General features: G+C 42.0%; 1 long non-coding RNA gene across 2 annotated transcripts; it reads right to left on the bottom strand.

Moving 5' to 3' along the window:
* Positions 1-71,474: 71,474 nt before the first annotated feature.
* Positions 71,475-143,240, bottom strand: LOC135301217 (uncharacterized). Of its 2 annotated transcripts, XR_010362949.1 has the most exons (4): positions 143,142-143,240; positions 141,864-141,999; positions 74,017-74,068; positions 71,475-71,688 (listed from the first exon to the last, which is right to left on the bottom strand). It is a non-coding gene; the product is annotated as an uncharacterized LOC135301217 (long non-coding RNA). The 2 variants fall into 2 exon arrangements; XR_010362948.1 differs by lacking the exons at positions 141,864-141,999; positions 143,142-143,240 and adding an exon at positions 74,155-74,242.
* Between the last annotated feature and the right edge of the window lie 939 nt (positions 143,241-144,179).

The following is a 144,179-nucleotide window of genomic DNA, read 5'->3' as shown; positions in this document are numbered from 1 at the left end:
AACAACAACAACAAAAGAATGTTGCCTGTTTATGGAAAACTTGTCCCTGGGGAAGGGATGTGGGTATTTAAGAGAGTTTTATGGAGGAAATTCAATCAGTTCTCCCTGAAACATTTGATTTTAGAGGCTGTCAATCTTTTATTACTCTGGTGCCCGTTCGAAAGGCAGTTTTTAAAAGGGTGTCATTGTTTCTCCCTGTGTTTCAAAGCATATATTCAGATAAAGCTGGGCTGTGTTGGCAGGGAGAAAAGGTGAGGGTTAAAATGAATGTAGGAGGCATCATAGAATGGACAGTTTGATGTTGTTGGGGATATTTATCCACTGAGGGCCAGATTTGAGACCTTTTGAAGTCAATGAGCCTCTCTTTTGACTTCACTAGACTTTTAGCTCCAAGGAACCGTACAAAGACCTCCAGCTGCTTTCACATAAACTACCCTACAGCCATCAAATAGTAGCAGTTTTCAACACGTACCAACTTGAAAAGTGTTCACATTCATGTTCAAAAGTCCCTCATACTCCCCTCTCTCCTCCACACAAAAATACAAAGTTAAGTTTTCTACATTCTCCTGAACTTCTTCTCCCATGCTTTCGTATTCATAGATTTTTGTGGCCTGAAGGAGCCATTATAATAATCTGGTGTGACCTCCTGAAATCAATGTATCAATGGGATTGCACCAACATTATGGGAACAGTGTTTGGCCTCTAGACATCCTGCCATATAGAGACAACACTGAATGAATTAAAATGGGATAGGGCATTCATTATGAATTATTTGCTTTGGGGGTTATACATCCAACATTCAGCCACACTCAGGGATTTTTTTTACTGGAGTCAAAAGAAGAAAAATAGTTTTCCCAGAAGGAGGATCTTTGCATAACTTGTGTGTGTCCATCTCACTGCTGTTGCTGCAGTTCTTGGGCAGAACACGAGTGGAGACCCAAGCTGTAGTTAATGTCTACTTAAAGGTTTTGATCAAAAAAATTAGTTTTCACTACATGTTCTCCTGTCCAGTTCTTTCTCACCAACTTCTCTTGCAACTGAGCTCCCCATTATCTGTGTGCAATGCCCATGGGGTGTCACTCTACCCAGTCACCTGCAGTGATGTCACTGGTACAGCACAGCTCTGGTGCTCCATCCTCAATGATGGAGCACCAGAGCTGTGCTGTACCAGTGACATCACTGGTACATCAAACATCTCACACATCACTCAGGGCTTCCCCACAGATTCATGCAAAATACATCTACACACAGAAGGGTCAGCACAGAAGGGTGTTGGGCTGTGATAGCCCCATACTGCCCATTTCCAAGGTGCCATCTAATTCAGATCCCCTCAAAACTCAGACCCTCGTAACACAACCTCAAAGTATGCTGTCACACTACAGAGAGTCTCAAATTTTTTTGGGTCAAGGTCATTTCCAGGAAATTGCTGCAATGTCACTAAAATAAAGCCTCATGTTAACAAAACCCTGAGAATCCCAGGGCACATGGGAACCCTTGGTCCATCAGATCCATCTTTCACTTCCAACATGCCCAGGCCAACAATTATGATTTTAATAGGAGCACATCCACTTCTACAACCTAGAGCAGTTCTCACTCTCACAAAGTGTCAATGACAATCACAGGGCCCCAGATACAATGTAACTGCTTCTTAATTAAAGGACAGTTAATAAGAATTGCTGGTAAACAAACATCAGGTGATTATGGGATGACATCTCTCCACAGATTACTGAGTAATTGCACTTCTCTGACCCAAAAGGAATTTCCATGCAACTTGCAGCCAGGCTTAGAAGACAGAGCTAATTAGGTCTTTATTCTCTGCAGCTTTTAGTCTTTTTTTTTCCTTCACTTCCAAGCATACAGAAATTATCAGAGGCTTCATCACCCCTAACGCATTAAGTCCCACTTAGAGAGATGGTAACTTTCCTGGCTCCCCACAGCTGCTCATCTTCCTTCAGCTGCTGCCACACTTTCATTAGCTTCAGCTTTGAAACTCCAACAGCAGTGAGGAAAAACTCTCCTCATCTGTCCACTCCTCTGCAAGATCTGCCCTTTGAAAGGTCTGAAAAAAGCACTGTATTATAAATACAATTTCCCATTCCAAATCCACCATGCTGGAAGTGAAGATTTTGCTAAAAATATTCTCTGTATGCAGCTGGAGTAAAATCCACTAGGGTTTTAAAGTGCCAGCAGCCCTCCTGATGTAGCAGCATTTGTTAATATTATTTGGATTATAAATTTTGCTATGACAACAACCTGATTTCTCAAAATCAAGATGTTTCTTGGGAAATGGTTGACTAATATTCTTGTGGGCAAGGTTTCGAGAGGACCCAGATTAAAGAAGTTTGACATTATTTATTTCATTTGTTTAGAATTGTTTTCCTTTATTTTATTTTGTTTTCCTTCTTTTGACTTTTAATATTATCATTTTGCAACTAGTCTTCATCAATTACAATGATGGTCCACAACAGTAGAAGTTTTATGCTTTCTGTGATTTCTATGACTATGTGTGGGCATTCCCAAGCCAAAGCACTTCACAGTGGGATGGGAGAGGAAAGAGGCAAGGATTTCATAAGGGCTTCCACCCTAAGCCTTTGCTCTGACATAACAAAAAATATTTCTAGATCATCCTTGACAGATATGTGTCTAACTTGCTTTGGAAAACCTCTGGTGATAATGACTCTTTTTCCCATCAAGGTTATGTTGCAACCTGGAGTTAGAAGGATTTTTTTGTAACTAATCCAAAACTCTTCCCATTTCAAATTAAGCCCCTTCCCTCTTGTCCTACCAGCAGTGGACACAGAGAACAATTGATCACTGTCCTCTTTTAAAAACCCTATTATATGTTTGAAGACTCGTAACATGCCTCCCTTCTTTCACTGCTTTCCTAGACTAAACAAACTCAATTCCTTCAACTTTTCATTATAGGTCATGTTTTCTTAAACCTCTTTTCCTTCATGTTACTCTCCTCTGGATGCTTTCCAAATGGTTTATTACTTTTTTTTTTTTAAGTGTGGTGGTCAGGACTGCATACCTCAGGCCAGCTGAGTCCCCACCTGTGCCAAATGGTTCAGACTAATGACCTCCCTTTTGATAAGTGTGTTTCTATGTTTCCTTTAAAACAGCTTGTCTTTCCATTCCATGAAATATCACAACCTCTAATTACCAAAACAAATTTGGAAATCTGGAATTTCCCACACAATGGGAATAATTTCTTCTGTTTGGTTCTTCTACACTTGAAAATGTTCTTGAAGTTGGAATACGTGATACCTTGGGGTATTGGAATCCACACAGTTTAAATATTTGTATGGAAATCTTTTTATCTGTAGACATCATATTGTTTTATGAGCAGAGTTTCTGCATTGTGTTTTGTGAGGTGGAAGGTGTTCAAACCAAAAAAGGATCCATCCATTCATCAGGTCACATCACAGGGCATCCTCTTCCCTCAGGTACCCTATAATGAAGATGACATTCACCACATGAGGAGAGAAGCAAACAGCTGCTCAATCCAAGTTTAGGAATCCCTAGTGACCCACACAGCTTAAAAAGCACATGTAAATATATATTAGATGCTCCATATTGGTTTGGCAGGGGGACTCTAAAGTCCGACAGTTCCCTCTACTCTCAGAGGGAACCAATAACCAAAAGCAGGTTCTGTTCAAAACACAGACTTTGAGTCAAAATCTATTCAAATCTAGACTTCCCTTGGCTTTGAGCTCAGGTGAGACAGAGGTGCCTGCTCATTGCTCTGAGATTTTGGAGGTTTGAATCCTGCACCCAACTCTGCTTCAGGGATTGACTCTTGGGTGATTCTGAATAAATCACTTCCCTCTGCCTCAGTGCCCTAGCTGCAAAATGGAGTTGCCATGCTGTTCCTCCAGGTATTCCTCCACACTGACTCATGAGATTCTCTACAGAAGAGATAGATACTTTTCTTGCTATTTAGAAAGGAAAATAGCACTGTAAAATGTGACAGTAGATTAACTTTTATGGAGAATAGTGTCTCCCTTGACGAAATGAAATCAAATGTGTCTGAGATAGAATGGAAAAATATGAAACATGACATTCAGGAATGTCCCTTGCTCTCCTAAAAGTCTGCAGTAAATGAGACCCTGACGTGAGTATTTAAACATAATAAAAATATCCGTCTGACTGGAAAGAATCCAGAATTTTCTGAAATATTTTTATTAATATCATTTCCTCTGCAATAGCCACAGGTCTTGCTTTCTATTAACACTTTGGACTCAGAAAGCTCCAGTGTGTGCTGGGCTATGTGGTTAGAAACTCCATAGAAGACATTGAAACTTTCCCAGTTCATGTTATTTAGAAAACTTGGTCTTTGCTGGAAGTGTCTTTTTATGATGCCTTGAGGAAGACAATCACTGTTAAGAATGAAAAGATGCAAAGAAAACCCTCAGGTTTGCTAGGCCTGAGTTTTATCTATACCAAGCCTTGCATTTTAGGGTGTAATTGACTCCACCACTCACCCAGCAGTGATAAATTGTATCTGCTCCTTCATAGTAGATTATTTACAACTGAAGGGTCTTCTGTAAGAAGAGGCTAAGGACTATTTATTCCCATATATTACAGATATTTTAACATGGTGGGTTTAAAATCCAGAGAAGCACAATCTTATATTCCAGAGGAAAATTATTTTTTCCTTGACAAAGACCTGCCATATATCCTTCATCTGTCATCGTGACCATGCCACCAGAGGTCCTTAATGTCCCTTCACTGAAGAAGTTTATTTACACCTTCCCACCTCAAAGCCTCATCCCTTTTCCTTCCCCTGTTCTGCACTTGATCTTATCTTCTGAAAGAGTCAATCCCCTTTGTCTCCTTTTGTGCCTTTGTTTTGGTATTTACAGAGTTTGGTGATAAATATCACCCCTATCACCCCTAAATATCACCCGTGAAGGTGCTGGTCTCTGTGGTGTCTTCCACCACCCACACACACTGGCATGACCTTTTCATGCTGTTATGTGCCAAAAGTCCCTTCCTACTGCACATGTTTTCAACTAGATTTCCACTGGTGCTTTCTGCCTCCTTTTATTGCTGTGCATGCTCAAGAATTACCTACAACCGAGCACACAGAACCACTTCAACCATGTCATCCTGAGAGATTTGCTTTAATCCTCTGAATATCCTCTTCCCTCCACCAGCAAACTTTGCTTACAACTTTTTTTTTTTTTTTTGGCAGGGGAGGGGGGGATTAATTTAATTTGTAAAGAATTAAATAAGGTGGTGCAAGTAATAACTGCTCATTTCAGGGTGTTTTTTTCATGGTCACAGATGACTACAACAAAATCAACCATTAACTTTAGCTCAACTATCCATATTCAACAGCTTCCAAGAGTAGTGTCAAAGGTGGTGTCAAAATTCATATCAATTGGAATGAAATTTTGCCACCCTTCATCTTCATGATACCTGACATCATGAATTTATCATTGAGTTCACTGAGAGCAAAAAAGTATTACTTTGGTATTAAGTGGCATTAAGTAGTGGTGGGGAAATCTGAACAAAGGTGCATGAAAATAATGAAATCAAAAGCAGGAAGCCAACACGTGGTTGACCAGCTAATTTTAAATAGAAAGTTTGGGGATTTTTTCAGAGTACATGAACTCTGGATTTTAGAGAAAAGCAGACTTTACAAGAGGCACATCTCTCCTGACTGCATGCAAGCGGAGAGGTTGCTGATATGGAAAATTACTTGGCCATTGGCCAACCTATATTTAGGTTCATGTGAAGGGAACGAGAAAATTTTTGAAGAAAAATCTCAAGGTAATACATTGACTTGTTATTATCACAGGGGATAAAAAGAGTCAGTAAATCAAGAGAGTTTAGAAAAAGAATATTAAATATACATCAGTTAAAAATGTACTCAGTGGCAGGACATCATCTGTGATGTATCTTTCTAAGGCACAGCAAAACAAAATAAAAAGACTTGGGTAAACAGGGCAAAAGGAAATGAAGGAAGATAAAGCACACACAGATATCAAGTCACCCAGGTAGATATTAAATTATAAAAATGCAATAATTAAATCATAAGTATAAAATAACACATATTTGGGTAAGCTATAAAGATACAATTATTTTCAGAATCTACCAGCTCTGGCTTAAGTCCCCTCTTTCTGAAGTCACCTTACTGCTGCCCTTGAAGAAGGAAGAAGGACAAATGGACATTCCCTGAAAAAGCTGTCCCATAGGAAAAGCTATATGTCACAGGACTGAGCGAGCACCTTGAGGTAAACTCCATCCTAGACCAGAACAGTACTCTGGATTTGCTATCATGCTGTTTCCTTCTGCCCTCTGCCTCCTCCATGTCATCCCTTTGGGACTAGCTCACATTGTTTATAAAAAATTTCTCAGCCATTAGCCAGAGGGGCAGCTTCAATCAATGCTACCCAGCTTTTTCTTGGCCAAGTTCCTCACACCCTCACTGCCATGCTGCTCCAAGTGACTGTGGTGGGAAGCATCCAGCAGCCACACTGCTCCCAAAGTGCTCAGTGTCTGAATACAAAAGGCAGAACCTCACTCAATCTGTCTCTTTGCTGCTGCTAGAATTTCCTGCCCCTAGGAAAAGAGGCCATCAGTCCACAGTGGGTAGTGGACAAAAAGGATGAATTGAGATGCTCAAGTTAATGGTGATGAGTGCAATCATTTTGGGCACTGATATGTCCCTCCACTTCTCAGCCCATCCCTTTCATCACACAGACAATATTTTTGGATGCAGATTAAACCGAGCCAACTGGATTTACCAAATGTGATGTGACTGTGTTTTGCCTGCCAAATTCAGCACCCTTTCATGAGTATGCACAAGTGAGTCATGATAGGGAAGGAATCAGACTGGACTGAACAGGTCTGATGTGACCTATCTGTTGTAGGCAAACTGCAACCCAGCTCCTGTTTCCTCTCCATCCTTCTTTTTTCTGGCTGATTTTAATGTGAGATGAAACAACAAATTAGACGGATTTTTCTTCTCCCTAGCAGTCATTCAGTTCCACATAATCCCTCATTTCTGTTCCTAATAGCTGAAGATCTTTACCCATTTATGTTGCACTGACCAATGCTATTTCCATGCCTTTTCTCATTCTTAGGGGTGCAGCTCTTTCCCCCTGGGATTTCAGAACTCCCATGTTTGCAGCAGGCCTGATTATGCACTGGCACACCTTCCAGCACAGCATTTGACATGGCACAGCCTTGAACAGACAGAACATTGAGCAACATGACATAGTCTGTAAAGGCTTTTGCAAAATCACTGGGTATAGGCAGCCACACTGATGGACAAATCCCATCAGCTGTAAATCAGAGCTCTTCTATGGAGCTGTGCCAATTTACACCAGGTGAGAACTGGTCTTGCTATTATTAATGTATCCTTGTTGTTCCCCCTCCCCTTTGTATTTCTTGATAGGAACAGGAGGAACCATGGAAAAGAAACTGCCTCCTCAGTAATGTCTCATTGATCTCAACTGAATAATTCACAGTATCAGAAAGGTAAGTAGAGATGGAAAAACCTGAGTGTTTTATAAAAGTCAAAAACATCTGGTTCTCATTTGTGAGAATTACTGAGTCTTCTTCAGTCCTTTAACCCTTTCACCAACATTGTATCTGTGCTTCCATGGTTTATGTGTTTTATCTCTCAAATCCTTTCAATGAATGAAACTTGATATAGAAAACTAATCTTTTCTACAGCCTCTTCCCAATGATTAGAAGAAGGACTGATTCAAAGAACTCCTACCTCACACTACTCCCTGACACCAACATTACTCCAGTTTAGGGTTGTGTCAACATTTCTGACATAAACCTTTCCATTTCAAAGCCAACATTCCTAACAGGGTGAGAATGTGGTAAGTAAGATGTCCGCTTGGGAGTAGTTTTGTGACTGACCCCAAATACAAAGGGTATTCATGGTCATATAAGACTTCAAGAAGCATTTTTGGGTAGGGACAATATGTGAGTTTGTTCCAAAACTACCCATCAAGATCTGATTTTTGACAGAAGGATTCCTAAATCTGGGAGCTTTCCTCTGGTATTTCTAAGGACTGGCTTTCAGAAACTTCTCAGTATTGACTGATGTGATACCAGACATTTTAAGTGCCCCCATTTGGGTACCCAAAGCCAAAAATGTCTGTATTCCACTCTAGACTTTTGAAACCATCGTGCCTCTAGCATACAGAGACTGCTTTTTCTTTTCCAATTAAGCCAAGGCGAGGCAGGGTGTTAGTTTAGATGTGAGGTCCAACTACATGAGTGATTTCTGAGTGGGAAGAGACTAAAATATTCTCTGCCAATTTGTTGGATCAGCCCCTGCACCTCTTCAGCAGGGCAGCTTGAACCAAGGTTAATCTCTGCTCCCACTGAGAGAAAATCCTGTTATTTGAACTTGCTGAAAAAGGTTTGGTAAAATCAATGGTGCCAAAGTCTCATCCAGCCTTGCCCTTGGCCACAATTGTACAACCTTGGGAGGACCCATCTCTTGTGACCCCACTGGTATAGATACACATCTTTCCCCAAAATGGAAGGAGAAGACAGAGGACCTGGAAATCTGCTACTAGAGAAATAGAGATTAAGCACAGAAATGCCTTTAAAAATAATGTTTTTAGGTGCCTTATGTTGTATCCTAACTAAAGCATTCCCTATGGGCTCCCTAAGAGAAAGGTAATAAAGTTGGAGCTGCAACCAGCACTTTTATCAGCACAATGCTGAGCAACTGTGAAAATTTCAAGGGTCTATATCCCATGTATGTGTCTCTTGGCTCTGGGGAACATCAGGGTTTTCTGCTGTCCACTCAATTCTCAATCATGCTCTGTCTTCAAGGCTATGCTTAATGCTGCAGTGTAAGAATATTAGCTTTATGAAAAATTCTCAGGTTTTTCCCTACATTTGAGATTCTTCCCCCCCACTCCACCCCCCAATGAAAACCACCCTTGTAATTTTACCAAAATCACAATTTTTATGGTTTTTAACCAGCTGTATGTTATTTGTTAAGTGAAAAAGAGGTTTAATGACCTGCATCCATTACAGACAGTGGGATTGGGATTGCCCTTCAAAGATCTGATTTACAGATGGTCAAAGTATCCAAATTACCACTGATTAGAATATGAATAAGAGAAGCTGCACATCTATGAAATTCAGGCCTCAGATGACTATCAAATAATTAAGAACAGTTAGCAGCAGCCGCTAACATAAAAATTCATCAGAATTTCACATGCTGGCACGGACTGGGGAGTCTTAAGCAATAACAGAAACTGAGTTATACAATTAAAGCATATAGGGAGGAATTCTATTCCTGATAAAATCTGTGGGAAAGTTGCCATTGAATTCAATATGACCACCAAGATGTGCCCATAATTATTAGCAGTGCATGAAGCACTTTGGACACTTGGTAAAGCTGCATAAATGAATTGCTGTGCTTCCACAGGGAGGAACTGGACATTGCATAACAAGTTTGTTGGCTTTGTTACAGGAATAGTCCGCAGGACAGCAATTCCATTTCACCACACTTTTTGAGGTTTGAAATTTGTTTCCCTCCCGCATTGGAGGGAAGAAAAAGAGAGGAAAATGAAAAGCTTTTAAAATATTCTGTCAAAACAAATGACACTGGAATTTTAATGACACTTTCATACATGTAACAGAAACCTGAGACTCTGCTTCTCCTGGAATACTGTCTTTGACTAGTCCTGAACCTCAAAAATCTCTCTAAGAGAAGTGTCAACATAGCTTCTATACAAAATGCTTCACCTTTGATGCAACAGGTTTTAACAAAATGTATTTAATTAACAGCCTTAATTAGTATGTAGCATGCAATTCCAGAGGTGAAAAGAAACTCTGCTGCATACCAAGAACCTTCCATCACAAGATAAATTATCCTGGGTTTTTCTGGGTTCCCTGTCTTCCCCAATTGCTGTTGACCACTATCAATGGCCCTGCAGAAACGTACATTCTAGGCCAATGCATTCCACTGTAGCTGAAGAAATTTTGAAATGAAAACTCAAAATCTCCCAAGAGATCCATCGGACATCCAGTTTTGTCCAGAGATATTTGTTGAGAACTTGACATTTATTATATTTTGCACAACTAAAGAGAAAATGGGAAACCTACAGTGTGATCATGTTTTGAGACTTAAGTCTTGCAGCCAGAAAATTTCACTGTGTCCTGCTTCTGAATTTGTTCCATCCCTGGGAAACTGAAGAAAAACATGATGTTTAAGACTTTAATGTATTAAACTGGAAGTTGTTGAATTTTAGGGATGAGATAAGAAGGACAGATACTTTGATAATCACAGGACTGATTCAGATTACAACAGTCTATTGCTAATTGCTTCAGAGCTTTGTGCTGTGAATATGAGCAACTAATAATTTTCTATATTATTGTGATACTTACTGTTTTTTCCTAATGACCACTTTCCCAAACTCCATAGAGTTTGTGGGGTTTTTTGCAGAAATATTTATTTTAAGCAAAATGCCATGTCTAGTTGAGCAAAATCAGCAGCAAATATATCAGTATAACAGTTTAAGGGTAAAAAAAAAGTCAATTTACTCTAAAATTTAGGAAACAAAACCTTCCAGGTTCCCATTTTCAAATCATGTTTTATTTTTAAATTCCATTGAATTAAGTATGTATATGAAATAAAAATCAAAACTGAATATTTAATTTATGGCCAAAAAATATTTCATTCTTCATAAGAACTTTTTTCTTTTCATTTTGATAAGGAAAGTCCCACCAAGAATAGTAGCATTATTTCCCAGTGTTTTCAGAACAGTGGTTTAGCCACTGACCAAAGCCACCTAGCCACTGGTATCTACGGGGCTTTTCTGGTAGAAAAGTTTCTTTTTTCTTTTTATAGAATTTGAGAAAGGTGAGAAAGTGGAACTTGGGATGGCAAATTTAAAAGTAAAAAAGGCAAAAAAAAAAGGCAATATTTGAATTTTTTTCAGTGTGTCTCCCTGGTAATTTTGACCTGTGAGGATTTTTTTCCTTAATGCTGTTTTTCTTTGAAGGTTAAAAAAAAATGTAAAAAAAAGCAGGGGATTTCCACTCTCTGGATGTATGGTGCAGTAAGAGCATCCTTTTGCAATTAGAGAAATCTCATAACTCTTCTTTAGTCAATGTCCAAGATTGACAGGGCACCTTGCAGGCTTTTCCATCCCAACGCACTCGCAGAGAAAAGCGCGTTATTCCCTCTTCAAGGAGCAGTGGTGCTGACTGAGGGGGTGAACATCTCCACACCACCCAAAGGAGCTCACCACTGCCTCCCAGCTGAAGGTTACTATCTCCAATCCAGCTCAAAGCTGGAGATATGCACCTTCCCTCCCTCCTTTCAGCCAAAACAAGCCAAGAAGATCTACCGATACCAGGAGAGAGAGATACCACTTTGCCCGAAATGCTTCGAGCATGCATCCAAGGTTTCATATCTGAAACTGGGGAAGAAACTGGAGAGCCCCAAGACTCACCTTGCTTCTTTTGAGGAACAAGCTCTTCTGCCAAAACTAGCCTGGAGCAATTGCTTTCCTTGAGGAGAACAAGGAATATGACTCTGATGAGTAAAGTCTTGCAATTCTGCAGACTTTCAAAAGGCTCTTGGAGATATAAGAATACAAATCTGATGGAAAGCTAATGAAACTTTCACTCCTAAATCTCTTAGGTCCTTTTGAAACTTTGCTCACTTATCTTCAAAGCCCTGTTGGAGCATAAGCCTTGGAAATTTGCGTGGGTGATACTATATAGGGATTAACAGCCATTTTATAGATGAGGAAACTGAGGTGAAGTGACGTGCCAAAGGCCACACAAGAAGTCGTGTCAAAGGATTCAGATGGAGGAGGATTAGCAAAGTGAGAGAGGGGTATTTCATCACTTAGAAAATTTTGGAGACAAGAACAAGTGTTCATCAGATTTTTAATTAAAATTCTGGGCTCTTTGGCAGTTAACTACTATCCACTTAAAATTTTTAATTTTGAAAATCACGTTTTTCAGTTCTTGGGTGGGTTTTTTCCTTCACTTTCTGTATTCTCTTTACTGTTTCTTCTGTTTCTTATTTTCTAACTGTTTGTTTGTTTGTTTGTTTGTTTGTTTGTTTGAAAAAGGAGTGGAGAAAGACACATATAAGATATAAACTAATGATATAAATCCCAAAACCAAAAAGATGGGAAAATATTCTGTGTAAGTGGACAATACAATTTACTGTGAATTAGGAAAGAGCAAGGGTAGCAGAAAACTATGCTGAAGTGGCTAATAATAATGGGAATATTGTGACCCAACCACCTGAGAGTGTAAAAGACACATTATTTACAGAAAGAGAAAATATCAACAGATACAGTTGGAAAAAAAAAACCCAAATTTTGGCATGCTTAAATCTTTCAGATCTGAAGCTGACAGTACCCTTCAGTCTAACTAGAAGCCTTAAATATTTGCTGTGTGCATAACTTAATTATGTTAATCATCTAAACAACTAGAGAGAAAAAGTGGCTCACGAGCATAGAGCAAAAGCAGGTTCCATTGGGGCAGAGGTGATAAGGCTTTACTCCCTCTTGGACACAAGAAGCATGGGTAATTGCCTATGGAACTCTGAGGGATTATCTGGCAGTGTGAGTGAAATTATAATGTGCAAAAAAAGCAGTTATGTCTTTAAACAGCCAGCTCAGGTTCCAGTGACCAGTGCAGCGCAGAGCAACTCATCCTAATTATGAGCATTTACTTTGCTTCATCCCCTGGTTTTTCAGCCCACACACTGTGTTCTCTGAAACTATAGCAATCCTAACAATGGCACTCCAGTGAATTAATTTAAAGGCAGCTTGGGGATACCTGCATGAACTTCAGTGACTGTGGTATAAACATCCCCAACTGTGGGGCGAAGAATGGGTGACTCACAGGCTAAGGCAGGAGTGCGCCAGGCAAAGTCTTTCCAGGAAAGCCGGGAAGGAACCAACCTGTCTCCCAGACCCAGGAACTAGTTGGGCAGGGGTTGACTAGTAGGATGTTGTGGAGGAAGTAGTTGTTCAAGGCTAAAAGTGCTGAACTTTCCATGCCAGGGAAAAAAAAATTACAGGTTGGCTAAAAGATGAGCATGGGGCTGTGCCTGCTTGGTAAAAAAGGCATAAGCAGTAAGAGAACTGTCCAGCGTGACATGATGTCCTCAAACTCTTCCTACAGAGCAGGAAACAACCCCTCTGGGAAGCAATTGAATGCATTAATCCATGTCTAAAGGAAGGGAGTTGCTGGACAGGCTTCATAACTTGCTCAAGAACTCAGGAATCATGAAACACCTTTGTGAATTTTAGACCCCCTCTCACTGACTGCAGAACCCAGTGAGACCTCAGGGTGGAATACATTTAGTCATGTTTAAAAATCCTTTGACACTTCAAACCTGTTTAAATTTCTTAGAATACCTCTCCAGCCCAGATCCTTAGAAGGACTGATGCATTTAACTCCCACGGACATCATCCTCATCTTTAACCTTCCTTTCAAAATCTGACCCTGATTTAGTACTTCAAGGTCTTTGGCCTTGTTCCCTGAAGGTGTTGAGGAATATCTGCTCAGCATCAGGACTTTCATCACCTACCCCTTGAATCTCCATCCTGAGCACTTGAGGCTAGTGGCCTCGTCCCAAGCCTATCACTGCCAATAGAAAGATTTCCATTGGCTTCAACAGGCCTTGGAACAGTTTTTAAATCCTTAAATAACCTGCTCTGAAAGAGTCTATCCCCAAAATTAATCAAGGGAAGGAAGGTCTGTGAAAACACAGCCATCTACGTTCCCAGCTCCCTCCCAACCCCTCCCTTCCCCTCCCCCACTTTTCAAGCACTTCTGCAGGTGATTTCTGTAATTTTAATTAATTTTAATTGCCTGATTAATTTAATTGAAACACCACGGAAATTAAATGCACACATTATGGTGTGTAATTAACATTAAGGCAATGACACAAACTGGCCGGAGTGGAGCGAAGGTCTGTGTGCTCTGTTAGTGATTCATGCTCTTCTATTGTTGGTGCTCAGGAACACGAGTTAGGAAGGAGTGTGAGACAGGGGCTGGTTTTGCAAGAGGTGCTGCTTGTTGGGAGAAAGCCACAGCAGGCTGGGATGAATTATGGGTGGCATGGCATGAAGCCTTGTTGATGAAACCTGCCTTGATCTGGAGGGTTTCGTCATGCCACCTGGTGAAATGAATGTGGGGTATGGGGTGGGGTGAGGGAAGAAGGAGAGCTTTCCTCAACAGAGAAAAAAACCTTCTCAAGACAATGCAACAACAACAACAATTGGGATAAAACTTCCCTTTTGCAAGAAGTCTCAAAATTGCCTCTTTGGAGGAGGGCTGTGTTCCGTCTTTCCGTCTCTGCCAGGAACCATGGATGTATTTGCATGTTAATTTTGAGTGCTCATTAGAGTAATTTTTTTATTTTCCTAACCTGAGGCTTTTTCTTTTTTTTTTTTTATCAGGAGGGTGGATGGATATTTTGCACGATAAGATCTTGTTTGTTGGGTTTTTTCTTGTGTTGTGCTTTTTTTTGTTTTTGCTTTTTTTCCCCCCTTGCTTTCTTTCTCTAACCCGGTGTGTCAAATTCCAGTCTGTGTGAAAGGTGAGGGCGTGTTAGAGAAGACAATGAAATGTTCTGCATATGCAGGGAACTCTGGAAAAAGCTCAGGGCTTTGCTCATCCCACCCCACTCCACCCCTGCCACTCCCGAAGAGCAACACAACACAGATGGGTGAGATCATTGCTCCAAGGGGGTAATAAAACCAAACCAGAAAGGGTAATTTAGCAACCCTATATATGGAAAAATTGGCCAGTTTTGTGCAACCACTGACTACTGCAAAGATGCCAAGCTGACAGAGGTAGACCAGATAGGATCTTTCAGATCACTTCTGGTAAAGGCGGAGAGTCTCCCCTTTACACGTTTTATACAATTGACACAAATAAATATTTTGGCCATTTTTCTTATTTATTTTGTGGAAGATTCAGTTCAGAATAACAGTCTGGGTGTGAGTAGAATCATCTTCAGCTTTAAGCTGGTGTAAATGAAGATGAATCTAAGACTCTAAATCTCTACTGCTTACCACTAACATAGACATTCAAGATAAAATTTTGGAGACTTTCCCAAGATATAAAAATTACTCATTCTCTTCTCATAGCTACAAGTTCTGCCAGATCCATTAAACTTTTTTGTGGCCATCCCTGACTCACAGTCCATCAGATCATTTCCAGAGACCATGTCACCTTCTCCAAATACAAGCGTGTTCTCAGCACTTTCCAGAGCATTTTAGGATATTGCCAGACAGGGGAGTGTAAATAATTATCTATTCTGCAGGTAAAAAAGCCTTATAGCTGTTGGGAAAAAAAAAAAAAAGTCCCCCAGAAAGTAGCAAAGAATTCTGCATAATCAAAACCCATCACTTTTAAGAAAACAACATCAAATGTCCACCTCAATACCCAACAGCTGAAGAAAAGCCATCCCACTCCCATAACTATAAGGCAAGACCTTTTCTTTAGGTTTTAGGAGACCTGCATTGAACTCTCTGCCCTCTGCAAGTGGATTCAAACTCATGCCTCCCACTCACGAAGAGCCTCCTCACCAGGCAGCATTAAGAATTTCCAATCCTTCCCAGCTGATGCTGTTCCACTTCGCAGCCCTTACCTGGGTCTGGGATCCAGGTGCCTCCCTCCCAGGAGAGCAGCCTAATCAGCAGACTAGTGACTCACCCTGGCTCTTTGTGTGAGCTCTGAATTATTGCCTGCCAGGTGGAAGGGCTCCAGAGCCTTCCAGATCCCGCTGCCCTCAGATACCCTTCAGCCCAGAGGCTAGACCACTCAGCAGCTGGTTGGGAAACGTCTGCTCAAATCAACTTTCTTCCTGATTCAGCTGCCTCCTCACCAAATATCCTACTCATCTCCCTGGGGAGTGCTATGGGAGCCTGCTGCCTTTCATTCTTCCCCTTGGATCTCTTCCAATCTCAAAACAATTTCATATTTTTCAATGCATAAAGCAAGTGGACTGATTCCTGAGGGTGCTGGTTATCACTTTGTCTGTGGGTTTTCTGTAACTGCATATTCACATGAAATAAGACTTTTTAGACAGGACGGGGAAAATATATTCACTCTTCTTCTCACCCAACATTATAGGTACTCTAAGAAAAAAGAAATACTGAAGCTGAGTTTCCCACTTCCTGCACAAAAAGCTACTGGCTTCCATGCCAGTAGCTGAGCAACCTCTCATGAAGCAGATGTATCCTACTCTTATTTCTCCTTCAACTTTTGTTTACTCAAAAAAAGACTCTCTGGAATGAAATTACAGTGAGATTTAACCTAAAATGTCCAAGGAATATCAGGAAACTTCACCTATGACCAAAAAGTAATGATAGAAAAAATGGACCATCATTTCCAGGTCCGTCTTTTCCAGGTGCCACCATTAGGTCCTTCCTCTGCCCCCAAGCATTCAGTGATTCACAGAGGACCAGCAGCTGCCCTGCTCAGTGCCACAGCTTTTCCTTAGATGCCCAAAGCCACAGGAAGAGCAACTGCAGAGCATCTCTCCACATGCACATGTGAAATGTCCTAACTTGACTCCAACTCCCTTTGGATCCCCAACAAAAGTACAAAAGTCCTTGGCATGGGTAGCAGGGAGAGGGAGCAGGGTTTTAGCCTTGTCTTTGAACAGAGAATCACAGAATGGTTGAGGTTGGAAGGGATCTCTGGAGGTCACCTGGTCCTGCTCAAGTCTGGAGATGTCTGCCCAGGACTGTGCCCCAATGGACATCTGCAAAGAAAGAGACTCCACAATCTCTTGGGTGACCTGTGCCAGTGCTCTTTCACCCTCACAGTGAAAAAGGGTTTCCTGATGCTGAGCGGGAATCTCCTGTGTTTCAGTTTGTGCCCACAAACATCCCGAAAAATAGGGCAGTGTAAATGTTCCTATATGAGACAAATATCCTGGTGAAATCTGGGTTCATTTTTTGTTTTTAAGCAGGAAAAACAAAAGGCCTTGGTTGTCCCTGTTGTGGCAATGAACTACATTGCACCATTATCACCAATTCCATGGATGGTTTCCAATCACATACAATTTTTGACAAAGCTAATGATATTTTTAAATTTATATACACAATAAACTGTCATGATATAACTATATCTACTTCAGTGACTGGTGTATGTTCTGACCAAGGCACTGGATAGGAGGATCTGAAGCCCACTGCAGACACTACTGGGGTTACTACTAAGTTTACAGCCGAGTTACCTCTTAATTTATACATTAAAAGGATATTTTTATTCCAGAATTAAGTTTTGCTCTGAAGGGAACTTTCATTTCTCATTACTCTGAAATATATACTACATTCCCTGAAATTTTTCTAATTCCAGATGAAATGGAAGAAAGTTTATCTAATCCTGTACAGATGCATCTGTAGGGATGGGGCTTTGAGCAACCTGGTTGTTGTGGAAGGTGTTCCTGTCCATGGCAGAGGGTTAGATGATCTCTAAGGTTCCTTCCAAGACAAACCATTCCATGATTCTATGAAGGGTATGACTTCCCAACCTTAATATTGCATTTCTTGCTTTCTGAATGCTTGGCCACCCAACCTGAACTACATTGAAGCTTGTTGCTTGCTCAGAATAAATATCAGCTTCCATAGGCATGCATAACTCAGTTTATTTATTAGGCACTATCTCCTGTATAATATTTGTCAACTTCCAGAGACACCCCAAAATAGAATTGTATAATCATGCTGGTAGAGGAGCAGGGAGAGGCAAAAATAAAGCAGTGGTCATTAAAATAGAATTATTACATTCTTCGTATACTGATTTCATTACTTGAGAAGATATTTTTTGAATTTGACTCTGGGGCAAATAACATAGACATCCTGAGCTATATAGCATTAGATCCACTGTGTTCAGAAGGAACACACCGCTCTGGAAAGATTGTGGAGATTTCCCAGAGTTTATCCACAACTCCAAGGCAGGAATCACTATTCCCAAGCGCTCCTTTGCAGATATAAGTTGGATCTTTAGCAGTAGAGTCTACAAATGCCTGGAGCAGAAATAATATTTGAAGGAGGGAACAGAAGCCAGGATGAAAGCAGCCTAATTACCAGGGGACAAACTGGGAGTAAACATGGTGGGTAAATTTTAATGGGGAGCTGTGGGCTTGTAGTTCCTCTCTTGTCCTCTCTGCCTCCCTGGAGCAGCAGGTGACTTGACAGATTTTCAGAGCTCTCATGTCAAGACCTGAACAGGAGCTGAGAAGACAAAAATCTTTGAATCCCCTTCAGCATCAGTCCCAGCAAAGCAAGTGCTCAGCAGCACCAATGCCAGCCTGCCCACTGCTGGGGGGAGCCAGACCATTTCCTCCCCCATCACATCCATGACTGAATCATGACAGATCAAATCACATTCCACCTATGTTCTCACCCAGAAAAAACTGTCTGAATTGTGGAGAGTCTAATTCAGGTTTCTAGGTTTATACCAAAGCACCAATGCCCTCTAACTCCCCCAAACTCCTCCTGTATGTCCCAGGAAGCACAAACCCAGGATGCCGCAGGGCAATTTAAAGGCTTGCATTGCTGAATAAACAGTGACAAATTGTAGATTAAGAAAAAGCCTGTTATTTGTGTGAAAGAGGCAGCCTTTGCCGCCAAATGGATTCATCTGTCATTGCTACTGATTGCTCCCTTTCCACTCAGTGTCCCCTAAGAAAAATGTAAATCCTATGTAAATCCTTTGTTATCGCCCGACAATGTGCGTATCACAAGCTGCATGGGTTAGAACACAGGTCCATTTTTCTCCAGACTACACCACTCCTCTTTCAAATTTCAAGGTCTTAATGTCTCAAGAGTGAGGCGGCAGAAGGCGTTCAACCCCCCTGGGACAGACTGAGCGAGGAAAGCCCTCACAAGAGGAGGAGAAGGGGAATCTCTTTATGGGTTTTGCTGCTGCAATCAGCCCCACTGCAGTTTATTCTCTTCAGAGAGATGAATGGCGGCTGAAATACAAACCCAGAGCTCAGAAGAAGAGCATCTCCCCATGGTGAGGAGGAAAGCATAAAGAAGAGAAGGGAGGGAAAGCTAAACAACAGGGAACTGTGCAGAATTCACCTGCCAAGCAATTTCCTCAAAAGTTCGTTCCCATCTTTGAGCCAGGTTGTCACCTTCATGCCATGTTGTCTGGATTATGACAGAAAAAATATAGAATATAGATGTAGTAGCCAGCCTCATGTTTACAGAAAAGCCAGCAGCAGTTAATCAAATGAATCAGAGGACTGTGGCACGGGACTCATTCGTTACTGAAACATTTATCAACCCCGTTCACTGAACAACCTGTGAAACCCTGGGCCAGCCTGCCCACCAAATCCCAGGAAGATCACAGACTTGTACAGTCACTGAAAGCTACATTAGCTTATCTCCTTCTCATAACAGCAGGACATAAAATACAAGTTATTTTGCACATTTTGCTCTCAATACACTCTCATGGCACCCACCGGTGGATTTCAACCCTCTGAGCGTACCCTGGCTGGGGTAACATCAGCCTAACTATCAGTCCAACAGAAGTCCTTCTAGTTTTCCAGAGGCCAGTATTCCTCTTTGAAAATCCAGCTCCAGAGAGCTCATTGTGGAGCTGTGATTACAAAGATAAAGATAAAGAGTGAGATGTTCCTGTTTTTCAGGTGGGCTTTAAAACCTCAGATTTCTGGGGTTTGTGATTACCTGCTTTAATAGGTGTATGGAAAATCACTGTTATTAGATAATAATTTAATGAATGCACACCATTATTAAGGATGACTCCTGACACGTAAGTCCAGCTGCATCCAGGGAGTTGCTGCTATTATTATTATTATTATTATTATTATTTATACCTTTTGGAGCTCAGCTTATTTTAAGGTGACAGGTAGCCTGAGGTAACCCTGAGGTACCTCTAGCTTACTTCTCATGGTACAAGTCAAGTTACCTCTAGTTTAAGCTACAGATATTTGCTGAAGGAGTAGATGTTTGTGTGCACTTGCAGGCAGTGGTGAGTTGGGGTAATTTAGTCTATCATCACCCACAATTAAAGACTTTTATTTTCACTCTCTCCAAAGACTACAAGACTTTGCTGTTAAGGAATGTTTTTGTGTAGTGAAGTAGACCTTCGCTGCTTTAATTCTAACTCTCTGAAGGAGCTGACATCTACCATGCAAAGAATGGAAAAGGCTCTCCCAACCATCCCCACAGTTCTCATCTCCAAACCCAGCTGCAAAGACCTGTTCCTTTGCTGTTTTGCCACATAACCCTACTCTGTGAGTCCTTTCTCTGGTTCTGTCACATCACATATAAGCTACTTATCTCCACCTTGGCAGTCCTTAGTATTTCTAATTTGGTCTCCTTCATGGGATACACCATTAAAAACTCAGCAAGTGTCCTGTTGGAGAAGACTGCTACAAGAAACTCCATGTTTTCTTCTCCATTTATTTAGGATTTAGGGAAGGGCTCCTATCTCTTCACTGTCTCTGATGTTGCTAGACAAATTATCTTTTTCAAGGGGTGTACTGAAGTGTCTGAAAGCACTGAAGGAAGAGTGCAACCTCATGCTAATTAGCTAGTTACACTGAGAGCATCTCTTTTTCCTCACAGCTCACAACCATTTCTGCAAGATTCCTCCTGCCCACCAACCCTCAACTCCCTCTGTCACAATTAGGTTCTGTCTGTGTGGCTTGGGTCCCCTGTAAACAACAGTGACCTGATGCTGTGCAGGGATACCAGGACAGGGAGGAAAGCAAAAATCTGATGCCTTTGTGGGCATCTGTGTTCTGGCAGATGTAGAAGAAGCCAAGAATGAGCACTGGTCTAACAGCTGTTTGGCCACAGCCCTGGGAACAGAGACAGTGTTTTGCCTGCATAGCTATTATATAGTTACAGGCCAACTCCAAACGGAAATTGCTGAAACATTGAAGAAATCGTGTCTTTTAAGGGTCTTCTGCCAGTAAGAAGTCCATAGTCCAGCCATGGGCATTCACACTGTGCAGAGACTGCCAAGCAACACAGTATCAGAAACTCCTTTCTGCTCTTATGGATGGCAGACCCAAAACTGTTCAAGAGAAGCCCAAGATAACAGATGACCCCTAGGCCTTACAAGATGCCTGCATGGTCACATCAGGCATTGTACAGGTCACTCATGGCAGGGTTCACACCCAAAAACTAACACAATTGTGCTTGGACACAAAGTACAATTTGGCTGAGCAAGGTGTAAACTTGAGGCTTTATACAAAATGCACAAAATGTGGCCAGGGACACTGAGGATCATATTCACGAGGAACTTGTATTCCTTCAGCTCTACACAGTCCCCCAGTGGAGTTTGTAGAAGTGAGTGCAGACATGTAATGAGATATCTAAAGTCCTGCTGATCTCAGTACTGTTGAAGATCAAGGAACGAGTGTCTACATCCATGAGATTCTGGAAAGCTTTCCAAGCTCTTCTCTCCACTTTAAGAAGTCTAAATATGTTTAGTAATCTAGCCCCAGTAGTCAGAGGAAACTGTACACAATGCATTCTTACAAATTAAAAACCTAAACACCAGATCCAAGCAAAGGACTTAAATTTTTTTTTGTGTCTGGCCCTGAAGCAGAAGCCCAAAGCACAGCGTTAGGCTCCTGGCTCTCCCTGCCTGATGCATAAGGAGTGTTAGGTATCTCACAGAGTGGAGCCTTTCCTTTCACCTCCTCCCTGGTCCTGCTATAGCCTCAAGCCTGGAGGCTTAAAACTAGGAAGTCTGCCACAACAGGGAGCAGCCCTGGGGCGAGACTCCATGCAGTGCATTGGAAGCCACGGAAAGCAAGCCAATTTGGAAATGCTGAGCACAAAGGGTGTGCCCAAACTCCAACCCATCCTAAAGTACATGAATCAGGTCTGCAAAGTAAAATATCTCCCTCCACTTTGGTTCCAGAGGGCCGAGCCCACTCCCGAGGGGAGACATCTGGAAGCGCTCAGAGCTGAGCTTTGCTCACTTTTTTTAAACACGGACCAAGACAGGGGTGCACACACCTTTTTTTTTATCAGGAGACAAGTTAGCAAAATCGCTGGCCCGTGAAGTGAGAAATCTGGCTTCAGTGCTTTCTTCAGCCTGGAGGGATCCAAACCACATTTCCCACCTCCCAAGAGTGGGCCCAAACCAACGGGGGTAAAATGAGGTTGAGATTGGGGAGATAGGATGTTCAGCCGTCTCTTTTCTTGAAGCTGCACAGAAGTGCACTCCGGGGGGCATAGGGAGATCAAAGGAACCTCCCGGAACCCAGACGCACGTAGACCACCACTCGCGGTCTCGTGGTTGTGCTCTCAGCTGGCCAGCCTGGGCTCTGGGTTAGAGTTGCTCTAGTTAGAGCCTTTCATATGAAAATCAGTCGTAGGGCAAAAAAGAACAGAACTGCATCTCACAGCAGGGAGAGGAATCCAGTGTCTCCATCGCTTCTCCTCGCCGGAGGTGCCTGTATCAAAGAGTCGGCAATCAGGGAGCTGCAGAGAGCTGTGAGATAACATTTTTGAATCTGTGGGCATCTTTGTTGTTTCTTTGGTGGTGGTTGTGAACAAAACAATGCATGAAAATATGGGCCAGCTTGCCTGTTTGGTGTTTCTAACACAAGGAGGGGATTTAGTGAACAATGTTAGAGAGTAGAAGCAGGTAAAAATCCATTCATATTGTTTTTTACAACCTAATCATAATCAAGGTTTCCTTACAGCAATTTTTTTTTTACCCTTTAAATTTTGTGTGGGTTGATATTCCCTGGAATTACATGGGAGTGAGAGAGGACATGCTGGGGACACCTGGTCCTGCTAGAACCATGAACAGGTCATGTACCTAGGGTAAAATGTAGGAGCCCAGGAAAAGCTGCTGCCAAAGCATGGATCTCCCAGTAACTGACCACTGACTGACTGGGCCAACTAGCTATATCTGCCTCAGAGGGTGGATGAGAAAGGACATGGCTGCATTCCTATTGTGTAGGACACCAGCTGCCTGTGTGGAGCAGGAGGTGAAAACGAGATGGAGAATTCTTTAGCCTCAGCCCTTGAGAAGCTGATGATCAATTGCTTTCTTACCCCATTTGCATCCTTATTCGTTCGTTGTTTTTCACAGATCTTACAATGCCAAGGGCTAATTCTCCCTACTCTAATGAAAGATAGGATTAATCAGTGGGTTCTCCCACGAACTTGTCCCTTGACTTCTTTCTGATGTGAGCCCAGGAGCAGAGAAACTGGTATACCCAGGTAACAGCTTTCCCTCCAGAAAATTCTCTTGTTCAAGGTAATTTTTGAACCCCTTTGTAATTTTGGGCTGAAACAAAGGAAGAATATTAGTCCATAAATGAATATGAGGAATCATTTCAGAAAACTGTTGTCCAAATCTCCAAATATACTCATGGAAGTGTATTTGCATTTACCAGTGTGGGCATTGCAGATGGAAATATTGCCTGTGGAAACATTAACAGTACAGTTCTTGCATGTAAAGCTCTGAGAAACCCGTTCAGTTTTTAACAGCACTGATAGAAAGCCTTCATATCATATAGGAGTATATGTTTTTGTATATGCACAGTGTCAGGAGATGCCCTGGAAGCTCCTGTTTAGCAGACAGGCTGCCTTAACACATTCCCTGGCCTCACCACCTACGCTAGGTTTTTAGGCATGGAAAAGAAGCAAAAGTTTAAACACCCTCTCCAAGGTGGGACATGTCTAAGCAGTGCACGGCCTGGAACCTAGAACTTCCCATGGCCGTGATATGCATTCACTGTGCTTTCTGAAACAAAATTTCTCTTACTTCTCTGCATATTTTAGTGAATTCACCCAATCTCATTTTTCAACATTTACATCTATCGCCATTCATCTTGCAAATTAAAATATTTCTGCATGACACTCTGACACACAGGAGGGAGAAAAAAAAAAAAAAACAACACAAAAGCATTTCTCAAAGTAACAGAACTACAGAGCTTTTCAAACTTCCTGTTTCATAGCCCTGATAGAAAAAGTACACTGAGTTCCTATGAAGCACCCTCCTGACATTTCCAGACTTATTAGCCAGTTTTCACACTGACTTCAATCAACCTCTTTAATCCTCCAAGGAAAGAGCATTTTTAATTCACCGATTGGCTGATAAGCTTGAAGCCAAAAAATGATTTACACGTAGATGAATTGTGCTTACAAGATGGAACTTCGAGCATTAGAAGCGGATCTGAATTTCCTATCTGTCATTTTATTTGCCACATTCATTTTTGCTCTGCCATTACCCTTGCTGATTATGATCTTTCAGCGCTATTGGGCTCCTGCTTCCACAGTTTTTAATCTGCCTTTAATCCCATAGATTTTAAATATTCCCCGGCACCGAGAGACTGGAGGCAATTAACTGCCCTTCTGATGCTCTCCTTATCAGTTGCCTCCTTGTATCTCTCAGAAGCAGCCTCAAGACACTTCCAGGCTGACAAATACTACCAGCATTTCTGATGAAGCAGCCGCAGCAAATGCAATGTGAAGTCCAGCTGCGTAACCTGATTCTAAAAAATCCAGTCATTCAAAAAAATAAATAAATGCAGCACAGGCATCTAAACTCCTGTTCCATTTTGACTTGATGCGAATGGAAATAAACAAAATATCTCTTTAAGTTTTTTTTGGTTAGGGTTTTTTAGGTTGTTCCTTTGGCTTTTGTTTTGTTTTTTCCTTTTTTTTTTTTTCTTTTCTTGGGAGATAATTTCTGTCTCTTCCAATCTGATTGCTGTTTCAAATTGAAAAATGAGGCTGTTTTCCTCGATTTGCTGGGGCATTTCTGATGCCCGGAAAACAGATCTGCTGGGCAGCCAGAGATCCTTGGATCAGAATCCACATCTTTTTGTTCTCAAGCACTAGCAATAAAAAATCGGCTGTGCTGATGCACCTACCACTAGTTGATGCAATGTCAATTTTCCTACCTTTCTAAAGGATGTCCACTTGAACTTGGGCTTTGTAAACTCAGCTCTACTCATTTTTCCATTACATCAAAGATCTGATACTATAAATAAAGAATCAAATCAGTGTGACACAGCTCATGAAAAGATGTTTTTCATTAAAAACCATCTGTTTATTCACTAACGTATACATTTACATAACCCTTCAAGAATGCTAAACTTTCATTCAAATAGGTCACATGGCAATAGTTGGGAAACACACAGAATTAAATGCAAAAGGCCCAATTTTTCATGGCTTTGTACCTAAATAAACCAATAATAGCCCAGAAAAACAAGGAAAAGGTGTTATTATTTTCATCTCCTTTTGCAGGCACACAAATTGCTACCTCTGAGATAAAATAATTAATTTTTCTAGTAATATAAATACATATAAGTATATATGTATACCTATATATGTAAATATATCTATGTGTGCATATCTATATCAGTTATAGACAACTGAGAGTTCATCTTTAGAGATAATAATTTGACTAAAGCACAGAAGACAAATGTTCTACCTAATTCATAAAATTGTTATTATTAAACTCTGCAAGCTGGTAGGATGGTATGGAGTGGGAAATTTACCCAGCGTAAATATTGCCATCCTCATCTTGTTCCTAGAATAGCTAAAAATGGGTATGTGAAGTTTGTATTCTTCTAGTTATTGTCTTAACTGTCTCCTTTATAATTTAAATGCTCAAAACAATGGGGAAACTCTGTGTTAGAGTGAGGGAAAAGAAAGCGAAATCCCTGACAAGGAAGAAAAAAAGTTCTAGTCCATAATCCATTTTTTGGGAACTTAAAATCAGCAATATTTGTCCAGAGCAAAGGCCCTCTCAAATTAGGATCCTGTTTTAATAAAGGCCAAAAGCAAACACACACAGAGCATAAGAAAAGTGCAGGCACATGATGGTACATCCCAAACATGTCAGAAATTTGCAGATTGAGAGTTTCTGAGCCAGAGATCATGTCCTTATATTTAACAACTTTAAATAGGTTTCACTTCCATTAACTTCTCCTGTGGCCCCCCTAAGCTGTGTAGATTTTAAGCATCAACAGCATCCCGTGACAGCGAGTTTGCCAGCGCAGCTCCCCGCCAGAGCCGTTGATGTTTGGAGAAGATCTGCTGGGGTGTATCAGATCGTGCTGGCTCATTCCGAGCACTGGATATATCAGATCCCCAAAAAGGTGCAGAAACAAAAATTCTTGGAGTAAATTTATATTCCTCTGCTGAATCGAGTGAAGGCATTCCAACTAAGTCAGAGGAACTCGAACGATTCCTGCTTGCTCAGTAGCTTATCTGAGGTTAGTGGAACTATGCTGATTCTCATTAGCTGAAAATTTAGCTCAATATTTTACTTTCGAACGTGTCTTACAGAATTACGAATTCCATTCCCGTCAAGCTGATATATTGTGCTCACAGCTGCAGAAGTCGAGCAATTAAATTGATAATATTTGATGATAGTGTATGTATGTGTGGGGGGAACATATTCAATTTTATTTGGCTCTCGAAACAAAGTGTCTGATTTTTGCAAGGTTGCAATTCTGTCTCTCCATGTGCAATTGAGCCTGTATTTCCCTTCCAAAGGGAGTGCCTGCATGCTGGAATTAAAATTTGCTCATGACTATCAGGCAGCAATCTATGACTGATTTGTTCTCACAATCTTCAAGGCAGGTACAGAAGAATGAACATCAGAACAAGTTTTCTCCTTCCATATGCATCACTTTGCAAAGGCTGTCCCGTAGGTCAACAGGTAGTTCATCCTTTGTGCAATGAGTTTTCAGTGCCTTAACAGAGAACTCCTCAACAAAGTCCTGGGAGGAGATACTTTTCTTTGGTGGACACATCTCCCATGAAAACTGGACCACGAGCAACATCTTTATTTCTCATACCCCAAACAAAACAAAACCAAAAAAATTTACTTTTGTCCATTACTGGCCTGGGCAAGATTTGGACCAGCAATATCAAGGTAGAAGTACCTCATTAAAAGACTCTTTGTTTTCTTCTCCCTTTTGTATTCCTGATTAAAGACCAGAAGAAAGCAGCCAGCTGCCGGTCTTGGATCCTGAGCCAAAACACGAGTCAATAAAAATATTTCTTATTGATGTCATAGCCTCCAGAATGTGTTGCCACTGAGCTACTATGACATTTGTATGGACCATGCTTTACTGGTTATTATCCCTTGTTCTTTATATTTGTAGATGGAATAAAACAAATGTGGAAAAACAGTTCTTCTTTGTTATACATTTGTGCAGTGTCTAATATAGGCACAACAGCAGACTTTGAATGTTGTAATAATATAAAAGATAAAACATAATCGTACTGGTCATGCAGAGTTTAGCTGTGGAGTTTTCTATCTGCAGTGATTGGCATCATATTTTCAATTATACAAAATAATTGTCATTTGCATTACTTAGTGTTCCTTATTAATTATAATAGTAGCTCAATTTTATTAGTGCCTGGGATAACAAATAGCTCAACAATATTTTAAAAGTAATTTATAAAATAGTCATGGAGATATGTTTACTGCTGTCCTGCAGATACCTCAGGGCTGAAATGCACCAGCATAAGAGCAGGAAAGGACCCAGGGAATAAAAAGGCGATAAACTGATGCTGAAATAATTGGTGCTAGTTTAAAGGTAAAAATACATATGTATATGTGTACTTAGTTGAGTGATGCCACATATCAAATTCATAGTACAGCAAAGGAGTTTGTACAAAAATATGTTGGGTTTTAGAGGCAATAACAGAGCTTTGGTTAGATTTAGAATTTTTTTGTTGTTGTTGTCCTTTTTCTCGAGAAAACATAAACAATTACCCAACAAAACAGCAAATTGTGGTAAGAGCAAAGAGACCGAAGGAAGAAACTTTGTTATATAACACGATGAACCTGTGGTAACCATCTCCAGTGTGTGTTGTTTGCTGTGACTTACAGCTTTGCTTAAGCATTTTAAAGATTCTTGCAGGTCTTTTTCAAGCTGCCAGCTCTAGCCTAGGAATTATGGTAATGTGCCACTTCTGAGCCCTCGGCAGGATTTGCAACAGAGAAATCACATCAGCCTATGCTGATTAACAATTCCATTCCATCCAGAGATTTATATAAAAAAACTATCTTACATTTTGCTTTTTAATAAGAACGATCGCTATCTCAAATTGAGTCCCAGCAAATTTTAATAAAGGCCCAAGGTTGAGTGGCATTTTGCATGCTGATTTAGCTGTGATTGCTTGCTTTTGATGAGCACCAGCCGGGCATGTATAGCTTTCCTCAGAGCAGGTTTAAAGACCAGTAGTAAGGAAAAGGATAAAAATAAAAACTTCCAACTGAAATTCGAGGTCTTTCCTCTCTATGATTGATTACTGAATAAATACCTACACATATCTCTGCATTCAACCCACAAGTAATATTCCCTACAGCAAAACAGCTGTTTTAATGGCTTTTAATATACTCCACTGTCAAAATATGTTAAGTTTGAAGGCTGCAATTATTAAAAAAAAAAAAAGAAAAAAAAGATAATATCAATCTATCTACCTATCTTCATGACAACTCCTCAGTTTAATCAGATGAGACTGGATTGGAATAAACCGATATTTTTATGCTGTGTTTGTATGAGGGTCCCCATTTAGCAGATTTTTTTTTTTGCCATTGTTTTGGGTAGCACCTTCAGGGTTCCAAGTAATAGCGGCACATCGGTGTGATAAGGTGTCGGGTTTCTGTCGTTACTCAATGGAGACGGGCTCTGTCGGGGGCTGCTAAAAAAGAAGAACAAATTATCAGCATATAAGCTTTTGTAGTCACATTTTCCCCTCTTTGTGTTTTGAGTAAAAAAGGGCATCGGAAATATTTATTTGGAGAAAACTGTCTTCTGAAGATACAAGGGAAAAAAGAGGTTGCACAGAAGAGCTGAAGTCAGAGCTCAGTGGCAGACTGTGTGTGTATGTGTGTGTACACTTTATGAAAGCAGCAACGCCATAAAAGTGATCAGGTAAAGCATTCCATTTGTTTTGATTCAGCTTTTATGGTTTTTCTTTTTCATCCCTCTCAATAAATTGTATTTCAACTTCTCTCATTAAAATAGTAACCCTTTCTTGCTCCAACTTGGGGAACAACACAGGCAAAAAACCCTTTCATATAGGAACCATCCATCATCATTAGAAATAATGATCCTCCCACACAGTAACTAGTGCAATGTACGTGAAGGAGCAGCTAATTCCCACCCAGTTTCCTTTGCCTCTTTCTCTTTGAGGGATTGCAAATGATAATTTAAAGAAACAGTGTGTGAAAGACGCCTTCAGTCACAGGAAAGCTATTTCCATCTTGTAAACTGGGAAATCGCGTTAGGTGAGACAAAAAGGATCCTGTATGATCTCAGTGGAGACATGGTCCTGCTTTCCAGATTAATGTCCCACGTTGCTTTAGCACACACAGGGAACCATTTTTACTGAACGGTTTTTGTTTCACAGGGAGTAACAGAGGAAAACAATTAAAAGTAATAGCCAGTACACCAAGAGGCAGCTCCCAGTGACCTGCCTTTAAACTACCTGAGGCACATCACTTAAGCACGTACCTAAGCCCAGTGCTTAAACCCATGTACTTAAGTCCAAGCATATAGAATAGTTTGGGCTGGAAGGGACCTCAAAGATCATCCACTTTCAACATCCCTGCCATAGGCAGGAACACTTTCCACTAAGTCTGGTTGCTCAAGCCCCATCCAACATGGTCTAGAACACTCCCAGGGATGGGCCGTCCACAGCTTCTCTTGGCAAGCTGTTCCAGTGTCTCACCACTCACAAAAATTTCCTTTTTACATTTAATCTAAATCTACCTTTTTCAGAGTAAAGTTATTATACTGAAGCCCACATGTAATTTTAAGTGATCAAGACCCTGCATTAAAGCACCTCTGTAGCTTCTCTTTATGGTTAGTGAAGAGAAGAGCATATCCTGAAAGGGGAATTCTGGGTGTCCATTAAAGGGCTCCATGGAGGCTGCCTTTCATAAAGGACCTCAGTGTTTGCTGATGAAATCTGACAGAATAGACTTGAGGAAATTTCAACATCCAAAAAAATCACAATCCCCAAGCCCCTCTTTTCTACCACCTCACCCTGGAGGTGCCACAGTTCATCGTGTGCCTGGCTTGGCTTGTGCAGCCCCACTGCAATCCAGCACAGCAAGGCAAGGTGGCACCAGGGTCCCCTGAGGGACCCAATCCTGGAGAAATTCTGGGAACACACCTACCTCTCACCCACAAGATCACACCCTTCAAGAATGCAGTCATAATTGCTTTCTTCTTTTAAAGGCAGCTGGCAGGGGAGGAGGCAGCAGTGACAGTGCCCTCTGCTCCTGTAATAACCCCAGGATCAAAGCAGGAACAGGGACAGTGGGTCCTGGGCCCTCCTCAGCCCCAGGGGTTCAGAGTTCCCATTTCCCATGAAACCATCCTAAACTCTGAGTTATTTGGTGAGGGTGAGATCCAGGGCATGGGAAGGAGAAAGTATTTATTTCCTCCTTCAAATTATGTCGATGAGTAGAGAGAAAGCAATGAAGGAGTCACGATACCCCAAGGTGACTTTCAAGCAGAACACGTGCTCATGTCCTAGGGTTTAAAAAGAAGACTATCTTAAATTTCAGTTTGGGTTTTTTTGGTGTTTTTTTGGTTTTTTTTTTTTTTTTGTTTTTTTTTTTTTTTGTTGCTGCTGCATGAGTATTTTGCACTACAGTGCTATGGACTGAGATTTGAAGGCTGTAGAGTGTATAATCTCTAGGAGAAATACTTTATTCATTAAATGACTCTCTGACTCACTCCTGAAATTCACTCCTCCTTCCTAAATCCAAATTTTATACTGTGTCTAGATAAACAGATATCAGGCTGACACAAAAGGAAAAATGTCCCAGAAGCCCAGCATCTCTTTCTCCTCACAAAGGGTTGTGGGAATCTCTTCATCTTTCCTGCACAGTCCCACAGCTTGACCAAGGAATGCAGAAATGCTTTCTCCACCCAGCGTCACCTGCAGTCTTGTGGTTGGGGTACTCCCATGGCAATTGGGAAATGTAGGTTTGAACCTCCCAGGCAGAGGCAAACCCAAAACTTGTCTTGCTTTTCCTGGGCAAGTGGTTTTAACCAGTGAACTACAACATAAATGGTGAGAAGCTCCTCCTTTTCCTTTGGTGGCTGTGTTTTTTGAAGGGAGCAAAGCAAAGCTGACTTTGCTTAGTCCTTTGAAGACCTGCTCAGATGAAGCCTGGGACCTATTTGCCCCAGCCATATTTCCCTGCAGCCCTGGTCTGGGCACTTGCAGTTGCTGTTTTCTTTCTTGACAATTTACTGCTCAGTGTAGGGCTTTGGAAGTATTTTTCTAAAGTATTAAATTCACTTCACATACTGACATGAGGCCTTAGCACTGAGTCTGGGGTCTGTTCTGGGCACAGGTACTGCTATGAGTTGTCCCATTTGGAATAATCATTAAACTCCCCTGTATGCTCAGCTTCTGCACGTGACAAAACTTTCTCTGGCGGTGAATCTCTCAGGATTGTGAGCTTTCTTCACCAGGTCTACCCTTCAAAAAAGTCCACAGAGCTAAAAACTGGCAGGGTAAGCACAGGACCTCTTCCAGCAATATACCCGAACCCCTGTGGATGACTTCAGCCAGCTTCAAAAACAGCTGGGAATGCAGTCCCTCCTATCCTGCTCTGGATCAGGCCTTAAGGACAGAGCTGAAACTTCAATAAAGGTTTTTATGGAGGAAGGAGGGATAACATACCACAACAGAGATGCCATTTCAAAAAATTGAATGACTTAAGGCAGATACTCAGAAACCATAGAGGTGACTGTGGGAAGGCCTGGATCCTCAAAATATTCTGCACCCTGGCTCAGACCTAGTTGGGCAATTCAATGCATAGTTCCTTTATGGCATATAACCAGGTTCTGTGGGACCACTGTTGCTTGCTGTCAAGAATGGGTTTAAATGTGCAGCTGGATGCAAGCCAGAACACTCAATACTTTGCCTAATTTAGCTTAAAAACGTATAAGGCATAATGCCTGGCAGTGGATGCATCAGAAAAGTGAAACTTCTTATCTGCCAGCATATTTTACAATAATAATATCAACTTGTGACTTATCCCAGATGTTTACTTAGGGTAGAAAAGTGTCCTGAAATGCAAGTAAATATGCAGGTGTGAAATGAATTTATATCGTTTTCTTCATTTGAGAGAAAAATACATTTCTGATATCACTCTATCACTCTCTCTCTCACTGCTGTAATATCCATGGGAGAATAAGCCACCACTTTCCATTTCTTGTCTTTTGAAGTTAATTTCCGATCCTAACAGTAAATCAGAGTTCTGTAATCTTGCTGATACATTAGAGGGGAATGAAAATTTAATTTTTAATGAGATCTTTACTTTAAAAAAAAAAACTTACAAAAACGAAGAAAGCTGTGTTCAATCAAAAGTGGGGCTTTGGCATGCGATGGCTAAGTTTAGAATGAAAAGTAACATCAAAGAGATGTCTTTTAGTTTAATTTCAAACAGCACATGCCACCTTGGAAGGGATAAATTCTGGAACATTTCTGTAAAATCTAGAAAATGCTATTTAAGCCTAAGGAAATCTAAATAATAAGCAAAATATTCACTGGTGAGCAAACACAAGAACATCAAATTCTGTATGTGGTCATCAGGAAGAGTAACACACATACATGAAATAATCACAAGATCATGCTCAGTATATCCAGCTGAAGGATGTTGCCTGAAAATCCCTTTGTGCCTCTCTTCTGCTGCCTGACTTTCTATGGTACTACTTGAACAGAATCCCAGAAATCTTTTTGTATTTGTCAAATCCCTTCTGCCACGTATCATTCATGGGCACTTTGAGCATCTTGTGAGCTGCACAGTAAAAATATAGCCAGGGTCATCTAGGAATTGGCAAAATATGCATGCAAAGTGTTTCTTCTGTTATAAAAATATGCAACTTTCTAGATCCAAACAGTGCCTTCCACACTGATGGCCACTTAGGCATTTTCTGCAGGAGCTGGCCTGAGAAATTTAGAGGACCTGGGCTGCAAAAAAAGTACAAAACATGAAGAGAGATTCAGCTGGATAATTCTTAAAATACATGAAAGTTGATGGGTTCTGGGTAACGAATGGAAATTGCGAATGCCGTTTTGCACACAACAAATGTGACATTGTGCCTACTTCCCAAGAGGCAATTAAGGTCAGCAACCAGTTTTCATGGATGTTAGCTCTGACTCAAAACACTTTCCAAAAGAAAAAAACAAAACCACCATGCCCATTTCCCTTTGGTGTGACAAGCATTTGTATGACAACATTTTCACGGTAGCATGAGCTCCTTCCTGCCATTTTTCAGGCTGAAGAAAGCAGCAGCCCTCAGGCAGGAACCCATGAAAAGTCACACGCCATCCCAAAGCAATCAGGCCACAATTCCAGAAAAAGTTCATGTGAAGAAGGAATTGGAGTTTGGACCTATTTTACTTCAGTATTTACTTTCACTGGAAAATCCACCTCCTGTCAATCTGAGCAGCAATGCCAGAGAGATGGTGCAGAGACCCCTCTGGAAGAATTATCCACTAAGCAGATAAAAACAAATGTCTGTGGCAAACAACAACCTGTTGTCAAATCAGCACATTTTAAAGACCACATTTTTTCTCAGCCTAGGCCAAGATTCCTATTTGTGCTTTCACACCATTTCTTTGAGACTTGATAAGATGCTATCAACAGGCCCTCTAAGTGCTCAAGAACCACTTTAAGGGGAATCTCTGGGGCAATTACCATAAGCAGTGAAAGATATGGTATTTATTGATGGGAGATTAATATTGGCTTTATTTCAAATTCTTACAATGTTTTGTGGCCTGCTGTGGTCTTTCAGGTTTCTTTCTCCTTTAGATATGAATTTATTTTTAACAACCGTTCTAATTGATTGGAGTTCTTCCAAGAGTCTCCAATTTAATCTTAGCATGTTTCATATAACTTGCCCTAATTTAATTAATAAAAGGAATGATGAGTTGAAGAAGCTGTGAAGCAGGATCTTTGTGCTATCAAGTTTCATAAACATCCTAGATGTAGCAAGGCAGATTTTTCCATCTAAGGCTGATGTTTCTGAAAGAGACACAAAAATAAACCTAGACCTAATGAGAAGACTAAAGTATGGGCAAGCTAGGTGCTTTAATGACTGCATTGTAGGTGCTTGAGATGGCAAAAGAAATACAAAACCCAGAGTTTGGCTACTCAGCTCTCCTTGTGGAGGTCAAACACTTTTGGCGGAACACAGATCAGCCAAAAAAACTGAGTCATTGAGCAGCTTTAAACCTTCCTGCAGAAATGTGGAGTGTGACGTGGAAAACAAAGCAGTGGGAGGAAGGGAAGACAAAATTTTCCAGCAAATTTCTTCCCTTGAGTTCCTTCAAAGACTATAAGCAGTCAAAACTTGGGTTTTTTTAATGGGTGAGTGTATATGGAGTCAAGCACAGTGTTAGACAGCTGCCAAGTAGTTGGAGGACCTATCCATGAAGTAGGCAAAGGGGTTCCTCACCTAGAGAGAAAGCTACCTGTCCCTCCCTGCTTAGCTCCATGTGGGGTGACATCCTGCCAAGGCCATTGAGACCTGGTCTTGGACCTCATGAGCACCAGAGGATGCAGAATCATAAAACTGCAGAATCATGGAATCATAGAATGGTTTACGTTGGAAGGGATCTTAAAAATAATCTAATTCCAACCCCCTGCCATGGGCAGGAACACCTTCCACTAGACCAGGTTGCTCAGAGTCCTGTACAAGCTGGGCTTGAACACTTCCAGTCATGGGGTATCCACAACTTAAGATCACAAAACAGGGCTGATTGCCAAGTGGGGACTGAAGGTCAAGGCCATTTAGACAGTGGCACTTGTATATTTGTGTCCCTTTTTCTTACTAAAGCTTTGGAAATGCTGCTTTTACTAGCTCCTAAGCAGTCATAAATCAATATCAAGTAGATCTTCAAGGATGAAATTACAGCAGAGAAATTACAAATATGTGATGATTTTTTGAGTACTAAGAATTAGGCCTGCTGTTCACTGCAATGTACTCAACATATCATAAAATAGAAATTATATGGGGTAACTTTCACCAAAAAAAAAATTCCTCAAACCATTATTTTTAATTAGATTTATAAAGCATAAATTTTAATATTAAAACCTAATAATTTTGTTGAATTGTTTGAGAAACAATTGTTGTTGTTGTTGTTGTTGTTATTACTATTATTATTATTATTATTATTATTATTTTATCATCTTTTAACTTTGCTGTCAAACAAATATTGAGGGGGAAAAAAAAGTCTTGCTAATGTTGTCTTCTAATAGATAAACCTGTGAGTTCTGAGAAGTTACATAAAATGAAGGAAGATATTTCCTAAAATTGAAAAAGGGTTTTATTAAAAGATAAGTCTTTAAATTCTTTTAAATTAAAAAGAGGTATTTTTGGGCTCTCTTTAGAATTAAGGAGAATCAAAACTAAAAGACAATTTTTTTCTCCTTTGCCTTTAAGTGTTTCTTCAGTTCTGCTTGTCTTTGAAAAATGCAAAACACTCTCTTGACTGCCAAAAAGTCCCTTATGGCGAGCACAATGCCTTTGCTGGCCAACATGAGGATGTATAACTTCCCAACCTTGCATTCTTTGCACACACAAAATTTCCATTGATTTCAGTGGGAGTTCTGCACAAAAGGATGGAGTCTTTGGGTTAATGCAAGACTATGAAAGGGGAGAAAGTGCTTACTGTACTGAGAATATGCATCTGAATTGGTTTTATCACAGCTGGCAGGGCAGTAAAAGAGGTTTATGCGCAATAAACAGCTCTTGTGGTTAGAGTGACGTTGTTCATTCCTAGCCCAGAATTTGGAAGGAGTTATTATTTAATAAAGTTTAATTTGATGAAGAGAATATTTTTAACGCCCTAAACGGCACTCTACGAAGATGACTGATAGGCCCAGCCCACTCACAGAAAGAAATGCAATTAATTGGTTTAGTGAACTCACCACATTAATTAGCTAATGTCTGTGCAGTTTCAGAATGCAGTTGAATGAGCAAACCCAGGAGAAGTTGTGCTCTGGACTAATTCCCCCCAAAGATCCCTTTGTGCCTCTCCAGATGCAGTGGATGGTTACCAAAACGGTCAGGTGGAATGGACATGACACTTCTCTTGGGCGTAGAGCTTGGAGCTGGAGGGATCAGGTCCATCAAATATAAAAGGGAGAGGGGAGATGATGGGAGATGGGCTAATGGCAGGAAAAAAAATGGGTATTTTATGGCAAATAAAATAAACAGACGTCCTCTGTGTGTGCAGACTGTGGAGTTCCTGTGAGCACTGGAATATAAGAGCACAAGTATGGCTTTTCCAGCCTCCTGGCTTCCCCTTGGACAGGTCTGCTCCTGTCAGGATGGACTGAGGGACATGTGCCAGCATATTTAAATGCACAACATGACTCAGCGTGGCCAGAGATGTCAACCCAAGTCTCAACACTGGATTTTGGGACAGGAACTCTTTTGTAGGTGCACTCAGAGCTGCCTGCAATGTACCTCACTCAGCTTGATCCTATTCTATTCCGACTTGGAGTGAACAGGAATGGATGGAAAACATTCCACACTTTCCCATAGAGGAAAAGGCAGGCTGAAGAGAGGATGGGTACAAATGTTGAGTTGGTAAAGTGCAAGACCAGAGTTAAATGAGGGTCTGCAATTAACAGGGCAGAAGATTTAAGAGTCACCTTTTCCGCACCAGCCCCAAACTCAGTACTAAAATACAGGAGCTGGGAATGGTTAAAATATCCCTGGCTAAGATGGCACTAATGGCATTTATGACCATCTGCAATGAGGTCTACATTAGCTAATGTCTGCAGGTTGTTGGGAGGTCATCTGATAAGCAGGTGCCATAAAACATATTTTAGTTCACTTCCTTTTTTAATCTCCCTGGTGCAAAGTATATTTAGAACAGGGAAACCCCAGAGAAGCAGGACACTAATATGTGACACAACTCTGCAGCCTCTCAATATCCTACAATTTTATCAGATGATCAAAGAGGAAGCAGTGAGCTGGGAGATGGAAGTACTGCTCATTCACCTCATTTGGCTGCCTTGTAGTGGGAGTTTTGCTTGTGTGAAGACTGATGGATCAAGGGGAAGAAGGGAAAAAAAAAGACACGCTCGGTGTTAAAGGGAAGCCTGTTTATGCCTATAAGTAAGAAAGCTTGCTCAAGAATAAGTTAACTCTTGCTAGAGGATTATACCTGTAATGCTGGCAATTCTGGCCTCTGCATGAGCTGTAATATCTACTTGCATTACCTCACAGGGTGTTATGGGCCTTAATTAATTAATGTTTGTAAAGCGCTTTGAAATCCTCGGATGAAAGGCACTATAGAAGTGCAAAGCAGTTATTAATATTAATATTGCATAAGTGGCTTGGCTCCCTTCGCACTGCAGAGCACACTAACTCCTGCAAGGGCTGCAGCCCTGAATCAGCAATCTTCACACCAGCCTCCCTTCTGCCTCCTCCTCTGATCTCTTTCCTTAGGACTTCCATGGACTCTTCTCCACAAATCCCCAGCAGCCCTCCTGCATCGTCTCTCATGCAGGAGTGCAAGCAGTGAGAGCAGCACTTTTCAACCTATCACACCAGCCTGGTCCTCTCGTGGGCAAGAAGCTGCCAGCTGAGCAGATCTTGGAGTGATTGAAGTCTCTGCGTGTTGGAGGTGGGACTTTACAGTTCTGGTTTTTACCTTGAATACAAGACATTCAAAGTCCCACTTCTGAAATACAGAGAAGAAAACGTTTGAATTTTGGTTTATTATAGAAACTTTAATACAAGATTGAGACCACCTTCAATTTTAGACATAAGCAGAAAACAATCAAAACCCTCGGCAATGCTGGTGCCACTCCAGATTTTTTCATGTTTTCAAGGAAATAAAAAAGTACTAAAATATGCAGGTTCTTTCCAAAAAGGTTCTTTTTCTGGTGAAAATTTCCCACCCAAAACCATAACCACACATGTAGATTGAGAGTCCTTCACTTCTCACAGGAGGTATTAGTGTGTCGGAAGAATGAATCCATATAATACATTACATGCATATTTCTGTTAGTTAGATTCTCATTTGATGGGCTGCCCTGGTAAGTAACAACACGAGAAACTGAAAAGAAGGTAAATGTCACTTTGTACACAAAGTCCACGAAACCATCTCAAGATCAGTCACTTAAAGCTGATGAAGCAGGTCTAGGTTGGATTTGGTCAATATAAATTCTGCCTAATTTATCTTGAAATATTACCTCTGCAATGAATGCTGAATAATAATGATAGTGAAATAACAAAAAATAATAATGATAATATCAAACATACTGAAGATAATCCTGTTCATGTTTACACATGAATTTAGGGAAGCTATTTTTAACTTAGATGTGCAAAACAACCACTACTGTGATCAAGTAAAAAAAAAAATTAATTAGAGAAAAACAGATATTTGATCATCAGAACTGGACAGTTTTCGCATCAGTGCACTAACAAATCACAAACCAGTTTCCCCTGTAGTAGCTGTACTGGCTGCCTATAACATTAGCACTAGTTTGTACTTGTTTATGTCAGTGAAGTAACACAGAAGCTAAAAAACAAATTGGGCTAATGTACTTCAGCAAAACTCTTCTTGACTTTGAAGGAAGTTTTATCTGCGTACAGAAGGCGAGCTTGACTCAGAAGTGAAAACAATACCCTGCCAGTTCCACGTATCTGCCTTCACAAAGGAAGGCAGGGAGAGCTTCCCAAGCTCCTTACCACAAAGAGTATAACGTTTGCAGAGATTAGGAACTGCTGAAGGCAGCTTCAAATCTCAGTTTGTTACACGCTTTGCTGCAGTCTTGCTGTAAGGCAAAAAAAAAAAGGTGCTTCGTCGCACTGAGCGCATTTGCCGGAGCAAAGGAAATGGTGCGTAGGATGTTTTACCAAAAGGAGAGCAATTTAGCCCAGCCCAGGAGTCAGGGCACCCAGGTTTCTTTCTTGGCTCTGCCACTAATTTCTTATGTGGCCTTGGGCAAGCTGTGCAACCTTGAAAGCCTGCTCACCCCCAAAAATAAGGATGATTATAGGAATTAGAAGGCAATTCATTAATGCATTAATTAACAGGCGGTGGGATGTTAGAGACAGAGCTGTTCTGATTCACCCTGGCAGCCAGACAACTCCAGTCCTATCAGCACCACTGCAGGGGCTTCCCTCCCCAGTGAGACCCCGGGAGCAGGGCAGGGGGAGAGCACCAGCGAGGCAGGAAGGGAATTCAGCCTCAGCAACTTAGAGTTGCCCTTTTTTTCTCAGGCAGAGGGAACAGAGAGAAGGGCACGATCTCCATTGTTTGCAAAGAGCCCGTCCCATGAGACAGCTTGGGTTGAGATTTATTTTTGTTGCCATTTAAATTAAGTATATAGGCAATCCTGAGGCCGTTTGGACCAGAGCCAGCGTGTGCAAGCACCGTGTTTGGAACAGGGTGGAAACTCTATTTGCGTTCACACAGAGGAAGCACTTTAAGCTGTGTCTATAAGACAGATGCCAGGGACCTATACTGGAAGGTGCTGAGCAGGCACTGGTTAGCAGTGAATATGATTGCTCTCTATAAATACATCCTAGGGAGGGGAAGGTAGGCAAGCGCCATGGAGGGAAATGAAGTATTTAAGCAAAAGGACAATGTTGGCACAAGAACAAACTAGCCATAAGGGCTGGAAATTTGATGATTTCTAAACATCAGAGGAGTGAAGTTCAGGAAAAGCCTTCCATGAGAGAGGAGAAGGGGCATAAAAACTGATTGAAATGCACTGGCAGTAGGTTAATGGCTGTGACCTAGGAGCTGGTTGCTGGCAAGAGCTAGGGTGTGGTGGATTTCTGAGCAGACCCTTCCAGGAATGACTGGGAAGGACCCTGAAGAGCTGGGCTTTGCTTTCCCAATAATGCCCGAAAAATCAAGAGAGTTTCTTTGGCTTTACAGTAAACTGGAAATGGGCAGGATTTGACTTGGCTTGCTGAAGCCTTTTATCCAGACAACATTTGCTTATGCCAACAATTGTTTTACTGACACTTTTCAAGGGTCTTCCTGAGAGACGCAATAAATGCCAGGTTAAATGGAAACCATGAGACTCGTTGGCACTGAGACATAAGCCAAATCCTTTTTTGTGCAAAGCTTCAGTTTGCTCTTGTGTAGCAGAGGACCTAAATATGTGCTAAGATGCTGATGTTATGCTGGGCTTTGCTTGTGGAAGGAAAGGTTCTGCTATCAAAAACCTTTTCTGCAGCAGGAACACCATCCTGAAAGAGTGACATAAAGATTAGGTTCTTTCTCTCTCCAGATATCAAAGAACCTTCTGGAACCACTAGCTATGAAGGCAGAATAAAAACACTAACAGTGGAGCAAAAAATACAAATTCCAACCATCATTTGTTGTTGTTTCTCAAGGGGATGCTGATTTAAGGGAAGTGCTGTCATCACTGGAAGGTGGGGATGCTCAGCACCTCCTCAGGATGCATCCTGCAAGAAATTAAGGATCAGTGGGATTCTGACAGAACCAAAGTGAGCCCCATTCATTGGAATAAAGAGGTGACAGGTAGAGCTGTTAATCATCCCTGTGATAACCAACTGGCTGGGACCACAGAGAAACCTTCTGTAATAGCCTGAGTCTCATCACTCAAGCATTTGTATGGAAGACATAAAAGCAAGAGTTGTTTGCAATTCATTTTACACCCCAGTGCTGCTCTCAGAGCTTGCTCCTGGGGCTGCTCTCCCTTCAATGAAAAGTGTTCCAGAGCAGTAATTCCCCCTGGTTTTCCAGTTGAGACTCAAATGACTCCATCGGTGATGGTACACTGCCCTGTACGCAGAGTCTAGTAATGTGAAATTGCTGTGCACTGCCTCTCTCTCCCAGCCACATTTATAATGCTTATTAGGAAAGCCAGCAGCTGCCAGGGCTGCTGTAACCCTGTTGTTGGTGTCTCTCTTGAATTGCCTTGGCTTGTGTTTCCTACTCAGGCACCCAAGGGTAAGATTATGGGGTTCCCTCCTATTCAGACATCATTATTATTACAGCTGTTATAATTATTATTATTATTATTATTCATTACTAATATTAATTATGCAGCATGTGGTAGTGCCTAGGAGCCCCAAACTGTGGCCCAGAACCACAGTACACCCAGCCCTTCACATGCTCTGAACATAAAGACATTCCCTGCCCCAGAAAAAATACAAGAGCTTGCAGTGGAGTAACAGAAGGAAGAATTTGCTACCTAAAGGCCAAATTCACCACGGCATGAAAAAATGAACCTCCCTCTAAGTACATCTCTACACCACGAAACACATCTGTGCAAGCTAGAGCAGAATTCACCTCCTTGAAGGGCAGGGACAGAATAAAGACGGATCCTGGAGATGAGGGTTGTGGATATTTTTTTACACTGTCATAAGATTTATTTGGTTGAGGACTAGGGATTTGGATTGGCTTTTCAAACCAGAAATTTTATCACTAGTGTGCTGCTGAAAGCAACAGAAGCCCTGGAGCCTGATGACAATGAGAACCTCATGGTTCTCCTCAGAAAATGAGAGCCCCAGGGTGATATTAAACCTTGGGATCAGACAAATAAAGACAGTCCAGTCCCTCTTTGTGACCTCAGGGACACATTGATCCAAGATCTAGAAAATGTTTAAAAAACCCACTTTTTTTATTTTCAGATGTATTTTTGATATGGTTTAGTGGGCATTGTATTCAAACCTCCTGCATTGCTTAAACAACTAAGGTGTACAATTAGTTTGGATTACTGCATTTCATTATTTCTTTAGGATTTAGTCTGTAGCAATTAGAGAATACACATTTTGCACGTAAGGTTACACAATACAGCCTGACATCCATGATGAGACCAAGGATCTGGATCCTGCCTGCCTCTGCAACAGCCCCACTGCAGAAACTTGCCAAGTTTCTTCACTTCTCCCTGCCTCAGTTTCCTTCTCTGTGAAAACAGGGATGAGTGTAATTTATTGCAATTCCATTGTAAATTGTTTTGCGGTCTGCTGAGCTCTATGATTTAAATGAGTGAATGGCACAAGGAAGAGTAGGAAAGTGATGCTCACAACAGTGATGCTCATTTCCCTGCAACACTGACCTGCTTGTCCTGCAATATAAATGCCACTTCAAGATTTAGAATATTAATTTAATTATTACTTAAAAATGAAAGTGCCAGACTTTTCAAGTCAGGGGAAGTCTGTGTATAAATGCCTCAAGGCCTAGGAAGCTTTCAGCTCTAAATGCTGATGGTCAGTTGAAAGGTACTTTGGCACCTCTTAAAGAAGGGAGTGTGTGTTTTTACATCTTGCAGTGGTTTAAAGATTGTTTGTTTTTCTGCTTCTCTGGCGTGTAATTGAGTATGTTTTCATGTGGATATTGGGGGTTTTTTGTTGCTTTTAGAAAGCTTTATGAGAATTGCAGATGAACAATAGAATTCAAATTTTCTGACTATTTAGAAATAAAGAGCAACCCATTCTAAAAAAATCCTTGAAAGGGTACACTTTGCTCCAAGGGCAGATGAAGGCCACTGTTTCTGGCATTACCACTCACATGCTTAAAATTTGGCAACAACTCATACATTGCAAAGAAAAGGATCAACTCCTGGAAAAGCTTGGAGACATTGACCAGGTTATACTGATTTCCAGGTATCAGGGTGTAGGTGAGAACATTTTATATTTGCCCTAAAGACTTTTTATAAAGTAATCAACAACAGCAACAGCAAAATCAAAACCAAACAATCCTTTGAGCCGAGAATCTTGGCTATTTTCCCTCCTTTTTAGTGGATGAAAGTGATTCTGAGCGAGAGGTAGTTTCAGCCTAAGCCCCTTCTCCTGTAGTTCCATGGAGCAATAAACATCTTTGGCTACAGGAATAATTAGTAAACAATGATAACAACAAATGAGAAGGTGTATTCACTTACCTTGCATGCAGAATTAAATATCATGTTATAATAATTATTTTATCATCATTATTATAACAATATTCACTTTATAACCCAGAACCCCAGTTAGGGGCTTAGTATTAGGCAAATCTCTAGTCCAAATGGAAAATTTCACCTCTTTTGGCTCCTCAGGTAATCAACAGAGGGAGAAAGATTTATCTAGAAGAAAAAATTATTCAGGTTTCAAATCATCACTCTTGAAACACCTGAGATCCATCAAGTGTCAACAGAGGTTTCAAAGCAAAGAGAACAGATATTATTTAACAGCTGGGGAAACCAAAGCACAGCAGGATCAGGGGCTGTGTCTTTGTTCCCAGTTCTGTTCTAAACCAAAATCCTGTCTTTGGGTACCACTGCATCTGGAGCCACAGATGTCTTCTGATAAATTCATACAATGATGAACCACTAAGGTTGGAAAAGGCCTCCAAGATCATCAAGTCCAAGCCTTAACCCATCACTGCCAAGTCTACCACTAAATCATGTCCCTAAGTACCACATCTGCAAGTTTTTTTCAACACTTCCAGGGACAGGGATCCCATCACTTCCCAGGCAGCCTGTTCCTGTGTGTGACAACTCTTTCAGTAAAGAAATTTTCAATATTCAATCTGTATCTCCTCTGGAGCAACTTGAGGCCATTTTCTCTTGTGCTATTGCTTGTTACTTGGGAGAAGAGACAAATTTCCCCTACTACAGCCTCCTTCCAGAGAGTTTTAGACAACAATAAGGTCCCCCACTGAGCCTCCTTTTCTCTAATCTAAACACTCCTGTTTCCTCAGCCACTCCTCAAAAGATTTGTGCTTCAGACCCTCCATCAGGCTGTCAGCACTGAATCCACTTTCCTCTCCCCACAGACATCAACTTTCAGGATAATGGGTGTTGTTGGATGTTCTTAGAAAGTTAATGCAGAATTTCCTACCCAGGAAAGCTATTGGTGCATTAGCATGACCTAATTCTGCCCACATTTCATTCTGTGTGGCCACCTCAGAGTCAAAGAGCTCCAGCTGATGAAAGAACAGTGTAGGAGGTCTTGATTCCCCCTTACAAATGCCATGGGTGAGTTCCTTCTTGGAAGCAAAAAAGCAGAGCAGCACAGTGGAATCATTGCACTAACAACATTTAGGCATCTATCTGTCCTGACTAATTTCTACAATCAAATCTTTAGCCAACAGAGACTTCTTCAAAGTTTTTTTTTAATATTAACTAATCCAGACAAAATTACTTTTTTCGATGTTTATAGACAGAGCATTGGGATTCCAACTGGGTAACTTCAATAACTTAGCTGTGCACTTAGAGTTATGAATTTCTAAGAAGAAGTGTACACTTAAAGGAAGAGTGTCCTCTCATTCAAAGAATTATTCCAAGCCACAGGTGGAGACTGCTTCATATCAATTCCCATCAGAATTCAAAATAGTTCAAGTGGCCAAAAAGCATATGTTTCTCTGAAGGTAAAATTCTTCCATCTGGAATTCTTCTAATCAAACATGCTATTTACCAGAACTGAAAGGAAGTCTGAAAAGACCAAAGAGGGGAAAAAAACCCAACACCAACCACAAAGAATGCACTGAAACCCAAACTACAGAAACCTCAAAAAGAGAGCTAATAGCAACAGCATCACCCAAATTCCAGTTGCATCTCATTAGAGCTTTCCTACACAGGGACATACAGGGAAGTGCAGGCAAGTCAGCTAACTACAGGTGTGAAGTCAGTGCCCATAAATTAAAGCACATGTGCAGGTTCTCATTTAGGATTAAAATGCCTTTAGTACTTAATCCTCCTCTGAGGATTTAGCTACAGCAATGTAAGGTGACTTTATTCCTGAATGAGAGCATCCCCACAAGGGCTAAATGTTTTCAGCCTGTGCACAGTGACTTCACACTTTAGCTCATTCACCTTCCTGAGGGTTCCTGAAAACACATGGCCTGGTAATTCTTGGCTGCAAAGGGCCAAGAATGTGGGGGACCAAAGCTGGCTGAGGGGAAAACAGGGCTAGGCCCATGTTGAAGCCAGGCCAGGTTTGCTTTGCCCATGGAAGTCTGGCTAGAGGAAGGACTTCCTTCTCAAATGGTTCAACACCCAAGTGCATATTCACTTAACAAAAGGTGTTCAGCTTTTGGTATAATCCAAAGGGATTCCTTCAGTGCACTGTAGCAAAGTTAATTTGGCTGCACCAGCTTTGCTTAGTGTTGTGTTCTGTTTTTCATGGTGCAGCCACCCCTGTTCAGATACAAAATACCTTGCTCACAAGAATAATACAATCACAGAATGGCTTGGTTGGAAGGGACCTTAAAGATCATTCAGTTCCAAGACCCTGCCTTGGGCAGAGACAGCTTCCATTACACCAGGTCTTTCAAAGCCTGGTCTTTAGCACCTTCAGGGATGAAGCATTCACGGTTTCTCTGGGTAAGTCTCAAAACCCTCAGAATCAAGAATTTCTATTCCCAATATCTGATCAAAATCTACCTCCTATAAGCTTCAAGTCATATCTCCTCGTCCTATCAATACATGTCTGTATACAAAGTCCCTCTCCAGCTCTTTTGCAGCTATTTTAGGTACAGGAAGGAGCCATGAAGTCTCTCTGGATCCTTCTCTTCTCCAGCCTGAACAATCCCAACCCCCTAAGCCTGTCTCCGTAGCAGAGGTGTTGCAGACTTCTGAGCATCTTTGTGGCCTCTTTTAGACTCTCTTCAGCAGGTCCACACCATTCTTATGCTGGATGTCCCACAGCTGGATGCAGACTCCAGTAGGGCTCTCACAAGAGCAAAGTGGAAGGGGAAAATCACCTCCCTTGACCTGGCAGTCACACTTGTTTTGATGCAGCCCAGGATACGGTAGAACTTTCTGGGCACACAGTGCTGGGCCACTTCAAGCATCTCATCTATCCACACCCACAAGTCAGGAGTGCTGTCACTCCCATTTGTTACGCAGCCTGGATTTGTGCTTGGGATTACTCCAACCCATGTGCAGGATCTTACACCACGAGAAAGAGTGATTTGACTTTCTGTCTTTCTTATTTTGATTCTCTTTCATTCTTCTCCCAAGTAATAGTAGAAAAAGATGGCTAATCCCAAATGGAATCTGAATCTGGAAGAGCTTTGGTAAGAGCAGTGCATAGGGTGAAAACCTGAAAAGTTTGCTAGAGAAAAGGGTAAAGATGACTGGCAGACACAAGAAGACACTGAATTTGATGACCCAAAAACTTATTTCCAGTCCTTTCCATGTAGCCTCACAGGAAAACTGTGCACACTGAAAGTAGGTGGTTGGTGTCAATGCATGAAAACTGTGAGTGCTAAGGCCCACTAACTCCATGATAAAATTTTCTGCATTTCTCTTCTATTTCCGTGGCACGCACAGCCTAACCTTAAGCTGAGCCACATCAGTGAGTGACCATCTGTAGCTTGGATGAAAATGCAAGCATCTCTGGAGAGAAACTGGTGGAGAAACTGAGTCTCACAGCAAGGAGAAAGAGCAGGACAAAGCTGCCACAGAAATCTGCAACAGAAATCTGGGACGGAGAAAATTCTATTTCGTTTCAATTTCCATGCCCAGTGCCAAACTTCCTCCTCAAAACTGCAAAAAAAAAAAAAAATCACACAAACAAGACTTTTGCCAGGCTGGCTTCCAGCTCCACAGTGTCTGCTCAAAAACCAGTGTGGCATGTACCACCTCTGCTAATGCAAATAAGGAAACAACTGTGAGAAGGGAGAACGGGTCTGAAGTGGGAGCTGTGATGAGCAGGGTTAGTGGCTTTAACCATGCCAGGAACTCAGCTGCAGTTCCCATCTCCAGGGCAGGTCACAGCCAGGAAGGGACGTGCCCTGTGCTGGTGCTCAGAGCACCTCAGCCACAGCACGGATGGGAGTTTCACATCTTGAGCCCATCAGCTGCAGTGCAAGGCAAACCAGGACCTCTCACAGATCAAACAACACATTAATCCTTTCTTTCACTGCAGAGCAACCACACTGAGGAAGCTCAGCTACGCTGAGGAAGATTTCAGTTTTACCACACGTACCCAGTGCTGCAGGAGACCAGCAGATAAAACCTTCTGCTGGGCAAGTGCTCCATCGAGCTCTGGCTCTGCTGCCTTCATGGCTGTTCCATGAGCAGCAAGGGTTTGACAGGTGGTTTTGCTGTGAGAAAGGTGGCACTCTCGTCCTGGCTGCCTCACACAAGCCTCATTTTGTCTCCTTGGAAGAAAGGTTCAGGACACAGGAGGGAAACAGCTCTTTCCTCTAGGTGATGGTGGTATAGGTACGAAAAAAACCAACTGGGAATTGCAACCCATCCAATGGCTTTTGTGTTTGCTTGGTAGGGAACCCAGCTACATCCTATGTCCCTAAGTGCCCACCTGCAACACCTGAGTTGGGCCATCCCCACTACCTCAGCAGAGAAGGGGTGAACCTTCAGTTACCTCAGCATCTGTGTGAATCCCAGGGTGATACTTGCTGTCTCCTGAACTCTACTGGAAGTTAACAGTCCCTCCTTACATGCTGAAAATTTTGCTGCAACTCAACTCTGCTGAAAGGAGTTTAAGCTCTTCTGCCTGTTTTCTAGGCCTTGCACTGGCATGAGCAAAATAAACACAGAGCTTTGCTCCAGCAGCAATACTCTGCCTTCTCCTAGGAGAGTGTTCCTCAGGGTAAATACTCACCTTCACTTTTGCTCTCACCAGTTTGTGCTGATACATGTCAGCAACCAGGATGGAACAGGCCTCTAAGGAACAAGGATAACAAAAAACAGTTCTTCCCAAAAGGAGGACATAGGCAACAAAACTATTGAGCAAATCATGCAAACTTACAAAGCAACTGTAAACTCAATCATGTAAGGTTTTTTTCAAGTTACTGTATATATATTTTTGTACATAGTTCAAAAACACCAAAAACAAGGACAAACCCAGGCACCCTGGATTCACACATGGTGATGGAATCTCTGAGTTTTGAATTTCAGCTTTCCATGTGTGGGGGGTCCTATTGCCACTTGGGTCTGGTAGTCATTTACCACACTTTTGCAGTGAACCAGGAGGAAGACCACCTGCCACCACAGCCATCATCACCAGGATCTCCTGCTGGAAGAGTGGGAAGTCCAACAGTTTAATGACAGGGGAAACTGGAGTCTGCAGAACCCTGCAGCTGTACATAACCCAACTCCAGTTCTCCAGAGGCAGAAACAAGGCACAAACGGGCCGTGCTGCTGCCAAGAATGTCCAACACAACATTTAGTAAAAGCAAATGAAAAGATTGCAGAGACTTTCTGGAATGATCCATTAACATTTTTATGATGAAATGTAGGTGTGACAGGTCCGAACCATCTCCTCTCACCTCCTTAGCGTGGCAGGGGCCGAAACACCTGCGGACGCGATACTGCGTATGGCAACACACTCCCTCTGCCAAGAGACACGAAACTGTGCTGATGGAAATATGAAAATAGCCACACCTTGAGCAGATCTGGGTTAAAATGGAGAAATTGTAGCTTTCAGTCTTCTTGCATGGAGAATATTTACAACAGGGGGAGGGGGAAATGTGTGTGGAAGTTTGTAGCCCCTGTTGTGCTCCGTTCAGTCAGGAAGTCAGGTACACTGTCTGTGTGGTGGCTAGCATCCCAAATCTGAGGGAAGATGAGGGGAAGAAAGGAAAACAAGCTGAGGTCTTTCATTTAGGTGAAAGAAAATAACTGGGCTCACTGTGAAGGTAAGTGGGTGAGAAGCACCAGCCTGGGGTATAGAAGGTGTCATGCCAAAGTGTCTGAAGGTGTATTGTAGCCATGAGAGTCTGTAGCTGGAATTTCACCCCAGCCTGTGAGGAGGGAAAATGAGAAAGAAGGCACAGATTTGGATACTAGGCCCGGTTGTGGGGATGATGAGTGTCTGGGTGGGGACTGAAGAAATGTGATGCTTCACCCATACTGCAGAGAATGAGAAGGGAGGTGGGGAGAGAGAAGGAGGAGAACTCATATGAGCAGAGATCCCATTTTGTTTCCTTTCAGTTTCATTGCAATTAAGGCTCCTAATTGAAACCAGTTTTACCCAAGGTTTACTGTGGTGGTTGTTTTCTTTCTCTGCTGTTAAATGCAGGTGTTTCACATAGCAGGAAGTTGGCACATAGAGGTAAATTTCCAAAGTGCTGCCTGTACCATTCATAAGTTAATGCCTGCAGAAACCAGCAGGTGAAGAGCCCAGCTGTGCAGAGATGTTGGATGAGAGATGAGGACAGGGAAGAGAGAAAGAAGTCCATGTTTGTCACAGCCCATGGACACTGCAGGGAAGGTGTGAGGAGTAAAAGTCACAGAAATACAAAATGGTTTGGATTGGAAGGGGTCTTAGAGATTATTTCATTCCAACCCCTCTTCTATGGGCAGGAACACTTTCCACTAGACCAGGTTGTTCCAAGCCCCATACAACCTGGCCTTGAACACTGAGGGATGTCAAATAGGGTCAGTCTTGACCTGCTGCAGCATATGACAGCCCACCCCAATCCTGCCTTAGTGCAGTAAGGAGAAATCTTCTGCTGGGTTGCCATAGGGGCAGTGTTAAACCCCATCATTTTGTGTTGGACCTCTGCGGAGCAGAGCTGGCCCAGGTGAAGGAGGATCTCCAGGGAGCTGTTTACCAGCCTGGAAGTGGACTGCAACTCTGTAGACGCCACTTCACTGATGTGGAGTGAGTGAAACATGAACTGAAGCAATATTAAAATTGTAGCGTGCCTACAGAGCCATAGGGGTGTGTGTGATGCTTTGCAGACAAAGAAAATTCTGAATAAGAAAAAAATATACCTATTATACTCTAAATAAAACACCTTCACAGAGGTCTGTTGCAGAATCTTTCCCCTCATCTTCCTCAGTATCTGAAATGCAGTTTAGCAGTGCTTAGGGATGGAGAAAATAGAGATGTATTTACAGACAATGAACCTGGCAAACCCCTCACATAGCCACTTGGAATTGCATAGTGGATGAGAGAGGACTGAGAGAGGACAGCCATTCCCAGCTCAGGAGAGGATGCTAATTTTGCATGTTAACATGGGGTAGGGTGATACCAGTCCCATGTAACATCCTCCTCTTAATTATGACATTCCTTACTCCTGGAGTTAAAAAATAAGCCCTTGAGCTTGTGAAGCAGCTTTAGAGATGGGACACAAGCTGTGGGTAGGATTTTTGCTAATATACTTCTGTCTGCTCAAAAATCAGTCCTGTGGATGCAAAAGAGCTCTGGGCTGGAGATGCAAAAAAGCTCCTAATGCAGAAATCAGCTCAGTGCTCAGGCTCCATCCTGCTCTGCAGCTTCTATTTACCTGTAGAGCCTTGGCCTGGAGGAAACATGGGTGTTGCAGGTTGAGGTAGGTCTGATACAGAGCCATGGTCCAGCCTTCTTCTCAGACAGACAGAGAGCTGCACATCTCATCTCTTCAATCCAAGCACTCCTCCTCGAGAGGCAGAAAAAAAAAACAACCCCAAAAAAAGAACACCTTTGCTAGGAAATAGGTCATCAAGCTTTGGGTTTCAACCACAAGGGCAACCATTTTCCTATCACACCACGGCTCTCTGCACTGCACCCATCCCAGCAGCTGCTCACCGGGCAGGGGCAGCCTGGATTTCCCCAGCTGACCCAGGCACCGTTTTGTGCATCATTGCACAGCCCTGCCTTGTTCTGTACCAACTCTCCTGCTCTGTACCAACCCTTGCTCCACCGAGCAGAGCCTTTCAGCTGCGTGCCCAGTGCCAGGGTAACGTGATAAAACCATGTCAATATCAAAGAGAATCAAGCCGAGTATCGCTCAGGTGCTGTTTTCAGAGGAGCGGTGTTGGGGGGTTAACCACCAACGGAAGCAGAAGCTTCAACAGCCTTTATTAGCTCAGCAAGCGCTCCTAACCACACTCTTCCTATTTGCAGAAGAGGCGTCATCTTTCATGGGCCTTCTCTTGGGTTGGGGAGGTGATATTTACCAAATAAAAACTGTTGCTGCACCTGTGTAGTTCTCATAGTGCTTTCACTACCTCCCAGGTTAACCCTTTCCTCTCAGAGGCTGGTTTAGGGAGCATCCTTGACTTTTATTGGGGTTGCAAGAGGGAGGATTGAGGCAGAGTCCTCGTGGTGGCATCTCAGCTTGCTCCTTGTCTTTCTCAGCAAGATGCTTGGCTGACAGGAATAGATTGGAGAGGGAATGGGAATGCCTTTGGACCTGCACAGAGTTCCTTAGCTGCTTTGGCTGCTGGGATATGAGGAGTACACATGAAAATGGTGTAGAGGGGTGAAAATATTTCTTTGGCATGATCACCCCACACAGGTCTGTGCATCACTGGGGTCCACGCCAGCCTCCTGTTAGGCATCTTCCGAGCTGAGGAGGTGAGGGAGGGGCAGGGTTGTGTGGAGGGAGTGTTTTGGGAGTGCCTTCCAAATTCATAAAGACATTAAGTAAACAACTTTGTGATTCCACACATGTTTTCTTAGAGGCAGAACCCACCCTTATCTAAATCCAGGTCCTTCACTCCTCATTCCTGCTTTGGTGCTGCTTTTGGAGGAAGAAGAGGTGTGAGACAGACTGCTTTTTATCTAGCAGTGTTCAAGTTGCTGTCTGCACACCAGCCCTGGAAGCTGTGTGGGCACAGTTGGGGTTGGCAATGGGAGGAGGAGAAGAGAGGACCAGAATACACTGTCACCCACTACAGACCCTTCCCCCAAGATCTGTGCCTCTGTCAAGCTTCATCACCCACCTTATTCACCATGGTGAATAACATGGTGAAAAAATTCCATGTGAAACTCCCTAACTGGTTCTGTAATCCTGGCTTCCATGGGCCAGGTTTCCCATATCCAAGGTGTCATTGGCAAAACACCTTCAAGCAAACCTTTTCTGAGTGTGGGGTGCTGCCAGGTGATAGCCCAGCTGCAGCAAAGCCCCGCAGCACAGCCTCTCCCACTGCTGTGATTCTTTACACCCAGGGCTGTTGCTTCCTGCACACCAGGTCAGCCCTACCAGGAGCATCTGGCAGATAAAAATACACAGCAGGACAGGAGCTGCAGTGTTGCCTCCAGAGGTGAGAGTGACAAACCTTTGCCAATAGCTTACCTGGGTCCAGTGGGCTGCTGGAGAAATTTAGGGAATTAAAAACCCCCAGGGCTAGTGAGCACAAAGGCAGCCCCTTTGGTTCAGATGCAAATTGCTGACACCTGGGAGGTGTTTGAGGAAATATCACTGCATGATTATACCCAGGGTTTTTTTTCCAAGGTATCTATTGTTTGCTGTTAGCTCTTCCCCTCTGTACCCTTTCCTCCCAGCTATATTGAGAGTCTAGTGTTGAACATATATGGCTCAATACATCTGACCTGAGTTCCCTTCTGGCATTATAATAACCAGAGTCCCAGTTCTGTGTCATAAATTCAAGCAGGAAGGCTTTGAGGTAATGGTGGGGAAATCAAACACTCAAAAAATGGAATCCACCTCTGAGATTACCTAAAGGACAATGGGAAAATTTACCAAAGGACAATTCTGTGTCCTCTTTTATTTGCTTTCTGATCTAGAGCACTTTGGTTGCCACATCATCAAACTCATCTTCACCACAGAGAGATGGACATGGGCTCTTTAAAAAAAAAAAAAAAAAAAAAAAACCAACCAACTCTTCAGGAATCATAGAAGATGGTGCTGCTTATATTGATGGAAATGAGCATCAGGGAGGAAAAGTGCAGCTTGGATATTGCTCTAAGCTGTCCTTGAGGCCACCAAGGATAAACAAAGGCAAAAGTGTTTCTTGCAAGCAGTTCTCCCTTTTCCCCATCGTGGGTCTGAAGTCATTGCTGGAGAAATGTTACAGCAAGAGAGGCAGCCCCCTTAAATCACTTTATAGTTCCCGTTTTCCTTCACCAGGTGACTAATTAGTCCCATATGGGGCTAGTTACATTTCCCTGTTGGTAAAGAAACTATGTGGAAAAATCCTGTTTTCCAGAACTGGAGAGACCATAAGCTGCTTTAGTCTGAGCAGCTCCTCTCTCTCCCCATCATGTCCTTCCTTCATCTTCCCACTTTGTCCATAGCTGGACAAGGAAATCTCAGTTTCTGTACTTCCCCCACCCTGAGTTTTTCCTCAAACACAAGCCTCAGTGTTAAAAATTCCTATAAACACTGAATTTAAAAAAAAATTAAAATATTTAGTCTTGTCATTCAGAATTTTGGCTTAAAGATTTGGAACCTAAAGTTCCTCCTTTTTTCATTTTATGTCAGAGAAACAGTGTGCTTTGGGAAGCAAGTAGTGCTACCAAGTTATTGAAGAAAAGACATGTGCCAGATGCTATTTCCTAAAGTCCCTGAGGATAGATGTCACCAGCTCCAGCACTTCATGACTATAAACAGAACCTTAAGCAACTCATTTAAGACAAATAATTTTAGAAGTGAAGCTTTTACTTACTCATCGACACAAAACCTCCACTCTTTAATTGTCTATCTCATTCTGTGAAAGTGCATTGAAAATCTACCAACTTTATAAATAGAACTCAGTTAACAATCGCTTTGATGTCTAAGATGAGGTCCACATTGTTACTCCCCCTGTCTACCTGTCTGTTTTTTGAGATTGTCTCTGTTTAGACCAGCATTCCTGGGCTGGTAGTGAGATAGATGTAAATGAGGGATGATGAAAGATTAATTATTTTTCATTGGAGGGAGTTTCTTACCAAGGTTTTCTATCTCCCGAACACCCCAAAGTAGAGAAGGGAGATTATAACAGCAGGAAAAAGGCCAAGTCCTCCCTGCTTCCCTCTGAAAAACAAATTGGGTCTTTTAATCATGATCCCCTTTTTCAAGTGCCACAGAACTTGAATACAGTCCTTATAATCTCCCAGCTGGCTCCTGGGGTGCCTCGTTTGGGCTCTGCAGGCACTCCACAGCACTGATGTTTAAGGGTGGGGAGGTCAGGGTAATGCAAATCACACTGGTCCTGAGGTAAGTGGGCTCACACAGAAGGTGGTCTGAACACAGCACCCAGAACCCCTCTGTGTCCCTTGCTGAAGGTCTCATCACCTAAAAACTGAGACTCCTGTGATGATATTCAGAATCTGCAGCATCCAGATTTTATGTCCAACACCTTATTGTGCTCTGTCAAAAACCAAGCCCTAGGATGGCAGGTGGGATATGAGGGATAGTGTCAAGAACTGGCTGTGCCAGACAGCTGAGAAAGAGCCCACCCACATCTTGCCTGACTTAGACAAGTCGCATCCATCCCTCACATTCATAATTCCTCAAGTTGCTTCCAAAATTCAGTGTGTGGGACCTGAAAAACACCTATCGTGGAGGGGGTCTGAGCACAGATAAACCAGACCTGTTGCCAGTACACTGGAAGGTTAATTAAAATGAATATGGCTTTCAATAACTTCCAAGCTAAACAATTTGCCAAACTTTCTAAATATTGGAAGTGTTTTGCCTCTATTGGCTCCGTCCTGAGGCATCACAGGATGATTCGTTCCACCAATAATTCATGTACCTGCATGTTTTAATGACAACTGAAATACCCTGGCATTTCTGGGCTAGCATGTGTGCTGTGATCTATGAGCCTACACTCCCTCTGCCTCCACTTTGAACTGAGCTGCTTTATTAAGCAACCCCACTACCCACCACTGTTGAACGTGCCAGGACCTGTGAAGTTCTCTTGTACAATGTTGCCTTTGAATCCCTTCCAAGACCCAACCAGTAGCACCAGTATTCAGACACTGTAGGATGATACCCACAGCCAATGAACTAAAACTTCCTTTGGGAATCTGTAGAAACCCAAGGAGTCTGTTTTGTTGGTTTTTGGTTGTTGTTTTTTGGGGTTTTTTTTTGGTTTTTTTTGACAAAACCAATTGACGCACAATCTGCAGTCATTAGGACAGGGAGCTAGAAATCAGCATATCTGCAATAAAAATCTCTACACCTACCTGCTTCCCCAGGAGACAAAGTTGCCTCTCCTAGAGGTCTACAACAGGGCACTCTGAAAAGAGAAATATAGCAAAAAGTGGTTCTTCTGCCTTATCTGTACTGCACATGAAGCTGCCTCAGAAGCTTATTTCTAAGGATTTTTTTCTGATATTTACTCTTTTATTGTTACAAAGCGGGTAAGATACAGAGCCTTAGATATCCATGGTCAGATCCACGAACAAGCTCATGCATTTCAAGTGGTATTAGATATTCAAGTAGGAATTTGGAATGAGATTTAGCTCACAGATTAAGGTATCCAAATTCAGGTGTTTACTTGATGACCTGTGAAATCCCACTGAAGCTGGTGGGAAGCCAGCAGCGTTGTCAATGACTTGTTAAAATTTACTCAGCTCACCTTAAAGCAGATACTTTTGTTGGGCCACTAATCAGTTTTCTTGTTAGTAGAGACTGTATTTTCTATGCCCTTCATCCAGCTGGCCACTTACCAGCACCTGGAGTAAAAACCTGGAATATCTATATCATTTTCACCAGATTGTCAGAAATTATTTGGGATCTATGGAAGGCCTATGGTCGTCTGAGCAACAACAAGAGGCAAGACATGTCTCAGAGTGTTCTGGTGGTCTCTTCTTGGTTAGAGCACCTCAAAGGATGCTCAGCACAGGCTCTCCACAAAGGTGGTCACAGCAGCAATCCTTCCAGAGTTCAGGGAGTGTTTGGACAATGTTCTCGGGCACTTGATGTGATTCTTGGAATTGTCTTGCACAGGACCAGGAGCTGGACTTGATGATCTTTGTGTGTCCCTTCCAACTCAGCATCTTCTATTATTCTATAATATATGTAGGAAATTAATAGTGCAGGGAAGGCAGAACTTTTTTGAAACAAAGGACAAAAAGAATCTCTGTGGTTGATTAATTTTTTGCCCTCAGAGCCATGGTCAATTTGATGTCACAGACATGTCCTTTTGAGAGCCTTTTGGCTCTCAGGCCTCTGAGTCTACCAGATGGCTGGTCAGCATAGGGCTTACTCAGGCCTCTTGTAAGTTGTTTCAGTACAACTGAAACTAAACAGAAAGTAAAGGGGGGAAAAAACCCAACAGCCAACAGTCTACCTGCTTATCAGTCTGATCTACTGTCCTCTCATCTTGGGATGAAAAGGCAAGGGCAGCTTTGCTTCTCCTGACCACTAAACCATTGTTCCTCATGCATTTTTTTGCACATATATATTTATTTATACTACAGCACTTCATAGCAAACTAAGATGGCTCTTGGCCAAAATATGTACAGTGTTTTTCAGTTTGGTCTCTGTGAACAGCTCCCAGAAGTGTCTGGACAGACACAGAGAAATTTTGGAGCAAACTGTACTGTTTGTGTTTTGCTGGATCCTAGCAAACACAAAACAGGATGCAGACTTGGCAAAAGACAGCAAAGGAGGATTTCTAGCTGTGCTTTAATATCTACTTAAGTTGCTATGGGATCTCTTCTCTCTGTTTCCCATTTCTCTTTACCTGCTGAGTTTTCCTAGGGAACTCTAAGGATGTGCTCCATGCACATGCCATGTCCCACAGCCCTGATTCCCAAGTGTCAGCATGAGGAACCATCTCTCCCTCTGTTCCCCATGTCAAAGCTTCTTTCCTGTGCAAATAAATGCACACAGGATCCTGTGCATTTATTTTATTATTATTATCATCATCAATTTATTTATTGCTGTTTACTTCTGAAACTCCTCCAATATGGAATCATCCTGTGGCCATGGCATGCATCCAGCCCCAAGAGCCCAGAATTTCTCCTGAGTTCAGTAGTTTAAGCTCATACCTATATAATCAGACCAAAAAAAATCCCAGGAACAGGTCTTACTTAATGAATTAGCATACAGCTTTCTCCTTCCAGCCAATACCCCCCAAGCCACAGCATTCTAATTTCCTTCCTGTCCCACACTGGAACATTTATACCAGCAGGTCTGTTCTGGTAGGTCTGAGTGGGATAGGGTGAAGGCAAAGGGTTTATTACTTTTATTATTCTGAGATAATTAAGCAGGGCAATTTTGGGCATAAGCAGGGACTAAACCCCCTTTTATTGCTCTGGCAGAGTAAAGAGGCCATAAAAGGCATTTAAATTACCATTGCCCTTATCAGAGTCAGTCCAAAATAAATTCTGTTTATTTCAGACTCACTGATTTTATTGGAGCCCAGTTTCACAGCCTTGGAGAATATAACCCTATCAAAACAAGACTCTTTAACAAACATTGACCAGAGAGGCTGTGGCTGCCCCATCCCTGGAAGTGTCCAAGACCAGGCTGAATGAGTTTTGGAGCAACCTGGGATAGTGGAAGGTGTTCCTGCTCATGGCAGGGAGTTGGAACTGGATGGGCTTTAATGCACCATCCAACCTAGAACATTTTATGATTGTAAGATTTTGTGGTTACTGTTTGCTTTGAAGCAAGCACAGAGAGGGGACACTCAGATAATTGTCAGGAGGTGGCTGCAGGGCCAGCAATGAGGCTTTTTTGTGTCTGCAGGGAGTAGAAACATCTAAAAGCTCCAGTTTTACATGGAGACGGTCACCTTTCACCTCTCCTAACCACTGGCATCTTCCAGGCTGCTATTTTTTAATACACCCTAATAAACCCTGCCCTTCTCGTCCACAAAAACCTCCCAGTGGGATTTGCAGATGCTCAGCTTCAGGCTGGCTCCAAGTTTTCTTACAAGTTTTGTTCCTGCAGTTACTTGAGCGAGGATAGACTGTATCACTGAATCTTCAGCATTTCCTTTATCTGTTATTTTAAATGGTAAAGCTTACCAGGGAGATGAATACAGGAACAGAGGAGTTGAAAGCTTTTATATCAGTCCTGTGCAAACAAAGTTAATGTGTCTTCCTTGTGCACAAAGATTAACTGTGATTAAGTGCTCCAATATGAAAAACGAAGACAGAAAAATAGAAAAGTGTTGCAGTGCTTAGCCATCCTTCTTAAAATAACTACCATTGTGTTAGGCTTAAAAGGCATTTGCTAAAGATTTTGTGAAGAATTAAGCTTATTTGTTATTCTTTTAAGATAGAAACAAGAGTAAAGGAAAAGCTGTTAGTCAACATTGTCTTAGAAGATAAAGGTTTCTAGATAAGAGCATATATGGGTCAATAGAAGCTTCAGTAAATATCTTTCTTGATTGACAGGTCTCTTGAGATTTTTTTAGCTGGTTTAATGTCACCTTCTTTCTTTTTCTTTTTCTTTTTTTTTTCTGCTCTTGCAGTAATATTGGCTGAGGGGGACAAGCAAGTTATGTCACATTTCTGTTTGACCAGCAGTGACCCCAGGAAAACAGTGAGAATCAACCTAAGGGCTGGTGTTTGCAACATGCCAGCCTAACTCAGGTATCTTATCAAGAGGCTCAATTAAATGAATGAGACAGTCACCCCAAACCCTTCTTTCAGATTATTTCAGGAGTTGGACTTTGATGATCCTTGCGGGTCCCTTCCAACGCAGGATATTCTATAATTTTATTATTAATAATATCTCCAGCAGGGGAGACTTTTCTCTGATTTAGCTAAACTCATTTAAAATCATCCCTTAGAGCATGAAAAGAAAAGAGCTGTACATTGCAAACCCCAGGCTTTAGACCTGCTATGGGGAGTAGGCATTGATGCTTTAAGCTGTTTGTCTGCAAGGTTTAACTGTCAGGTGCTAAAAACTGCAAACCTACCTAGAAGTCCTAAGGCAAAACATAAAATTCAAAGATCTTTTCATTTTCCTTCTGTGGCTAAGGTTATTTTTTTCAGTTTCCACTCTCAAGACACAAAGATTAAAAACAACTTACATCGAAGAGGTAAAAAGTAAAAAGAAAAAAAGGAAAAAAAAAAAAAAGATTCTCAGATGATAAGCTTATAGCAGCAGCTGAGTATTTGTAAGATATTCAAAACAAAATAGGCTGAGCCAGGGCATAGATGTGTCTGTCCCCCTGGAAATAACACCTCACTCAGCAAAGATGCCCTTTGACTTGAGTGTGGCTATCTGAGGAGTCAAGTGTTGCTCAAAGGCCTGATGCTCCCCACCCCTGAAATGCATCCAGCTGGGTGAGAATAAAGCTGAGACCACAGTGCAGCATCCCTTGAATCTCAGTCTTAAATGATAACCACCCCCAGAAGAGATTCCTGTGTTGAACAGTGAGAAAATAAATAGCTCTGCTTTTGCAACAGGGTGCCAGATTTTGGAGTGTTTGAAGCCTTTTCTCATCTCTGCCAGAGGCAGGAGAGAGAGTGCAGACAGAGAGGCAGGAGGACAAGGAGGCACAGAGGTTTGCCTACAGTGGAAAACTGTTTAACTTAACTGAATGACCAGCAAAAAATCTTTTTTCCTTATGGACAGATTGAAACAGGAGCAGACATCTTGTGATTTTTTTTGGGCAACATTCCCCATGAATTAAGGCTTTTAGAACGGACCTTAGGCTCGTTACTGAGCATTTATACCAGGGATTCACAGGAGCTTTTAGCCGTGTCCCTGGGGCATGTTGGACATGGCAGAGCTGGGTGTGCTGGCAGAGAAGATGCCCATTAGTGTGGGCATGGCCTGCAGCTCCAGCTGTTCTTTGGAGCTGGCTCCCAAGCCATGTCCCAGCAGGAATCTTGCTGACACTCCCATGGTTTGTCCCCTCTCAGCAAACAGGGAAAGGAGCAGGTAAGGTCACTTACTCCACAGGCTGTCTTTGGCTGTCACCATCCCTGATGACTCAGAAATGCTGACAAACACCATAAGAACCGCCAGAATGGTGCCATTCAACCAGCAAGGAACCCCAGAATCCTGACATCCACAGAACACAAAATGATGGATCTCTGTAGAAGATGGATGGATGCTTCCAACATCAGAGCAGTATGAATTTCCTAGAAATGTTGTCCTTCCCCCGTTCCCCTGCACAGTCCCTCAGTTCCTCTTTCTGGGACAACCATAACTGTGACCTGTGACACAGAGGGGACAGAGCTACAGCTGGAAACTCCCCTGGGAGATGCTCTGCCTGGGCAGGAGATGAAAAAGAGATTTATTCTGGAAAAATGGGCACAAACACAATGACAGATAAAAGCCTTTGAAATACACTGTTTAGTGAGGACAGACCCAGGGAGAGAAGATGTTTGATGAGACACACAAAACTTCCAGAAAAATATTAGTGTGTTTCAAGTCATACAATTTTCAATGAGAATTAGTGCCAAGTGTATGGAAGGAATTCAAGTATTAGCCTTCCCCACATATCCCACTGCTGGTGCTGGCCACAGCCAGCTCATGTGATTTGAAACTTGATTTATCCTCTGTGCAAAGTCCTGCTTAAAATTCAGTAACGCATTTATTTTTTTTTCAGGCTCAACTTATTTTCCCGACCCAAGGACTGCCTGAGAGGCAACAGATAGTTCTGCCTTGAAATGTGATATGGCAAAAGCTGGGTGATTTTGGCCTGCCTCAATATTGTGATCGCTGTTGGGAAGTAAAAGCCCTTCTCCTACAAGCTGCAGGGGCAGTGTGTGTGGATGATCACGTGCATTTCCAGATCCCTCATATCCACGTTGAGTAGGAGGGGTGCTGAGAGCAGCAGCACGACATTTTAGGGCTGGCAAAAGCCACAGCACCACAAGAAGCTTGCTGAAGAAAGTACTGACTTGTAACCCAGACTGAAAGTGCCTGAGAGGTGTGAAGACTGCAGAGAAGCGGGGACTGGCCTAATGTAGGCAAAGAAATCAGTGGAGACAAATATGTGAGGTAAATCTCGAAGGTCACAATCCAAGTTTAGACCCTCTTAGAGGAGAAAATGGAATTAATTGGTGATTCTGTGAATCTACCCAAGCATTGTCCCTGTGTGGCATGAGAGACTAAGAGGGAATTGGAACAAAAACAGCCAAGGTGGAAAAGAAAAAGAACGACATTTGGTGAAGTGCTTATATTGTGCACAGCAAGAGCAATCAAGTTGGTTGATGCAAGTGTTTTTAAATGCTCAGTTACAGAGGATTTGCATGTTGCCACACCAATACGATGATTTAGGGCTTCAGCTCAGATTTTGCAGGTCAGACCTTTCTTTTCCAGAGGCTTCCACACCAAATATCCTTGCCCATAGTGGCCAGGTCTCCCTGTATGTGACAACATAGACCTCTATCACATTAAGGACTAACTGCTAAAATGACCCTATAACTGATAGAGCAATGGAAAGAGAATAACAAAACACCAATTTAAAGTTATTCAGGGCCAAAACTTGGTGGATGGATGTTTCTCTGATGTGTGTATCCTGGGTTTTCATACTGAGACACTGCAGATGCAAAGCCTGGGTGAATAGAGTGTTGAACAGAGAGCAGCAAAACCAAGGTCTTCATCTCTGCACTCCCACTCCCCTTCCTCCTCTGCCATTATTAGCAAATGTCTGATTTCAAAGTAGGCCACTAGAAAAGATCTTTTAAGTTGTGGGTTTTATCTCCCCCTCCATGTTTTTTATTTTTAATTTTGTACGTTGCCACCACTTGTTGAGGGGACCCGGTTATTTTGCTTCTTCCTTCTGTTTGTTTTGCCCTTTGCTTTTCACGTGGGGGAGGATGGCAGAGGGTGGAAGCAATCATGCTCTTCATCAACAAACACAGGGCACAGGGAGGTCAGCCCAGCAGCACACTGGGTGCCTGAGATGGATCTTCAGGGGCAAGATCCAGAGCACAACCAGCATGGGAGAAGCAAAAAACAATCCTTTTTTTTTTGTTTGGGTTTGGTTTTCTGTGGGCAGTCTCAGTGCAAATAAAATAAAAAATAAAATAAAATAAAATAAAATAAAATAAAATAAAATAAAATAAAATAAAATAAAATAAAATAAAATATTCATGTGCATTTTTAAGCTCCTGGAGACCTGAAATGCTGAGGTGTGTTTAGGAAATCTAAATCTGCAAGTGTGACAGAGATATCATTAAGAAAAATAATGTCCCTGAACAGGGAAGGCTGGAGGGGGTGGAGAAACGAGGGAAGTGGAAGAGAAGGAAAGCTGCTGAGCTAAGAAATGATGAGGTCATGATAATATAATTTCCTAAACTGGCTACTAATTATCCACAACTCTGGAGCTCAGTGCTGTGAACCAACTCCATCACAACCCAAAAATCACTCTGAAAAAGAAAAAAAATTCAGCAGCAAATTTTTCAGTGACAGTGTTAGCCAAATGTAATTCATGCAATGTAATGCATTTTACAGATCTTTTTCTCCCCTTTTTTTTTTCTCCCCTATGCTTTTAGCTAACAGGCCAAAATTTCTTGTGTGCACAGGAGACGAAACAAGGGCCAATTTTGATGTGAAGTAAAACAACTAAAGCACAGAGGAAATTCCCTTTTGGTGCTGCCCTGGCAAAGCCAGAGATGAGCGGTGCCCAAATCAGCCTGATGTGCAGGCCCAAATTGTTTTTTACACGTGAGAGCAAGGAAGAGGAAAGGCAAACACAGAAACTCTCCCTTGCCCAGCTCAGCCTTCTTTGTGCTGTGAGTCACCTGCAGTAGTCAGAGCCACTGGGGTCAGCCTGAGAGGTGTCAGGAGGAAATACAACATCCTGAACAGTGGCAGGAGTAGGGCCTGCAGCTCCTGAGGTCCTGGTGCCTTTTCCCATGACGGCAAGATGTCTATACAAAATATAGAATAGCTGTGTAAGAAGGCAGGAACCCCTTGCTCATTTAGTAGGCATTACCTACAGGCAGTTTTCTTTAGTGGAGGGAGAGGTCCAGTCTTCATCCTGCCCCCCACATTAATTCTACATGCAAAAGGACATTTTTTCTAAGGAATTACAATTAAATTCAAACTTTACACGTAATAGAAGCAGTGCAAAACAGCTTCAATGCAAAGCCATGCAGCAACAAAAAATACATAGTGGCTCAGTAAAGTCAAAGATAAAAAAAATTAGTTAAATTTGCATGAAGCCATAGATATTAACTTTTAAAAGCTGACATGAATACTGTGGGGTGACAAGAAAGGAGAGGATGTCACCCAGGACATGTCAGAAAAAGGAAAAGAAAAATAGGTGTGCCAAAAGTTCCTCTTTTAATGCTGGGCCCCAAATGTTGGTAGCACAGTGTTGGTTGCTTCTGGCAACAGAGATGTCAAGTGGAGAAGTTGATGAGAGGTTGCAACAGAGAAGGTGGAATTTTGAGCCAGGAACATGGCAGCAGCAGTACCTCCAGGAGATGGAGAGAAGGGCTGCTTGGGAGACTATGAAAAAACAGCCAATATCCCATCCAGGAGCCACAAATGGTTTGGGGAGTGGTGTTAGGGACAGGTCAGGCTTTGGTGTTTTGGATACATGAGGAGAGAAGGAGCCCAAGTGCCAGTGGAGGGGGCTGAGCCCCTCCCTTCCTAGCATTCCACATCATGCCCTGGACTTGTCCCCTTTGCCTTTGCTTGCTCTTTCACTGCCTCTTTCTCCCCACAGCACTGCTGAGGACCCAGACTGGGAGCACTTTGGTCATAAAAGAAAGGAGGTGGAGGCTAATGAGAGGGCTAAAGCCCTTTTCTTTCCCCTCTCCTTGTAAACCCACACCTGTGCATCCCAGCTGTGTTCACAGCCTGGATTTTGACTGGAACCTTTCTCTTACATGGTGGGAAGAGCTTACCTGGCTGCCAGATCTGGAGTGCACAGATGAAATCAGCCTCATGCAGGGGAAAGTCTCCTGCCATCAGTGCTCATGAACATGAGCTAACAAACCCTGCCAGTCTTCACAGCTAAGAGATTTCCTCCCCATCACTCAGTACCAGCTGCAAAGGAGAGGGCACAGAGCTCCTGGCTCCAGCTCAACCTCCACTTTCCAAATGCTACATCCTCCAGGTGAGGGATAATCCATCACGTGTAGCATCCATTTCAAACTGCTGCTTATGCCATGCTCTTCATACATTTAACATGAGCAAAATGAGAGATTCAGGAGGGGATCATCAGAGCAGGGGGTTCAAGGAAGATGGATTGTGCAGCAGTGTAGCTGAATAAAGAAAAAAATGAGCTTGGTTTCTCTTTCTCACTTTCTAGTTTGCTGAGTAATTGAAGGAAAAGTGTTTCCATGCACCTGGTCTCTGGAGTGGCCTTTGTGAACTTTAGCCATTGCAGACAGTGAGAGACTCAGATGGTGTAAGGAGAACCCTGCCTTTACAAAATGACCTTCTCTCACACCACAGCTTCCACCCCCAGTCTCACATTGTCAGACTCTCCCACCACCAGTACTTTCTGCAGCTGGCTGCAGCCTGACCCTCTCTCAGTCACAGCTTTAGAGCCGTCTTATGTATTTTGAAACCCGGTTTGGTGGTTTGGTGTTGGTTTTTTGAGATGAGGTAAATATTTATTGGGTTTTTTTTCTGTTTTATCTTAAATGTGGAAAAAAAAAAAACAAGAAAAAAAATTATCACAAGCAGACACCTCAGGCACATCTTTGTGTCATAGGAGAGCAGAAGAGGACTAGTTTGCAGCTAAACCAAGGGTTGCTCACTGAAAACAAGGATGAGATTCTCAGCTCTGGAAAACACAATTTTGTATCAGCTTTGAGGGCTTCTTACCGAGGACGGGTCCTGCCATGCCTCATAGACCACACATGAGCTTCATTTCTTTGCTCTCTGGTCCATTTTCACCTCTAGGTGATGATCATCACATTTGTTGTCACCCTGGCATCTCTCTTCTGCCCTAGGACCAGATACTGCCAGACACAACCCATGGGCACATCCCATCCGGTGTTGAGGGCTCTGGAGCAGAGCAGAGGATTCAGCCAGTGCTGGAAACACACATCTGCCTCACGTCATCCTCCTCACACACCTGCCACCCACAGGCACAATCCACCCCTGTGGGTCAGGAAACATGGATTGGTGACCAGGGTATTATTATGGGGTACACAAAACATGTGCAGTGGGTGACTTACAGGTGCTCCTGCCATAGGCAGACACCCCTGAAACCCTGCTAGGCAGAAGTCTGATGCATCTCTCTCCTCCTAAAAAGCAGAAAAACTCTTGAGTCCTTTTGAGGATTTGGATTCATTTCCAGAAATTGTTAATGTATTTAAGAACTACTGGGGTTAAACAGCTGAATTGACTAGTGCTTTCGTTTTAACACAGCTTTTGAAAAAGAAAGATCAAAATGGTGTTTCCTGAAAGCTTTTCTTTTAAATTTTGAAATAGAAAGTTCAAGCAAGCCAGTTTGGCTTTTTGAAGGCAGAGTTTGTTTTTTGGCTTGTTTTGGCTTGGGTGTTTTTTATCCCAAAAGCATGTGATTTTGAATGAATAATTGTTTTTCAAAAAATTCAAGTCTTAATATCTTAATGGATTTTATTCAAAGTCATAGTTGAAACTGTCACAAGGTTGCACAAAGCTCACTTTAAAAACATGGCACACAAAACCAGGTAGGTTTACTTGAGCAGGGTGCTCATGTATTTTCTGAGACCCCCAACAAAGGGAAGAAATGATGAATCTGACTCCGTGTTCTTAGAAGGCCAATTTATTATTTTATTATATATATTATATTAAAGAATACTAAACTGTACTAAAGAATACAGGAAGGCTACAAAGATACTAATGAAAAACTCGTGACTCTTTCCAGAGCCTCAACACAGATTGGCTGTGATTGACCAATAAGTAAAAACAATTCACTTGAAACCACCTGTTGGATAAACAATCTCCAAACCACATTCCAAAACAGCAGAACACAGGAGAAGCAAATGATATTGTTTTCCTTTTTCTCTGAAGCTTCTCAGCTTCCCGGGAGAGAAATCCTGCTGAAGGGATTTTTCCAGAAAATATGACTGATTCTCTTTGACACCAGGCAGTCCTGGCAAGAGACAGAGCAGGGCATGCCTGAAGAAACTTTCCTCCAGTGATTGTGGGCTCTTCCCATTATCCCGCAGTGCTTAAGCAAAAGCTGTGATTCTTTCAAAAAGAATCACTCTGATTCCCTCCCAAGCCTGTGAAGGAAGTGGAACACCACTGATGCAGCTCCAAGCCACGTGCACCTCCCTGGTTGCCCGTTACACAGCAGGAGGATGCCACGGGGCCACCCAGCACATCAGTCACAGCTCGCTCACGGGATGCCCTTCCAGCAGCCCTGTCCTCACTGCAGCCCTCTGGCAGCTCCCGTGACATTCACCATGTGCCCTCGCTCACATGCTTCACACCAGCATGCACATCATCCCCAGGGCTGGCGACATTCCTGACGCCGCAGGATGATGAAATCTCTGGCCACCAAGAACCACCTGACCCCCCCTTCCCCAAAAAATGGGAAGAGAAAAGGAGACAAAATGTTTCATACAGCTTCTGGCTTCATTTGGGGGAAGTGGAGCAGGTGAAGAAGGTGCTCTGGCACTCACAAATAATCTTTCTCCCTTTTTGCATCTGTTTGACTTTGGTAATATTCACACAAGCACAGCAAAACCCTCCTTAATGCATTAAGACTAAAATCATAGCTTGTCTTGATTGGAGACTGCATGTTAGCAGTGCCCAGCTAAGTCAGGGCTTGCATTTTAATTAGAAACTCTAATGGTGAAGTAATATGAGAATAATTCCAGTAAGTGCTTTCCCTCTGGCAACTGGAAATAATACTGACATTTCAGGTGTTCCCTAGTCTGTAACCAGTTTTTATGATTTTTTGTCCTACAGCATCAGCTGCAGGTTCTTACACCTGATAGACAATATCCTCATAAATAAGCATGTAAGAGGAATTAATTCCCCTGAAGAGGCATGGTCATGGATACCTACCTCATTGCCTGCATTTTGGAAAGCAAGTGGACAGGGGGTGAGTCAGTGAAGGAAGCCCAGAAGGAGTTTTTTTCCCTCTGGTGGCTTTGCAGAAAGCCTGGGACCTCAACTTTGGGATCAGTGCTTCATGGCAGGGATGTCCTGTTTTCCAAGGAAAGACCACTCTGTTCAACACTGTTATACAGCCTGGGCCAAAAGAATTAATTTTTTTGCCATCTCAAGTTTTTGGACCTACCTTTTAGCTGGTTTTGGACAACAATTAGCACAGTAGAATTTTGAATACCAATTTGGACCCTAGGAGACACCCTGGAATCACCAGTAACAACCAGTTATCCTCTGCTATCCTGAAAGCACTACTTGGATATTTTAAAAATATTAATAATTTTTTTTGGGCTGATGTATTTAAATACTACTTTTAAAGCATTTCAGCTTTTTGAACCCACACTATTAGTGAGTCAAATCTGCACTACAGCCAGTTGTGAAATGCAACTGGATGAGACAAGAAAGGAGGAAAAAACTCATATAAGGATTTAAATGCTATCTGACTCATTTTCCTGTACACACAAAATTATCACATTTTTGTTTTCAGGTATGTTAACACTATAAAGAGGATATGAGTATCGAGCTGGAAAAATGAGGGAAATAGGGGACAAAAAGCTAAAACACAGTGCTTACTGATATACTTGAAGCAGTTGCACAAAATACTTTGCTTCACTTTCTTAGGCCAGTCCTCTCTGCCAGTAAACTGGGAAGGATTGTGGTTTAACAGCTTTGCAGATGGTGTGGGGTAGAGAAAGAGCAAGTGACTCCTCAGGCTTTTGCGCTTGTGGCCCTGTCTCTTCGTGTCTCTCTTTTTCCCTGACCTGCTAAGCAGAGCCTTCAGTGAAAAGATGGAGAAGTACAGAAGCAAAGACGGCTCATCAGTACCTGGGCACAGAGATTTTGATGAATAACATGGAGGGAGTCTAAAATTAAGTTCTGTGAAGTGAGAGTGAAAACCAGACTGAGTAGGGTGGCCTGTTTAAAAGCTCTTTGCTCTGAATTTGGGCTCGTGGGTGTCAGAGGGGTCACAAGTCATTACCAGCTCTGCGGGAGTGCTGAGTTATGCTTCCAATGTGCAGTTTCTGATGGATTTATCCACCAAAATCGCAGGTTTCTGAAGACCCACTGAATGCTGGCTGACTAAGCTAAGCACACTGCTTCCTTTGAAGGTGCCAAACTACACTAAAAGTAGTTAAAGACACAGGAAATGTTTCCTTTTTCCATTTAGGCAGTTGTTGTCCTTGCCCCAGGGATGTTATATGAGCATGAGTGGGAGGGACCCAGACCAGCACCATAGCAGGAGGGTTAAATAGCCCTGGAGCTGGTGAAGCATCCTGCTCCCCATTCCCTCCCTGTAATCCGTCAGCTGTCCACTGCCTGCTGTGGACCAGCATCATTAGGTACATGAAAGGGGAGAACAAACATGCCCAAAACCCAAGGAAACAAAGCAAACAGGATTCATGGTCTAGTGGTTAAAAGGCAAGGGCTGAGCAGTCAGGAGAGCTGGCTTCTCTCTCAGGCTGGGGCACTGTAACTCTTGGTTAGCATCTCCTCCCTGTGCCTCAGTTTACCCAGCTGTAAAAAGGGGATGGTTACCCCTCCCTGAATACATTAGGAGGGCTTTAAAACACCCACAACCTAATCAGTGTTACAGGTTATTCCAGCCCTGGCAACCTGGGAAAAATCAAAGCTGATTTATACAGTCGAATCACTGTTGGCACCGACAAACTGGTAGAGACAGTCCTGTCAAGTATCATATTTGAAACATAAGGCTTATACCATTCATTCCTGTCTTTTTTTTTTTTTTGGTTTTTTTTGGTTTTTTTTGTTCCATGCAATGGTAGATAGGTATTGCATGCAGTGATATCCCCTCAGTGTGTGCCAAAATGAATAATGCCAGGGAGTTTCTGCCTCAGGGAAAGGCCACAGCCAAGCTTCCCATAGGTCTGCTGCCAGTGGAACCCCGGTGCAGAGGAGGTTGGCTGGGAGGTGTGTTCACAGATGAGGTTTCCCAGGAGATCTCTTCCCTGGTTTTATCCCCTGTGTCACTGAACCTGACACAATGCTCCTCACGCACTGGAGATACCATCAAACCGTGATAACAGCCAGGGCAGAGGAGGGGAGAGTGTTTCTGCACATCTCTGTTGGTTAGACTTGGGATTTTTGCTTGTGCTGGGTTTGCTCACACCTTCTAACCAAGAACACTAACCCAGCAACACTTCTTGAAAATCTAAACCAAGAATAGTGACTGCAGGAGCTTGTTAACACACCTGCAACAGTCACACACCACCCTGTCCCTAGATGTGACAAACCCAGCAGCACCACCAAATATTTCATATTGGGAATTCCAGCCCTAAACATTATGTTTTTACACTTCTCTAAACCTCTGACCTTTCTGGAACACTTCAGTAGGGATTCCTGGGATTCATTTGGCATTTATAAGCTCAAAATGAATAGGCTTCTTTACAGAGAGTTCTTGGTATGATCTTCACATTAGGGCAAAATAGTTTTTCTCTTTTCTCTCTTCAGGAGAGGTAGAGCCTGCAACTCTGGAGCTACTTAAAAGATGTGTAGGTGTGACACTTGGGGACAAGGTTAAGTGGTGGCACTGGCAATGCTGTGTTAATGATGGACTCAATGTTCTTAAGAGTCTTTTCTAAATTAAATGATTCTGTGACTCTTAAACTGACAACTACTGACTTGCATAAATTTTTTTCAGAGGAGATATGCACTGTGGAAAAACAGGAATTTTTTGTCATGAACTTGAAAACCTTCAAGTTATCCCCACAAACTGAAAACATTCCATCCAAACCCCAAGAAATTCAGTTTTCAGTATTCCCCTCCTTTTTTTAACACAGAAAGGTATTGAAAACATAAAAATCAACCCACTTCCAGAAAAAATTCAATCCCACATGACTGGAGCTGCACAGCACAAATAATGTGTTAGGTACACAAGGTACAGATATTAGTCCCTGCCTTTATTCAGGTGTTCAGGATATTTACTCATTGAGGAAAAGGTCCAAATAGCTACTGGACAATGCTACTTTTTCTTTACTTTCTTACTGGGAACACACTTAGGTTTAAGAAAAGTCTGGAGATCACATGTAGAGCTCCTCACTCAAACCAGGGCCATCCTAGAAGTCAGATCAAATTTCTTAGTGTCCCACCTGGTTGAGTTTTGGATATTTCCAAGGATGGTGATTTCATAGGTTTCCTTTCCACTGTTTGACCACCCACAAGGTGAAAAAAAGGTCCACAATATCTTACTCTCCTTAGTTACCTTGGTCCTGTTGCTGTTCATCCTGAGAAGGATTTGTTTCAGTCTTTTCTACACCCCTCATTGCAATACCCCATCTCATAAGTGATCTTGAATTTTCTCATCTTAAAACTCTGAGCCAACCCAGGACCCTCAGCTTCTCTTAAGCCATGTGCTCCTGTCTCCACTGAACTTGTTTCATAGGCCCATCAAAAATTCATATTTATTCTTAGAGAATATAAATTCCTTTCTACTCATCCTCTTGGTGTATGGTCTACAAGTCCTAGACACTCTGGGCAATTCCTTACACTCACACAGGATGAGCACAGACCCTAATGATGAAGGAATTTCCAAGTTTTATTCAGAATAACAATTGCTTTTTAATTTGCACTTCCTTTATGAACTCTGTGTAGACTGGTAACTGTTAAGGCTCTGAATCTTTGGATCAAAGGCCTCATAGAGGTAACTGTAATGTTATTTTTAAAATACAGCCTCTCCTGCTGCTGGTCAGCTCTCCAGTATGGTGCTGCCTTTGGTAAAATGCTTTCCGAGAAGCCCAAATGGCACAACTTTTTCTCAGAAAAGGAGGTGGAAATAAACAAGCAGTGGTGCAAACACATAGATCACTTGGCATGGAAAGTGGAAGCAGAGCACTGTGAAAAAACAGGCTTCATAATTATATAATCATTTTACAACCAGTAAAAAAAATAGGAAGGGAGCAAAATTTTTAAAAGCTGCCTTCACTAGAATGAAAAACTGGGTCTACTTGCCCACCTAAAGGGTAATAATAGCCATTCTGGGAGTGCTAAACTCTTTGAACTGTGTCTAAGTACCACTTCTGTTTATTTTAAGGAAGGAAACTGTCAGGTTCTGTTTGTTCGTAGTGAGCCATCCACAATGTGCTTGATGCATTCAGGACTAGTAAAATAGTGGTACATCAAGTATAGGAAACAAGAGGTTTATCATGGGATTAGTCTTACAGAGATAAAAGTAATCACAGAGTTGCTCAGGACTTCTTGTTTGCTGTGAAACTTGACTACAGGAGGTGATGGGTCTTTTCTTTTACAGCTTTTTCTGGTTGAGGAGGGAGGGAAGTGGGGTTAAAATAAAAAAAAAACGTTCATCTCTCCATTATTTTTTTCTTCCCCATCGTTTGGTGCTTTGCAAAGGGGCAACTTTATTTAAAGGGATCATGTTTCTACCTTGCAACAAATCCCAGCCATGATTTTTATGGGCTAATTGCATTCCTGAACAGGTCACGAACTCTGGTCTGTTTTATTTCTATTCCTGATTTTAATTTTAATTTTTTTCAAAAATAGTAAAAGAAAAGTGAACTGATGCAACTAAGACCATGCTTTTACTCACAGTGCTTGTATTATGGGGCAAGTCATTTACTGTTTCAGGGAATCAGGTGTTTTATAAAACAACTGGCCCAGCCTATTAGCTCATCATCTGGTGTCAGGGTTCCTTTATTTAAGAGAAAATTTATTTTTGATGGATTTTTTAATCTTTAATGCACAGTGGCAACATCTCTCAGGGATACCATCCACAAGCCAGATAATTCTTCCACAGTTCATTTTTACCTGTTTACTTTGAGCTTCTATATTGCACAGTGGACATATCAAAACTCTGGGAAAATGCTGTCTTATGGAATGCAGATGGATCTCCAGGCAGTGCAGGGCTGTTGCATGAAGATTTGGACTATCCAAACACCTTGGAGAGGGTGGGGTATGTCTGGTTTTATTTTTGGATCTGGAGAGCTGAGCTCTTCTCTCTGTCTGCTCAAACACCAGCACATGGCAGTGGTTGATACAAGCTTGGATTTCACACCACATCAAAAAGGATGGTCCAGTATTCACAGAGAACTCTTTGGGACAGGATTCCCCTTAAAGGGATGTTCTGAAAGAAAACCACCAGTCCAAAATTGAGACAATTAAATTAAAAATAAGAAGAAGAAGAAGAAAAAAATTGACTTCAACTTTTGTACTGGTAAATGTCAGAGTTCCATATGGTTCTGGTGATCCTTAAGAGAAAAGTGATTGGGGTTTCCTCTGTTTTGCATTGGTCCTCTCAACTCTAAGTTCTGCTGGTTAGGAGCTGTCTATGTGGTGATTATTTTTGTTGGTAAGTCCTGAACGAGCACAAAAATAATGTACAACACAGAAATTACAAAATTACATGCATTCAGGTAAGTTCCATGTGGGATGAATCTGTCTCAGCTATGTTGAGATGACTGGGACAGGAGCCTACCCCCAAGTGAATGTCTAGGATACCATCACAGTGAGATCTAATCATTGGAGGAAAACATCTGATTTCTCCACTTTTGGAGAAGAAAAATCACACCCTGCCCTCTACTATCCCGGCTGGCTTTTTTTGACTTTTTTTTTTCCCATATGCTAGAAAGAGGATTTGGTCAGGTTTGTATCTGTACTTTTTAGATGAGCACTTTTCGTCAGGTAGCTCCCATGTTTTTTATTATTATCTAAGAGATGTAAGGTTCACCCATTCTGTCTCCAAAGCTTTTGAATAATTTCAGAACTTCTGCTCAGAGTAAAATTCAAACATCAGTGGAAGGTATGGAAAAAGAAGTGAAGGTTGTGGCTTTGCTCACCCCATGATCCAACCAAGTGAGTGGAATTGGTGTGGATGATGACAGGGTAAGTTCCTAGGATAAAGGAGTGCAGTGGCTTATCTCTCTCTGCAGAGGAAACAGGATGTTCCCACAAAATTCTGCTAAATATTGACCTAGATACCTAGCAAAAAATCTTGTCCATACTCAGAGACCTGTGAAAGGTCTTTAAGGAAAATATTTTTTCAAGCCCTTGTCCAGCACACAGAAGTTATTTGCCTGACAATGAATGCTTTTTAACATTTGTGCTAAACCAAAACAAACCAGGGCTAAGCACTCCCATAAATCACTATAAGTTGTCTCCTTCCAATTCTGTGAACACAAGAGAAAAAAATGATGAAGGTGTAATGGTGGCCAAACAATGAGTTAAAGACATAAAATGGAATAAAGCAATGAATCCAAAGCCAAATTGATTTTCACATGGCCAGATCCCAGCAAGAAAGGGATGATTATGATTTCAGGTATTCATATTACGAAATAATAAATTCTTGCAATCTCTTTTTTGTCTGACAAAAGGCAGACAAAGAGAGGTAGGATAGACAATTCAAACAACCTCACTGCTCTCCACAATCCCTCTTTGCAAAAGAATCCAACAGTTGCATGAGTGGTGGTACAGTATCACTACAGTATCACTTTAGAAAGAACAGCAAAGTTTACTTTGAGAAGTTTACTTACTCAATTTTACTTTGAGAAAAATCTCAAAACTGTAAGCAGAAAAATTAAATCATGCCAGCTGACAGACTTTTTAAACTCTACTGTGTGTTGCAATGGAAAATAGATACCAGGAAAAAAAAAAAAAAGAAGTGTTTTAAAAAAAAACAAACTGGTTTACAATTATTATTTTTGTTTTGTTCACACCTTTACTTTTCTCTCAGGGTGTGATCAGGTAAATAAATTTCCATAAATTTTATGTGCTATGGTCTATCTTGTCATACTCCCAATTAGCAAGTTCAGATTTTTTTTGGCATTGTTTAAAAACAAGCTTTACTTGTAATTCCTACTTCCTGAATAATCGCATGAAAAGCAACTAGGTGGCCAAAGGTGAGGTTCTGTGTTCTCTGGATGGATGAACAATGCCTAAATATTCATAATCTACAGTTTGAACTCCAAGTCCCTCTGCCATGCTGGGAAAAAAGGCCATTGTGCCAGTTCCATTACACATTTCCAGCAAAGAACCTCACCACAGTCACGGCCTGATCCAACCTCCACATTAGTGCTTTCTCTTTATTTTAACCATCACCATTTTGCCTTCTTATTGTCAAGAGGTCATTTTTCTCCTGGTAATCACAGACAATAGGCATAACTTTTCAGCATCACACACAAAATCAGATTTTTTTGGCCGTTCCTCTGACACAAGGGCTTGTGAGTGCAGGTGACCAAGCTCCTCACCACCTCATCCCTGAAAAAACACTTTTCCTTCAGTCCTCTGGGAACACTAAGGAAGCCATCCAGGGTAAAATTTAGATGGAAATATTTATGTTAAGTAGATTATTTCCAGCCAAACATTCAATGTATTCAGGTCATGCCTGTCTGCTTCAGGGAAAGCAACTGTTCTGCAAGCAAAGGGAAATTGGGAGAGGGAACAAAAAAAAACCCACCCGTCTGCGGAGTCAAAAGCCAAAGACGGGCCTGGTCCTTCCCTTCAGAGGCCTAAAAGAGAATGAAGGGAAAGTCTGAGACTTCCTGCCTTTGTAAGGAGTTTACTAATTAAATGTTAATTGTGGGCCTCGACTGACCAACATTTAAATGAGGCCTCGGAGCCAGGAATTGGGCTATTGTGGTTGGATTGTTTATACGGACAGGAAAATGGCTTTCTAAACATCAGATTCCTGCATGCTGGCCAAGCTCTGGAGGAAGCTTCACGTGGAGCACTCCTAGGGATTGTGCCCAAGGACTGCTCCCGCAGAGCTGCTCCAGCCTCAGCCAGGGAGTGATCACACATTCTCCTGAAAGCCTCTGGCTTCTTCTTTTCCTGCAGCACGGTGGCTTTGATGAGGACATTGAGCAGGCGAGCGATGTCGGTGCTGCCAAGGGATGCAGTTCTCTAACACAGACAGAAGGTTCCCCACCTCATGTGCCGTGGGTGGTGATTAGAGGATATTTGTGCCTTATTCTGAGATTAGAAGTGGTTTGTGGCAGGAACTCTCCATTTTTCATCTGTGTTTAGTGCAGAAAGCAACAGTAAGGGACGGTGCCTCAGTCACGACTGCAGTACCAAAGTCCTCAGGATTTAATGCTTCCCTCTTTACTCTTCTTGATAGTGTCCACATATTCAGATTGGCTGCTGAAACACGTTCCAGTCTGGGTTGTGATGCACCTTCTATAGCTGGGGCTGAATTTTTGGTTTTGGGGCATTCAGCAGAGATTAGAATTTATGAGTCTAACTAGTTGCACCACTCCTTCACCTTTTTTTAATCTGAATTTCCTCGGACAACTTGAGGAGCCTTCTTCACACCCATCACTCACATCACCTGCTGTTTCTCATCCACAATCCTCCCGCTAAGGAGCAATCACTGGGTATGGCTCTGCACTTGAACCACTTGGATCAGCTGTTCAGCTCCTGTCATTCCTCCTGCTTTACTTCACTACACATCTCAAAATCCAGCCCATATATGCTAAGCATCCTGTTAGTGTCTATCTTCATTTTCAACATCTCATGGCAAGCAGTTTTTGAAGAATTCATACTATAGTTAGCCTATGTGGTCTACATTTTTCTGAAACTATTTCAGTACAGTAGCATGATATTATGAGGTAAAAATGGTTTTGGGGTGCCAGAAGCCCTGGAGGCAAATTGTTTCCTGCATATCCATTTCTTCCCTGGATTTTCAGTGACTTCATACTGATTAAACCTGGCTACTCTGCCTTAAGCGTGGTGGCTGTCATTAATACCTGTCCCCATCAAGGCCAATAAATTTGACCTGGAAAATTCTTGTTGAACTTTCATCCTCATGTGAGCTTCCCCTTTTATTTCTGTGTTTAAGTTCTACCTTTGTATTGTTGGTAGTTTAGATTTGAAAATGTATTTGACCATTATATCTCAGGGGGGTAGGAAAAAAGTACTTGCCTGATTTACCAATTAGCCTTCTATTTTATTTTAGAAATTGATGTCAGGGAAGTGAAGTGATAGCCTAAGCCAAGCTGAAAGGTTCTATTAGTTTTGGGGTAGCCACGGTGTTAAGCAATTCCAGCTTACCTGGGAAAGGTCAGATGAGTCCCAGTGATAAAGCACACAGCTGAATGTTGTGCTTTATTGTAGAACAGCTTCAAGCTGTATTAGCCAACAGTGACTTAAACTAGTAAACTGGATTCCCATCCAGTCCAAATTGAGCTTTTGTACCAAAAGGTCCTACTGGATTTCAAATACTGAAAACTGAAGCAAAACCAGGTTTCCTGTTGTCTTTCACCCTCAAAAGAAAACAAAAATTCATGTTTGCTTTTTGTATGTTTCATTTTTGTCCTAGTTTAACAGTGAAGATTAAGGCCTTCTGCGCCCATAGAATATAAGGAAGTAAAATGCCTCCCCATTGTCCCTGTACTTTGGAAATGGCAGTAGGCCAAAGTGTAACAGAAAGCTTGATGAGAGGGCTCTAGCATCCCTCAGCTCAGGGATTTGGTTGTGTGTCACTGGCAGTCCTGTAGTACCACACCCTGAACTCCTCTTTTATAAAACTATTTGATTTTTGTCAAACAAAGTCATACCCTGCTTCAAGCAGTCCCTTTTGGTAATTTTGCTCAGTTATATTCCAGCTTCGCATGAAGATGCTCTGAGCAGTGTTTGGTGTAATATGATCTGGTCGTAGTGTCTGCCAAATTCTCTGCTGGGATCAATCAGTACAGCACCACAAATGCCAAGGATGGAATTTACTGGGATTACTGGTTGTCTGCTCAATTATTTTTAAAGAATTTTTTCCTCTGCTAAGGAAAATGTTTCTTATTTCTTCCCTTTTTGAGAATAACATTGATTTCAGTGCAGGTACTTCTGACCAGCAGAACTGCACCAGATGAAATGAAATGTGTATTACTGCATATAGTGGGTTTAGATTAGATGTTAAGAAGAAGTACTTTACTCAGTGTGGTGAAGCACTGGCACAGGTTGCCCAGAGAAGCTGTGGCTGCCCATCCTTGGAAGTGTTCAAGGACAGGCTGAACAAGGCTTGGAGCAACCTGGGACAGTGGAAGTTGTCCCTTCCAATGGGAAGGGTTGGAACTGGATGACTTTTAAGGTCCCTTCCAACTCAGACCCTTATAGTAATTCTATGATATCCATTTTCCTGCAGAAGAATTGGCACATGGTTTTTCTTATGTAATGGCCTTCATGCCACTTTTGCAACAAGTTTGTATCATTTTTGTCATCCATTTTTGTCATGCACAGGAACACAGGGTAGTTGGAAGGAAATATTGCCACCACAGTACAGATGAACCACTGACCTACCAGCATCCAAACTTCTTGCAACAATTTTTTCTTCACTTTTTCACTGAAGTGAAATATCTGAGTGAAGTAAATAGTCAGTTCACACGTGGCCTGTTATGAAAGGGGTGAGTGGAGGTGGTGGTGTCTTTGCCAGACATGGTTAGAGATGTAAAATCCTCTTTTGGAGAATTTGGTGGCAAATGTGCTGTGTGGATGGGTGAGGAGAAAGCTCAGACTGCAGAACACCTCTCCTGGTTTGTTTTCTTCTTGTTATTCATTGGCTCTTCCTCTAAGTTTTTGTTGTTGCTGTTTACAATTTATTTTTGGTTTTTTGTTTTTTTTTTTAAGGGAAGAGATAAAGAAATGTCCACATAATGTTCCTGAATTCATGTTAATTTGACTGTCTTTTGTGTAAATACATATATCATTGTTGTTTGGATTATGATTCTCCTTGTGCTAGGCACTTGTGAGTCTTACTTTTCATATACAAATTTATCCCATAAACTCAGTACAAAACCCTGGGAAAGATACATGGCAAGGAAAAAGGGTCTATTCCAGTATTTGTTGGTTCATCCTCTGGCTCTAGACACTGTATATGAGTTTTCCAGAGTGAGGACTTTGGCAGGTGCCCTGCATCTTGGTGCAGTCACAGTTATTTCCAACTAAAATCATTAAATCAAATGCAATTTGCAAGTAAGTAAACAGTTGTCACAGGAGGCTTAATCTCAGGAGATGTTGGCAGACTGACAAAGAGATGTTGCCTCAGCAGCAGGAATTTTCCTTCCAGACTAATCCTAACCTTGGAGGACTTTACCTCTGTTTGCAAGCACATAAACTCAGTTTGTAGGCACATAAACTCATACTTGCACTGGTCATTTATAGAGTGGTCATTTCAGTATCTCACCTCTCAAGGAGTGTAAAATCAGGAGATTGATGAGAAATTCAGATCACCTCCCCTCTGAGCTGTCAGCTCCTTACTCCTCTTACAGTCAGTTAAAATACAGTATTAGTTATTGTAATAACTAAAAAAAAAAAAAAAAAGTCTCCAGGCTAGGGTGTCCTACACACAAACATAACCTGCCTGAGCCAGGCTTCAATCCATTCATCCATCCCGGTGCCCCTCTCCAGCTAAATCCTGAATCAGAAGATGAGAACACCATAAAGAAGAAATAAAAGCTTCACAGCAGACATCAGTTAAATATTTTGTGGCTCCCATCTTCCTTCCCTTCTTGGTGAAAGGTGGAAGAAATTATTCTGTGTTAAATTTTTTTTGCTACACAAAGGAAAAAGTTTAGATTCTCCTGATGATTTGGGGAAATTCTGGTTACTATAAACTCTGGTCAAATCATTCTAGTTAGGAGGGAAAAAAAAGAACAGGAAGTAAAATAATTTATTTTTTAAAAAACCTTTTTTTTTATTTTTGGTAATAAATATGACCCAGAAATAATATAATAATATAATCCTCTGTAACAGCTAGAGAGCTAGAGTTGAGCTTAAGCCTTGAAGTACGAGGTTTAAAATGCCTTCCAATAATTTTACTGTCTTTAATTATGGTTTGTATTGTTATCCTTGGTATCTGTATGAATGGCCAATCATTTTTTAATTTAGTCTCCATAGGGGACAAAGTGGATGAGATAACATTATCTGTGCCTTGCATCTTGCTACCTGTTCTACAGAGAGAATTTCTGGATTTAGGCCAATTTCAACCATATTTGACAAAGAAGCAGAGATACCAAGTTACCAAACCCTGAAAAGCTTGATTGTGAGAATAGTCTGAAAGTAAAGCAGAATGAATGAGTGATGCCAGAAATGCTACACAGAAGGAAAACTTTATAGAAATACAAATTTAACAAAGATTTGACCATTATTCACATTTTATAATGCACAGAATGGAAACTTCATAGAAATCCAAATTTAACAAAGATTTGACCAATATTTGCACTTTATACTGTACTAGGAAAGTAATTCCAGATCTTTCTTTTGTTTTCTTCAGGCCAAAATGTTGTTTGGGTTTTTTAATAATCTTATTAAAACCTGCATTTAGCAATCTGGTAGCAAGTTGTTCCCTAGGTTGATAGTAGAACTGTGAACACAGAATGGTTTGAGTTGGAAAGAAACTTGAAGATCATCTAGTTCCAATGTTCCTGTCGTGAACAGCAACTCCTTTCACCAGACCAGGTTTCCCAGAGCCCCATCCAGCCTGGCCTTGAATGCTTCCAGAGCTGGGAAATCCACAAGCAGTCTGGGCAACCTGTGCCAGAGCCTCACCACCATTACAGTAAAGAGTTTCTTCCTAATATCTGATATTCTTGTGATCCTAGACGTACCCTTTATGTCACAACCCAGCTGGTCTGTGCCTGATGGCAATGGTCAGGGGCTTTTCTGGATAGCTGTGAAAACTATTGATAATTATTGATTATTGAGGGTCCTGAACAACTTCATCTAGTGGGCATCATCATCCTTGCCCGTGATGGGGTGGCTGGAACTTGATCATCTTCAGGGTCCCTTCCAACCCAAAACATTTTATGATTCCATGTCTTCCTTGCATGCCTTCATTCACTTCCCAGCTCCTTCCTGTGTCAGTTCCAACTACACCTATTACTTTTCTGCCCATCTATTTTCTTTTTCACTTCCTGACAGTCCCTATTCCTCAGTGCAATGCACTCGTTTAGCAGCTACATGGGTAACCTCAACAGAAGTTATTTTAAGCAAAATACATTTGCACTGGAAGTCTCCCTTCCAGATACCTACCAGGCCCAGTGCTGCCTCGTTGATATGAATTAATGGCATCACTGCCTAAGGTGCAGAAGCTCTGAGAACTAATCTGTTGCTCTGTAATGATTTGGTTCTTATTACACTGTAATGATTAAGGCTGCAAGTTGAAAAAAGTGTTTAAGTGCACATTAAACATATGCTTAAGCCTTAATGGTGATAATAATAACAACACTCCTAGTTGTATAGTTGTAAAATAGGGGAGACAAACCTGGACTGCCTACTGGAATAATATATTTTTATCCCAGATTAAAAGTGTAATGTGCAATGAAAGATGAGATGAGATGATGAGATGAGATGAGATGAGATGAGATGAGATGAGATGAGATGAGATGAGATGAGAGGAAATGGATTTATACCAGCTTTTGTAGTACAACAGGACAGTGTTATCTAATTCTTATATTTTAAAGACATTAATAAAAAGTAAACCATCTGATTTGACTTCCTGTTCCATCTCATCCTGTTAGGCCAGTATCTAGACTGTAACTTGTGTTGGACTAGCACAATTCTACCTCGAGGTGACTCAATTTAAATGAAACAGCATGCATCAGGAAATGGAGACTCCATCATTCCTTTCTGTAGTTTCTTAATCAGCCTCATTGTTAAAAAGATATGTGCCTTCTTTCTGAGATGAACACATCTAGCTTTCATATCCATGATTCTTGTTATCTGCTTTCTGACAAATTAAACTGCCCTTTCACACCTGGCATTTTCTCTATTATGCAGTGTAATCAAAGCATTTCTCAGTCCTCTTTCATACAGGTTAAATAAATAGAGTTCTTCATTTCTTATACCATCAGGCATTTCCCCCACACCTCCAATCCTTCCAGTGCTTCCCTTCCATGCCCCCGCCACACCTACTGCACTCAACCCAAAACAGCATTCCCACATTTCGTGCACAGACCTCCAGATCAGAGGGACATCCTGATCTATAGCAAGGAACTCTTCCAAAATATTCTGGCTTGGCCTAAGTTACTTTCATTTTTTCTCAGACAAGTTTCTTTAATGGGCAGAAACCAGGGTAAGAGAGCAATTACCCAGCAAGTGTGAAGGTGCCAGAAGCCTTTCCTTGGGGACAGCAGCAGCCTTGTACCCTGGCTACATCCAGGGCATCCCATCTGACTGTGCCATCAGCTCACCTCAGGAAAACAGGCTGGCCAGTTATTGTGAATTACACCAGTCTAATTAAGCTTTGATTTACAGATGTCATTTTACATAGTCATTTTATACTTGGTAGAATGTGGTTTGATTACCCCTTACTGTTGCCTTATCTTCAATAGCTACAAATGCTATTAGCAGTTGTGCAGCAACTTATTCATTTCTAACAATATGACAATAAAGCCTATACCATGGTTAACCATGCAGGAAATGTCACTTGCAAATTATCATTTCCAATTATTCAGTATTAATTTAAGGGACACGGTTATCAGTCCAGTTACAATTCTTTTCTTTATATGACCTTCTGTTTAATAGCTTAAGATTTCTTTTCTTTTTCTTCTTTATTTTATTTTTCCTTTCTTTAATTTCTTTTGTATCTTCTCTTCTCTTCTCTTCTCTTCTCTTCTCTTCTCTTCTCTTCTCTTCTCTTCTCTTCTCTTCTCTTCTCTTCTCTTCTCTTCTCTTCTCTTCTCTTCTCTTCTCTTCTCTTCTTTTTTCCTTTTTCTTCTTTCTTCTCCTGTCCTCTTCCTCTCTCCCTTCTCTGTTTCTCCTCTTTACTTAACTTTTCCTCTTGTCTTTCCTTCAATCTGTGCAATCAGAAATTGAAATTGAATTTCCTAGAAAGATTCCAAACCTCTTGTCTAAGGGTACGTGTTGCAAAGTCACAGAAATTGCCTAATCCAGTTCAGTGAGAGATAGTTGATGACCATTTAGGAAGGGCTGAAAAGCTCTTATCTGTACTGTGGGAGATTCCAATAATTTTTTTAACCATCTACAGATGACTGGCAAATAAACTGAGGGGTTTTTTTGTTTTGTTTGTTTGGGGTTTTTGTGTTCTTTTTTTTTATTTAGATGAGGGAGGGGAAAGAAAATAACCCAAGGAATCAGGTTGTTGGAACCTTACTATATTAATCATCCTGAAAGCTCTCGGAGACTCGGTGGTTCTTCAAGCTGTACAGGGCAGCAGAAGTGGCTGAGAAAACCCTGGGTGTTAAAAAATTCCTCCAGTGACCTTTTTTCTCCATGATACCTGTCTCCTCTGCCTGGGAGGAGTCACAGTCTTGGAGACATGCAGCTTCTTTCTTCTGTCAATACAAATTCAGGAGAGTCCCATCTTGGTCCTTTTACCCCAAGGCCTCTGCCACCACTCTCAAATTTGCTTGTGATTGATGTGGTAGCACATCTCTCCTCAGCAGAGCAGTAAGGTATCTAGGTCATGCTTCAAGGAGGGATAAAGCCAGGCTCTCTCAGGGCTGAACTGTGAGATTTCACTTCCTAAATGACTGTTCAAACCAGTGGGCTATTAAGCAGGGGAGATCAGACACCACTGGCTGGGTTTGCAAAGCAAAGTAGCTAAAACAGCATTTTGTGAGGGCTGTGATCCCATTAGAATATTTTAGGCAAACTCTGAGAACACCCACACAGTCAGAAGACCAAAGTCCTTCTCCACCTAGCTCAGGATCCCAATAGGGATTAGGCATAGGCCAACTCTTCCACTGCAAAATTAAATGGCTAAGAAGAAATGGGATATTTGAATCTGGAATTGCCAACCTTCCTCCATCAGCTACAGAGGGAGACCAGACAACTGGCTTAGACCAAATGCCCAAGTGCATATAAATAGATAAGACACAACCTCCTTCTTGAGTCTCAGTCCTCTATTTCTAAACTGAGAAAACTAAGATTACTTCTTTCCTTCATGGAGTTATTATTAGGGTAAAACTAACTGTGAGGTTTTTTTGTACTGTTAGGACAAGGTTAGAAATTATCCAGAAGCAGCAGTGCTGAGGGGGAGAAGAAACATTTTAAAAATCAATTAATTTGCTCTAGGAGAAGGGGGAATTCATTCTTTGCTCTATGTCTAACACATCAATTCTGCTGCTCTCTGTACAGGCCCAGCTAGTTCCTTGGAGCTAGTGATCACAGATGTAGCAGAGCTGGAATAGCTCCTTCTCCTTCACTTCCTGCTGATGGATTAGAGGACACCTTGCCTCTGTAACAACCAGAGTCTCTCCTTATCTACACAAGGAAGATGCAGGGAACACCTTATTTGAGTGCCAAGGGAGATTGAAATTAGGAAAATCTACAGGACAAGCTCCCATAAACCTGCAGAGATCTGGGAGAGGCAAGGGCAGCTCATGCTTCTGCAAGACCACATCTAAAACAGGGCGAGCAGACCTTGTCAACTCACCAGTGAAGGGTGGCAGGTCCCCCCTGTGCTTTCTCAGGAAGTTTTGTATAAACATAAACTCATTTGTGGTCGCTGAGTTTAAAACGATTATTCCCACAAACAGACCAATAGGAAGCAGAAATAGACCGAATGCGTATTTTTCAGTTTGTGGTCTCCCCGGGGTTTAAATACAAAGAGAGAGTTAACAAAATGAATGACAACATTACACCTGAAGACGATTAGGAAGCAAGATAAGACACCCCTGTGTTTATCTTTGACAGCCATTACAACACAACGTAGCCAATATGTAGTTCAATCAGTTCTGATGACACTTTCTTTCTCTTTTTATGATAAGAACCGTTAGGTTTAAATCCTGCCAAGTAAAACGAGCCTAGATATTGGCGGCAGTGATAAGAGCAGCTCTGCCTTTGGGCTAATAATAGTTGATACACCTATCGGTCATAAAGCACTTTGCAAATGTTAAGGAATTTGATTATCATTTTCCTCTAATTTACACAGAGATTTATTGAGGTAACCAGACAATTAAATGTGCCACTAGGCACTAATGGATTTTTAAAAAGTCGTTTGGACATTTAACTGTCACTGAGAGTCAAGAGAGCACTTGAACCCACGTACAGATCATGTCAGGCAGCTGCCACCTAAACACCACTGGATTCATTTCAGCACCCAGCTGAAGGCAGTAATCCTTTAACACTGTCCTAAAACTCAAGAGTTTGTAGTCTGAAAGCGGAACAGGAGGTAAATGGGGGAAGCTTGTAGGACTAATGAGGAAGTTTTGGTCATCACAGAATGTTGTGTATGCACAGAGCCCTTGTCAAGCTCTCTACTGTCAATCCCTGTGCAATTAGCTCTACTTCACTTACTGAGGAATTAATTTCACATAGCTCAGGCAGTTAAAACTACTATTCCTACATCAGGGGTTAAAGTTAAATAAATGCTTTCACTTGTGACTCACTCCCACTTTGGTCCCAGCTCTTCAATTCACTCCAGAGATGGGAAGAAGGACAAGAGTACTACTTAATGAACAATGAGTGAGATTTAAAAAACAACAAATAACATCCATGTGTTCAAACCTGCATTGTTTCAGGCTCCCCATGCATCAGTATTAGCATGACTGAGCTGCACAAGGGCAGGCAGAAGGCTGGAACTGGAGGACACAGGCTGGCTTTGACATGCACGTTTCTTTTTGCAAACTTCCCATGTCTGGTCAAGGAGCTTAAGATGATGCTCAACTTTGAGGGATGTAATACCAACTTCTAATCCTAGAGAACAAGTCAGAGGAAACCAAACATGGCATTTCATTCTTTTTCCACCCAGTCAGGTACAGAAGGGCTGATGCAGAATCTTTAATTTGGCTTGTGTAATTTCACCTTACACCTCATTAAACCTTTCTCAGACAATCAGATATTCATAATAGCAGTCTATGTGTCATTTCAGGAGATTGTCAGGATGTTTACTGGCTCTCTGAGGCTAGAATGAGGATTTTTTTTGCCAAAGAACAGGGAAAGAAGCTTATCAGTAACTTTGAGTTTGGTGGTGATTTGATGTTTTCATTGCTATGTATTGAGAGAAGAAGCAAATAAAGAAACTGTCACTTATACCACTAATGGAATTAAAAATTGACATAGTCAAGGATGGGCCAATGCCTTGTTCATAGCGATGGTTTTTAACTCTAGCTAAACAATGCAACCTTTAATTGTCTGCAAGTGTAATTTCCAAAAGCCTCCCTCCTAAACTGTAGTTTAGGTGTCTCTTTGAGCTTTCTTTAGGCAGATACAGCTTTTCATCCAAAATTCATGATTTTGTGACAATTTGGCAGCAACAAGATGGTGCTGTGCTAACATATCTGGAAATATTTGCTCTTTCAGACCTTGTTTGCAAGGAATGTCACTGTGGGTTTGCACATCCAGAGGAAGTGGAAACTGAATTATTTGACATCAGCAGAGGAAGAGAGGGCCGCCCCAGGTGCTTCATGTGGCACATGGCTCTGTGAAGCTGTACCCAAAATCAGAGCTTTGTGCAAGCACACAGACAGGCACCTGAATCCCACCGAGATTGTAAGACAGATACCAACAGCATATCCTTCCACAGGATGTTTTTTAGCTGGCAAATCTCATGCAGTAAGGTCTCACTAACCCACCTGATGACTGTCTCATGGTAAGTCTGGAAAATCAGCACTGAACAAGGCACTGCAAGGAGATTTTCTCCCCAGATGAAATAAATCTCCAAAAATGTATCCCTGTTGTTTTGTGAGCTTTGCAATGAATTTTTGGTTGAAAATAGCCCAACAGCGTTGTGAGATCATAAGCCTGGTGTCAGTATTCCAGGTGTGGCTCGGTCAAACAAATGAGCAATGATAGGATCACAGAATCACAAAATGTTTTGGGTTGGAAAAGAACTTAAAAATCATCCAATTTCCATCCCTCTGCCATGGCCAGGGATATTTTCCACTATCCCAGGTTGCTCAAACCCCATCCAACCTGGCCTTGGACACTTCCAGGGATGGGGCAGCCACAGCTTCTCTGGGCAACCTCACCCCACACAGAGTAAAGTATTTATTCCTAATATCTGATCTAAACTCACCCTCTTTTAGTCTGAAGGCATTCCCCCTTGTCCTATCAATCCATGCCCTTCTCCAAAGTTCCTCTCCACCTCTCTTGTAGATCCCCTTTAGGTGCTGGAAGATTCTCTGAGGTCTCCCTGTAACCTTCTCTTCCTCAGGGTGAACAGCTCCTTCAGATCCATGTTCTTCTTGATCCCAACTTAATAAGGTCACCTCCTCAACTTAGATTTATGTTCAGGCAGACCTCTGGCCACTGCCTTTCCCCAAAACCAAGATACCTACTCAATATTCCTTCTAAAACACAGGACATATTTAGAAAAATAAAGGAAAATATATATGTTCATGAAAACAAGGTGAGGGGATCCTTAGAAACTGCAGCTATTTCTTCCTCCTCTCTTTCACAGCAATAAGATTGGAGGAGCACTGAGATGTTTTAAAGCAAACAGAAAGATTGTAGAAAGGTATGGGATGGTGAAAAAGCCATAAATTTGGAAATCGAGGCAAGAAATAGCAGCTGGAACAAGATTTCTACTTCCACTCCTGGAAGACTAAAAGCCAATCGATACCATCAGGTACAATTAAGAGATCCCTTCACTATACATCCCCCCCCCCGCTCAGATTCAAGGTTTTATCCCAGGTGGCTTTGTGGCACCATCCCTAAATTAGATAAATGCAAGTCAGAGATAATTCAAGCCAAATGTTTCCATTGGGATTATTAACTTCATTCTTTCAGAAAATAGTGATTTCATCTCATCAGTATATTTTTTTTAAATTAATTGTGATAAAATCTAAATATATTTATGATTTACGAGAAAAAAATTCTTGTCTTCCGTGTTGTTGCCATATTCAAAACATTTCTATTTTAGTCCAGAATTGGATTATAAATCAAAACAGACAAGTCAAATCAATGAAGTAAAAATGAAATTGTCAATTCCACTTATCCTACACATCATTTCAGAAATTTGGCCATGCAGATGTTTTTTTCTTTTTCTTACCAATGCAAAACAGAAAAAAAAATTATTTTGAATCCCCTGTAGTACAATAACCCTGACTTCCTATTCCAAGTGCTTCACTCTTGCAATATTTTCAGCTCAGATTCCCATCAGCTGAACTCTTGTCCTTGCAGATAAGGAAACTGACTTTCTTAATTTTACATCTATTTGGGATAGTTCTAGAAAAATAATTATTTATAAAACTTTGAATTAACTTTGAATTCCCTAAAGACACTTCCCAGGATTTTACCAAACTTCAAGATTCACCTCTGAATTCACATCTCTCTCGTAGTGAAGAGAAAACCTTGTTTGATAATGGATAGGAAGACAGTGATGCAAGGTTGCTGACACAGCACAGAAAAGAATTGGTGCACACAGCTAATCTGTGTTTATTAATTTTTTATCAGGTTCTTTCCTCTCTCCATTCTGTGCAAATAACATAAGTGTGCATTAAAATGGAAGCAGATTAGTGATTCACTGGACTCTGGGAGACTACACTCCTGCTTAGGGTTGAACATGAGTCTAAAATTAAAGTTAATCGAATCCAGCCAGATTTACGAAAGTTTTTAAATGCCTGAGGATGCAAACAGTGTAACCTCTCAACCCTCACTCTAAGTGCATCTTTGCTTTTATTAATTTTTGCCATGAGTGCAGAGAAGGCTGACTGCACACAGGATGCAGGTAGATAATACAGATGAATTCATTTAAGTACTGCAGCTGGGGTGGTCTCACTCCTTCCTTCCTTCCTATTCCTCCACTTTTACCTACATCCCTCCACCACTGCCATCAGCTCCCAGGGCACCTCAGGCCCCTTTCTGAACCAGATCAGCTCTGAACTGGCAGAAAAAACAGCACAGCAACAGAACTGGGCTGGTTTTTGCCAGGTTACAAAAGAGCAGTGTCTCAGCAAAGAGTTCAGTGTGTTCCAGCATGTGAAGGAGATGGGTTAATAAAATCAGCAGTTGGACTCGATGATCTTAGAGGTCTTTTCCAACCTAAATGATTCCATGATTGTCTGATGGTGCCCAGGGATTGTAGGAATGGGAAAAAAAATATGGGAGAGAAGGAGAGAAGGAATCCTTTTAGATTAGCAGGGAGTAGCACTGCACCATACACAAAGCATTGTAATTGCTACACACACCCTGGCTTCAAAATAAAATCCAACCTGAAGAGGCTTTGTCTCTTAACAAAAATAACCACAAAGTTCAAAAAGGCATCTTTTAATGTTTTTAGAAGATTGTGCTGAATAATAGATGTGGCTTCATGTTTGAAACTTTGCCTGTTTAAACATGATATGACCACAATCTTGTTTTTGCACTTGTAATTTAGTTAGAGAAAGAAACTCAGAGAAAAATAAATCTGTGAATGTTCATTAATGACTGTGTAAACAGTGAGTAATGGCTTCACAAGCTTTTTTTTTTTTTTTTTTTTGCAAATATTCAGTAAGTAGGACCTGGAATTCCTAGTGTATTATTACTGCAATGCCTGGATATTCCTAGATGGATATTTTATCAGCACTTTCTGGGAATTTGCAACCACAATCAGCAAGGTGTTCTTCAGCAATCTATCAGCTACTCTTCTCTAGTGTCCTCCATTAATCTACTCTTATGAGACCTCACCAGGAGAACTGCATCCAGCCCTGGGGCCCCCGACACAGGAAAGACATGGGAATATGGAATGAGTCCAGAGGAGAGACACTAAGTTTATCATAGATGTTGGAACTAGATGATGATTAAGGTCCCTTCCAACCCACACCACTCCATTATTCTATGATTTCCATATGATGCTTCATTCATTTTGGCAGGTTTAACAGTGTCTCTAAACTGATGGGGAAAAAAATAATCTTCCAATAATTACTCAGCTATTATGTGAGTTTGTACAAAGTATGCCACAAATAAGTCATCATTTGTTTTTGAAAGCTGCGTAGCAAAAGTTTTCTAAGACTTTTCCTCATCCTCCAGAAGGTTTTCAGAATTACAGAAGATATCTCATTTTGTCTGCCCTCAGCATGTGCTGATGTTTGTTCTCACAAGAGAGCCACGAGGCTTGAGAAATATTTTTCAAGGCTTTTAGGGTATGGTTTGTATTTATTATTTTATATTTGTAACTTCTTGCCTTGTAATGGATGACTACCCCTTTCTCTTGAACTGTGCACATCAATAGTTGTCACTCAAGGTACAATTCATGAGATTCAGCTCATCCCATCCCCACTGGAGCTGCAGCTGGTGTTTTTTGGGTTTACACCAGACACCTTGAAAAATCAGTTAAAGGGACTTCAGAGGCAAATCTGTGAGATCCTGAGCTGGTGTAAACCAGCTGTACCTTTTGCAGCCTTCTTTACAACGGTAACAAATTCTCTCTTTAAAAATTAATAGAAAATCCTACTCCATAAGGCAGCAAAATTCCTTCTTTAGGGTGCAACAAAGATGGCCTTCATTTGTGTCTGACCTGAGCAGAGATTTTGGTCTTCCTTTGGAGACCAAATTTCAGGTGTAAAATTCCCAGGTGAAGCTGTGCCAAAGGGAGAGAGTAGGGGTTACATTTTTCAGGCAGGGAAATTTACTTCTTAATGTTCAATCCATGCATAGTCCTTGAACAATGAGCTGGCTTCTTTTCCCCCTCTGGCAACTGAATCATGTTGTACTGTAAATAATGTCCTGCAGTGTGGCCCTCCCCCTTCTTAAGGAAAAAGAAGAAGGAAAAATATAAACCTCTCCCATAGCTGGCTATGCTGATATTATTACTCATTGACTGCATCAGCACAGGTCTACATTAGACACTTGTCAAAATCCCTGCCAAGAGAAAGTTTTCATTTTCATCAATTTATTTTTAGTAGAGCAGCTGGGAAATCCAGCGACTGGCTGAGTGGAGACCTGGAGATTGCAGTGGATAAGCTCTTTTTCCAAATGCACTTCAGGCTCCCTCTGCCTACAAGTGAAAGCTCTCCCTGGGAACTTTTTGTTGACCAGGCTGGACAAGAGCAGCCCTTTTCTTCCCAGGCTGCTGGGACTCTGCCCAGCTCTAAACAAAAAAAAAAAAAAAACCCAGTTTACATCGGTGGTTTATTTATCTGTCCCACCTACTGTGGTGACACAGGGGACAGGGGTGGTGGACAGTTCAGGTCACATGTGCCAGAGGTGCTTGCAATGCCATGGGAAGAATCTGCCATATTCATTGGTCTGGAATTAACCACCATGTGGTTAATTATCAGTTGCTTCTTTCTAGGATAAGCCAGAAACACAGGATTGTTACACTCAGCAGAGAACACAGCACCCTGAAATTTTATCAGCTTCACTCTTCCAGCCACTTCATTTAGGATGGGACAATCATCCTGGGGAAGTGCTTGTGCTCCCCGTTGATTATAGAGGGTCTGGACATCAAATATGCCCTAAACCTCAACTTGGGGAGAGGAGTTCTCCCTAAATTATGACTTGATATTTTTGTCCTTGTGGTAGCATCAAGCAATCAAGACACAACTATTATTTTGCTCTACAAAAGTGAATGAAATCAAGTTCTAAAAAGTGATTAAAAGACACTGCTATCTATGTATTCTCTTTGGGCTGACAACACCTCAATTCCTAGCTAAAACTGAAAGCTAAACAGCATGTTAGCCAGGTTTTCTACTACTTAGATTTGTTCTCCAGTGCCTAATGTCATAGCTGAGTTTAGAACAATGTTTTTCTCTTTAGGTTAATGTCTCAATGAGAGAGTTGATTTGTCAAACTCTTTTCACAGGTTTTGTAGAAATGTTATATCTTTGGGCTACTATTGCTTTTCCCTTGTTTCCCCTGCTTCAATTTAATATAGCAGGTCAATATTTCCTTGTCAGTGAAATGAAATAATTTCTGGTTTGCTTTCTGGTTTTTTTGGGATTTTTTATTCATACTTTTTAAAAAGCCAATAACAGGGACAAAATAACACACAAGATAAACCCAGCCTGCTAATTGAAACCTTTCACACTTGCTGATTTCATTTATAAACTCCCAGGCTGCTTTGCAGTTCTCCATCCTCTCACTTTCCTTCCACAAGACCCAAAACCCCAGATGTGGTTGGACAACAGCTCCATCACCCATGTATGCTCCTGTCTCATGGCAGTGGAGAAACCACAGTCTTGTGCTACCTGTAATGGGGAAAGAGGCTCCATGGCAGGACCAACGAGCCAAACTGATGTCTCTCAGATGTAGAAAATGGTTTGGCTTGCCAAAATTTGTGTCAGTACTGATGGAAACTGCCAGTATCATAGCAGGATACAGGAGCACTCGGAGATCCAGAAGAATTCCATGCCTCATCCCTACATAGGTCTTATCTACACAGAATAGCTAAAAATGTTTAAATTTTATTAATGAAAATATATTAAAAATCATTAATTTAAAATCTATTAAAATATAAAATAAAATTTTATATCCCTGGAGAGGAACTTTTTACAAAGGAAACCAAGGGCAGTGTCTTAAACTGACAGAGGGCATGTTTAGATCAGATATTAGAAAGAAATTCTTCCCTGTGAGGGTGGTGAAGCCCTGGCACAGGGTGCCCAGAGAAGCTGTGACTGCCCCATCCCTGGAAGTGTCCAAGGCTGGACAGGGCTCGGAGCACCCGGGGACAGTGGAAGGTGTCCCTGCCCATAAAAGAGGGTTGGAACAAGATGGGCTTTAAGGTCATCTCCAACTCAAATTCCATAAATTTTTCATTCTATATGGACTTCACAAAATAATTCTCAGCCTGAGAATTGCTGTAAGTATATTTTCCGTGGAAAGCTGGGGGAAACTATTCCATGAGCTGCTGAGAACTACTGAAGTGCTTCAAATCTTCTGATTCAGAAAAACTCTCCATTTCCATGTATAAAACTGGTTCATCAGAAGAGGTATTTCAATTTTTTTTTCCTAAACAAATATAATCAATACAAGCTTTGCCTAAATTTTTGAGTCTTATGTATGACAATATTTGGTTTTCTTGGGTTCAATTAGACCAATAAAGATCTTGTGGGCAGAAAAAATTTTAATTTTTCAGAATCTCTGCAGCAATGAATTGTAAGTACAGCATCAATGTGACCTCCATGTGACAAAGCAATTTGAAAATTAAAAAAAAACTTTTGGTGAAATTACTGGGGCAAGTAGTTTTAATGCAAGTATTCATTCAGTGCTGCAATAATAAAGGATTCAAATAAATCCAAGTGAAACATTAAGCAGAACTTTGTGTGTATGTAGGAGGGATGCCCTGGGGAGCACACTGTGGTTATGCAGCATTCACAGAGACAGGACGTTAAACACACACACACAAAAATGCAAAGTTTAAATATTCTAAAGGCCTTGCCATAAACCTGCCAGAAATCAGAGAAATTTGGAGCAATGATAACTCACAAGGGGTTTGATTCTACTCTCACTCGTGCTGGCTCCACATCAGTGTCATGTGTTTGACATCCCAGGCTTTGCTATCAATTCACACCAGCTTAGGAAGAGCCAGGTTCTGCCCTATTAACTGTTGATGTTCTGCTACTTAACTGTGACCTCAGGACCATAACAGCCATCAAAGGGACCTCTTTATTTCAAGCCTTTGTTTTGATTAGGTCAACATTTGGAGAGACAAAAGACCCCGTGTGTGCAATCTTTCATGCTATCCCTCAGTCCCTGAATTAGTTCCATTATTAAAAATTGACCTGTAGTGAAAAATTATTCCCATAGAAACACAGAATCACAGTATCAGTGTTTAGGTTGGAAGAAACCTTAGAGATCATCTAGTTCCAGCCCCTCTGCTGTGGGCAGGGACACCTTCCACTAGATCAGGTTGCACAGAGCTTCATCCAACCTGGCCTTGAACATTTCCAGGGATGAGACATCCACTGTTTCTCTGGACAACTTGTTCCAGTGCCTCACCACCCTTACAGTAAAGAGTTCCTTCCTAATATCCAATATGTCTTGCTTCTCAGCATTTGCCTTCAACAGATCTTATTAGCCTGGGCAAAGCTCCATCCTAACATGATTTCCAGTTCAGGGCTGGCCCATATCCAGCCAGCTCAGAGTGCAGGCAAAATGAGCTTCGTCCATTTGTGCCCATCTATGTCAACGTGCCCTAACTGAGAAGCTTTGAGCTAAACCATCCTAACTGTCAGAGATATTTGGAAAGAGAGGGCATACTTTTCTCCCTGAGAAAAATCAAAATTGCTTGCACATGTAAGACTGACTTGTGGTTTGTGATGAGGAAGCTCTGTCAAACTAATGGCCAACTGGTGATTAAAAGACACTTTCTGTTTACTGGAATGAAAGCTAGTTAAAGTAGCAGATGGCTTTTTTTTATCGTGTTACAAATTTAACAAACTTTCTTTTAATTTTCCACCAATATGAAATGCTAAATTCTGAAAAGGAAAGACTTCTGTGGTTTGTGTGTTTCTAAAATGAGAAACTATTACTTGTAGGTGTGAGACATTTATTACTAATTCTTCAGGGGCCCTTTGAGAACAAGTGGCTCCTATTCAGTAGCTGGAGCTCTACACCTGCTTCCCAGCAAGGATTTTGGAGGAAGAAATGCTGGAGAGAAGAGACAAAAAGGAAGAGTTCTTTATTGAGCATGCTGAGTACTCCTAAAAGCTGTTGAATATTCCCTGTTCTTAAGGTGGAATTTTTCAAAACAATTTTTTGGCCGAACTCATCTTACCTTGATTTGGTCATCTACAAGATAAAATTGGGATTCAGCTCCAGACTGGCACCCAAATTTACATGTCTGTGTGTAGATGTTTATTTGTGAATTATGTCTAGTTCAGTTGCTCACATAGGTGTCAACTATAATTTTGTAGGTTGTGGGCTACCCAAACTACTTCTATATGTAGTAGAAATGACACAAACTATGGGAAGTAAAAAGCCCTTCTGGAGAGGTGCTCAAAAACCTTTAGGAAAATGCCACAGGGCATTTCAAAGAGTACAAGGCTCTCTGTTAAAGGGCATCTGAATTAAAAAGAGTGTGACATGGTACCTGCCACCAGGATGTCTGCTGGTGGTGAGGACAGATCCACTAGGATAGCTCAGACAGCACTAAACACCCACTGAGCTGCAGTCTGGAGGATGCAGCTGAGCTGTCTGCAGAGTAAAATGAAACACAGGCTCCACAGGCTGTCTTTACTACATCTCCATTCCCTCCTAAGAGACAAAAAAGTGTCTACCTCACATGGAGACTTCCAAAATTCCAGTCTCTAACTGAACCCTGCCCCAGACATCCCAAATAAATTATTTACTCTGATTTCTATTAAAGTCATGAAGTGAGACAGTGGGTGATTGACCCCACTTATCTTGGACTCCTGCCTTAGGACGGGATGAATCAATCTCCAGAGGTGCCTCTATCTCCCCACTGAACAAAAGCTGAGCCTACCCAACCAGATTAAATGCATTGCCTGTCTTTTAGATGATGGAACAGCCCACCCTGTCCACAGGCATCTCTTTATTTTCACTGGTATCAGCATTTATTAACTTAGTGGAAGGATAGCCCAAGTCTGAGCATTTCTGAGAAGCCCACCTTTTAACATCTTGGAGTTCACTGTGTAGTTTTCTTTCCCTCATCCCAGGAACTGGTGGCTCAGGGAGGTCTTGAGCCAGAAATGTATCTTTGCAATCCACAGCCCTAGATGATCTTTTCTTTCACAGATTTGTGCAATTTCTGATCTAATCCATGGGAAATTATTCTTACCCAGACATTTCACAGGAGAAGAGGAACCTCTTCCTTCTGTGTGCTTTGAACTTGTCATCTATTAATTCCATCAGGACCCCTACTAAATGTCCTTTGAAAACATAGATCAGCTGTGGGCCAGTTTAAATGAAAGTGCTCTCTCGGCTCTGGGCAAAATCTGCTTGGTAACTTTATCAAAGTTGTTATTGTTCATATTGAACCTGAGTTCTCAGGGCAGAAGGAGAACCAGTTTCTCATTGTTTCTACTTTGGAGCCTCCCAGGGAAAAGGATTTACTTTGGATACAAAGAAATTCAGTGAAATATACCAGTGACTCATACCAGATGCATCAGAGTTGTAATGATTTGCATTATGAAATCAAATCCTATGGCTTTGCTCCAGCTGAAATTCATGTGATTTTTCTTTCATTCCACAAAAAGCAATCAGAAACCTCACATAAGCAAGTGCTGTTGTGATTTCTGAAATAGGAGAAATTTGGAGGACAAACAAGAGAAATACAAACAAAATTACTTCCTGAATTATTTCTAATGCAATTTTCATCTTAGTGTGCCTGTACTCCTTATAAGGTACTCTGGATATATGCATGTGCACATAAAATCACTTCTCTCAGCTCTATATTTATACAGAGACAGGAAGGATGGTTTTGTGGTTGAGAAAGTGATGCGGGACTTAAGAGATTTGAGTATTATTCCAACACATTTCCTCTGAGATTTTGGGCAAGTAGCATAGGTCCTGACACTGAAAATACCAATGCACCTGCTGAAACGTGCTGTCATAAGTGGTGCCAGTGAGCAGGACAGATTGACCATGGAGAGAAGAGGAGGCAGCAAAGAGGCTTTGAGCTTTTCATACTTTAGTTGCCCTTCTGTGAAATGGAAACGTAAATAAATCCTCTGCTTGTTATCCTCTTGATTCATCTTCTGCACTCTTTCCAAAACTTGTCCCATTGGACATTTGGACTATAAAGGTATCACAGATGGGCCTTGTAGGACCATACAAGATGATCATCAGAGGTCCATGATATTTATATTGCTCTTCTGCCTGGTGTGCTCCAATTCCCATGCACATCTCTTCTCCCTCTATCTCATAAAAAAATATCTCTTTTTTCCTATTTTCTCCCTACCAGGAACAAAGATGATTCAGAGCACGTGAAGCTCAGGGCTAATATTTCCCAGCCATGCACCATGGAACTGCTCACACTTTTTCTTTCAGTATTCAGGACTAAGCAGACCAAAATATCTTTGTTTTGGTTTTCCTTTTAATCGTTATTCAAATAGCTGCAATAGTGCATGCCTTATGTTTAGTTTAGAAAGTACATTACATCAGTGGTTGTTTTTCCAGTCTTATGTTCTTCTAAATGTCCTTTCTGCCCTTTCCTTGTCTGCTCTTTTATAAGCAAGCTTGGAAAGAGGAAACGTTTGGGTTACATTACGAGCTGTTCAGTCTGGCTGGGAAGCAGAGCTATTGTCACTCAGCATGGTTTACTCACTTAGACTTCCTCTAAGAACCAACAAATCTTTGGCAGTGACTCCAGAGCTGAGTTAATTGTTAATAATTCGTGGCCTCCCTATATATGTCATCTGGGTAATTATTGCAGCCTGCCAAGATGGAAGAAAGGGCAACATCTCACAAGCTAAGTCCAGAAAATAAAGATCTTGTCAAAGAGAGGCCTTGTTTTGGGCTGTATTCTAGCCTATCTGTGTTTTGTGATGCTGGAGGCACACAATCACAAATCTCACTAATTCTCCCAGCAGGAGAGACCCTCAGCTGGTCATAGTGCTGTGGAAGAAATTCCCACCATTCTCATGGACAGTCTGAGGGCAGCCAGACTGTGACCACCATCAGTGGTGCCCTGTTGCTGCCAGCAACTGGTTTATCACTCTGACCTAAAAATTGCATTCATGGGAGAAGAGGCAACAGAATAAGGAATCTCCATTAATTTCAGTGGAGCTGTTTTTACTGCAACCAAACTGATGAGCTGTCTACACACTGCTACTCAAGTCCAAATATGCCACTTCCTTAAGCAATACTTGCATGGCAATGTGGGATCAGTAGCAGATGTGGTCACTGGCACTATCATTTGGTGGATTACTCAGTAAATGTGAAATAATTGCAAACTAATTTCAGGCTTCATTCAGAGACACACCCCTCATGCCTTCTCCGGCTCTGCAGGAGTCCTTTCCCTTTCTGGATAGACTCACCCCAACCTTCCACAATGCCAAAAAAATATTTTCAGTGAATGCAATTTATAACTAATTTATAACTAGTCATAACTGCTAATATTAAGTTTAAATTTTTCTTTCTGGCTGCATATTTTGCAGTAATAACACCAAAATGCAGTCTGAAGAAGAGCACATTCACTTCTTTAAGAGCTTCAAACAGCACTGCACAGCCCTGCTACCCACCCTGTTATGTTTATTGCCCCATTTTGCACCGTCCAACATTTCTCAGTAAGGGAGATAAGGATATTAACTCTCATTAAAACATCAGGGGAAGAAATATGCAGACAAAATGCTTCTATCTTAACTGGAATATAAGCTAAGCCCTGGGAATAAAAGCCTCTCCAACTAATTGCAAGGTTTCTTGTACTTTTATAATGCAAAGTTGCACAAAACCCCCTCACTATTAAGTAAAAATAAGATACTTTGCAGCTCCCTAGCCTCCAGTAACCAAGGATCTCAAATCTCTTTATAAACATTATAAGCATGAATTAATTTAGACTGCTAACAGCCCTGAAAAGCAGGTACTATTAATCCTTCTTAATGTATAGGTAAAGTGAGGCATCGAGTGATGAAATGAGTTAGTCACTAAGTGAATCAGTAGCTGATCCAAAAATAAATAATTCTAAGTAGCTTTGCACTCTAAAATAAACAGGCTGGAAAAGAGAAGGTATGGGATGGCAGGGGGTGGAAATGAGAGAACAAGGGAATTCTAGAAAGCGATATTGTATGAAGGCAGTGCTTCTTAAAGCACCTAAATAACTCATACATCATTATAAAATATTTATTTCCCCAATTTCAGGGATTTGGGGAGACAGGGAAGCTGGTTCTGCTACATCTGTTCTCAAACAAATGTGTTTCTTCTAAGGTTTCATTAGAGAGAATTTCAACAAGAAAAGCAGAGGGGAAAAAAATTATCGGAATACTTTTACAGGGAGAACCAAGACAAAATGCATGGGAGCAGCTGAATGTGCCATCAGTCATCATAGGTAGCATTCATTGCAGGGTCATCTAAGGAGAAGCTGTCAGTGTAGCTTAACCTCAATGACCATTCTCTGGGTATCATCAGCTTTTGGAGAATTTATTCAGGTTTTGCCTCTTGCTGACACATGAGGAGCCTATCCTCCCTTTCTGCTGCTGGTGGGGCACAAGTGTGCTCAACTTCTGAGCTACTCACTGTGAATGTTCTGCCCCTTTTTAAAAAGCTCATTTTGCCCTCTCCAGAAGGAGAGGCAGGAGATGAGATTGGCTCCAGCAGCTGAGTGATAGATTTGTGAGTGCAGCCTGCTTGGAGAAGGAGGCAGTAACTCTGGAAATGATTAAGAAGAGACATTTATGGGGTTTGGAGGAAATCACATCCACTTCAGCAATACCACGCAAATGATGACCAGGAGAAGGGCACCTGATCAGTGTTTAAGTGGGTTTAGAAGAGGGTCCCTTAAAGGAGAAGTTCCCACCCTTCTAAACTTCTGTTCACACCTATCTTTCAAGTCTCCCAAAGGATGCTGTTTAAACAAACCCAATTCATCGTGGTCCCTCCTCACCTCAGAATAAACAGCACAAACAACACAGGTTTCAGCCTCCCTGCTCAAACCACCTTAGCCACACTAACCTGCAAACTGGCAGCTTCTTGAGCTGAGACATCAAGATTTCCTCACTGGTTTCATTCTCAGGTTAGCTGTGGAGGTGCAGAGCAAGAGGCATTTTCCCACAGGCAGGTGCAGAAACACCCAAATTTTTCAGCCCAGGCTCAGAGCCAGGTCCAGTTTAGGCTGTGTCTCTTGTCAGCTCATTCACAATACTGTTGACTGCCTCAGGCTCAGTACTGACCCCTCACCTTGGAGCAGGGTAGGGTGAGCTTACATCTGTCAGTGCCCAGTGGGGATCTGGGATCCATAATACTCATCCCAGGAGAGGACCTGGGGGTGGCACAGCCTGCAGATGCCACACTGCTCTCATGAACTGGCATCTGGAGAGGAGGGAAGGTGTGAAACCACATTTGATTCTTCTGATTGAGCTCAGGAATAAACAGGACAGATCACAAAATCAGGTGAGAAGAAAGGTAAGGAAAGGTTGAGTAATGCAGGCTGGATCCAGGCTGTCCATGCCCACTTCAGCAGAGGAATGCAGATGACACAGACCCTCCCTCCTCGACTGACTGGCTGCTGTGTACAGGATGTTTTGTTCTTTTCCTTTCCTGTTTTCTGTTCTTTATGGGCCAGTGTTTTTGTTTTGTTTCTTTTCTCCTTTTCTCTTTCCAGCTCAGCTCAATCAAACATAAATTAAATTGTTTGACAGCTCAGTCAAACATTAATTATTTTCTTTTTTCCTTTTTTTTATTTTTTTTAAATTCTATTTCTAGGGCAGGATACAGAGCATACTCTCTAGGAAAAAAGAAAGATTTTTACTCTTCATTTTCCTCCTCCACTCACTGAGAGTGGTGCTGAGCATGTGATCCTTGAGTGGGAATCTTGTACAGCATGGAAGATATTTTGGACCAGATGGTGTGTGTGCACTCTGTGCAGCTGATGCAAAGCTACTTTGTGTTGGGATGTGAGAGCTGGCTTGATGAGTCCAGCTGCATCACAGCAATGTCCTTGGTCACCTCAATGGCTGCAGATTTGGCACTAAGAACTCAGATTGAAGCTGATGCTGACATCCATCTCTACTTACACCTGTTTCATCTTGTCTGCCTTGGGCCCATACAAAGCACAATCAAAGCACCAGCTTATACAGAGATTTGAGGTAGCTTGTTTGGTCCAGTTCCATTCTGCTAAAATTTCATCACTTGTCTGAGCACTTGCCTGTCTCTGTCCTTCAAACACATCCTTCTTTTAAGCATTTGTGGTTAGACAGGCCGGAGTTTATTGTCCAGTTGATGGACAAGCCTTGAGTATGACCTGAGAGTGAGTTGTGACAGCTCCACCCAACCTGCTTGACACATGCTCACAGTTTTCTCCATCTGAGAGCAGGGCACTGCTGTAAAACTCATGAAACCAGTGTGCAGGTCACCAGTAAATCCTGTTTGTTTGTCCAGAGTCCAGAAGTCAGTACAAAACAGACCACTGGGAAAAGTGGTGTCTTTGGAAGTTTGTGTATTTTCTGACCCTCCAGGACCACAGAAAACACATATCTCCATCAGGCAGAGGTGGCTCCTCCTAGCCCCTCCAGGCGTTGAGAAACACATGAAACATTCTCTCAGGACACAGCCAAAACCAAAACAGCTGCACCCACGGGCATTTAGAAGAGTAGAGAGCACAGCTCCAGTTATGGAGACAGGAGCCATGTCCCTCTGTCCACGTGTACCAGCTGCAGCTCCTTAATGAACTGTGACATTATAAGGAAGCAGCTACCTCACCCCTGAGAAAGTGGGAAGTCCTCCCTTTATCTCTTCTTGCACTGGTTTTTCAGTTCTGAAACACAGCAGCTCCTTCCCCCTCCCAAGGGTGGCCAGAGAAGGAAAGGGAGACCTTACCTCACCCATTCCATCTCCTTGCTCCCTACCCCACATGTCAATATTATGCATCCTGTTCTCATCATCGCAGCTCATAATAATGAATGAAACAATCCCCTAGAACAATGGGCCTCCATAATGTCTTGACCACCTGGTGTTTTTTTATTGGCTTCACAGCCAGTGCCTTTTTTTCTGCCCCATAAAAGAATTAGTCTATCCACGGGCGCACGCCTGGCTTTTCGCGCTGCCGCGGGAAGAGGTGGGGAAGGCAGCTCTCCACCAGCAAGTGTTTACGACCTGCTGGGCCTCAGCTGCCGTCACAAATGCTGGCAGATGAGCCCAATCCTACGCATCCCTTTCACCTTCAAAGCCTTTCACCTCTGCATCTCAGTGCATAGGCAGAAAACGAGGCTTGTGCAGGGCTCAGGGATAAAACCTCCGCGCCTCTCCAACAACGAGAGATCTTCTAAAAACTTCAAGCGTAACCCTGAGTGCCAGAGCCCAGCCAAGGTGCAGAGATCAGCAGTATTTCTCAAGCCTGTTTTGAAGGTGCTTTTGAGTCTTCCCATCACTACTCGGAGGCTGCTGCCTATCCCCATGACCACAATATATTAGCTCCAGCAGCTTTTCAGCGACTCAGCTTTGCCACAGCTTCCTGCTTTTGAGCATACCTCCTGCTCTCAGCTGGAGCTTTGCCAGCCCCAGCTTTTGCTCAGTTTTGGTTCAATCTACTACAAGATGGGAGTTTGGTAAAGGGTGGCTTTTTGTATTGGAAAAAAAAAAAAGTCCAACTGCTGCACCTGAAGACTATAGAGGAGATGCTGTTTCCGATGAAACATCCTTGCTGCTGTTTTGAGACAGTTCACAGACCTCCATGCATGGGGACCTCTAGAAAACGTGTTTCTCATTATTGACAGTTTGCTTCAGGAACTGCTGCTTTGCCCTCTGCCCCAGTACATTGGATAAATTCTTCTCATTTACACCAAAGATTAACTTAGTTTAAAAAGAGAGAGCTGGGTAGGCTCTGAAGGAATGCCCACAGTTATGTTTGTAATACATTTAACTAATTGGCAGTGCTGATCCACCAAGTGTTCCAAGGGAAGGTGAGTCCTTGAGCTAAGTCTAATGTTAGGGCCTGACTTCTGAAAAAGCTGCATTGGGGGCTTTTTCCTTAACCTCAGAATAACTGAGTTGCCTGACTCAAATCTGCCTGAGCTAACCTGACATAAAATTATAATGAAAAGAATGGGATTTTTTTTGATTGGGGTGGATTTGCTGAAGTCAGTCCTTCATTCCTGAACCCCACCACACCATGAGTTTGCCTTGGTGAAAATACTGAAGGACTTGTATTGCTTGTATTGTTGCTTTGATTAGCAAACTGAAGCTGTGCTTTAACATATCTTCCTAAAGTTTAAAAAGCTCATCTTGAGATGAGCTTTACCTTAGGTTGAGAACCAACAGTTATATGGTCCTTGCTCTAAAACTTCATAACTGTGCTAAACTAACAAATACAGAAATGTGCCTAAAAACCCCAGGACTGAACATGTCTTCACCATGTCTACTTCCACGACAGAATGGGCATAGTAAGAGAGAGAAAAGTGTTTTTCCAGCACTGGCCTGTTTTACAACCCTGGGCTACATTTTTCCTACTGTTTTCCTGTTTGTTCTCTTTGTCCCTACAGCTGGAAGCTCTCTGGGGCAAGGACAATGTCTCATCACAGGCAGGACCTTGAGCAAGGCTTCTCCTGGAATTGCAGTGGGGAAAATTACCCAAGAAGTTGGTTGAGCAACTGAGGTACAGTGCAAATCAATGTCCTTGGGTGTCCCAACCACACCCAGAGTGGTGGTTTGATGAGGATTAGGGATTACCTTGCTTGTCCCCAATGACCTGAAGCTGATTACAAAGCCAAGCTTTTAACACTGACTTTTGGTCTAGGAACATGAGCAAAGGGGGATTGAGCAAAATAGTGTATTTTGACTGCTGGAATTTGTGTAGGACCTATACTGTAATAATTCTGAGGTTTGGGGGCTTTTCTCTATTTATTTTTTTTTTACAAGAAAAGCAACATAATGAAGAGAGAATGAACAGTGGCCAAAATAAAACTAAAACTTTGCCACAAAATCATTCCTTTCAGTTGTTGCTTGAAATAGTAGAGATTAGTGGGGTCTTCCAGGTAATAAGCAGTAGGACAACACTGAATGGCCTCAAGCTGGGGAGGTTTAGATTGGATTTTAAGAAAAAATTTTCACTGGAATGGAGGTCAAGCATTGGAACAAGATGCCCAAGGAAGTGGTGGAATCACCAACCTTTGAAATATTCAGAAAACATGTAGATGTGGTGCTTAGGGACAAGTTTTAGTGCTGAACTTGGCAGTACTGTGTTAATTGTTGGACTCTATATTCTTAGAGTTCTTTTCCAAATTTAATGATTCTACGATTTGAAGAAAACCATTCTCATCAGCATTTGTCCCTCTCTGGGATCTCTCTCCATCAGCAACTAGAGAAGTAATTTATCGACAGAGAAAAAAATTATGAAAATTCAAGTGAATTCTAAAATTCACTTGAATTCAACAAAAATGCAAGAATTTCTTTGAAGTGAATGTCTTCAAACTCACATTTGCACTGGGAGGCCAGATCCAAGTCTGAGAAAAGAGTTTGTCAAGACAGTGCTGACATTTCCCCAAAATTAAACACATCCATTTAAGCTCAGCAATGATATTAGACATGGCAGAACTCACATAACATGCATGTTTCTTAAAATAGAATTATAGTGATATCTGAAGTCTTCAATGTTGATCATCTCCAAGAGATATGCCCTGCTTCAGTCAAGAAACTGACAGTGCACCACGTGACCAGCTTGTTAAACCAAAGCACTTTTAATATTGAATGAATGAAACAAAGAAACATTAGAATGAAAAAGAAGTTAATTTCTTCACCAGTGATTCTAGATGAGATAGGAGTAGGCAAAACTCACTGCTTAATGTTATTGTGGGGCTGTGCAAATATCTAATTTATTAGTTCATTTCCTCTTTTAAAATGTGGAGTTTGGTAAAAATTCAGATCAATTCAGAAAGGAAATAGTAAATTTTTTGGTGAGTCAACAAAATTAAAAGATTAATTAATAAAATATTGATATCATTCAAAATGAATCCATGTGTATGTTTTTAATTAATCTTTTAGAGGCTATTTTTTTAAACTACATTGACTTCAATTAAAAATCAAAATGGTCTGTTAAAGAAAAATGTCAATATATCTCATTTTAAAACATGAAAATGGAGTTTTGCAGCTCTTTCATAACTCAAGATATTTTTCTTCTGAGAAAGTTGTGTGTGCAACAAACACCAGCTCCAAATATTTCTGTCTGCTTGCTTTCTTTGCATTTTATAAAACTAAAGAAAAAATGTTGGGGGAAAAGAGTTTTGCTTTAAGATAGCTTTTTTACCATTACTCTTCTGGACCTAAGGCAGGAATTTGATATTCTGTTCCCAGCCCTGTAATTTTCCAGGTGCCAAACCCACTTCCACCATCCAAACAAACAGAATATTGATGGTTCCCACCTCCTAATGGAGCAATCCATGATTTGCACACAAGTGGTGTGATTTGGAGGTGTCATGAAATGGGCAGCTGAGGAAGAGACAGGGTCCTACACCAGGGGAAAAAGTCAGAGCAGTGGCCAGCACTGGCGACTGCAAAGAGCTGCCTTCACAGGGAAAGAGATGAGTGATGAGGTGCCTCCTCACCTACTGAAGATTTCAGCTTCCAGCAGGAAAATATTTGAACTACTGCCCTCAGGAAAGACATGAGAAAAGAATGAAAGCAGAAAAAATAAATCAGAGAATCACAGAATAGGCTGGGTTGGGAGGGACATTAAAGATTATCAAGTTCCAACACCCTGCCACAGGCAGGGACAACTTCCACTATCCTGGGTTGCTCCAAGCCCTGTCCAGCCTGGCCTTGGACACTTCCAGGGATCATGGGGCAGCCACAGCTTTTCCAGGCAGCCTGTGCCAGGGCCTCTCACAATAGAGAATTCCTTCAGGATACCTAAATTAAACTCAGTCTTAATTTAAAGCCACTACCCCAATTTAAGCAGAGCAGGTGAATACTGCATTTTTAATACCTCACCACCAAGTTCCCAGGCCCACTGTACTCTCCACATAAGTCAACCCATTTATACTATACAGAAATGGGAATCATATCAAGAAGAACATATCTAATTAATCCCATTTTGGAAGAATCCATTGAACAAAAAAATCAAGAGCAGAACTGCTGTCATTCTATTATTGGCATAAGAAATCATCAGTGAGTTTGAACATGACCTCAGACCTCAGCTCTGTTACTAGAACCCCGTGTCTGTATTTTTCCCTTTCCAACATGTGCCACTAGAAAGAAATTAAAATGTCCACACACTCCACTGCACTTGCACTATGGATTTTTCACTTGGTCTGGGAAGCCAGGTTAGGAGACAGAGTCTACCCATGCTGCTCAGAAAAAAATTGGCTATTTCTGCTTCCTGAGCAGGGCTCTCTGAGGTGCACAGAGCATTTCCAGGCTCCGAGGCAGAGTCAGCTCGTTCCGCCCCGCTCGTGCAGCAGTTGACTCCTTCACCTGCTCGAGAGGGTCGCAAAGGAAACAGCTAACTCATCACTTTTGGTTGTCAGTTATAACTACAAAGAGACCCTAAATGTTGTAGTCGCTCTCGTCAAACTTCAGTTAGGAGCAGCAGATAGAAGCTGCCGTTCGTTTTCTGTATTTCAACACGAGGCTGCTATAAATAGAAGCCTGTGTGTGGCTTTCTGGCTCTCTGAATATATGCCTCACACCTTCTCCATTTTTTTTTTTAGCACCCACATAAACATTTGCCTGTCACTAGACCCACAGAGACACACATTTTCCACAACATGCCTATCAAAAAGTAAGAAAGAAAAAAAAAAGAAAAATAGAAAGAAAATTAGAAAAGCGTTTTGACACTGTGCATGTAGGGGTATCTTCATACGTATGTTTGCATGCAGCAAGGTTTATGCTCATGTAAAATCAACCTTCAGCAGGCCTTATATTGACTTTTGGGATGCTTATAAACTCACTTTGCTGCCCTGAGTTTCACATCTCGCCTGACGTGTGCTGTGATGTTTTTCTGTCTGTGGGCAGTGACTTGGCGTTATTAATATAATATTGCTGCTGTCAGTGGCAAAGGGGTTCCTGTGCTGCTCCTGCTGCAATACTTTAAAAGTTCTCAAAGTGTATCAGGAGGACGACTGGCCTCGTGCTGAGCTGCTTTGCTGGCTGAGCTGGAAGCCCACCCTGGGGAGTGGGCTTCCAGCACTGGGCAAGCTGACACAGGAAAATCTGGAGCTGCAGAGGCTGCAGCAGGCTGGACCCTCTGTAAGCTGGGCACCAGAGGACTTGTGGGCTTCTCCTGCAAAATGCTAAATGCTGAGAACACTGAGAGCCTTCCAGCATTTGAGGGACAGTTCCTGGCCCCACTTCAGGGCTGTTTCCTGTCAGAAGTTTCAAAGAGGTAAAACAGCGCAGCTGCCCTGCTTTCTGCTCACCGTAGCCAGGCATAGCTCAGATTGCTCTGCCCTGCATCAGCCTGCAGAATATGCCCTTGGGGGCATTATTTGAGTCTTCAAGTAATTTTTTTCCCCTATCTTTTTTTTTTTAGGTTTTTTTTTTTTTTAATTTCTCTATTTCATGTTTATATTAAATATAAAAATATATGTGGTACAGAATATATGTGAGGCCAATGCATCACATAATGCTGACAGAGGGCAAAAATCAGCCATTGCACAACTTTTTAAGTCACCCTGGAATTCTATTTTTATGCCAAAATGTGCATTTTCCTTACATTTTCTGCCAGACTGGATGGTATAAAAAAAAAACCTTGTGACACTCTAGCTTCCTGAAGACCTGAAGAAAAATATAGAGAGTTGCAAAAAAACAGGAGAGAAAAAAAAAATTGTGAGGTTTTTCTCACCCCCTCCCTCCCTTTCTTACTTGTACACAGGTGTTCAAACTGCAAAGAGCCAAACAAACCTTTGACTTGGGTTGGAAACCTGAGATCTTAAAAATAAGGGTGACCGATTCTATTTTTATTTTTACTGAAAATTGCAAACTGGGTGACATTTTTATAGATATGTGAAGGTTTATATTGAGCAGTAGGAAAAATTTCTTCATTGAAAGGGTTGTCAAGCGTTGGAAGAGGATGCCCAAGGATGTGGTAGAATCACCATGCCTGGAATTGTTCACAAAATGTGTAGATGTGGAGCCTAGGGACATGATTTAGGATTGGGTACCTGGCAGTTCTGGGCTAATGGTTGGACTCAATGACCTTAGAGGTCTTTTCCAACCTAAATGATTCTATGAATCTATAAATTCAAGTCTGACACAGTTCAGTTAGGCTTGTTTACCACTGTCCTCGCTGATCCAACATTACAGACCAGCATTTTATAGCAGCTCATGTTTTCAGATGAGAGTAACTTGCCATGCAATTGTGCTGCCATGGTCTGTTTTAAAGAAACTGTGTAGATGCACTCAAGCTTACAAGAATTGTTTCCTTTATTGACTGCTGTCCATGCACTGTGGTTTAAGCATATATCCTCTTAAAGGAAATGTGTGCATTCATGAACAAGATAATAGTTGAAAAATTTGCAAAATGTTGTCCCAGGTAAGCATGTTAACTTCCTTTAAAAGTGAGTTAAATCTCTTAAATATATATATATACTTGTCTCAGCTGGGTTATTGTGAAGCCACTATAAGCCAGAAAAAAAATATCATCTGCATGCCTGTCAAGTGGGTTGTCAAATCCAAGGGTGGTCTGATCCTGGCATGACAGAATTTTTTTGATGATACATGGGCAGCAAAGTGGTTCCCAGTCATACCAAAATCCCTGGCAGGGCTCTCAAAAGCTCCTGGGCAGAAAGATCTCTAGTGATGGGATGACAGCAGCAGCAGTGGCAGAAGCCTTGAGAGGAACTACAGGGAAAGTTTTTGTGTTCACCATGAAAAATGAGTTTTGGAAGTGAATTTCCAATGGCACTAAATTGGTTGCAAGGGAAGAATACAGCATCACACTAGCTGATAGCTCTGGTCTATCATTCAGTTAAGGAACAGAATATATGAAATGTCTTGCTTTGTTGTTTAAGCAAACTGCAAAGGCATTTACAAGATAAAATAAAAGGGAACTGTTGTCTGGTTTCTCTAAAATGTCCATCTTTTTGACCTTCCCAAGTGCCACATGGGGTCTGAGTTGCTATGTTGGGAAACAGCTCTGGAATGGCAAATTATCTTAAATATAGAAATAGAACAAAAACTAAGTAAATCCTTTCAGTTTCTGCCAACAGTGCTCAGTCTTTTCCAATATATCCAAATTGCTGCTGTGGCAGCTGCCCCTGAATGCCTGACCTGAAGATGTAGGAAGGCTGAAATCTCCAGGAACTTCCATTGTATTTAGTGTATCACTCATTGCTGACACGAACAACCACAGAGTAAGAAAATTTGATTATCTGGGCCTTTGCAACACTATTCTAATGTTTTATAAAATTCAGTCTCTTTGTCATTGAGGACAACCAGGTCACCATGTCCCAGGAAGAGGAGGAGGCTGCTGAGACTGCAATGCAGTGTCCTCACCCTTATCCTGATATTTTTGTGAGCAGCACCAGTGGAATTTAAAGGAGGATCCAATCCATGCAGTACAGTGCAGCACCAAGCTAAAGATTCTCACGGGAACACAAAACAAAGATAAGAAAATACATCCATGTGAGCAGGATTTGCTGGAACCTTAGAGGTACAGATAAACTTGAACTACCTCAAAAGAAGGAATGAGGTAAGGAAAGGCTTGTAGTGATGAGAGGAACAAGTGGAGAAGCTCTTTCAAAAGGTGTTTTGGGGAGAATTAGAGCATCCAGAGATGCAATGCTTAGATTTCCTCCTTCAAATTTATGGTACTTAAATTAAGGATGAAAATAAGAGGATATCTTCAGCTATTTAGGTTTAGCCATGCAGTGCAAGATAATTGTCAACATTCCATCTATTGTCATGCCAAAAATGCAAGGACATCTAGAAGTAAATGAGGGACAACTATTTTAGGATTAAAAAAATTTCATTTGAAGACACTGTTTAAGATTAAATAGGCTACAGGAAGTATTCTGAAATTATTACTGTGAGTTTGTATTCTGTGAGTGTAGTTTCGCAGCTTACAAAATTTTTATTAATATTTATCAGCAAATAAGTAAAGAAATTATTAGAAGCAGCTAATAAAGCATGTTTATGAACCTGTAATAGTACAAGCTTTAAAGGGTACCTTCCATTTTATGATCCCTGTTTACTTTGAATTCCCAGACAACCAAGAGCAGGGTAGATAAGTGTGGAATGTCATTTCTCTTGACCCTTTTGTTATGCATCTCACCTATGCTGGCCATCCAACTATCTGCTGGGACATAGGTACCTTCAGAGGAAAACAACTTTCTCAACAAGCAAGCTTTGTTAGAATTTCCCAGCCTGAGCAATGAGGTGCCCAAATTCTGCCAAAAACTTGTCAAAACCCAAAAATGGACAGAGCAAGGAGAGAATCCCCTGAGAGATCCCCTAAACGTGTGAATCACACCACCAGCATAGAACCCCTCATAAAATGCCACATTGTTTTCTTTCTCAAAGCCAGACAATCCATCCCTTAAAGAGAACACTAAACTATAAACAGTGAACCAAAATCCTCTCTGAGGCTCATAAGCCTCCCCTCGGATACCATCCCTGCTCAGCAGGTGCTTGCAATGCTCTCATTATTATCCCAGTCCAGCATGAGACCTCTGGGAACCTGGCATTGGAGTTGGCCAAAGGAAGGCCAGCAGAGCACTTTTGGCCTATGTTTGGTTGGGATGTGATGTGCAGTTATTCCGTGCTCTTCTAGACTTGGCTGATTCTGGGGAGAAGTTGGGTACATCTCCAAAGCTTTGAAATGTAGGGAACTGTGGAGTGCCGAGAGAGCTACACATGGGTTTGTGGGATATGGTTTTAAAGACTTTGGATGCTTCAGGCAGGTAGCTTTCCAGATTTGGACTTGTCCAGAAAGTCATATTAAGAGATCCTGGAGGATGTTACAAAGGCCAAAGGACCTAAATTTCCCTTCAGTCAAGAAAGGACATATTCCATGGTGTCCTCAGAGTATCCCAAGGTCACACCAATCAGAATATTTTGCCTTGTGGGACCCATGGAAACACCATAACAGCCCAGTGTAGATAAACTTTTGTTTTTTAGAACAAAAGTCTCATTAAAAAGACCTTTAATATCTATATTCTCCAAAAGCTACTGGCCAAATTCCACCACACTCAGCAGGAATGTGCTGCGGGAAACATTAAACACTCTTCTTACCCTCAGCCTGGGCTGGAGCAGCAGTGGCTTTCTGAGGCACACACTGCTAGTCACACCAAGCTGTGAGGAGCAGGCTGGCTCTGCTGTTTGCCAGAGTTTTCCAAGCTGGTATTTGAAATAGGGCAGATCAGATTCTCTCCTAATGTAAAGTAAACCCACCTGCTTTGGTTACGTTTCTCATGGCATGATGTTCAGAGGGTTCATACTTCACCACTCTTCTGTTACACCCAGTGGAAAAGGAGGGAAGAGGGGGAAGATACACGTAATTCTGCATAACTTCAGAATGGAGTTTAATGAGGGAGAGCATAACACTTAATTCAAAGCATTCATTACTACATTACCTTTCCATATCAGTGCAATATATTTCATTCCCTTTTCAAAACACCATTTAACATAAACCATTTATTTTTTCAACTTTTCCCACAAGTGTTTTAATGCAGAGTTTGGACACCTTTCAGAAGAGTCGTGTGATGTAATGCATTTGAGAGACATAACAATGCATGTGGAGTTTGGAAAACCTTTTGCAACAGGAATAAAAATAGCTGTTCCTTTCAAAAGGCAGAATCTGACTCGGTGTCAAAGGTTTTGAGGAAGAGGAGGAATGCAGTAGTATCAGAAGATTTCAGTTGGGTTTTCAGTGCCTGTGAGTTTGTGGGAATTTACATAAACAGTCATAAAGAAATATAATAAACTTTGGGAACTCAGCAAGAGTTTTGACACATTGGCAGCTCTCTGAAAATTTGCTGTTGATAAGAATGAGATAATTCTATGCTTACATATATCAGTAACATTTAAATCCACAGGGACACCACACTGAAGACACCACTATTTAGCTGCAGTCAAAGAACTGAGATGCAAGTCAGCATGATATTGCGAATAACAAAGGGGAAGGCTATAACAATTTTTCATTATAATTTTTAGCAGTCTATTTAGTTCTAAATACTCACTTTTAAGAGTCCTAAATCAAGGATTTGACCTGCAGCATATTAATTTGCCATGAACTTGCAAGTTAAATAAGATCCTAAATACATAAAAAATCTTAATAAATAATTTAAATGGTTTTTGAAAAAAAAATCGTTGAAACTATACGAAGGAAAAGGAAAAAAGTGATAGAAAGAGAGAAATAAGGCTGCATTTTACTAAAGGAAGACAAACATCTGGCTAGAGAAGGATGCACTTTCAAAAATATCTTTTTCCTTCTATCCGGGTTTATCTCTGTTAGTTTTATAAAAATTATAACAATGGGGTGTGCCTGTGAGAGACAGGTAACTATCAGCAAAACACTGAAATATTGCTCAGTATGCTGCCAGAGACCTTGAGATAAATTTTTTACAGGATATCTGATATTCTTCTCTACCTCTAAATGAATTTAAGCACCATCAACAATCTTTGCTTGGACCCTCTTAGCCCATTCTAAGCTGCTGAGAATGTTTCAGAATTCTGTCATTAAACCAAGCACAAAAACTAGTCTCAATACTCCAGATAAAAACACCTTTCCCAGAGCAGAGTCATGGCAGATCAGTGTAACAAAGACAGCAGATCTTTCAGGCCACCCTTTAGGACTCTCCCTCCTGCCCCACTGGTGCCTGGGGTTCTGCTGGGTGATAGCATCTCACACCAGGCCTCGTTTGGGAGCTGCAGTCTTCTTCAGACAATATTTCTCCAGCAGGAAAATCCCTGTGGATGGTTACTAAATGCACTCCCATTTGTTTAGCACAGGGATAGATAGGGAGTGATGATATTGTGGTGAGATGGGGAAGTTTCTGTTTTCCCCTCAAGCAGATAGATCCTGTGCTCAGCACAAAAACAGTCCAAGAAGAGCAGCTGGGTCATTGCTGAGATGAATTCAGAGGTGAGATGGTGCCAGTTACCAACATGCCTGAGAATAAAGGACATGTGGGCTCTCTCTGATCCCTGTGTTGATGTCAGGGCAACATGATACAAGAGCTGTAGATTGCCACAAAAATAACCACAAAATCTTACTTGGGAGTGTCCTTTTCATGCAACCTGCACAAGAAAATGCCATATTATTACTGTATTGTCCTTTGTTATCAAAGGTGATGCCACTGACAACATAATTCCTTTCGTATTACATGTGCATGATTTGAAAAGTCCCTCTTGTGAATGGTGGTTTGGTTGCACAAGCAGAGAGAAGAAATTCAAGCTGCTGCTTACCACTCCTCATTGTCCTACACAGCAGTGGCAGTGAATTCCAGGAGAGAAGAATCTCTCCTTTGTAAACTGAGAAAGAAACATCACCTAAAGGAAATGTTGGTCTCACAAAATTCTGTAGACCTGGTGGTATGATGTCTCTGGCCTGTTTTTCCTAGCATGTCTCTGATGGAAGAGAAGGGTTTTATGCTGGACTGACATTCCTACCCACTGACACTCAAGGTGTCATTGTTCTAGTCCCTGCTGCCCATGCAGAAGGGGTTCCCCTGCTGCAGGTTTTCCACTGATATCTGGGAGATAATTTTTCTATGAACTTAGTAGTTAAGATTTTTTCCACTTCCCAGGGCTGGCATTAGGTCCAACAGAGACCAAGGCAGCTTCACCTTGTGTGGTTTATCTAGCTCCCCAAATTAACCTATGGCTCAGCCCTGAAATGACTGCCAGGTGATCAGCTGAGCTCCACAATGTAGATATCCACATGTGGGAGTAAAGTCAAAAAACACCTCCTATGCCTGTGGTTTTCACATAAATGCCCATGATGACCAAACTCCACACTCCTGGAACTCCAAGGCAGCCTCCCTTCACCAACAAAACCCTGTGCCAAGGAGAAAGGGGAAGATGCCTGTATTGGTGACTGGATTTCTCTGATACAAACACACAAATACTTTTCAGGGATGGCCTTCAGAGCAAGGATGTCTCTTGTCTAGAGCATCTTCTCCACATGAAGTGAAGAACCTTGAGGCTCAGTCCCTGCAGGGCACCTCTCATGTTAAAGAAACCTTGTCATTTCTCCCAGACAAGGGAGGAAGGAAGAGCTTGTGGTTAATGCAGCAAATGGAGGCTCAGGAAATCTATGTTCATATCCTGGTTCTACCACAGGTTTCCTGTGTGACCTTGGGCAAGTCCCCTAATCTTTCTCTCTGCCTCTTTTTCCCCCTGTGTAAAACAGGATAAAATAGTTCCTGCTCCTAATGAGACTCACATATTAAATTGGCTTATGAATGGTACCATATAGCAAGGAGACAGCTGCATGTGTGGACCAGTCCTTTGTTGCCTGTGTGAGATCAGCTACAGGACTCCAGCTGTAGTGTTCACAAAAGTTTCTATTATCTAGGTTGCAATACATCTCATTCCACCACCCATGTATTAATGGGTATGAAAAGGTAAATTTGAAGATTAAAATGACAAAAACCCATTAACTGAAAGAAGTCTGATATTTGGTCTGTGGGCAACATTCATTTACTGAGGTGTAAGCTGAGAAAATTTTTGAACTGTTATTTATTCATTGTATAATTCTCTTCAACAAGAAACAAAACTGAGATAAAACTAATCACTAACTGATGCTGGCTACAGTCTCTTCTTGTTTATAAAGACATATCCTGGTTAGTCTGTTAACAACCCAGTGAGTTCCCTGTACTCCTCTCCTGTAGCTGACCAAAACTGTGGTGTCCCAAGTTCCTCACAGAATCCTAGAATATCCTGAGTTGAAAGGGATCCACAAGGATCATTGAGTCCAAGTTTTGATCCCCCACAGGACCACCCCAGGAAACTCACCATGGGTCTGAGAGCATTGTCCAAACAATTCTGAGCTCTATCAGGGCTGGTGCTGTGTCCACTTCTCTGGAGAGCCTGTTCCAGTGCCCAGCCATCTTCTGGGTGAAGAACCTTTTCCTGATATCCAACCCAAACTGTCATGGGCATTCATTCTTCCCACTCCAGCCAGTCCCACTCCTATCCATACATTAATCTCCAGTCTGGACATCCAATAATAAGAGGCTGGTTTGGGTCAAGTTTTCCTCACACTGTCTACCAGTGTTTACAGAGGTTCAGGAGAAGCCAAAAAACCAAAGTGGGTTTTGATCCAAAACTTTTCTATTTAGAGGTGAGAATGTGACAAACCTGGGCTGTAAAGACATAGACAACAAGTTGTCAATTCCATCAAAACCAGATGTGCTAGCTCATAAGGCAAAAAAAAAGGGCAGCAAGACTTTTTTTAAAACATACATTCTGTTCTCACACCCCTTTGAAGACATGATTTGGGATAATTTGAAGTCTCCTTCTTACACAAACATTGCAAGCACTTCCTGTTGGTAACTATAAAAGGACAGTCTGGCTAAGTAAACAGTCCTCTTCATAGTTGTGTCTAAGCAGGAAAGCCCTGTGTTCTTCACCAATAGCTCCATTGATGACTGCAATTGTTCTGGTTATTGTTTGCATTCGTAATAACACTGATTATAACAAAAGATCAAAACAGGAACTTCCTTAAACTTATTAAATGCTTGTAGTCAGGGCCTGGATGTTGCTGGCATAAAGATGGATGTGAGTTGACATGCTAGAAAAGGGAGAGCCGGATCCTCAGCTTGTGTAAATCATGGTTGTCACCTCCAGCTCAGGGCCTGGCTTTGCCGTGGTATCTCGTGCTACCCAACAGTCCTTAATGCTCTGCTGTTACCTTCTGAATATCCCCAAGCACGCTTTTCCTGTACCATGAATTAAAGGAAAACTGAAATTTGAGAAAATTAAATAATGGGACCAAAAGCATACAAGGAATTCATGGCAGAGTTCAGGAAAGGACCCAGACCTCCCACTTCTCACCATGAGTGTGCCATAGAAGTCTCCATGAGGTGCTCAGTGATTCTCAGCCAGCCAAAACACTGTCTCCTTTTCTGTATTCTTGTCTTTCACTTAACAGTAATTATTTTCTGTCATTATTATCTATTATTTTACTTGTTAAGGAGTCTACATGTTTCTTTCAGATTTACCACAGAGGAAACCCTTAATCAGTTTCTGACGTGTAACAGACCATCTACCACTACTAAACACACCATTCACACAATTTTCAGCTTCTGCTGCACCACCAATGGCCAATCTCCTCGATATAATATGAAAAAAACAACCTCATGTCGGGTTAGATAGTGGAGCTACAGCTTTGAAGTGGAGGATTTATGACAACACCTTCCTCTCCCCAACAGAGCCCTGCTGTTTGTTTTGGCTTCTCAGTCCTGTCCCAAGTGTGTGAGTCCTCAACATTTTGGCAGAGAAGCAGTAGACTGTTATCACTGACAATATCATGCCATCCCAAATTCTGGTTAGCTTGCTCTTTGTTCTCTCCCTGTAAGACCAAGATTAAGGCACAGGTCAGACTTAGAATGGAGAATTTCCACTGGTCCAACCAACAAACCTCCCTTATTAATCAGACTGGGTCTCCCACAACTTAACAGTTTGTATACAGTGCCCAGAAGAAACACAGCTCCTAGTAAGAAGATATATGGTGTTTAAAAACACTTTTAAGGTCACAATATTAAGGGATTAAAACATTCTGCAATTTAATAAATAATTCTTGCTAAGTTTTTGTCTGACAGTGAAGTAATGACATAAGGAGGGACTGCTTTTGAAGGATCATGCAAAAAAATGAGAACAAAAATATAAGCTGATGCTGTAAACAACAAATTCTACTTAAAATGGTGAAGCTGGATTCATTTGGAAAGGAGATATGCCATTAGGGAGCCAGGGAAAGCACGTTCATATTTGCAGTTTACTGATCTAGGAAATAATCTGTTTTGCCTGAGCTTGAGAAGGAAACCTCAGTTTGCTGGGGTCATGCTGATACCTGTGGATACAACAGCTCACTGCTGGCATGCCAAGAGATCTCCATATAAAGTATGCAAATGGGCTGGTCAGACTTTTTAAATCTCCTTGCTAAGGCTTCTTTCTACATCTCAGTAGGCAGACAGTCAGGATTCACTTTGCAAGGAAGATTCCCAAGCAAACTTTGCAAAGGTCAGGGAGGAAACGTTCCTGCAGTGATTGGATGGGGACAGTCTTTATGTTTTTCTTGCCTTTGTCCTCAGAGGGTATCACCATATTTTGTGAAAACCTTGCCATGCTCAGCCCCAGCATTGCCTCTAACTGAAGAGGGGACAGAAACTCATTTGTTCAACTTTTGTGCAGCTTGCAAAATTATTTGTGCTGCCTGTGTGCCTAAGAGGATTCTTCTGATGCATGGGGGATCATCTCCCTGCTAACACAGGGGACTTGCTATGGAAAGTTGTGCTGCTTCCCCAGCTGAGGCACATAGGGCTTGTTTTCCTGGGTGAAGCCAAGGAAGTTCCTTGTCATTTCCTTTAGTCCATCTGTAAGAAGGCTGTCACAACTTACCCCTTTCCTACATGGGTGACAAATGCTCAGGATCAGGAGCAATCCCTTACACACACGTGTGCAGAGCACCCAGCACAGCAGCCAGGCATAACCCAGACGTTGACAGGACAAGAAAACCAGACCATCATGTTCTCATGGAAAGGGAACTTCATGTAACAACTGATATTGGGGATTTAAAGCCCAGCACATGAACTGTGAACTCCTCATCCTCCAGTCCCACAGCAGATTTGTAGGACTCAGCTTCCCAGCACGAGCTCCGTTCTCCTCCATAAACAACCTGTAGTAAAACCAGGGCACTCAATGGCACAGCCAAGAAAGCCTAATGCTTCTTCATCCTTTAACTGGGACTTGGTCCCACTACAAGCCATCTCAGCCAGTTAAGTGGCTTGCCTTTACTGTTTTGCCCCAAATTACATCACTATTTGGCTTTCTGAGTGTACCTCCTTGGCTCTAACCATCCCCCTTGGCTCTATTCCCTGTAAACAGGGCCTGATTAATGTTGCAGAAGAAGGGCTGTGAATCACGTATTCCATTCTCTTATGGGAAGTCAGAATGTCAATTTTTCCTAGTTTTAAGTGCAGAGAATCGGGATATTTAATGCAGAATCCCTAGCAACGACACAGAAACTGCAGCCTGAACCTGCAGCTGCAAGCTTCCCAACATACTTTCTGTAACAGCAGCTGATGAATCACCCACTAGAAGACATGCACTTTTAAAAAAAATTAAAATGAAACAGCAATCACTGATGCTGCCCATTATTATCCAGCCCCAAACACATTACCAGGACATTCTTTGATAAGGAAAGGGCCCTCACACACACACAGATCCACAAATCTCTACTGGGCAGTTTAAAGGCTGAATGGAAACAGCTCCAACAGCCACAGATGTTCCCTCTTCAGTCCTGGGTAGCAGAATTTTACTGCCCACAGTTCTCATCACTAGTAATGCTTCCAGCTGGTGGCCAAAAGCCGAAACTCACTCTGAGCTTTTGCTTTGCACATGCAAGGAAATCAAAAATAAGAGCTTGCAGAGCAGCTCAGGGAGCCTGCTACAGTCTCCCTCCTTTCCCTTTTTCATGGCTATCTTTCTCAGCTTTTCAAAATAAATTGACAAATGGAAAACAAAGCATTATTTGGACTAGCCTTTTAAAGGGTTGTGTACATAGTGAGATAGAATAGTACAGTAAAGCCCCAGAAAAAAAAAAAAAAAAGATGCTTATAGGAAAGGCTCAGGGAAATTTCTGGAGAGATACACTGTTCTTAAAAAGCACCTGCTTGACAAGTGGCACAGCAACATCTCTGGTGCATTTTGTTGATCCTATGATTTCCTAAAAGTATTATGACTAGCAATATAGTAAATTAACTAGACAAAAAAAAAGTCATTAGTTAAATAAAATGGAGGGGCACTTCTTTGCGGGAAGATAATTTCAATCATATACAAAATTTTGATCATATACAGAATTTACCTAGAGTGGATGATCCATCCTGGAGATCCACAAGAGCATTAAGAATGATGCTCTTCTAGTGGAAGGTCCCTGTCCATGTTAGGAGGGCTGTAACTAGATGGTCTTCAAAGTCCCTTCCAACCCAAACCTTCCTAGGAGTCTGTGACTTAGAGGCACTCAGAACCCACTGAGGTGCACTGAGAAGCAGAATTCTAAAAACCTGAAACCCAAAGGGAATTCTATCCAAGCATGAACTTCCCCCAGACAGAAATTAACTGAAGTAAATATTAGATAAATACATGTGATGAGACATTCACAGATAACCAGGTCAAGAGATGAAAAATAATCCACGTTAATCTTGATACCATCACTGAGGAATGCTTACAGTGTATTATCAGTGTTTATTCAGGATATGAGCCCCATTGCACTGGGTGCTGAAAAGACACACCATGTATGTCTAACCCAAAGGTATGTCATACATCAATATAAAGATATTCAGATGCTTATTTCCTAGCTGTGGCATGAAGATTTGTGCAGGAATTTAACTTTAGTAAGATTCCTTTGCTTCTCTATGCTCCATTTCTCATAATAAAATTTAAAAAAATACATTTTTAAAAAAACCCTTCCATATCCCATTCAGCCTGAAAACACCTGGGAGCTGGGGCAACATCTGATGGCTTTATTAAGCTCTTGTGCATGCCAACTCAAGAGCAAGGCAGTGCTTGAGCCCTCAACAGCTGTCTCCTCCTCCATCGCATCATGTGGTTCATGACCAGGTGATTCAAGCAGACTTATCTATCAGGAAAAGGTTGATAAATTATCTAAACTTGGGATGTCTTTATTCAGCACCTTTGAATTGGCCAGCAGGATGCCCACAGTGGCTGTGGGACCAATCTCAGAGGTCCACACTGCTGGGCTAACTTGCCCACTGTTCTCAGGATATTTGGATCATGCTAATGCAGCACTTGTTGTGTCCCCATTGCTAGACCAGTACAGAATTGGAAACTAGTTTTTCCTTTAACATTGTCTACCAGGAAACACCACTTTGATTCCTCTTTTCCTACCAGGGAACCTTTCTTTGCTTTCTCTTCTTACCAGTGGCCAGTCCAGACTAGGTATTCAAGAGCAGCATAACACTGTTTTGTAAAAGAGCAAATAACTCCTGGTTTTAAGAACAAATAGAGCCACTCAGATGTGAAGGGCAGCAGTGCTGCTGCGTGCTCAGGGTGTAACTCCTCCTCCCCATTTGCATGACACCCAGAGTAACAGGAGATATGAAATAAAGCTGCTCTCGAGTAGGCGGAGGCGAGTATCCAGTTGACTCAGAGCATCATTCTACACCAGGGTGAAAATTTAAGGGCAGCTGGAGGGACTAGAGGGGAACTTGCCTGACTAAAGGGTTTGTTATGTTGATACTGTTGTGCGGGGGAAAAAATAGCTGTAGGGTTTTCTTTAGAAGCTCAGTGTTGGTAGAGGGGTATGGAGGTGGAAAGAGGGGGAAATAATTATTAAATCATGATTGCTATCTGCAGTATTTACACAAGATAGGCCACACAAATGTCTTAATAGTGGGGGCACCTCAGTACTTATTTATTGCTATTGATTTGTAGAAGTGATTTAGAAACTCCACAGTCTGGAAGATGCTATAGAACAGAAAGATAAAACCTTTTCCCTCAGCTAAAGGAAAAGACAGCAGAGAGAATCAGAAAGGATCAGCTTCAGCTCACCTGCTCTCCAGCTTCTTCAAATCTAGGACAGAGACATCCCTCTGCCCTAGCTGTGCCTCTGGTCAGCAAGAGGAGGAGAGAAGGAAATGTGCTGGACACATCAAGGCAGTTTTTCTGCTGATCTGCTGTAGGGTGACTGTGTCCTGCCATGCCTCTCTCCAGCTGTAAAATCCTGGGGGCAGGCAATGCCTTGTACCACAAGTGCATCCACCACCTGGAGCAGCAGGGCCTCAGTTTGCAGAGCAGTATCCAAGCACCAATCTTAATGACAGCAATTTTAATAACCAAAATGTCTCTGGAAAGAAGCTGGAATGAGGGGCTGTTTTGCATCCGTCTGGATTGCTTTTGACTATTGGCCACTAGTAATAAACTATTAAAGAACAAAAAGCAAATAGAAAACAATAGATGTAATTATGTAGCTAGATGAATGTTTCACTTCAAATATTATTGTGTCTGTGAAGATATACAGCATGAATTTGTTATTGCAAAAAGAAATATGCATTGATCTCCCTACCAGGAAACAGGTATGACTGTATTATGTAAATATTACTTCATTTACTGTCAACAACTGTAAGCTTATTTTCACTTTGCAAACAGATGACAAACGTGCTTGAAGTCATAGAGCATCAATCTTAAAGCTGACAAGGATCCCTCATTTTGCAGCCAATTTTTGAAAGTCAAAAGGCCAGATTCAGACTTGGGCTAATGCCATCCACTCCAGCAGGAGTGATGTGCCAGATCCTCCACGTTAGTGCAGATCAGCTGTGCTCTGTGAACTTCAGGGGCCAAAGAAGAAGTTCTAAAGCTGCTGACTTCAGAGCTTTGACCCACAGAGCTGAAGCACTGGAAGAGCAAGAGGTCTGGATTCCCCCAGCACCACCACCCCAATGGGAGCAAATGCAGGCCAGTGGTTTTCTCTAGAAGTTAAAGATCAGGCATGATACTCCTTGACACATCATTTGAAAACTCATCTAGCTCTGGTGTGGTTGCTAACACCAACAAAAAACAGAGCTATGAAGAGAGGATATAACAAACTGTATCCTTCCAGACCTGCAGCCTGGAGACCACCATGGAAACGGCTGCAGCTCCCTCATCCAGTGCATTGCCACCCACCAGCTTGGGTTAGACTTCCTGAAAGAGCATGACTCTGGCTTGGCTTTGAGCTCATTCACCCCCATAGGATTATTTTGGCAGTCATGTAACTACAGAGGGATTCATCCTTTAGATTCTCTTCCTGCTCTTTTCCCTGTGTCTTTTGCCAGGAAAGATAATTTATCCTCCAGGGTCTTGTCTGTGAAAAGGGGGTGCCCAGACAGAAGCATGCACCCAGCTCCAGACCTAGACCCAGAGGAATTTGGGAAGTCGAGACTTTTCTCTGGTGATTAATCACACTGTGATGTTACAGGCTAACTGAGATCTTCCTTCTCTCTTTCACAAGGATTACTCTTGCAAAGCAGAACAGTCCTTGGACTGAGACAGACTTAAGCTGTTCAATGAGACCTGACTGGTCAAAGAGTAGCCCTGCTCAGATCTGGATCTGCCTTTGGTAGGTCAGACTGTAAAAAAAAAAAATTCTTATGTGATTTTCATACTTTCATGTTCTTGCAGTATGCTAAGACAATGTATGGCATAATCTAACTCGCAGGGTGTCCAATTCTCAATGTATTCTTTGAAAGAAAGTGAGATCAGTTTTGGAATCATAGAATGGTTTGGGTTGGAAATGACCTTTACATCCAGGTTTGATAAATCCATGAGGAACTTGAACTAGTGTGTAGCATCCACACCCATGGCAGGGGTGTTGGAACTGTGTGATCTTTAAGGACCTTCCAATCCAATCCATTCTACTCAGAATGCAGTTTTCAGGGTCTAACACTGCCAAGATCTGGCATTACAATTTAGTGGTGGAAATGACACAGACTCCCAATGTCCAAGCAGCATGACCCCAAGAAATATTCTTATCAGTGAGGTTGATTCCTACAAGTTCCCTTCCTTATTTTCCTCTGTTCTCTGCTCTTTTCCTCTTTCCTTCTATCTTGGCTTCTCACTTGCTTCCCTAACATCATGAGGCTGAGACAAAGAACTTAATACTTATTTTCTGAAATCCAGTGTGTACCACCACACTGTACAGTGGTGGTTCAGAATGAGTTTGAGAAAATAAAATGGCTCCATCTCTCAGGGAATTGTTGGCAAGGATTTGCCAAGAGATCCCTTAGAATTTGAAGCAAAGCCAGCTCGTTGGTAATAAAAATTAAAAACAAAAACAAAACAAAGCAAACAAACCAAAAAAGCCAACATCAAACCTCCTCTCCTGAACACGAGCCCACTGTGACTGGTGCATAAAACAGCATGATTTGCATTGGCAGAGGTCATGTACGCCTGAGTACAGAGCACAAGTTTGAAAATAAATTGGGTAGAAAAGCAGAAGCCTCTCCCAATAAAAACAGTGAGGATTTCTGAAGGAAGCTTCTTGTTCACAATACTGTCAACAAAGAAAAAATTGTGCTAATGTGGGAAATTTTGAATTGCTATTCTTATTTTGTCACAGCAGGAAAACCAGACTGCAGCTACAACTATTCTAGAGCAGAACATCAGGATTTCAGCTTATTTCACTGTGGCAAAGATGCTGGCAGAAAGCAGAATTATCTGTAGAGCATCTGCACAGAAAGTGAAGGCCACAACTATTTAGTTTAGTCCCGCTTCAGATAGATAGTGTCTTACAGGAGAAAAGGTCACCAATAGTCAGCAACCAGCCCCTTCTCTTGAAACACACAGGCTCTGCTGCCTCAGTGTCCTCCCACCCATATAACACCCAGCCTTGCTCCTCTCTGCTTCAGGCTGTGGAGAAAATTGCACCTTGAGACAGCAAAGCTAAAGGATGCCAAGCCACCAGCTCAGCTGGCATCATTTTCCAGAAAAACCACCACGTCCCAGATGCTTCAAGAAGTTGTCCCTGCCTGGGTTGTGTGGGACATCCTTTATGTGCCAAGCTAAACTGTGATGATTTGATGAGGAAAACTGAGAGGCTCTAAATAACCTCTGACCTTTTCCTCGTGCTCTGAACACTTAACACATCACCAACACTTCACCCAAGTGTGATTCAACACTGTGCTGAGGAAGAGCTGAGCCCAAGGTGAGAGCTGGTCACAGACTGAGCTGCGTCACCACTAGCTGTGTGTTTGGGCTTTTCCTGACTCCCTCACCTCAACCTGCCCTTCTACTGGCACCTCTGGACTTTGAGATGGGTGTGTTTGCTGAGACAGCACAGGAGAGCCAGGTTTCAGCAGTGGGCACAGAGTGATGCTTACCTTAGTGCATAATCAACACTGCCACCACCAAAGTGGTGCTTCAAATCCATTCAGCAGATTTAACCATTTTTTCTGGCTATGAGCAGTGCCTTTAGTCCTGCCTCAGCCACCAGTCCCAGTGCCTTCCTCTCCCTTCCCAAAACACCTCCCAGCCTCCCTGCTCACTGAGGTTCAATCTGAGCTATGGGCCCCCCTGGTAAAACAAACCAGTGATAACCACTGCTCTCCAGCTGCTGGGGTGGGATTAAACACTTCTGAAAGCTGCATCCACATGTCCCTTCCCCTCAGCTGGGTAGCAGTAATCCCTCCCCAGCTTCCAGATCCCACTATGCAGTTGAGGGCTGGAAACTTGCTACCAGCTCAGTAATCTTTTCCCAACCATGACTGTAGAAAGGAATTATAATTCCCCTGGTACAGCAAGGTCTCAGTATTATCATCTGCTGTTTGTCCTAAACCAAAGACATGTTAGTATGGCTGAACTATTCTGTTTGCATGTGTGCATATAGTGTTGAATAGTATAATAGCAAAAATTTTCATTTTAACTACACAAATATGTGTGTTGAGGCTTTTTGTGTGTGTGTGTGCTTCCCTGTGTGCCTACACACAGACATATCCACACAGTGTCATGGTTATTATATACCTATATGTTATTTTTCAGCCACACTAACAAGAAAAAACATCTTCTGGATCCTTTCAAGACCTGGACAAATCCCTGCTGTTCCTGCATCCCTGCACTCCTTGCACCCAGGGACTGTCAACAGCCTTATTGACAGCAGCAGTGTTCCCCCATCCCCAGGGCATCTCTGGGAACAGAACACAGGAATTTTCAAGGAAAGGTCCATACAGACACAGATCCATAAGGACCAAGAGTCCTTATGACAGCCCTTGTGACAGCTGTGTTCAAATATACCTATATTGACCCAAAGATATCAGAATAAAGACAGGTAATTTTAGACACAAGAAGGTGAAAGTCTAAAATTAAGCAGTTTCTGAGGTTTTCTCTGTTATTACTGGGAGGGAACAAACACTTGCAGAGGGCAACCCATCATCTGCCAGTGCTGAACCACTCTGTGCAGGTATCTGTCTCTCTGCAGGTGTGGTGCCACACCAGCCTTAAGATGTGACTTAAGATCAATCCTACCTTGGCTGGCAAAGCATGGGAACCTCTCAGCAGAGCTTGGCTCCCATGAAAACCATTTTATTATTTCAGCTTCTAGATCATATTCTTTCCCCACTTCTGGATGAAGGATGAAGACAGACTGAGCATCCTCATTTAGCATTTGCAAGGCACCTTCAGCACCTTTGAAGAATGGACCATAAAGCCAAAGAATTACAGAATCATAGAATATTCTAAGTTAAACCCATCTCATTCCTCATGCTGAGCAAGAAATGATTTGTCAATCACCACAATATACCTTGCAGTAACATTATTTCCCGTAAAATTTCTTTTTTTTCCCTGTAAGATTGTCTCACACTAACTGAGAAATTATACATTTCGACCTTCTTTTGCTGCAGAAAAATCCTGAAACAAGCAGGACACAAACATAAGTCTCTGAAGACAGAAGGCAAAGAGAAAGATCCCTGAAATGTAATTTTTACAGCAGTTTCATGGCTTTTAACCCAATCTTGTAATTTCGAAGGGCTTGGCTTGTGATTTCTGAACTCCTGGGGTGAGAAATACTGAAAGTAAAAGGTGCATTCAAGCTCCTCTGGATGTCACAGCCTGAGGAAAGAGAGGAGGATACTGCAAAGGTGTCAAATGTGTACAAATCAAATGAGTGAAAAATGTGTCTCCCTTGTCCCTCTCTCTCCCCACCCAGCCCTGCTCCTGGCACGGGTTAGCCTCTCTTTTGAGAGACAATACTTTTGTTTGAGATGACCTTCAAGCAGATGTCCCTGCAAAAAAAAGGTAACTCTGGGAAGAAATGTCACAAAACAGGGGCCCACTATTGAAATCAGGTCTTGAAAGGCTGAACAGATGGCCCTGGAGTCTCCCAACTCCATGGTGAGGACGCTTGGCAGCAGAACGAACGCCGAGAAAAAAAGGAGCCGATTTCATCGGCTGCACTGTCTGGTGCAACTTTGCCTTGGGTTTCTGCTCCCACCACCTCCTTCCCTGGAAAGTGCAACGACTCTTTAAACAAACTCCCAACAACAACAAAGCCCTTTTATAGGCTTATATTCATTAATCAAGTAGCTTATTTCATACTTGATTCTGGTAGGTGATCTTTAAGGTCCATTCCAAGTCAAGCCTTTCTGTGATTCTACAATTGTTTCCTATATTTCTTTTTTTTGTTCTCCAGTCTTATTTTTAGCTTGCTGGTGTGATCAGCTGTGAGACACTATCTGGAATTACTGCACTTGTTATCCTCTAGAAATCCTCCTGCTCAGTAGTCTATGCAGGATTTTCTGGGAGTGAGAGTGAAAATGATGGGTGCACATGAACACTGATCAAACAGAAATACACTTTCCTTTTACAAAAACTTTCATATTTATAGGAGACTGAGTGTGATTTTCATCCTCCACTCAAGATTTGTGGGGTTTTTTAACCTGAGCCACATGAAAAGGCTGCAAGGAAGCTTTAGACAGGTGTATGCCAAGTACACAGGGCAGGCTGGTAGGATACATGTACCTGTAGTCTGCAAAGGATCATTCTTAAAGGTAACCTCTCTGTGGTTGCCTTGCTCTGACATTGATTTTCTTCATATCCTTGGACGGGTCTTTTCATATTTGCACTCTATAAAATGATACCTAAATATTTTTGTGCTGTGCTCTCTCTCTCAAGCAGGGCTGGAAAATCCCCCTGCTTTTCTGGTGTCATGGGAGGGTATCTGTACTTTTAAAAGAGTAGAATGCATCCCTCAAGGAGTGGGCAGAGGGGGGACAACCTCATTGCTCACCCCACCCCTGCTAGCAGAGGTAAGCACTGTGTGACACCTGCAGAGTTGGGGGAATAACCAGAAGCCTGGGACTCAGCAATCCTTGCTTTGCTGGTGCTCTCTAGAGTAACCCCATCCCCTTCTTGTCTCCTCTGTGTGATGCATTTTCCCAGCCTCCAGCCATTCACTGATGCATCCAGGGCGTGAGGCTCCCTCCCAGGGAGCTGCTGCAGCACCAAAACCACCCCAAGGAGAGGTTTAATCCCTGTCACCAAAACAAAACTTTCTGTGTTTGTTTTTTCACCCTGTGTAACTGTCAGGATTAATGCTGTTTAAATTATGTCAGACAGCCACTGGTTTGTAGAAATTCACTTACTCCATATGACTTTTCAATAGGGCCTTAATATTTTACCACATGAATCAGAAAAAGGAAAAGGAAAAAAAGAAAGTCTTAAGAAAGCAGACAAGAGTAATAAATCCCAGAGTTACTATCCCTAAACTCCTTCTTTTAATCACAAAAGCACAAAGAGCCCTGAGATTGTGATAATGAACATAAAATATGGTTGCCATTAAAAAAATTTTCTCTGTCCCATCCATTTCAATTTATTCCACTATAAATCAATGAGCTACTTAATCAAATATTCTCACACTTTAATTGTTTTATCTTGCTTTTATGTTAAATTCAGTGGGTTACTGTGGGCACTAGTCTTCACATTATAAAAAAATGACAGTGGATTGGCTTTAATTAGTATAAAATTCAAACATTGGTTTAGAGCATTAGCTATATTGAAGTAAGCTCCTGCAATTTCACTCGTTCAGTGAAACCATTCCAAGTAAAAGAAGGAAGTAGAGGAAAAAGAAGCCCTAAGTTGGATTAGTAAAGTTTGCTGCTCATTCTGCAGCCAGCTCCCTCTATCTTCAAAATGAGAAAAATTTCAAATAATTTTTTTGAAAACTGTTACTTGGTGTGTTCTTTCAAAATTCCTCAGCCTTGCCTCAATCCCCTTAGAAAGCACAGATGCTTGTCTGGACTAGTCCAGCATTTCCCATGAGAAAATACATCTCACACAACACCTATAAAAGTCTGGGCTCCAGTTCTGGTGTTTGCCATGAAGGGCATTACCCTTGTATTGTGAAAAGATAAGAAACTGTCCCTTGTGAGTCATTTTCTTCTGTAAATAGGAGGGGAACTGTTCTTTTGTGTTTTGTTTTGTTTAATTCTCTGTTATCGATCGATACCTTCTTCAAAAGGCCGCGAGGGATACTTTATTAGTCAGAGTAATTGTGATTCAAGGATGATCTTGTGTGATATAGATGTACTCAACTTGGAAAAATACAGATTGAGGCATGAAAATGGCTCTGCATTGGAGGTTGAACTATATTTGCACTGTTTCGACGTCTAGTAGAGGGTAAATTGCTTTTGACAGAATGATAGAATGTTAAGAGGTTAAAATGGACCTTAAAGACCATGCCATGAGCAGGGATACCTCCCACTAGACCAGGTTGCTAAAGGCCTTATCCAGCCTGGCCAGGAGCACTGACAGGGCTGGCCTCCCTGGGCAGCCTGGTACAGTGTCTCACCACTCTCACAGTAAAGGATTTCTTCTACATACCTAACCTAAGCTTCCTTTATTTCAGTTTCAATCCATTGCTCCTTGTCCTGGCACTACAGATACTGATGGAAAATCCCCCTCCAGATTTTCTGTAAGCCCTTCAGATACTGGAAGGTTTCTATGAGGTCTCCACACAACCTTCTCTTCTCCAGGCTGAACGGCCCCAATTTGCTCAGCCTGTCTCCATAGCCACAGTGCTCCAATCCCCTCATCAACTTCACGGCCTCCTCTGGACTTGCCCCAACTTTTCCACATCTTTCTTATGTTGGGGACACCAGCACTGTACATAGCATTGCAGGTGGGGTCTCATGAGAGATGAGTAGAGGGAGAATCACCTTCCTTGACTTGCTGGCCATGCTGCTTTGGATGAGCCCAGACCACCCTTGGCTTTCTGGGCTGTGAATACTCATTGCTGGCTCATGGTGAGTTTTTCATCAACCATTACCCTCAAGTCTTTCTCCACAAGGCTGCTTTCAATCAGCCTGTGGGTGTGTTTGGGATTGCCACGATGCCGGTGTAGGGCTTTGGACTTTGCCTTGTTGAAATTCATGAGGCAACCATCTACCTACCTCTCACTGAACGGTTTGGGTTGGAAGGAACCTTAAAGAGTATCCAGTTCCAACTCCCCTGCCATGGGCAGAGATACCGCTAGTCCAGATTGCTTCAAGCCCCACCTAACCCAGCCTTGAACAATTCCAGGGAAGTGGAACCTATGCTCAGGTGTCTGAGCTCCTCATATGGTGAAATGGCTGTGAATAAGTCACCTTTGGAGATCTCAGAGTCTGCACAACTTTCTGATGGACATCCTTCCTGGAGGAGGTGTCAAGGTGTGATCCAGCTAGGACTGAAGCTGCCCAGGGAAGTGGTGGAATCCCCATCCCTGGAAGTGTTCAGAAGGTTGTGGATGCAGCACTTGGGGATATGGTTTAGTAGGCGCTTGCCTGCCCCCAAGCAAATGGATCAAGACAAGCCAGTTTTCTCTAACATGTTTGTGCACAGTGGAAAAGTTCCAGCTCGTGAGTCTGAGGGAGTTTGTGGGGACCCTCACTCCAGCCATTGCCAAATATTAGATCCAGACTTGGTCTGGATTTTAACCATCAGTGATGTATTGAGGCTCCTGGATTGAGGTTCTGGGATTTTTTTAAGCCACCCAAGTACAATCATCTGCATCAGGGGAAGGAAAAAAACCTGCACAAGATTTACATGGAAGTTTTTGAATTTCAAAGATCTTTTTTAATAAGGCAAGAATGAGGAAGTCTAAAGATGTGCATATCTGCTTTACAGTTGTTAGTTTAATAAATGCAAATATTTCCAGCAGCCAAAGGTTTTACCCTGCAGTTTTACCTGCTAACATTTCCTTGTTTTGAATTATGTAGATCAGAAATGGAGGAAAAACATAACACTGGTTCTAAGGGTATAGAGCTGTCATCTAATTTTAGCTAAATGTTCTCTAAAGCAGAAAGATGCATAACTGTGGGGTAAATTGCTAGCAAAGTTTTCCATTTTTTTTAAGTATATGTTTACAGCTTTTCTAGCCAAACTCAGAGGGGGAAAAAAGAGAGAAACAGCACAGGCAATGTTGAATATTTCAAAAGAATCATCAGTAAAAATACTCTCTCTCAACTTCCAAAAATTATTCACTTTGCACATATAGGTCAAAATCTCACGTGAACATAAAATAAAATTGTTCAATATGCAACGTGCCAAATAGATGACCAGGCTGCAGTGGCCAAGGATCATTGACCAAGACTTCTGAAGGTAGTGAGAGATTCAGGAGGTCTGTTTGTAGGTCACCAATGTAAGACTTTTTATCAAAGCTTGTTTTTCAGAAAGAGGGCACTAAGCAGTCAGAAATAAAGTTCATGAAGGCATCTAAGTTCAAGCCATTCAAACTAGAAACTCTGAGAATCAGTAATTTTGCTTGGAAATTTGGACCTTTTTATTCCAATATTCAAAGTGCAACTTGCAAGATGCTACTCACATCATTTTAATAATCCAGAAACAGGTCACAACCAGGAAGTAAAACCCTGTAGATGCCAATCTTCTTGATAACACCTGATCTACAGATCAAAGTCGTGTTTATATGATTGCCATTTGAAAGGAGCTCCACTGAAGTGAATGAAGTCTGCACTAAAGTTGATGAGATTAAAATTAGGTTGATAAGTGAAAGTTATGATGATGGGTAGTGAAAATCTTATATTTGATTAATCCTTGCATCAGATTTATGGCTCTTGTTTCTGCTGTTATCATGGTTATTGCTGTTGTCACCATCTCTAGCGGTCCCAGCCGAGATCTGCCAAAACTAATTTCTGTTCCACATGTCCATGGGAAGACTCAAGCTCTGCAGGTAAATAAAAGAGTAGTATTCATCTTACCTGGATTTAAACATGTGAATGTGAGCTTGTAGTCAAGGCTTTTCAGCTCCTGGACAGAAACAGGAGCTTCTAGATCATGATTTCTCTGCCCAAAGTGAAGAGTCCACCACAGTGGACAGTCTGAATTCCTGGAGAGTTTATTTTTCCTTATTGGCAGTGGGAATCTAAGACATTTCCCTCCACACTGTAAACATCTAAACATAAGAAGAGTAGTGTGAAGGAATTAGTCATAATTCTGCTGGACCTGGGCTCAAGCAGAATCTATGTGAGAAAAAATGTGGTATCTTGTTTTCAGTTCAATATTTTATTTATATATAAAAGTGATATAAAAGATATATAAAAGAGAGGGCATATGTGCCTCATTTGTGCCTTAGAAGCACAAAATTCAGGATTTATCAACCTTTATAGGGCAATAATAAGGCTATTTGCAGAGGAAACCACTGAACTTCTTAGTCTCATGTACCAGAGTGAAGATTAGCAGCAAGAAAAGTCTCTTAAGATATTGAATCTCAACTGCACCACAGGACAATATGCCATCAAGTGCACACATAAATTCAGACCCTGCCCCGAGTCTCCCCTTGACAATATTCATGATCCAGGCCGCACAAAACCACCCTTGTTAGGAAGGCTGGGGCTTGACAAATGGACATTACCTTGAAAATGCAGCGTGGACATCACCAAAGGCAGCTGGGAGGTATATATGCTGTCTCAGTGGGCAGTAATCACTTTGATATCTACATTGCATGGCTGTAGGGAGCTCTATGGTAACTGCACTTCCTCAGCCTCACAGCTGGAGTGGCAGGAACAAGGAAAATGTTCCAACCTTCAACAAGACCTTTCCACTCCTCACCCCTCCTGAAGCCCCTGTTGCCACAAATCAACCACTGTGTTTCACCAGCTATTGTATGTCACAACTTATCAGTTCCCTGCCCAAGGAGCTCTCTTTTCTGTACAGAGTCCCTAGAGCTCAAAATCCCAGCCCACCAGAGTAAGCACACTCTGATACTAAATTGTACTTGTTCTGTGCCAAAAGTGCCTGAAATTCATCCATTTTTTCAGCACACAGCATTTCTGACCAGGAGGAGCCATTTAACAGAGGGAAGCAAACAGGTTCTTCACTGCTGCTTGCAAAGATGTTGAAACAGTTTGGGAAACTGGGAGATAAAAGCTCCAGAAGTGCAAGATACGATGATACCAGTTATTCTCCCTAACACGTCAGATGGGAGCGGTAAAAGCCAAATATGGTCACAGTTACCACATCCGTGCATATCCAGCAAAAGAAGGCTGAGATCATATTATAAAAATTAACCTGGGGGACATTACAGGTGTTACTTCTAATGGAATTTTATGATCAACAGCCATATATTATAATATTTGAATAACTTTCTGAAATATTTGTTCTTCCGGCAATGCTTAATTTTTTTCCTCCTCTAACCCAAACGAGTCTTTCAAAGAAAGTGCAAGGCAAAAGAAAAACTGACCTTTCAAGCTGTAGCAGTTGAAATCTTCACACTGATGCTGTTAAAGCTGATTTAAGTAATGCAAAACAATTATTTCCTAAATGCATATGTTAAAACTGTAAATTGATATATCAAAACCACAACCTGAATATAGCAATTTGTCTCTTTTTTACTTTCTTCCTTCCCCTCCCTGTTGGAGTATATTCCACAGCTGCCTGCCAGATAATACACTGATTGCAACTTTCTTAATTTACAGAGCCTTTAAGTCTAATCTCATGAGCCAGCCTAAAGGGCTTCTTCATCCATTGAAATACCAGAATAATTGAAATTGTCTTCAGTCGACAGTCAGGCAATAATGAATATTTTACTTTGCTGATTGCATGTCAGGGTTGTATATAGCACTGCTAACAGACCTAATCCTGTGAATCTCAAGTCAGGCTTCTCAGTGAGCCTTTTTTTTTCTTTTTTTTTTTTATTTGTTTCCTTCTCCAGGGATTGGTATGAAAAGACTAAGACCAAGTGTAATGGTGAGTGGTATAGGATGACACTGTTGCTGTTGGAAAAATACTACTGTGGGTTTTCAACAGCACTCTGGAGGCAAATGACAGTCTGGGAAATGTTTTATTTAAAGATTTCCCTGAAGGGAAAAAGGAGAGGGAGGAGGAAATGCACAAGTAGTCAGTCAAAAAAAGGGGTTGGGATGATATCTGTGGTACGGTATGAAAGAGGCTTCTGTGCAAACCCAATCTAAATAAACTCCTCAGATTTTCATTGCAATCACACATGGGCATTTCCTGATCCAAAGTCAGAGCCTGATCAATAGAGTATTAATGATATTGACATCTATGGGGACAAAAAGTATGATGACTGTTCCATTAAAGGAAACAGAGCACATTTGAGAGCAGAGAAATTAAGGCAAGATGGACACAGAGGTTATTCTGAGTGTCTGGGTCTGCACATACCCACACTGCAGCCGTGTACATCAGGATCTGCAGCATATCAGAGAGGCACCAGCCACACCCAACACCAGCATTTCCATGGGAAAGAAGCCCAAGCCCAGGATCCACAACCACGTCATGTATGGGCCACTGGAAACCAAAGTGTATGGCAACTCATCCCACCAGAGAAATTGAGATTGGGGTCTCTCACTACAAGAAGGACACTGAGGTGCTGGAGCATGTCCAGAGAAGGGAAAGGAGCTGGGGATGGGTCCGGAGCACAAGTCTGATGAGGAGGAGCTGAAGGAATTGGGATTGTTTAGCCTGGAGGAAAGGAGGCTCAGAGGGGACCTTCTCAAGGTCTGCAACTCCCTGGCAGGAAGGAGCAGCCATGTGGGAGTTGGTCACTTTTCTGATATACAAGATATTCTCTCTATTACAAGAAATAGGACAAGATGAAACATCCTCAAATTGTGCCAGGGAGGTTTAGATTGGATTTCATGGAAAACTTCTTCACTGAAACCATAGTCAAGCATTCGAACAGGTTGTTTAAGGAAGTGGTGAGATCTTTGTTCCTGGAAGTGTTCAAAAACCATGTAGATGTGGTGCTGAGAGGCATGGTTTAGTGCTGGGTTTCGTAGTGCTGGGTTAATGATTGGAGTTGATGTTCTTAGAGGTCTTTTCCAACTTAAACAATTCTATAAATCCCAACAACAGAGCATAAAAATATTCCTCCTACTCTCTGTGCAATCTATGTCAACCCCTTACAATGTTCAAAGTATAGGAAAAAGGAAATGCTGTTTTTTTCACATAAACACAGCAATTTGTGGTTTGTGAATTTCTTGAGCCATTAGTGATTTATTTGTTGTGAAGGACCTCCTTGGTTTTTTTCTCAGTTGATTTATCCTCTCAGATTCTGAATACAAAGAAACATTTAGTAACAATAAGAGCCTGTAGCAAGGAATTCCTCTGTGATTTTTCCCAAGTTTTAGGAGAAATCAGTTCCTGAGTCAGTAGTTCTGTGATGTGACCCTGAGAACACATCACTGATTTCTGCACATCTTGAAAAGCACATGTCAATCACCAAGCCACATGTACCCTGGATATCTGTCTCAAACATTAAATATTTTGGTATGATTTTATTTTAAATATATATAAAGAGAGTAAGACAGTAAGAGAGTAAGAGGGAGAAAGGGTTGTGGGGGGAAAGGAGAAGGGACAAGAACACAAAACAGATTCTCTTTGAGGAAAAATAACATGAAACCTGGGAGCAGCCTAATTTCACGGCACAGCTTCTGCATTCTCAGTAGCCTGGAAGGCTGGAAGCTCTGAGGTTTGGTGGTCAAACAGGTTTGGACCTGACCACCCAAGGAACCACAGTGCCCAGGGTGTCAAAGGCCTGCATGGGAGAGCAGCAATCCCTGGATAATGCAGGGAAATTCCCAACAACCCATACACAGCACTAAGCAGGCTGGTTTGATGTCAGAACAGGAGGTTGGATAAGAGCCTCCTGAGGTCCCTTCCAACCCAAATCATCCAATGGTCCCATGATCCAGGGAGAACCAAGGGCTCTTGGCTGCCAGGCAACCTGCCAGGCCAACATCCTTGGAGGCAAGGAACTCTGGCAGGAAGTTATTAAGGGAAAATGGGCATCAGCTCTGGGAAAGCCGTCACTGCAGAGGCACAAGGTCTCTGCAGAGAGGCCAGCCTTTCACTGACATGTCCTGCAGCCTTACCACCAGGGAACAATAAACCTCTCAGGAGCTCTAGCAGAGAATTCCCTCTTTCTTCAGGGCCTCTGTGGGACCAGCAGTTGGATCTGTCACTTCTATTCAGCCTCAACACTGTGTTTAATCATATGCCTTCCTCCAGCCTCCCCCTGCCCCAAGCAGCTTCACACAGCTCTGGGCCCAGATGTTACACACACAGTTCTACCCAGTTTGCCAGGTCACTGTGAACAGCCCACTTCAGCTGGAACAAGCCCAGTCACTTACAAATTTTTAACTTTTAGCTCAACGACTCTTGAGATCATCGAGTTAGGGAATGCTTACAACTCATCCCACTCATCCCAGCAGGAGAATAGCTTCCAGTGGGGTCAATGAGAGCAAATTAAGAGCAAAGCAGCAACCAGATGGACATATGCAGGCAAGCCCCTAAGACTGTGGACGAGCTGGAAATTGGGTAAGGGCTGGCTCTGGAATTTGTCCAACAAGAAGGATTTGAGCAAAAGGCAACTTTTCCCCTCCCTGTTGACACCATTACCCAGTTGCTCCTGTAACCCCTGAGTCTCCACTCAGCCACTGAGCACGGAGCTGAGCCCATCCTCACAAGAGCCTCCCTTGGACATTTGCATCAGGGACAAAGAGTGCAAGGTGATCCCTGCCTGTGTTTGACAACACTTTCTGCCAGGGTCCCAGGAGCTGCAATCCTTCCTTCCCAGTGCAGTCCTGCTCTGAAAGGGGCGAGAGAACAAAACAGGCTCTGTGAGGTGCACAGGGAAGGGAGGCAATTTCTCAGCTAATGCCAAGACACTGGGTTTGGGTAGCAGAGATTGAGTGGTAGGAGCTCTGTTGCTTCTGGCACAGCCTGGAGGACCTCTTTCATTACTTGTGCCAGTGGCTTCGAAAGGAATCCAGGAAGGGGAAAGATCTTTTCTCCAGGTAGCCACTGATTCCTTGTTGGAAAAAGGGATACAAGACATTGGGGTAACCAAGATGATAAAATAGTTGGGAATTAATAAATCTTCTCTATGAACTCCTTGCTTCTAGAGGCAGTGGAGTGAAATTAAACCTATAGCAAATTGTTTGCTGATGAATACTGCCTTTGATCATATCTGAAAACAAGGATACAAGTTCTTTTCTGTTCTTCACTGAGTTTACACCAGTGCTTAAATTTAGCAAGTTTCCTTTATAATTAAGAGTTATAGGAGGAAGTTGAGGATGTAATGGCTTGATTTTTATTAAGTCATGACAATAGCAAAATCTGTTGGCATTCAGTACCCATAATACAGGGTGCTGCACCAAGGCAAGATATGCTGTAGGCTGATGATGACTCCTGCCAGTGACTTTCTGGTTGACCAGAAGAGCTTAGACTTAAGCTCCAAAAATTAGCTTTATTTTCCAATAAGAATAAAGGACAGGGCCAACTCCACCCAAAAGAAAATAAGTCTCCCCTCCTGAAAATTAGGAAGCTGGACCCCTCAGGGAAACAGTTTCTTCACATGCCAAGCAGCTTCTGATTGAGCCTTCTTTCACCTTCTTGATCTAGGAACAAGTCCATCTCAACCCCCTTCTCCCTCAGCCCCTACATTTTCCCAGGGCTCTTTCCCATTACTTTTACCTACTTATCCTCACAAATAGGGCCAACTGTCTTCATGGGTCCTGCAGCAGCCCCTACCCTTTGCTGCAGTGAGATTATAATTAACTTCACAAAAGAGACGGGAAGCAGAGGCAAGAAGGGATTTAGCCCAGGTCTTCAGCATGGCCAGGAATACAGACCCTGGGCCCAGTCCTGTACCCTCCACTTTTACTACTTTGTTCTCTCCCACCTCCTTTGCCCTCATCTTGGGCTGCACTCCTGGGCATCCCATGTTTCACATCTCTGTATTATTTAGAGTAATGAAGAGATGGCAGCATAACCCAAAAATCTATGGTTATCTCTGGCTCTTTGAATGGGCTCTCCAGCTCTCTGTCATGTAACAACAGTGTAAAGCAGGAAGAGGTTGCTCCACACAGCTCTGAAAGCTGCCAAGACATCTCTGTAGCCTGACTGTCAGAATAAAAGGTTGTAATTAACAACCTGGCCTGTCATCTCCTTACTGGACTCAGTTCAAGCCAACCAGTGTTTAGGGACCTTTGGGTTCTTGTGGAATGAGACCATGATTGCTATTCAAGGCCATAGCCTGTGACTCTGAACAGCCGGATGGTCAAAACTGAACATAAATATTATAGGAATCCCTAAACACAAAACACAGTGTGTGCTCGCCTTCTTAATGGATTTGCCGTTCCCTCAGATTTTAATTTGGAAAACTCCATTTAAAAAAAAGATTCCGAAAGTGCTGGAGGTGCTTGACATACACTTAAAAGCTCCAGGCCAGACCCTGCAGCTGATATAAATCACTGTCAGCTCCAGCAGCTTCGATGGCTCGAGCCCAGCCTCAGAATGCAGAGAGAGCTAGCGAGAATAAATCAGTGTATTTATCTGTACGTCCCCTTCTCCTTAAACCCAAACACACTTGAACTGATGGATTGGGCCTTTCATATCCCTATATTATTGTGTCTCAATTGCATACATTTGTGCTCTCTCCACTGTATAATAGATACAAATAATGAACAGCTGTAGGAATGCAAATATAGGTGGCACACGTGTGTGTAGTCATCTATGCACACACACACACACACTATCTGCAGCCAGCAGCTCAGCCCTGTGGGTCTGTTGACCCTGCACTCCAGAGGAGGATTTGATTTATTCCTGGGGGGAAAAAAAATCCTCCTGTTATTTATTTTCATATTAATAACGATAAAAAAGTTCCAGCACACCATTTCTAATACAATTAAGTATATTCAAGATCACAAAGTACTATTACAATAAGCAGAAAATACATATATAAAGCACACACTTTAATCCAACAAGTACAGTGGTAAGGCAGGAATTAATGCATTGTCTGTGCCATTGTGGCTCAGTACTAAAAGCTATACCCTGCCAGAGAAGGAGAGAGAACAACTGAGCATCTGTGTGACATTACATGTCCCAGGATGTGACACAAACTGCATGATGTTCAGAGTCTTTTCATCACAGGGTCCACTTATTCATCTCCAAGGTTTCTAAGCCTGAGTTGTGGCAAATTTTCTTTCTACCTGAAGACCTGTGCACCTTGAATCTCATAGACTTTGCTCAAGAGAGCAAGGAGAGGTGGTGGAAGAGTCACAGGACACAGCTGAGGTGCAAGTCACTAGGCCTGGTCTAGCTGCCCACCTTCCAAAATGTACAGATTCACAAAAGAGATGAAAGGGCCAAACCAACACTCAGCTGGAACTCCTTAACACACTTCAGCTTTGCTGGACCCCAGAGCCAGGGCAGGCATTTCAACAAGAGCTAAAGTGCATGGCTAGGCACTTATCCTTGGGAAACATGAGGAGAAAAAAGGGAATGCCTCTCATATGAAAAGGATCTGGTTTATTGCAGGACCAAATGAGAAAAAAGGGATCCAGATGCAAAGGAGGAGCTGAGTCTGTGGGCTGGAGGAAAAGAGTCCTGAATGCATGGAAGAACTCTGACTGGATACATATAAAAATATGCTTTCTCTGTGTAGCATAAAGTAACAAGTGTTTTGTTCCTCAGGGCCCTCTGAAAAGCTGCCTCATCCATTTCCTTCCAGAGCCACATGTTTCTGGGTTTGCTGTAGGCCAAGGTGTCTCTGTTGATACAACACAGAGGATGGTCCCAGTTTTGTGAAGGATTATGAGCAGATGAGCTTGGATGTATGTCAGTATTCAGAATAAAACACAATTTTTCCCTCCAAGAACAAAAAAGGGCCTAAATAGACCCCAAAGCCTTGTTTTGGGAAGATGCATTCTAGAGGTCTAGCAGAGCCTGATTGCAATCATTTACATGTGATCTGTCTCTTCCCTGTTTCAGTAAAAAGTTGGATAGCAGCTCATCTTTGGCCTATCTGTCCTATTACAGCCCTCCTCACACCCCACCCTGAATAAAAGGTACTCCTCAGTTATCACCAATTTATTTTTAAAGCTACAAAATCACCAAAAAATTCTCTGTACCAGGTTGCATTCCTGGCAAAACTCATCACACTGAGCTTTTCCTCAGTTAGACTTCACGTTGCTGATTTAAATGATGTCACTCCTCATTTTCCCATTCATAACTGAGAGCAGAATTGGGCCCTGGACTTAAAACTGGAGCATGGAGCAATCAGTGGGAGGCAAAGCAACTGCAAATAGCATCCAAGCAAAATTTTTAAAATGCAAATCAGCATTCCCATAAGCCACTGCCATGGTCTTTGGGGTAGATATGCATTTAGGTGATTTAAAAAACGATCATTATTTACCCAGTAAGCTGTGGCAACTCCTTCAGCAGCTGCCATGCTCGACTGGCTTAATACATATTTAGAGTATGCAGAGTAAGAGTGGGCAATGCAAAACAGAGCTGAAACATCTCAGTATTAGATACCTCGGGGGGTGTTTCTCCATATGCCAAATAAGACAATATTGTGGATTAGTCACTTGCCAAATTCCTTCCCTTTTTTTTTCCTCCTTCTTCTTCTTCTTTTCCCTAATTTTTTAATCCAAGCTGCTTAAATTAAATAAGAGCCAAAAAAATATTAGCATCTTCATCCGGAGAGACATCTTTGCATCAACAATTAGATTTCTTTCTAGAATAATGCATTGCTCCATTATTGTGTTGGAGGGCAGGAGGAAACAAAGCCCCACACTTGACATTTCAATGTGTCAAGTTTTAGGAAGAAGGAAATCTTTGCTCTCAAACTCTAACCCTTCCAGGGGAAGAAGCCCCTCCCAGAACCAATCTTAAATTCCAGCAGAAGAACTGGCAGTGGCAGCCACTGCAATGTCATGCCTGATGCTTAGCAAGGAGGCTCCAAACCTTCCTTCCTTTTGACTGCTCCTTATGTAGGACGAATCCAGATTAAAGGCTAATTTCTTTTCGACTTTGCTGGGTTTGGAGCCTGTGTCTTTGCTGTTTGGAGCCTTGGGCTTTGTTGTGCAGTGAGGTAGAGTGTAATTTTCTGACTCTTCCCAACTCCCTAGTTTGAGACAATAATCCACTCTGTCTCCTCTTAATTAAAGTAAATAACCCAGGCTCACAATAGCAGTTCAGAAAAGGGCCTTAAGTCTCCTCATTCCCTCGGTGCAAGGAGCTAATTGATTTTCAAATGATAATGGTGTTTACATTAGAAAGCCCACATCCCTCCCTCCCCCTTTCTTTTCTTTTCTTAAACCTTCTTCATCTCATGAATATCAAATGGCCAACGTCCCTCCATTGTGGCTGCCACCTCCTAAAGTACCTGGTGTCACTCCAAAATGCTTAACCAGCTAATGGAGAGATTTCTGATTCACCTGCCTGTCTCTTCTGCCCTGTTTGTTATCCACACACCGAGGACCTGCAGGAATGTCCCTTATTTTACCTTCCTCACCCCATTGTCCCAGGACACAGAGGCCAAAGTTACAGGCCTGGAGGCAGGACTAGTTTTTGGCTGGGTGGAATTTTAAGGGTGAATGAGAAAGGTCACTTCAATCAGAAGATGGAAATATATGAAAACGGGAGAGAGCCACAAACGCAGCAGAAAGAGGAAAACAAAGTCAAACCTGCCACGGTGCCAGCTGAAGTGCAAATGAGGATGCCCAAAAAGACTGAGCAGGATGTGAAAAGCATTAGTTTCACAGTAATTTAGAAAAACGTCCAGCTCCAACTTCATAAATCCAGAATGTAAATATATGCTGCCTATCTAATGTGTCTGTGCAAAGAGATGCAAAAAGAGAAAGTACATCAAACAACTATAACTCAGATCTCCTAGTCAAGCGTCCAACACTTTTTAAGTTCTGGGATTAAAGCTGCTATTCTGCACACATCCACTCTGCAAAAGGAATGCAAATACACCCTCACTTCTTTCTCTTCCTATAAGGCCTTAATCTGTGCAGAGGCTGGACAGAGCTCCCGTAATCACAAAATCTTTAGGATTTTACTTTCTTCCCTGTGTGATGCATGACCCTCAAGACAAATGTTTTTGCATGTCAGCACAGTTTTGCCCCAAGACAGAATGATTCATTTCCACACAGTCCTTTCCTCGTTGCCCATCACTTTAACACCTGAAGGTGCTGCAAATATTTATGCCTTTCTCTCTGTAACACCTCTGTGTGTTGAGAGGGTTTTCTTGCTCTCATTTCTTCACAGGTTGAAGTACAGGAGGGTTAAGGTGACATGAAGTTGTTGATTTTGGGTGCCCACTCTGTGGCAAGCAAAAAGCTGCTTTCCAGCATTTTTTCTAAGGACAAAACTGAGCTCTTTCATCAAAGAAAGAGATTTTTGCTCAGCATCCTCAGGTTCCCTCCAGGGTGAGAAATTCACAACTGATCAGTTTGGTACCAAACCAATACAAAATTATTTGGCTGGAAATACTTTTCAGAAGCAAAGCCAGAATCCACTTCTACAGTGCAAGAGGCCCCAGTCCCACAGGGGCTGTGAGTTAAACCCTCCTCCAAGTGGCTGTAATGAGGTCTCCACTGCCTTAGACCCCTCTCGTCACTGCATCAAGTCCCTCCCATGTGATAAACAACACAGTCTGTGGGGAGGAATGTGTATTATATCTGTTGGGATTCCACCAGAATGCATTTATCCCAGGGAACTGACTCACAGGGGCAGAGGGAACAATATTTCCCAGCTAGGGGAGTGACATTTTTCATTTAATGTTTCACTTAATGGGATTTTTTTATCATTCTAACCTTTTTTTCTACCTGAAATACCGACTCTTGTTGTTTGGGTTTTTTTCAACAGACAGACTAAATTCAAAAATTGACTAACTTTGAAATACTTAAATTTTATATCTACCCCAAACCTTCCCAAAAAATCATGTAAAAAAGCGCATTTAACTTTGAGGGAAAAAAAAAGTGAAATTAAAAGAATTTTTTTTTCTTCAAATAATAGAATGGGACATTTTGCCATTACTTAAGTACCTTTCTTTGAGCACAGCTTTACAAAATATGGATTTCAATGAAACATTCTCTTCTTTTTTTTGTTTTAAAAAATGTTAGCAACAACTTTTAGACCATCTACATTTCCAGGCTGCAGTGGTAGGCCCACTCCCAACTTAGCCGTGTTATTTTAAGACAGGGCAGGGTGTGTGTGTGTGTGTATGCATGTGTTATTATATATACATACAGATGTAGGTTAAACAAGTAAAACACTTTGTGTGTATATATTTGTAAATATACACATATATACGTGCATGTTCTACTTAAAATGACTTAATGACAAATGTTGTTATTTGGGCATTAGATTATAGGCTCAGAGTTCTCTAAGACTAACTGGCTCTTTAAGTGGTTTGGGATGAAATATGAACATCCCCCGGAGCATCTCAGTCAAGACCAGTTGTTATTAGTCATTGAACAGCCTGGCTGTGAGAGACACAATCACACGCATCCCTCTCCCTCCCTCTTTCCTTCCCAAGCTCTTTCTTCTGGTTATTACTTTCCCTGTTGTATTAAAGACACATCATAGCTATAAGCTCCATCTCACAGCTCTCCTTGATCAGGAGGTAGGAACACAGGTTCAGCTCCTGCCTTTGACAGAGCCAGTGTGACCTTGGGCAACTCACTTAATAACCCCAGGTCCCAGTGCTCTGCCTGTGAAATAGGGAGAATAAGTTCCTTTTTCCCACTCTTAATTCCATCCATTAAAAATGCAAAATCTTCAAAGCTGAAACTGTGCGTTAATGTATGTTTCCCCAACCTAGCGTGATAAGGTTTGGATCTTAATTGGGCCCTGCAGGTTATGCCACAGTACTAATAATGACACTAATTATTTGGAGTGCATGATTGTTGTTTTTTTAATAGGCACTACGTGTTTTTTACAAAGTGGGAGCTGCAGTGACAGGACCAGGCTGGGGCAGTATTTGCTGTTTCAGAGAAATTCAGGACACTGAGATGTCTGACCTCTAGAGAATAAAAATAAAATAATTTTCCAACACATAGGAAATGGGAAACAGACAAAACTGTGTAGGGAATGTAGACAGCGTTTTGGCCGCTGCTTTCTGATGAGAAAAAAAGGAGGCAGAGGACGTTTCACTTAGCAGCACTGCTTAGCAGTGTGATGAACACTGAAGTGACAAGCCACCACTGCTTTTTGCTTGAGCCTTATTTCTTTCTGGTGTTGCCTGTTCTGCTAAGAATCCAACCTGAACTGGAGCCTCATCCTTTCTCATCCCATCTGTGACACTGATTTAGTCTCTGGCCCCACAAATCACTTGACCTTCCCTTGCCTTGTAAAACATAGAGGGTCATATAGACACCATCAGTCCTGTGCTGATTAGCTCATTAAAGCTGAATATACCTTCCACCACAGAGCATGGTGTTACCATCTAGATTTCATAAATTACTACATGTGCCTATATAACACATTTTTCTAAATCTACTTTCTCTGCCTCTCCAAAAACACCAGTAAAATCTAAGGGGATTTCTAATCTCACTGCAACACCAAATTTGCAGTTGTCCCTTGCAGGAATGTCGATCCTATCTCCAGCAGACAGCCGTGTCTTCCAGCCACTACCTCCGTCACTCCCACCACTGCAGTTCCCACTGCCAGAGGACAAGATTTCTTCAAAGGGAATCTAAAGGATCTGGGTTTCATTTATATAAAGGATTTGCTTATAACTGATATATTATGGGATACAGAAGTCATTTATAGCTTATCCTTGTGGTTCATCCCTCTGTGCTTTTAAGCGTTGAGAGATGAGAGCATTGCTCGACATTCCCCTACACCAAAGCTGCTCTTTTTAATGTCATAGAATAAGGTAAAGCAAGGGGTCACTTCCTCAGATAGGGCACATTTGCCTACCTCTTTTGAAGTCGCAGAAAAGTCGTAGAAGATCATCCTGTCTGAAGTCAGCCTAACTCCACCAAACTGCCCGAGGTGCAGAGCAGGCACTTTCCAGGGCACTGTGAAGGCACCGAATCACCCATGGGATCATCAGCTGGGAATAAACCAGGAAAACAGGACATTGCCACTGGATATACCCAAGGTACTAACTTTTTATTTAAAACAGCCCCAAAAAGGGGGAAATTTCAACAGATAGACACAGTGGAGGCTGTTAAGCCTGGTTGTATAAATGTAGTCTCCTGAAGATGTCTACATTAGTGATTGCTGGAGGCACAGACACTTTATTTTTCTATAAGTAGTTTATTCTTCTCTTTAAACATTTATTCTTGACTGCTCTTGGAAACAGTGCTGGACCAGCAGGGCTCTCTGGGTTGAAGTAATGTAGTCACACACACTTTGTGTTTAAAACCACATTAGCTAACATGATTTTTTTATTATACAGCTCAAAGTCTGACATGAAAATATTGTAAGTCCTTTTAGACTATATTAATTGAGTTCTAATATTTTTTAACTTCTCCAAGTCATTTACCCCAAAAAGAATTAATCTAACCTGTTATGTAGACCTCTGAGGTCTATTTATTCACAGAGCTGAGGGGCATCTGCTGCTTCAACAGCCCTGGTGAGAAATGAACCTTTTTAAGAGGCAGTTCCTCGGCAAGTGATAGAATCATAGAATATTCTGCTGTCTGTCAACATGATGCTTTACAAAAGGCAAGCAACTCAGACACAGCCATCACAGGGTGAGGGGCAAGCAAACCCTACCCCAAGTGGAGCTTTTGGAGAGCTACAGAAGCCTGTGTTGGACCATCCTCCCCTTCGAGTGTCCTCCTGCTATCCATGCCCAGACCAAAGGCACATCTGCACACCAAAATCTTGAATATTTTCAGACTTGCCTCCTCCAAGAGCACAATCCCCAGTGCCTATCTGCACACAAATAACACTGGCTGCAGGCAAATCTGGACACAGTCTGGGGTCCTCATCAGTCCTCCACCCACGAGTGGAAAGTTGGGATAAATTCTCCCCTCAAATCCCACTGGAAGCAGTGTGTGTCTGTGCTAGGAATCACCTGAGCTATTTCCATATCTGCGTTTGGATGAAGATGCCACTGTGGGTCGTTGGAGGTGTCAGACTGTGCTCAAATGACCCAGACATAGGCAGGAGCAAGGAGAAAAGCCAGCTGACCCTCTGCCCAAGCAGGGAGCCAAGAGAAGGAGCGTGAGAGATGTATTTACTTACACACTTACTGCTGTAGTGGAGAGCGGCGCTGCTCGGAGCTGGACCTCACCCATCACAAACAGTCCCACCAAACAAAACCCTTCTCCCAGCTCCCTAGAAATGGAGCGGGGGGAGGCTGGGTGAAGGGAATGCAGCAAATGGGAGGGAGAGGGAAAGGCAGGGACCCTGCCAAGGAAGGACGAAGAGGACGGGAAAACCACAGAAAAATGCAGGAAGAGGGGGGTGAGTGGGATAACAGCAAGAAGCAAACATTGGCCTTGGTGATTTTAAGAGACAGAAGAACTCAGAAGTAATTTTCATAAACTTTTAAATATAGCTTTAAATATTAGTAAAGCTTAAGCCAGTGCACACAAAGGCAAGTTCCCTTTGAAAGAGTTCCAGAAAACCATGAAATGCTGTTGATAAGGCTGTGCCAATTTGTAAAGCCTGCCACAATCTCTGGCTCACGTTTTCTGCCTCTCTCTCTCCAATTCTCTCTTTTCCTCTCCTCTATTTTTCTCATTCTTTCTCTCCTTCCAAAAGCTCACTGTGCTTTGTGAGTCAGAGGAGCTGCAATGACAACAACAAACAGCACAAATCTTTATTTTTGTAGCTGGAGCATCTTCTCTGCAAGGAGGAGAATTAGTGTTGTGTCCACGTTTGATTGATTCAGTAAAAATAATGTCAAAGTGGCATTTGCAGAGGCTGATAAAAGATTCTGATGGAAAGTGCCCAGTGGGGATAATGTAAGTAAACTAAACCCAGGGTTTCTTGGCTTTTATTAGCAAATTGTATTCAGCCTTAATTATAGGTTTGCCAGGGCCTGACACTTGTCAGTGTATTTACATGGAAAGATTGAAACGTTGATAAGGGTCTTTTTGAACAGGAGAGAAAATAAGTTCCTTGTGGGGGGGGGGGATGGGAGAAGTCCCTCAGAAGGGGTTTTTGACAGATTCTCTGCATCATTATCATAAGTTGGGAAGATTTTTCTTTTTTCTGTGTGGGGTATTACTTAGAGGAGGTAGATGGGAAGAAGATCTACCTCCTTTTCGTGTGGTC

Source organism: Passer domesticus, chromosome 5 (assembly GCF_036417665.1).
Source record: "Passer domesticus isolate bPasDom1 chromosome 5, bPasDom1.hap1, whole genome shotgun sequence".
In the NCBI taxonomy this organism is placed as follows: domain Eukaryota; kingdom Metazoa; phylum Chordata; class Aves; order Passeriformes; family Passeridae; genus Passer; species Passer domesticus.
The sequence above is the reverse complement of the archived record's forward strand: the minus strand, read 5'-3'. Positions and strand labels throughout refer to the sequence as shown.